General features: G+C 31.1%; 2 protein-coding genes across 2 annotated transcripts; both read left to right on the forward strand.

Moving 5' to 3' along the window:
- The first annotated feature begins 2,937 nt into the window (after window positions 1-2,937).
- Window positions 2,938-4,687, forward strand: LOC134686372 (medium-chain acyl-CoA ligase ACSF2, mitochondrial-like). The gene has a single exon (XM_063546041.1). The coding sequence runs from the start codon at window positions 2,969-2,971 to the stop codon at window positions 4,628-4,630; it is 1,662 nt and encodes a 553-aa protein (XP_063402111.1). The 5' UTR covers window positions 2,938-2,968; the 3' UTR covers window positions 4,631-4,687.
- A 10,738-nt stretch (window positions 4,688-15,425) lies between these two features.
- Window positions 15,426-69,465, forward strand: LOC134688210 (anoctamin-4-like). The gene is made up of 32 exons (XM_063548688.1): window positions 15,426-15,824; window positions 16,677-16,715; window positions 19,358-19,381; window positions 22,612-22,707; window positions 24,843-24,907; window positions 26,015-26,053; window positions 36,363-36,428; window positions 43,668-43,832; window positions 44,582-44,680; window positions 46,429-46,571; window positions 47,979-48,011; window positions 50,809-50,924; window positions 51,343-51,357; window positions 52,483-52,538; window positions 53,761-53,817; window positions 54,108-54,172; window positions 54,774-54,908; window positions 55,412-55,578; window positions 55,858-55,940; window positions 56,542-56,604; window positions 58,071-58,145; window positions 59,527-59,691; window positions 60,246-60,282; window positions 60,533-60,644; window positions 61,182-61,239; window positions 61,682-61,779; window positions 62,055-62,194; window positions 62,977-63,129; window positions 64,154-64,206; window positions 64,744-64,928; window positions 65,532-65,634; window positions 66,167-69,465. The coding sequence occupies exons 1-32, from the start codon at window positions 15,770-15,772 to the stop codon at window positions 66,362-66,364; spliced, it is 2,958 nt and encodes a 985-aa protein (XP_063404758.1). The 5' UTR covers window positions 15,426-15,769; the 3' UTR covers window positions 66,365-69,465.
- The last annotated feature ends 74,714 nt before the right edge of the window (window positions 69,466-144,179 follow it).

Raw genomic sequence — 144,179 nt, forward strand, 5'->3', positions numbered from 1 at the left:
TGGACCACAAGTATGGGGAAACCAGTACAAGCTGCTTTATAGCTTTGTAGATCTTTGTGTATACATGAACTTTCAACAATATTATACTCATATTTATAATAAAGTGTGCGCTTGTCTCTGCAAGTTGCGTCCCCCATGTAAGAGTTTGTGATATTTGATAAAATTTTATGTTCGTTTGAGTTTACGAATTAAAATTTAAGTGAGACTTCCTTTCGATAATAGTTGCATATATATGACAACAACTTGTATGGCATAAAATAAACAAACGAGGAACGATTCGACAACTCAAAACAATATCTCTGATTTGGTGAACTTTCTGCCCCATCCTTGATTTTCTTTTTGTGGTGAACTCAGGTATATCAATTTGCATTGACACATTTGTTGTAACATCTGCATAATTATTACTCAGCTATTAGATTCTGTAATTGATTCACATTTTGTCATGTCAGGGCATTTTATATCTTACTTTACGGTATATGTTTGGTTAATGATGTTAAACGTCATACGTGGGCCTATAGTTGCTTACATCCACACCATTTGAACCGTTGAGAGTTGTGCCATTCACAATTATAACACATGTCTCCTTAATTGTATACATAGCTTAAAAAATCATAAATCAGTGTATATTCAATGAACTATTGAATCATGAAGGAAATAGCAAATGGCAAAAAAAGAACTACACTAAGTTTATATTGTAAAAATTAATAAAGAACTTATGTAAACTCTTATACATAGCCAACACTATAGCCATCATCATGGATTGCTTTTTTTTCATTTTTTTTATTAACGCATATGTATCCACCATTTTCTATATTTGAAAATGCCTGTGCCAAGTCAGGAATATGACAGTTCTTGTTCATTCGTTTTTAATGTGTATTGTCATTTGATTTTGTCATGTGATTAGGGACTTTCCGATTTGATTTTCCTCTGAGTTCAGTATTTTTGTGATTTTACTTTATAGTGCTCGTGATCCTTTGTGCACCTATTTGTATCGTATCCAAAGTATCTCAAATTTAAGTAATGTGGCAGAATGTTTTTCGTAAACAATAAAAGAGGGACGAAAGATACCAAAGGGACAGTCAAACTCATAAATCTAAAACAAACTGACGCCATGGCTAAAAATGAAAAAGACAAACAGACAAACTATAGTACACATGACACAACATAGAAACCCAAAGAATAAACAACACGAACCCCACCAAAAACGAGTGCTCCGGAAGGGTAAGCAGATCCTGTTCCACGTGTAGGACCCGTCGTGTTTCTTAAGTTGACCCTGTATAAGTTTTATAAATCATTTGTCGCTGAATCATAACCTAAAATAAATTTATAGTTACAAGTTACAATCACTTTGATTGAATTGAAAATATTTCACTAAAGGACATGATGTTGAAAAATGAAATGTCAACTCATAGTAATACAAAATACATGAACTGTGTAACATGTAAAACAAGGACCATAAAAGCAGTGTGAATGTATTCAAATGTAATTTGAGAAAAGGAGGCTTATTTCTACATATTGGTTAAAAATTTCAGGGACCAATCCATGATGAAACAAATTTTCACAATATTAAATTAAAAAAAAATCGTTTTCCGATGATTAACCAAAAACATTTTTCTCGAACAAGGGTAAGAAGGTGTGAGTATACACGCCACACTTTGATTCACCCCTGCCCTTTATATTATAATCAAGCCCGTCCCATATAAAGCAAATTACCCAACAAAATGAAATTATCAATGCTTAAAAGGTTAAAGTTTTGTGAAGATCTTAATGGGATTTACAGAATGGAGAACGGCAGAAAGAAAGGTAACAAATAAAATTATAACACAATATTCAAAAACATATAGAAAAGAGAAACATGCAGCGATATATTATATATATCCTTTAAGTATAACGAATACAGAAAATAGAGGGGAAACATAGATAAAAATACAGAATAAAAGTTTACAAGAATAGAATTAAAGACCAAACAAATAGATGCTTACTTACACATCCTCTCTTACTGGTTACCTACATCGAATCCTACGTATGCAAAGTTGCGGACCACACTTAGTGGCATACAATATTTACATGCAACAGGTTATGATTAACAGTTTTCAAATTATTACAGTTTAAAAAAAAACTATAACAGAAAAAGAATATCTGTAAAGAAAAAAGAAAAAAAAAGTCAACAACTATAGCAGATATAAAAAAAATTCAAAAGTTCCTCAGCATGGTAAAACAATCTATTTATAGGATTTCTTGCCATTGGAAGAAGTTGTTATATATTTATATTCAAACTTTGATAGATCATAGAAATATTAACTAAAACATTAAAAATAATGCCACTAAATATTATCTTCATACTTAGTTACATAATTGGTTGCAATAAAGGAAAAACATTAACATAACAGTATCGCATTTTTTTCTCCAAAAGTGATTGAGGCTCTTACTTGTTGCTATTTCGTAGTAAAATATGCGGAATATGTCAATTTTGTGGCACCATATATGATATATTCTTGTGTTGAACTTAAATTTTCAAATGTAACTATTTCATACTTTATAGAAAAGCAGCTATACTTTAGATTCAGTATGGAAATAATCTGTTAATATTACGTCACTGTGCAAACTTATAGACGTAATGCTCACAGCAATTATATAAAATCCAGAATGGAAATGGGGAATGGGTAAAAGAGACAACAACCTGACCACAGAACAGACAACAACAGAGGGTCACCAATAGGTCTTCACTATGACTGGTCATATATTTGTTTCGTTAATTTAAAAGTAAAATAAGCCGTACAATATAATGCATTCTGAATTAACTTACCATCAACATTAAAAACCACTTAGTTCGTGTCTTGACTATAAAAATAGGACTTGCAAATGAGACACAACACTAATATAAACATTATAAATGGATAGGTTGCTAGAATTCATTCAAATAAGAAGCAACATGGACCATTTTAGTTTAAGCTTTGACCAGTTACCTATGACAAAGCCTTTCATGTATTGCACCATTCCCAATAGAATACAACATTATGCTACAAACACTCCGAACAAAGCTGCATTTATCATCCATTCTACGTCTGGAAGTCGTGAAGTTATAACATGTAAAGACTTATACCAGCAGAGTCAGACAATTGCCAAGGGTCTTGTACATCTTGGGATTAAGAAAAATGACACTATAGGTATGTCTTTTCCCAACAGTAAAGAATGGCTTGTTTCAACCTTTGGAATATTAATGGCAGGAGCGGTTCCTTTACATATGTCATTCAAGTACAAGGACGGTCGAGATATAATACCAATTCTGCAAATTCCAGGAAATTGTAAAGCTATATTGATGGCTAACGAGAAGGATAGTTCAATTCGTGATTTTCTGGATAATATTCTTACGAGAAGCGAATCAGAAACTAAAATGATGGAGCTGAAAAAAGAACGTCTACTCCCCTTTCTGAAATTTGTTGCTTTAGACAATTCAATAACAGGTTTTGAAGATTGTTGCACGATTTCTGATATTTTAAGTATCGGAACTAAGTATCAGAATATAAACTTACCATTTCTGGATCCAGATGACATTGCCGCGTTTTTAATGACGTCTGGTAGTACCGGGATCTCGAAACTCGTACCAAAGACGCATTTACAAATGCTTGAATTCGGTCAAGGATTTATCGCTGCATATAACATGGAATCTTGCGATGTATATTTTAACGACAGGTTATTTAACTGGGGAGCTGGATATCCGTCCGTATTTTTGGTATGCGGAGCTACACATGTGACCTCATCTGACCAGTTTACTTTACAAAGCATCAGCGAAATCTGCAACTTTGCGATTGAAATAATTAAACAAGATAACTGTACAGTGTCTCAGTTCCTACCAGCTTTTGCGATGGAAATTCTGAAAAGAGACGAAAACGAAATAAGTTCAAGGGTTATAGCTACAAGTGGAGTTCCTGTTTCAAAAGAGTGTGCTCAAGTGGTTCCAAGATTTTGTAGAGAATTTATTTGTCTTTACGGATCAACAGAAATGGGATGTGTTTCTGTGAAAAGGTCTCGAGCGGCGTCCGACTTTTCCGACTATAATGTCGGCAAACCTTTGCCGGGAGTCGAAATGAAAGTCGTCAATAGGTCGGACGGTAAAACATTGCCACAGAATGAAGTAGGAGAGCTCTTTGTTCGACATCGAGTTGCTTTTGGAGGTTACCATAGAAATCCAGATAAAACAAATAAAGTACTTGGAACTGATGGTTGGTACAAAACAGATGACATAGCATTTATGAATGATAATGGAGATTTTACAGTCACAGGACGTTGTTCAGATATCATTTTATGTTATGGTGAATCAATCTCACCTTCTTACATCGAAGACGAGATTAAAATACATCCAGCAGTAGCAGAAGTTTGTGTAGTTCCTGTCAGTGATCCAGTTTGTTTTCAAAAGGTCTGTGCGTGCATCGTTTTGCGAAAAGGTTCACTACTTTCAGAAGATGAACTCAAATTATATCTATCAGCAGGCGTCAAAAGTCAGATTAAATTCACAGAAAATTCTAGAATCCATCTTTTCTTTGACAGTTTTCCTAAAACTGCGGTTGGGAAAATTTTCCGAAGAGGTGTGAAGGAAGAAGCAGAACAAAGAGTAAATGGAAGACAATGATAACTTGATGAATATTAATTGATTATCATTGAATTATTATATATGTTAAACACAGTTCTATATAATACGTAATTTAACCAGATATACAGGTACAATGACGTCAGAAATACGAGTATGTATACTTGAAATAACATAGAAAATAGTATTGTGTATAGGATAACACAAAGACAGCTACCGGTCAACCGACATAAACATGTAAAAATCATCTAGCATTCAATAAACATGTTTCTATAAAATGGATTTGAAAACTTATGATTCTTTGAAGAAACTTATTCTTATATTAAAGTAGTCAATTCAACACTGTATTAAAATCTTGAAATATTGTCTTCATCGGTAAACAAATTTATTTTGTTATAAAATGTAATGCTTTTCTCAGTCTGTTTGTTATTTCATCTACTGGTTGTATCTTAGTTTATTTTGAACTGTAGCGTTCGGTAACTAGCTCTTTCTATATTCCGAATTCTGCAAATTGTTTGTTGTTGGTTTTACTGTTCACGGAATATAGTATAAACATGACTTATATATGAACAACATTTAAAGTAGTATGTCAACACAAGATTGACACTATCCAGATTCGGAAGCAATAATTGGTTCACTTCAGCATGTACCGGGAAATTCCCAAGTGAGAGCTATAAAACGAGGCTCGACAAAGATCTTGAATTCTAGAAGTTAAGGATTTATATCAGCTAATTTACAACATTCTTGAATGCCTCCGAAGCTATTATTAGATACATTGTCCAGTCTCTCCAATAAACTCTTTCCACATATTAATTTGAGGTTGCACAAATTGTTGGAAAGTGTCATGATTTTAAAGGTAAGGAGAAAAAGAGTCCCTTTGAGCAGAATTTTTAAACGTTCATTCAAAGGATACTATAAACCCCTCATTTGCTCCATAACAAAGAGTGAGATTGAAAGTTCCAGAAATTTAGATGACTATTGTACTGACCCCCCGTTAAAATACTGGTTAAAAGTTTAAGGGGAAGCCTTATATTTTGGGAGGCAGAACAATTGCTGTCATATAAGAACAAAGATTGAAAACATTTTGAAAGTATTATACAAATATAGCCTTTGTATGAGGTCGATACATAGAGAATAATACATGGCAAAATCCGTATCATATGTCGTATCATCCCGAGACATCAATATCAGCCCAAGGGCCCTTAGGCCCGAGGGATGATATTGGTCGAGGGTGATACGGCATGTGATACGGATTTTGCCATGTATTATACGCTTTATCATATATTTCAACAGAAGAGTATTATATTTTACGAACTGTTTTCTGATCCATAGCACTGGGTTATAGGCGAGTGATATGAGAGCCAAATTTACATTTTTAATGCACCTATCTAACACACGGCTAAATTATATATCATTGGAAAGCTAAAAATGTGTACTTTCTAAATATCCCGGTCGTCAAAAGAAATTATGGTGCATTTTTTTTTAAATCGAGGTCAAAGGTCATGGGTGCAATTTCAGTTCTCGGATACTTCCAGTGGAAAAATCGAGTCAAAACAAATGCAAAAACAAAACAATTTTATGGAAATGCTGTATTACTGTTGGGAAAATATATTTCTATCATAATATTAATTAATTTTGGTTGATTTTAACGGGTTAACGCATTTACGTAACGTTTTCTCTCGGAGTCTTTGAAAATCAATCATTAAGTATAAAACAAATGTATCTATAGTCATCCTTGCATCATCTAAATCTTATAATTCCTCCATATCATTTGATTACACGTATTAACAAACATATATCTTTAAATTTGATATAAATATTCCGAAATAAAATATTTGAAGCAAGGGGAAATATAACATATGACGTATTTTTAATTGGTTAGAAAAGTCCCATGATGAGCTGTACAATAAAATTGAGGAAGCGAATGGTCTCCTGTTAGATTGAAAGCCTGCCAACTGCTTCAAGATGAGACAACAATAGGGCAGATTTCTTTTTTATTATTGTAGTGCAATATGTTGAGTCTGGATCATACCGCAATTCCATTTACATCACTAACTCAGATATGATAAGAGTACTAACTAACATAACTAAAATGAGTAAAGTGCTACTAGTATATTTATATCAACAAATTGACAATTTTAATATAAAACATCACAAGGAAAATATGATTACTCATTGTACGTCAAACTGTGTTTGCTTTTACTTTAGTCGGCCGCCGTGTATCTTGAGATATCTAATTAATCAAACAACACTTGACAAAATAGTTTGTACTTTTTTTAAATTACGCTAGTGATGACGTTCGGCTACATTGGCTCTAAGTCTTACTTTTTTATATCTTGTTTTACTGCTTCAAAAGGGAGGACAAGGTTATCCTATTACTGAACCTTTTATTTGGCTTTCTTGTGTTAAAATTCCGTTAGCGTGTAACCTAAATGATCGAAACGTCGGACCAATGAGATGTTCGACCATTTAGGTGTATGAAATATTGCGATATCGGATTATTATAGCTTCATTTTATCTTGTAATCTCATCATTCTTATCGGTCAACATGTCCATACAAAGACAACTTCCTTGGCATGACAGTGATATTGTTTGCCTTTATTAGTGGAGAATAAAGGTTTTTTTCCCCTGAATAAGAATCTCAATTTGGAAAAAAAATGGCTTAAAATTATTCCCAAAAAGACAACGTTTTTCCCAAAAAGAGCAGTCTCAGTAGTTATTGTGCATGAATTCAAACTGAAAAACACTCATTTATACATTTTTCATGCCTAAAATGACTGTATGTGCAGATATGAGGGTCTAACTATGTATCATTACTGACAAAAAGGAGTTGCATTCCAAAGCAGGACTTGACTCTTGAAAGGGGGTCTGTAAATCGAAGTTTCAGTCAAATTCATGGCTTATTCTAAATTTCACAATTTGATGAAAATTGCGCATATTTTCCAAAAAAAAAGGGTAGAGGTAGTTTTGAAAAAAGTCAACAATATCACTGTATGGGTATGTATCAGTACAGCAGAGGGTTTGCTCAAAGCGGACATAAGATCTACTATATACAGATTGAAATAAAAATTGGGAAATGGACATGAAGGATTTGTCAAAGAGACACCAACCCGTTCAAAAAGCAGGCAGCGACCGAAGACCACCAAATAGGTCATCAATGCAGCAAGAAACTTCAAAACCTGGAGGAGTTCTTCAGCTGACCCCTAAACAAAAATGTACTAGTTTGTTTGATAATGAACGTCATATTAAGCTTCGAAATATACTCAAGAAGTTAAAATAAAAAATTATACAAAACTAAGAAAGGCCAGAGGCTTCTGACTTGGGACAGGCGCAAAATTGTGTCGGGGTTAAACATGTTTTGGGAAATCTCAACCCTCCCCCTATACCTATACCAATGCGTGAACAGATCAAATCTTGTAGAAAGTTGGATGACATCATACCGGACCGATGTTTCCTTTTAGCCAACCAAAGTCATACGGAGAACTTATTGTTTCTGTTGTTAGGTCGACATTGTCTTGGATAAAATTTGTACCCCAGAAGAAAAACAATGCCATGTAGAATGTATGCCCCATTTTCAATTTTTCTAATCTCCTGATCAGTCAAACTTGTTTAATAATTATCAAAGGTGTGTCCATAAATACGGTGCATTTGTAATGATAAACATAAATGAACTAGAGGAAAAAAAAATAAAGATAATATACATTCTACTAAAGCTTTACATCTAAGAACTTTGTCAATAGGAATATTGTACGCTTTATTGACTGCCGCAGAGACTGCCGCAGATGTGCCATCATCCAAAAGACAATACAGAAATATTTTTAAAGCAGGTGCCATAATTTCAATTGAATAGTCCAGTGAAATGTTTTTAGATAATGGATATTCATCTGATTGAATTACAACTTTACCCTCTATATATCTGCTTCTGTAAAATACTAGTAGCTGCATAAAGTGCTTACAACCAGTTTCGCAGTCAATGCTCAGATCTTTAAAATTGACAGACTATATATCACAGTCATTTTAAACGGGTAGTTTTCCGTCATTACGGCATAAGACAACATTATAGAGATACTGTATACAATATTGGATTTACCTTGGTCTTGTTGAGGCTGTTAACATATAACTATAAATTAACATTTTATAGTTTTTGTTGAAGCTGATAATATGTTGTGTGGTTTTCTCGGCGGCGATCATCGAGCAGAAATTAAGCCCGGTTAACTGATCAAGTAATCAGTAAAGTTGTTAACCAGAATACTTCCTTGTATACATGCACGTCGTCTTTAATCGTCGAAATGTTAGTAAAAGCTGTTTTATGCTCAGAATTAAATAGCTCTTTACTTTCTGATTTCAAATGGTGTAACAAATATTTAGCGATGCAAGCTCGATGGTATAAAGATTTAATCTTAAAATTATCATAAGTTATTTTGTAAGTCAGATCATTGTAGGAGATATATGTAGTAACACTCAATACAAGTTTGCTCCTCAGAGGATACCTTATGAAGTTGTGTAACTTGCTTATAGGCTTTATACAATTGCATCATATACAAATAGAACAATCAGAATAAGTTGTAGATCTACTGCCCTCGTTGGTATATGAGAAGAGACTGGTCGTTAGAATTGGTACGTGTAGTACAAAGTCTTTGTACAGACAAAACTTACTTTTGAAATATTTATAGCAATTCTTATGATATTTTGAATTTTCAAATGGGATGTTTTCATTTTTTTTATATTCATCGACCAGTCTTCTGTTAATTTCATCTTTTCGTTTTCCCACTGCGGCAATACAACTGTATCTTCGTTTAAGTGTTTAACTGCATATTTTCTCTGTAGTAAATATATAACATACTATGTATCTGTGTCAATTAATGGATCGTTTTGGCTTTTTAGCATAGGAAGGGTTTGATTGTGAACTGGACAGTGAAAATTTGACACGACTCGGAAGATTTTCGACAATTTTCCGATACGGTTCCTTATTTAGAAAGGGGTGAATTCTACAGAACTCAAAAACTATGTTTTACCTTGATTTGATCTTAATTTCGGACGATTTTATATCTATTTAAGCTACACTGAAGTTAAAGATAGAAATAGAACCGTTTAAATATGATTTATCGTACTCTAATAGCACTATTTAGTACACGGAAATCGACTAATTTATTCAGTAAAAAAACGATAACGAAATAGATAAGGGATTCCGGAACCGATAGTGATTTTACCCAACATCATAAAATTACAGAAATTCGTGATTTTAAGAAATGTTGAGATAAAGTCTTGATCTTGAATGAAAAAACGATAACTGATGAGTAATTTGGTGTGTTCTAAAACGGATAGAGTGCAAAAGCATTTAATTAAAAAATAATTGTAGATCCGAAAAGATCAGGATTATGAAAATTTTTGTACAAAATGTCAAATATTTAGAAGGAATGCAAAAGCATGCGGACTTACAGTTGTAAATATTGTTTGTCATTATTTAAAGAATCTAATTTACTTAATTATTCTGTCTAAAAGAAGAGATACTACTAATTTCTTTTGCTTGAAAAATATGTCGTTATGTCATAATTTTCAAATAATTTCTGAAATAAACGTCATTTTTACAAAAACTGCACCGTACGATTTTGTGACGACCGGGCAAAAATCAAAGTTAAATCATTATTCTATCATTTAAAGCAGAAATTAGCCGTGTGTTAGGTGGGTGCATTAAAGTCCTTAACTAGACGTCTTTTTCAAATTATACACTCGCCTATTACCTTCAGTTCTGCTTTTGTCTTGTTTCAAAGCCTTAAAATAACTGCTCAATTATTTATACGAAGCACCTGTGTTACCTTACAATCTGTTGTTTTAAAAATATTTTGTTTATTATTGTATTTATTTGAGTGTTTTGTATTTTTTATAGTTACATTTAGTGTGACAAAAAATATGTTGTGAAAACTTGACGTCACATACAATATGAAAACTTCAAAGACGTTACATATCAAACAATGACGTCATTCAAAAAAATTACCTATTTTGAGGAATTTTTTTCTTAAGCCAAAAAAAAACCAAAAAAAATGACTTCATGTATTAAAAATGTAAAAAAAAAAAAAAAAAAAAAAAGGTATGCGATACGGGTTTTACCATGCGATACGGGGTATGCGATACGGGTTTAGCCATGCGATACAGGGTATGCAATACAGGGTAGGTGATACAGACTGGAAAAACGAACCTTTATTAGATATACAAAATAGCTGTATTTTGTTCTAAATATATGATAAATGGATATATTGACCTGAAAGAAGTATATTGACTGAGGACGAAGTCCGAGGTCGATATACTTCTTTGGGTCGATATATCCTGTATTGACCTCATACAAAGGCTATATTTGTTATATTATTAATTTCCAACCATATTTGTATCAAAATCGTCATTTAGATTTGTTGGAATTTTTATAGATATTACATATTGTCTTCTTGACAATAACAACATATATTGGTTGTTATTTCATTTACTTTTTTTTTTAACATCTTATGTATTTGAAGATTTTTTCGTCAAATAATCGATCACAGATATCATGTGTTTTGAAACGTTAAACAATATCCTGAAATTTATTACATGACGTCACAAAGTATATCGGTTTTTACATATTCTAAAAATAACCGTGCGATATGCTTTTTGCCGGTCAATGTGCTTTTTGCTATCCGCCGTTTTCTCTTTACCTTCGAAAATATAGTTTAACATGTGACTATCCCTAAACGAATCAAATTTGTTAAAATATACGAATTAATGATATAATATTATAATATAATATATGTATTCTGAATTGTTAGAATTTTCAACGTGAAAAAAAAAACTAAAACTAAAAAAAACTTGAATTTAAGGTATTGAATGAAAGTCAATGTAATTTGCAAATGCATCTGTTACTAGAAAATTACGTTTGTTAATTTCCCATATCATACAAAAAAATGTCAGTGTCAGGTCACATGGAAGTAATACGGTAAAACATACATCACGGTAACATAATATTTCCAAATGCAACTTACCTAAAGAAAACACCTAAGGATGATATTTTATTTATATTGATTAGTCAATACTAAAAATATAAAAGTTGTTTCAATACATAAACAATATAAAGAATCCAGTTGTATAAAGAAGAATAACTCTATAAGTTGATGCATCTGAATAATCAAATGTGCGACAGATTTTCAGATCAATATCAGTTGTGCCGGTAATTTTAAAATGTTTCTTAATTTAGCTCTTCTTCATTGTTAACTTTGGAATCTGATTCAAAAATACTTATTGATTGGTTCAGGGTGAATAAAATGCAAGCAAATCCTGACAAATTTCAAGTTTTGGCTGTTGGCAAAAAAACATTTGAAAAGAACCCATCTATACATATTCAAAATTCGAACCTTACATGTGAAAAAACAGTAAAATTATTAGGCATTGAATAGACTACCAGCTAAATTTTGATGTTCATATCAGCTCAATCTGCAGGAAGGCATCACAGCAATTAAATGTTTTAAAACGATTAGGCTCAGTTTTGGATAGACTTAGTAAACTTACTATATTTCATACTTTTATTCTTAGTAATTTCAATTTTTGCCCTTTGGCATGGCATTTTTGCACTGAGAAAATTCCAAAAAACTAGAAAAAGTGCAGGAAAGAGCACTCCGTTTTGTGTATGAGGATTTTACCAGCTCCTACGAGGACCTCTTACTTAAAGCTAAGGTGCCCTCATTGCAGATCAGACGGATAAGAACAATGGCTCTAGAAACTTTTAAATTTATAAATAACATAGCTCAGGACTGTGTGCTTACAAAATTTGGTAAATGTCAAAAAATCTAAATATTCTTTCAGGTATGTAAATATTCTTGAAATTCCACAGGTAAAGTCAACCCGTTACGGTAAAAAAAAATCGTTCAAATTTTCTGCTGCTACTTTATGGAACAGCCTTCCAATTCATTTCAGGACTGAGAACAGTTTTTCACATTTTAAAAGTCTTGTTCAGTCCTGGAACGGTTTGGAATGTCGCTGTTCTGCTTGCAGATAATTTTGAGCTGTTTATTATTTATGCTGCTTTTTGGTTGCTCTGGTCAAACATGTTTTTACTTCATTCGAATTTTGTTTGCTTATTTTTATTGCATGCTTTGTATGTGAGATTTCAACTTTGTATTACAGGTTGTTTTATATGTCAAAATGCACTGTTTTTATGGTATTGATATGTTTTTATATTCTGTCAAAAGCTCCTCAGAGCTTGTGTTTCTTATTTGTACCTATGCCAAATCAAAATAAAGATTTCTTATCTTATCTTATCTTATAATGTTTTGACATTTCCTTAAGTATCTGGTTTGCTATTTCAATGTGTAAACAGTGTTTATATTCGCCTATACTAGTCAACACAATAGAATATCTGATTGTATATTGCATCTGCACCGGCAGGTACTCTGCAGAATAGACCATGGCCATGCATACAAAAGTCATCATAAAATACTCTCATCAGACATCACGAGTCACACTTATTCATTTGAAAAACTTACTAAAACCAATATGTTCCTACAAACAGGAAGATGTGATATATGAAATCCAATGAGACGACTCTGCATCTCTGTATGTTATACCAGTCATAAATAACCAGTGACCGGGTAATATCTATATCAAACGACATTCCCTTCTCATTTCATAGATTTGTAACAAAAAGTCACACACATAAAAATATTCATATCTATTTCTTCATCGTTGTCAATATTTAATATGGAAATTTATGCGACTATCATGCAAGTGAGAGGTTTAGCGCTAGTAAAACCAGGCTTCATCCACCATTTTCCTACTAAGAAAATGCCTGTACTAAGTCAGGAATATGACAGTCGTTGTCCATTCGTTTGGTGTGTTTCATCTTTTGATTTTGGCATTTGATTAGGGACTTTTTGAATTTTACTCGAAGTTCAATATTTGTGATTTTACTTTTTTTTGTACTTTCTGATGAACTTTTTACTGAAATGACTGTGTACGTAAAATTCGAGGTATAAGTCTAAAATGAGGTGGAGGAAGCCGTGTATGTTGTGTACTTAATTTTTAGTTCTGGGGATATATTAATCCCCCAATCAGAAAAGTTTGGATTGTTAATGGAAAGAACATCGTCAATATGTCTGAAAGTGTCTGAAGAAACTCAGATTCATATGGAGAAAAAAAGAGAAGCGCACAGTTCGTTCCCGTAGGAATGCCTAAACTTGTTGAAAAAGTCTATCTCCAAATTCAAGAAATATGTTGTCAATGAGAAACTCCAACATACTGATCACTTGGTCATCTAGCATGCTCTACTCTTTTGTTCTTTATTAAAAAAAAAATGTAAAATTCACCTCAAACGACTGATAATACACGAAACTCATATAAAATAAGCTCGTTTGAGGTGAATCTCATGTAAAACTCACGTGCATATTTTATCACGTGAAATTCACGTCAATTTTTTAAATAAAGTATATTTCAAATTACATCGAAATTTTCAATTTTAATCTTAATCATGGAAAAACACCACATCTCCCGTACACTCATAATAGGTAACATTTAATTTTCTGGAAGTACCGGCATCTTTGGCTATACTATTCTATTCTATTCTACCATATAGTGACCGCCTTCAACAAATTGAAGATTATGTCACAGGAGGAAACTTACAACAAGACATAGATTGGAAAAATGTACAATTTTTAAAAAATAGGAAAATTAAAAATATAAATGTTTTGTATAATAAAGTAAGATGTTGTAATTGAGTTAATATTGATGCTTTGAAATTGAAGATTTGAAAGAGTCGACTGAAGTGCAATTTACAATGGTGTCCGGCAGTTTGTTCCAGTCGGTGATAGTTCTTGGAAAATATGACTCTTTTCTGTACTGTGTTTTGCAGGATGGAATTTGGAAGCTGTTCGAATTTGTATGTCTTGTTTGTCTTTTTTGTGGAATTAATTTATTTTGTTTAGGGATTGCAACCTTTTCGTGTTCAATTTTGTAGAGCATTACCAATCTGGAGTCTTTTCTTCTGTCAGAGAGACTGCGCCATTCAAGATGTTGTAACATGTTACCAACGCTTGAGGTGTTTCTGTATTTGTTGGTAACAAAACGCGCAGCCCTCCTTTGAACTTTTTCAATGCTATCTATGTCTTGTTGTAAGTATGGATCCCAAACAGAGCAAGCATACTCTAGTGATGGTCTTACTAGGGACTTATATGCTTGCTCTTTAATGGATGTTGAACTTATGTTCAGGTTCCTCTTTAGAAAGCCTAGTGTGCTATTAGCTTTCTTGCATATGTTGTTAATATGCACATCCCATTTAAGGTTTGAACTGATGGTGACCCCCAGATATTTTGCTGATGTTACATGTTCTAAAGAATGATTGTGTAATGTGTAGTTAAATGTGATTGTTTTTTTATTTCTGGTGACTGAAATTACATTACACTTATCTGGTATGTAAATGCATGTAAACAAATAATTGTGCTATTGTAACATGAAAGTTGAGAGAACATTGATGCCACGGCTTTTCTGAATAAAATTCCATCATAATGCCCTACTCGAGTTCAAAAAGTGGTTTACCCAAGGAAGTAAAATGACATTACTTCCATGGTTTCTCAAACTTATGGTGCACGTGGTGCTCCTAAGAAAGGAGGAGGAAGAAACCATACGTACACATATTCTAACCTAAAGTAAAGTTTTTTTCAGTTCTACACATGTTTATTTTTACTGAAAACTCGAACACATTGCAGTTGTAAAATATAGAATTCATCACGCATTTTATAACAACGAAAAGACAATATATTTTTAAAATGTAAGTGATCTGTGTGTTTTCGGACGTTGGTCCTTAGTGAAACCGTAGGAAAATAACGCCACCTGCAGACGACCCATTTGGGAATATTTTTTTGGAATAGATGGGAAACAGGTTTATGCGTTTTCTGTTACCGCTTTAAAGTTGGCAATTTTTGTGTGGCAACTTTTTTGTCAGTGACGGAACAAATTAAAATTTCAAGTATTATACAATCTATAAAGTTTAAACGCTTGGCTATTCCGTTTTGTTAGGAACTGTGGTATTGTTGTGCATGATTTGTGATGTTTACATTGTTAACATTTGTGTTAGTCAGTGTCAATAATTTGGGTGTAGTCCACATGTAAACGCTACTATACACAAATAATTGACAAACGGATTATTAAAATTACATATTAGTAATTATGGACCACTCTAGACCACCGCCGATTGGGTTTGAGCTTCAGGGTGCAGATCAAGGTATGAATCTATTGAGTATTGTGTACAACACTCCAACATGTCAAAAGATAGTATCTATAATCTGGGAACAGTATATCTAATATATATATATATGTTCCTGCTATAATTATAAGGCATCTAATGATAAACAAACAGTTAGAAAATAACTTTGCAAAGATTTTTATATTTCATTTTATCTAATATTTTTATGGTTTATGAATTCACTATACATGTATATATAGTCGTGCTACTTTCCACTAAAATTCTAGTCTTTTTTTGGTTAGTCTGTTACATGTCCTGTTAGAATTACAATATATGTATTAAATAGGTAGCCAGGTCTAGTGACAGCAGTGTGTTAGTTGTGAACCAGTCCAGTGATAGTTCAAGGGTTCCTGGGAAATCTTGGTACATGTAAAAGGGGGAGGGGGTGTTCCACCCCCTGATGCACCACCCCCCTTGTTGAATCTGATACTGTTAAATTAAATATGCAGATCAATGCGACCAGACACTTGTCATTGGCAGATCCAGAAATTTTCATAAAGAGGGACCCACTGACTGCCTTAAAGGTGGCAGCCCCAGTCATGCCTTAGTGGGGTTAATGGGGAATGTAGTATACATGTAGCCTACATGTATGATTATATACATGTAATCAGCAAATTTTCCCCTGCAAGAATCTATTGGCCCATATTGATATTTATACATAGTACATGTACCCTGTATTCTCTATTCCCAATTAAATGTGTAACTGTTGTTAAATTGTTTTAATATTGAAAGTCACTTAAAATAAAGGTTTTATTAAATTATGATATATTATTAATTACTATTATAATAAAATCGTATATTTTTATCAAATTTATTTTTCTGTAATTTCAGCACAGATTGATGTAGGGTTTAATCAGCCTCCACCACAAGGTAAGCATGTTAAACATGAATATACTGTAATGGGTTTGCTCATTGTTAAAGGCCGTAAGGTGACCTTTAGCTATTTATTTCTGTGTCATTTAATTTGGTCTCTTGTTGAGAATTGTCTCGCAATCATACATTTGTACCTTACATGTATTTTTTATATGATTGCTCTTGACAGTTAAAACATACATTGTATATATTTATCAGATGTCCAATGGTCATTGGTTGCTGCTCCCATGTTGCTCTGGTACCATAATTTTTGCAAGTCTATTCCAGCCAGAGTAAACAAGTCATCCTGGTCAGAGATGATCTGTTCACCAATGGTCTGTCTGTTATGTGCTAAATTTACATTGTTGTATCCTCTATAATGCTGCTCAGTAATTATCACTTTCCTTGTCAATACCACTGACATCATTGTCCATATAGCATGATAATGACCAGTGTTTCAATAACTAATATGTAACTAATATGTAATTGGTCTTAAGATAACCCTTTTGCAATAAACCCCCAATTGTTTTTGTTCAAAAGAATTATCTACATACTGTATATATTCAGAAATTATTTCAAGGTTTAAAAATAAAACTTTGAATATTGCTAATTATGCAACAAGGTGAGTACAAATGTATCATAATAAATCTAGCATTCTGATATATCTGATACATGTATTTGTATGCAGTTGTACCTGATCATGATTCCACAATAGTTAATCTCACATTTTCATCTGTTCTTTAAAATCACAAAAATAAATACATGCAACAACTTCTGAATTAACAGCATGTAATTTTTCTTCTGAACACAATAAGTTTCTTGTTTTAAAGTATTTTATATACATGTACATTTTGTTATTGTTTTCTTCAGGGAAGTATTTTATTTTCTCCATATACAATGTAACATAAAATTCAGACACATTTTAACAAACCTCCAAATGAATTTCAATAGCATTGTGGATTGACAAAATCTGTTATTGAGTCCTATTTTCTGTTATTGATCTACATGTAGCTGGTCCCTTTTTCAGAAATAAAATATTAAACCCCATTCAGTATCTGCCTACAGCCCAGATCTTCTAGACAAATATTCAGAAGTATTACTTTTGTATTGATCAGAATGGAAAGTTATTCTCCTCTTGGATTAAAAAAATTGTATTGCTTTTTACCTGATATAACATATTCCTGTATCAGATGTTTCCATTAATCAGCTGACTATGTTTCTTTAATTCAATGATCATTCATTGATTAGGACACACCCTTAAAGATGAAAAGCTCACATACATACAGTAAGTTATTTCACATTTTTTTAACTTTGAATTTAGGACCATCCATAGTCTTGTAATGTTGGTGACTGGATGTAAAAACTACAAAAATATAGGCTTTAAGATAATCATAACAGTAGGATAGTTAAGGGAACATTCCATATACTCGTGTAAAGACCTGCATAAGAAGGTTTTTTATTAGCAGTTAAAAGTCAATAAACTATTTTCATTAAAATTAATACCAAGTTGGAACATTGCTTGAATTTTTATGAAATTATAAGGTTTGGAAGACAATAATGGTTGATGCTCATAATTCATTATCTAGGGAGATGCTCATAGTCACTGAAGTTGCTAGCATATGTTTGTTTGAAATACATTTGAAAAGTATATATAAGTCACAAAAAACAGTCTAGATATATAGATTTACAAAAATGTGAACATGTTAGTTTAATCTGTTTATAAGCAAAGAAATTTGGAAAAAGGTTATGTTTCTTAAAACAAAGTTGTTTCTTATTTATTATTTATAACTGTTGATGTACATGTCCTTTGGTTTTGTGAGTTTGTATTTTTGGTTACAGTTTGGTTTTGATTGTTATTGTCTTTGATATATTGAGAAAGAAACAGCAGGAAAAAAATTGCAGGATTGTGGACGTTTCATGACAAATTTAAATTTGAGGACTTTTTTTAATAGTTCCAAATCAAAAATTTTCTTGTCCTGAGTGGTAAAATATATATACAATTATTTTCTGTATTTGGTGTATATATTATATTTATAACAGTAGATCTAGTTGTAAATGACTTTCTATAAGGAAGAAAGCCCAATCTAATCAGTGTAACAATGTTATAAATGCTTGTTGAGATTATTACTGCAGGCTAAACATCAAAACAAAAGTTGTACATGTATATCCACCGTCACAATTTGTCAATAGTTATAACTTATTAGGTGACAGTGTTAGATATGACAAGTTGTGTTTGCCTTAAAATACTTTTAAGTGTTTCATTTTCTACTGAGATAACTGATTTTAAACTATACTCTATTAGTAATGACCACCACAATGCATTAGGGGTGTAGACTGTATTTAAATACCAAGATAACTTGAAGTTACATTTGTTCACCTTGATTCAATTTGAAAATGAATTTCTCCAAAATTTATTTCTTTGTTGTCTTTGTACTTATGTAATGCCTCTGTGCCTCTGAAAAGATTTTTTTCTGTATTCAAAAAATAAAAAAATAAAGTAGGAGGTTTATCTTAATGCAGTGACAGTCGTCTTCTGATGATTTTCTTTTACAAATAAGACATGGAAGAATAAGATGGAAAATAACACTGAAGAAAATTAAATAAAGTTAATCTCAATAATTGACTTTATATTTACTGACTTGTACATCATCATTGTTTAGGAATATATCAGATAGTGGTAAGAGGTTAGTATTTGTTTTAGTTTTAAGTTCATACACTTTCATTCAATGTTTATTTTTGGAGGTATTTAATTCAGATTTTTTTTTCTTCTGAAGATCAAATTCGGCAACTACAAGACTAATTGCTAGATAACTAAATGATAGAGGCAATTTTAGCAACAAAAAAAAGACCAACATCTTTTTACCATTTACCTAGCTATAAGTCTTCATTAATTATTATTATAGCTCATATGATATCTTGTATTAGTCAGTTTAGAACCTTTTAAGTTAACAGAAACATTTTATAAGTTATTTTAAGAGAGACTAAATCCCTGTCAAAAATGATCAATAAAAAAATATCTGTTATTTTGGGGGAAATAATTCCTAAAAAATTTCTGATTATCATTATATAGGTACCATTGATAAAAAAACTCTAATGGGGCAAAGGAGTTACAAATTATATGACAATTTCCTACATGATACAAAGATCTCCTTTATTTTTATGTTTTTAATATGTATCATAAAATGAAATCAAATTAAAACCTCCCTCTTATTGCGATCCCCATTGATGAAATCTGAATGTGATAACTGCATCAGAAGAATTTCACAGGTGAGAATAGAATCCAAGTGTTGAATGAAGATTATCATGTGTAAAATACTTATAATGCAGTCAACCAATCTTGATTGTGAAATATATTAATGTTTATAAAGAAATGACTGAATACCTGGTTACCAATATATAGAGATAACACAGTCAAACTGTGCCCATATCAGTTGGAATGTCTAATTGAAAGTGAGTTTGTCCATTTATAAACAAACCTAGCTTGTCTGTGTATATATATAGCTGTGCTAAATGTGCTAAGTAGGTGCTGTATAGAGATGTGGACAACAGCTTCACACACTTTATGATATTTTTTACATAATGATAATTAAAGGTTATACTCAATGTAAATGGGAATAATATGTGAGAATGTCAAGTAAGTTTTATATTTTTATACTACAGTCTACCATACTCAATTGTATTTGTCTAGGTTGTTGCTTTGTTTTAAGATTTTTTTTATTTTCAGGTGATTCTGTTCATTATGTTCATTCTAATCTAACTTAAGCATTGAAGTTTTATTGATTTAATGATAAAAACTGTAACTCAAAGATGGACACACCTTTTTTATTGATAAGCTTTCAGGTTATATGTCCAGCATGCCTAATAATTATTTGAATAAAGATTCAATACCTGTATTATTAAAGAAGGCAAAAACAAGTTTGAAGTGCTTTCATGCCTTGTTAAATGAATTCTCGGCTATGCAGCTTACAATCAAAAGTATGAACTCTTCCTATTTCCTACTTTAAAGTCCTCTGAGAAGGTACATTTTGTAGTCATTCACTGTAAATTGAAATTTTCTCAATATTTGGTTAAAAAAATGTGTTCAAGTTTATCTCTGAATTTGTTAACATCATTGAGATGCAGCTAATGTAAGCACTTAAATTTTTTATGTGTGCATCTGTGTAAGAGATTGTCTGTCTTATCATTTCGTCCATCCATTTCTTTTGAGGGGGGGGGGGGGGGTGCACTTGTGTCTTGTGGCACATTCTTTTATTTAATAAAAATTTATTATAATCTGCTGGATTTGAAAAAAACACCTTACTGTTTATTACCTGATTATGTAATTTGCTTCTGCTTAAACAATGTAGATAACATTATAACTGATGTGTCTTTTATAATTTAGGTGAAAGTTTTATGTCCTGTCTCTAATACAAAACAAAACAGTTTCTTCGTTTAAAAAAACTAAAAGCAGATCTATGATACACAAACAATATCCAATAATTGTAAATTATAAAAGAACCATGTATCATGAAACCTGGATTAAGATAAGGCTATATTAAGATTCATACTTCCGGAAATTCCAATATTGTTATAAACAGTTTATTCGTTGCCAAAACATTCACAAGGTTATCTCTGAACACAACTTGATCTAGATATATATCAAGTTATTACATGGAAATTTGATAAAAATATCACACATATCAATATTCTGTAATCACCTGCTAACACAGATTTACATTTTATTTGAAGTTGTTACAGATAAACTATTTTGTATGCTGCTAGTGTCAATCAGATTCAATAAAACAGTGACATAATGGTCTATAACAAAATAAATTGGTTATCAGTAATGTCTGTCTGTTTTTTAGGTCTCAGATTTGTGTATTTAAACAATTGATTGAATTACATGCAAAAATGACAGGAACTAGCTATAGATATTGGATGGAATGGATGGTGCTAGCACAACTTTTCTTCAAATATATATACTGAATGAAAACCACATAATTGTACTATTTTCACTGAATTAGTACACATTTTTGTTAAGGGGCCAGCTGAAGCACGCCTCCTAGGCTCGGAGTCCTAGCACAGTATTTTCTAGCTGTTTTGAAGACTTGTTTGTGGATTTAGCCTGTTTTCTCTTCTTTGGTCCAATTTTGTGTTTTGAAACATTCCCCATTTTCATTTTCATTTTCAATTTTATTTAATAGTAATTACTCCAGTAGTCTCTGTCAATTGATGCTTTGATTATGTTGTTACACTTACACAACTATTGTAGACTGGTTCTTCAACTGAAAAATCGACTGCTCCTGCACATGCAATTCTGTTAGCTCTTCATTGTCAATGAAATTTTATGTCCCTCCTAAGGCAAACAAATAAAAAAATGTATCTCTTGATTACAGATCTAAAATCAATTATATATTAATTCCAGTGTTGGAAAATAGATAATTACTGATTTGATAGCTAGTCTGATTGAAGTTGAATGAAGCAAAAAAATGTCAGGAATAAGTACTAAATGGTACAGTAATTTTTACAGTATGAATTATAGGAACTTTCTAAGTACAAGCATAGTACATTTATGTAATATGTCACCACCCATTTCATTTATATACTTCATATCAGATACATGTACTAATTTTGGAGCTTTTGTGGTAAATTGATATTCTGCCTTGATAATTGCATTGTTTCAAATTTCACCTTTTTCCTTTTGATCACTGTATATTGCAATTTATAATATTTTGAATCGTTCATGCCAACATTTCTGCAACTAAATAGGTTGTCCTCTGTATTATTTTAGTCAGCATTGTTGCTTTAAGTTGTCTAAACCCCAAAATATACTTTAAAAGTGATATAAAGAAGCTAAAAAAACTTCAATTTAGGAAAATTGAGAATAAAATTCAGTTAGTTACAATGTACATATACCTTATTATTACCATTCAAGAGGTGACTCCATCCACTCAACCACTTTATCCAAATCCTCATGACCAGACAGAAGTGCCCATGCCACCACCAGCACCCATTGGATTTGAAGGTCAAAGTAAGTAGATTGTACTTGCATCTCTCTGACAATTATGCCAGAAACATGTCTTAATGTCACCACCAGCAGACACTGAATTGTAAAATAAAATTGAGGTTCTTCTCAAATATTTGTACTAATAAAGTCTACCCAACTGTCCTAGGGCTGAAAAGCCAGTCAAGGTTGTTAAACACTTCCATCATTAATAAAGTCTATATAAGACATTTTTTCACCCCTGAAATTGCAAACCAGTAAATTTCTTCCTTTTAAACTAATTTGAATTCTGATTTCTTCTGATAATTGAATACGACGAATACTTTGGATACTTGAAATTAAAAAAGTAATGTCTTAATTATGTCATAAACACATGAATTTATCAAAAAGGCTATTGTTTTAGTTCAATTATCGGTAGACTAGTTTGAACCAAGGCATTTCCCGAACATGTTTTTACCCACCTCTCTGTATATATAAGTCATCTAGTTACAATATATATTTTTGATATAAATGACAAGAACTACAAATAAGATATGTTTTGCATGAAATGCAAGAAGTTTCAAGCATACACAATTAAAATATAATGCTGTTTCCTGCCTTTTGGTTGTATTGTCTCTTTGACACATTCCCAATTTCCATTCTCAATTTTAATGTCTTGCTGTTAACACTCTTATATCAGCAACTGTACAATGATGTCATACAGCTTGTTTTGTATAGCCATGAAATATTGGCCATATTACACTAAACAAACAACAATCAATCCTGAAAATCCTAAATGGACAGTGACTAGTTACATCAGTAACAATCTTGTTCATCAACAAATTGAATAAGTACAAAATTCCTCAGGCATTTTTTCCATCAATGAATTTAAACTTAAAAATGTTTTATTTTTAGATCTTAGGGTCTAACTAAGGAGCTTTAATATTCTTTACTTTTATTGATATGCTGTCCTTTTATAGTTTGGTTTTATATCAACCATACTCATAGATATATAGGAAGATGAAGTATTGTGTCAACGAGACAACTCTTCATTCAAGTCACAATATATCAAAGTAAACCATTATAGGTTAAGGTATGGTTTTCAACACGGAGCCTAGGCTCACACCAAACAGCAAGCTATAAAGGGCCCCAAAAATTACTAGTGTAAACCCATTTAAACAGAAAACCAACAGTCTAATCTAAAATGTATACAAAAACGATAAATAAGAAACACTTATGAACCACATAAAGAGATGACGATCACTAAACATCTGACTCCTGACTTACATGTAGGACAGGTGCAAACAATTGCAGCAGGATTAAACATTTTAATGGTAACAAACCTTCTCCCTTTTCTGGAACAGTAGTATAACATCACAACATAGAACAACACTATATAAATGCATGTTTAATTGCAAAAATAAAACAACACATTAAAATTTCTTAAGGCTACATATATGTAAATATTTAAAGAGAGGTGGGTAGATATATAAGTAATGCCCACGCTGAAATAAACTATTTGACAACATTCCAGTGTTCATCACACTGATAATTTCTTTATCTCAAAATGTTTGATATAAAAAATGATTGATATAAAGTTTTATATTAATATGTGTATGTAAATATCTTATTAAAAGATATATATAATATGTCAGGAGGTCTATATGTCAGGAGGTTATACACTTGGTAAGTACCTAGATTATATATTCATATATTTAAAAGAGCAGCATTTTATAGTTTTATTTTTTTATCAGTTTAAAAATTGGTAGTAGAGAAAAATAGTTGAGGTTAGTGACATGAGGTTGTTGATTTTTGACTAAGTCTCCTCATATAAGCCTCAAGTCTAATTTATCTATGAACATTTAAAAAACAAAAACTTCTGCTTCATTTCTTTTCATAAAGATTAACAGCAAATGAATATTTAAGTTTTGATGTTTAAATTGTAAATTATAGTTGATAAACAAACATTCAATATGAACTTTTCACTGATCCCTCTGTAGTCTCTTCAACCGATATCTTAATTTATATCATTATTGGCATATTCCCCTTTTAAGAAGTTTTTAACAGTCCTTAAGACCTGCAACTCTATTCTGCAATAATCATATGATTAATACTGAAATTTATATGACTTATTTTGATTCTTTATAAGTTATTATGTTATAGACATTTTGTTTCTTTTCCAGTGACAGATTCTAATGGACGTGGTAATGGTACTGCAGAGGCTGATGATTATAAAGGCAATCAACAGGTAACCCATCAATATATAATGAATATTAAACAAGCTAGAAATACTGTAAATTCACAATTTTGCAATGTATATATTATTGCAAACAAAAGAGACTGGATTATGTATAAGTGTGTAAAAAAACCTCCTTTTACTGTGATAGCATAATTTGTATGCTTTTCCTGAAAACTTGCAATAATTAACCCAAAATTTTTGTCAAATCTTCATCAATTGCAATAATAAATGCTGTAATAATAAATGCATGCAAAAATATCTGAATTAACAGTAATTGTGAGTTTTTTGGCTACTTATTTTTCTTAGAAGATGTACTTGCTTGTAATATATACATGTACTAGATATCTATCATGTTATTTTTACTTTACATTATAATCTGAACATGTTTTTTTTTGTCTGCTTTTATAAGCATACATATCTGTATGGATTTATATCATTTTCTGCAATATAGATCTACAAGTGTAGATGCATTTGTATTGTTATGTAATAGTTTTCAATGATGTGGTATGATTGCCAATGAGGCAACTATCCGACAGTCCAAATGATGTTCTTTTACTAACTACATTTTTGTAATTGAAAGAATATCAAAGTTTACAATATATACCCCATTATAACTATAAAAAAAAATATATCAAAACAACACAACATTTAAATGATATATTACACCACTTTATGTGACATATTTACACCTTACTTTATTTTGGTTATTTTAACATGTTTTATTACATTATTAAATTAACATGATTAATGTTTAATCAAACAACTTGTGTATTGTTCAGCTCTGTAGTTTTCATTAAAATGGGAAATAAAAAATACATGTGAAATGATTGATCAGGTGCTAAAATAATTTTGGCCTAAAGGTCCACAAGCCGATTTGATTATGTATTAAAAATGTTCTTCACTTGTATACGATCTTAAAGGGAATATTTTGCCACCAGATAAAAGTGAAAGTAACTTTCAAAGACCCCCCCCGCCTATATATTGCACTTTTCCTCGCTTTTTAAAAAAAAAACATGTATAAAAATGACACAATAGAAATTATATCAAGCACTATATAATGAAGTATGTATAAACAGAAAAATTCTTATGACATTTATTTTAAAACATGCTATTCAGAAAAGACCACTCGATCTAGGACCAGTTAATGAGGAAGAGGTCAGTAGGTCGCTGCATTAAATATTGTTATACTGCATAGCTTCATCAAATAATATCACTTCATTTCAATATGTTGATCACAAAATGTAATATAATATGAAGAGGGTGAAATGAGTTAATATATAATAATTGTATAAAATCCTTACAAGTGCTTTCTGTATTTATATTGTCTTATATTATGCTTTGCCTTAATGCAATTGCATGATTGTGATCCAGATATCTCTGCGTAATTTGTGTATTCATGCCTGACCATTGATAATTTTTTTTATAGTAAAATGTTGTAAAGATCTTTTCTTCTACAAGTGTATTTACATCTTGGTTTATATATTTATGGATTTCAAAACGAGACTGTCCTATATATATAGCTACAGAAGAAAGAGATTGATGGGTTTTTATACAAATCAATATCAAATTATATTACTGATCATTGCAACTCAGCTGGTTAGTTTACTGGGTTCAGTGAATTGAAGATGTTTAAGATTTTCAGTTTTAAAGGAATGAGGCTTTTGTGAAATAATCATTTAATACATGTAGGTCAATGGACAAAAAGTCACAGGACATAAAGTTACAAATTTGATAGGACGAAAAGTCACAGGACAAAAAGTCACAATTATTTTTTTGACAATTGTTTGAATATATAAGAGAAAGATCTTGAAATATTTTCTTTTTATTACATCTATTTATTTTTCAGTGTAGGACATTGTTCATAAGCTTTGTTAAATGAAAAGTTATAAAATTCTAATCATGCAAAGGGGACATTTTTTGGCACCATGAAGCCATTTAAGTACAAAGTCACTTTGACATTTTGTTTTCAGAACAATTATTTGTTCATCATTGATATTTATTGAATAAATTTTAATTACAAAGTTGCTTTATATATAAGAGTTCAAGAAAAAAACAAAAACTTTGTTTTTAAAACTATTTTTTCTTGTTTAAAGAAAAATACTCTAAAAACTGAATTGTGACTTTTTGTCCTGTGACTTTTTGTCCGTGACTTTTTGTCTGTGACTTTTTGTCCTGTGACTTTCTGTCCTACATTCAAAACGGTAAACGGACAGAAAGTCACAGGACAAAAAGTCACAGGACATAAAGTTACAAATTTGATAGGACGAAAAGTCACAGGACAAAAAGTCACAATTATTTTTTTGACAATTGTTTGAATATATAAGAGAAAGATCTTGAAATATTTTCTTTTTATTACATCTATTTATTTTTCAGTGTAGGACATTGTTCATAAGCTTTGTTAAATGAAAAGTTATCAAATTCTAATCATGCAAAGGGGACATTTTTTGGCACCATGAAGCCATTTAAGTACAAAGTCACTTTGACATTTTGTTTTCAGAACAATTATTTGTTCATCATTGATATTTATTGAATAAATTTTAATTACAAAGTTGCTTTATATATAAGAGTTCAAGAAAAAAACAAAAACTTTGTTTTTAAAACTATTTTTTCTTGTTTAAAGAAAAATACTCTAAAAACTGAATTGTGACTTTTTGTCCTGTGACTTTTTGTCCGTGACTTTTTGTCTGTGACTTTTTGTCCTGTGACTTTCTGTCCTACATTCGAGAAAACAGCCTACATTGAAACAATTTGCCAAAAAAATATTTGACAGATGTGAAATTCTAGCAACCACTGAACTATAGGCTGTTTACTTTGGACAGGCACATACAGGGGTGGGGTTAAACATGTTTGTGATTGCTAAACCCTCCCTTTACCTTGGACAGAAGTGTTACTAAATCTTCAAAATACAATTACTGCTCCACTCCCAGTAGTACTATGATCACACTTTCGTAGTAATAGTAAAGTAGATTTGAGTTTTTATTTTTCCTTCATAGATAATATGTGACCCGAATTTTAAATGACAGAAAAAAACAGGAGGTATTATTCGATTAAATTGATACTATGTTCTCTTTGCATGGAAATTCTCTCTCCTGTTTTTCAGTGAATGAAAGAAAGAATTTCAAAAGAAAATTCTGATATTTCTTTTTTGTCTTATTGGCTTGTATGAATAAACAGAGTTTCTGTTACACTATATTTATCTTTATGGAAATTTTTTTCTGGATACTCTGACAGAAAAAAATCAATAGCGTAATGTCAGTAACACTAAAATGCTTTAAATGGTAGAAATTATTGGCTTCCAATATCCATATTAAAGGGAAAATTCACGATTTTTCACTTATGGTTTAAATATGTTCATTATGACATAATATATATATTCACAAAGTTTTATTGCTATATGTGCAGTAATAAAGGAGAAATTCAATATTTAATGAAAAAATATTAACTACTTCCTGTAGGTCGTGACGTTTTCTCCTGGTTTTTGCATGCCGGGATTTAAAACACAATCATTAAAAGTCTTAAGTTTTTAATCATATTTTAACGTAATCGTAAGCGCGCCGATGACTTACGCTTTATCTAAATAACCATCCGATAATAAGAAGATAAAACGCACAGACGTTCAATTGTACATATTCATGAGATAAATTTTCTATGTTAAACGTATATATTCGAATTATTTTTGTAGACAACACAAAAAGTTATAAATTTATTTTTAATTAATTTATTTTCGGACTGATAAGGTGAACAAAGTAAAGTACAATAATCTGTAAAGACAATATGTTGGTGTACTCTTATTGACCTTTTACTATCTCTGCTATGACTTGGTTGATACGATGTGTGTATTCACGGTTCTGTGGCAATACTCGTAGATGGCTTGTTGAAAGGTAAATTGTTATTTGCACTTCGGTATTTAACCACGCCTCTCGGGCACATCTTGCCAGGTGTGACTGTCTATTCGGATCAGTGAATTATAAGACAAGGGAGCATTCAATATACATATTTAAAATATATATTCAAGTTGGTGACAAATAAAAATTGATCGCCGTGGAATAATTTAATTATGTTTGGTGCTATTATTTATTTTAATTCAAATAAGTTAATTTACTAAGAAATACACAATTTTCGGTTAAAGACGGGAAACTAAAATCAAATGTCCGATTGAAATGATTTACACCTTTTGTCCTTGATTGATGTCTAATAAAAAGGAGAACTTAAGAAATTATAAATAGCTTTACCAAAGTATTTTTATTTTTTTTTATTAGGCAAATAAATGAATGAGAACACTTAGATTTAGACTTTTTAAAAGCCACGTATAAATTAATAACTGGAACTCACTGAAGATAACTCTACCGAAGCGGAATATAATATGAACGAATAAAGAAAAAATATTTTTCTACTTGAGAAGTTTTTAAAAATTGACAGCAAATTTAAGGTCTTCTTGGAATGGAATCGAAAAATTACGAATAGATATTCTTTATCAAGTGTGAAAAACGTCAACCAAATTTAATCACAATCGGGGACGTCCTTATTAAAATAGTCTTTGTCTCACAACGAATAATACTTAATAACTATTTGACCAAAGATGTTTAAAAACAAAAGACAACGAATTTAATGTCATCTTTCCCTATTTTTGAATGTAATTATAAGTCTGTTCAACTGGCAAGAATAGCCCTAAAGCGGACAAATATCTGAAAAGCAGTTTATTCTTTAAATTTGCTGTCATTGAATATCAAGAAAGAAAATAAATCCCGAAAATGATTTGAAACTTTAATACTCAATAGCTTTCCTAGAAAATATTCACATCCCTCGGGGATTATTAGTGTACGTCCAGTTGCATATGTCGGAACAATTGTGGTGATGACGAATTTCTTTCTTTATTCGAGAACAATCTAATTGATATATAAATCTGTGATTTTACTATGTTCATATCTTCGATGAACCAAAGCAAGTTATAGATCGACCTGTATTTAAATCAAATTGGTCCTCTTCTTCTTCTTCTTCTTCTTTTGGTATACAATAGTCTATCGAATTGGATGATTACATACTATTAGTATACGCAAGGATTTGTATAGTTAGTATACGTGGACTAGTCTATTTACAAAACTTTTACCCCAATTTGCACAAAATGTATGTTTCTTTCTTATGTTCAATGTATACATGTATATATTTTAAATTGCGCTGTAGTTCCGTAACTTTCTATCCGGGCGTATAAATGATACGTCGACAAGTGCGCACATTTTTTTAATCAACATTTCTGGAATGATCCAACGAATGTAGGACAGAAAGTCACAGGACAAAAAGTCACAGACAAAAAGTCACGGACAAAAAGTCACAGGACAAAAAGTCACAATTCAGTTTTTAGAGTATTTTTCTTTAAACAAGAAAAAATAGTTTTAAAAACAAAGTTTTTGTTTTCTTCTTGAACTCTTATATATAAAGCAACTTTGTAATTAAAATTTATTCAATAAATATCAATGATGAACAAATAATTGTTCTGAAAACAAAATGTCAAAGTGACTTTGTACTTAAATGGCTTCATGGTGCCAAGAAATGTCCCCTTTGCATGATTAAAATTTGATAACTTTTCATTTAACAAAGCTTATGAACAATGTCCTACACTGAAAAATAAATAGATGTAATAAAAAGAAAATATTTCAAGATCTTTCTCTTATATATTCAAACAATTGTCAAAAAAATAATTGTGACTTTTTGTCCTGTGACTTTTCGTCCTATCAAATTTGTAACTTTATGTCCTGTGACTTTTTGTCCTGTGACTTTCTGTCCGTTTACCGATCCAACTATGTCCTTTACTATTGACAACGAGTAAATATTACATTTTCCCAGAGGCATATAATACAATTATAAACAAGCGTATGAGTTAAGTAATGACTAGTATATTATATCACTTTCGGACACGGAAGACAGAGATGTATATTATACATGCACCTGATAGTTCAGTTATAAGTTATCGGCCGTGTACACTGATCAATACCTACAGAAGTGAAACGATGCATGAACTTGCAAGCCCGACAGGAAATCGCTTGAATACCTGGACGTGTCACCTTTCACCCCTCACAATACCTTTGGGAGTAATACCTTAAGCCATGCGGGTGATCAGTGGAGCGAAGATCCTAATTTATTTGAATAAAGTATATTACTTTAAAGAATTATGAACGAATTAGATTTTCGAAAACAATTTTCACGGAACACTTATTTATGATTTGAACTTTGACTTTTTAACCGATTCCAATATTAACAGTTTAAAAATAACAGACTATATGGTTATTAAAAAAATAAGAACATTGTCCGTATCAAGTAAGTTAGTCAGATAAAACAACCGTACGATTGACAAGATATCGACACGTAATTAAGACTACATCGGTTACTGTAGTTTTGTTTCTTTGTGGTTTATAGACATATCGGATTTTTATTTGGACAAGATAACAAAATGGCGGAAGGCCAAGAACTGATACTCAAAATTTAAAATCGATGGTGATCTCTTATCTAGCGGAATAAAACTTTAATATTTATAAATTTGAGCATTTTTATACAGAATGGACATAATATCAATTTTTGATTTTTTTGCGAAGTTTCCCTTTAAAATAAAGCTTTACTAATTTGTGTTCTGGGATTTTTATTGTAATGGCTGGGTTATATGTATGTAAATACTTTATCGACTGTATCCAGAATAAAGCACAGAGATGTTTACATGTGCCCATTAGGAAACACTTGATTGCTTATACATGTAAATTTACACTAAAAGTTATATATGAATTTTAATTCAGTATTCTTGGTTCATTCAACACCAAATAAAGTGATGTTAGTGAGAGATAATATTTTTCTTTTGTGCATTTTTTATGGTTTAAAATGAGAGTATCTTCTTTGTTATTCAAGGTCGTTTGATTGATCTGAAACACCCTTCGTTTTATTGCATTATATATACTGTCAGTTCTTTTTCACATTCATTACCACTTTTGCATGTCAGAGAATTTGTTCTTGAAATCTGAATGCATAACTGATAAATATCATCAGGTTTTGATGAAAATTATGTTATTGAAACAACAAATAGTACTTTTAGTGTCAGATAGCAGGGATACATAAACAGAGTTAGAAATGGTCAAAATGATAAAAGCACAAATATAAGAAGACAGTATGCATGCAGTGGACAATTATTCCTCTGCTTCAAATGGTGTTCATACCTCTCTTTTGAATTTATTTTTAAAATGAAAAATGATGGGGTATTGTTTTCACTTCTATCTGAGAAGTTGAATTTATAGTGACAATGGATGTTTTGGTCAGTAAATTTTGGTATTTAATTTTATTTGAAAGTAAATATGGTTTTTAAAAAAAATGAATTGTTGTTCATAATTCTTTTTAACAAATAATCTGTACATTATGTACATAGTCAACAGTTCCATTCATTCCTTACTTATTAATTACAAAGTTATTGCAATTGTGATAATTTTTTCTGAGATTTTTAATTTCCTTTCCTTCAAGTCCAGTATAAGACCGTGATAGATTTTTGTCACCAATTAGCTGTAGCATATAGAGAGAAAAAAATCCATGTAGTAATTGACAGTGAGTTTTATTACTACCCATACATTACTGTATATCTGTCAACATTGATTGTATATTTACTATGAATAATACACATTTACTGTCAAGCCATCTCACTGTTACTTGTAAAATATCACAAACCTTTACTAACATTATTACCTAACCTACCATGCATCTAATATTCTACATCATAATTCATTTTTAAAGATTTTTGAATATTTACAGTGCATCTTATATTTTTATCATAATTCATTCATGTTAAGATTTTTTAAGATGTGCATTGCATCTTATATTCTTCATCAATATTCGTTTATTTAAAGATATTTAAAGATTTACAAATTGAATGTATCCTATAGCTATGCTCAGGAAAAGATTTAAATTTATATATGTTTATATTAGAGGTAATCCGTTTTGATAAAAAGGAAATCAATTTTGATTTTTCACATCTTGTGTGCTACATAAACACCTTCTACTTTGACATGTGAAATGAACTGAAAACTGACCTTTTTGATACATATTTTGACAAGAATTTTACCTGAATGATGCAGGTAAATTATATATTTTTTTATCAGATATTTTTTTCTTCTTCATTTGTTGAAGTTCAATCTTGTAACTATATATTTTTATAATTGAAAATAACCCAGAAAACAATAAGTTTTAGTTGTAATTAAAATTGTCCTTGAATGACAACATAAAAGTAATATTAAGATATACACCCTTTCCTGATTTGAATTGAATAATGTACATATACCGGTATGTGTATGTGTAGGTGTTAGGTTTAAATCATTCATTTCAGAGACATATATATATTTCATGTTTACTTTGTTGATTTAGACTTTTGATCTCTTTTAACCCTATGGTTATTTTGATTGCATAAAATATTGACCTTAATAATGCTAATTATATTTCGATAATAGCCTTAAAATTTCAATAAATACTGCACTTTTTATGTGGACATCTCCAATAAAAAATGTCTGCTGTGAAATATTATAAACCAAAGGTAGGCCAGCAGCTTTATTTTGAAATGTAACAAAAGCATTTGGTTGCTTTTTTTAACCCTTTGTTCATGTTGTTACAGGGTTCAATTTCTTTAAATCTGAATTTGATTGATGAGTTAGTATATTCAATAACCTTTTCTTTCATATTTTGTTTTAAAAGTAAAAATTTGATTAATGTCTTAATTATATAAACAAATGAGGGTTCAATTATACCAGATTTAAAAAAAGAAGAAACATTCCTATGGACTTGGAAAATAGTCTATTTGATTTTTTTATTAAAATAAAGAACAAGTAATAGAATATGTATCTACAAAATGCCTGCATCAAACACTAAAGATAAAATAAAGATATGCGATTAAATTGACAAAGAGAAAACAATCTACCAAAAGTCAAGGATATAAGCAACAAGGATGTCACTGTTTATAAAAAGATAAAGCTATATGCATTTAATAATAGAATAAGAGCACTGGGATGAACTTATTTTGATTAAAAAAAACTAATCTCAAAGAAATGTAGGCATCAGTTAAAAATCAATCAGACTTCATTTATAGTTATCAGCAGAAAAGATTTATCCTGACAGAATAACTGAATCCTCAAATATTCTTGTGAGTTTTTTATTCTTTCTGGTCTATTAATTAATGAAGTCTGGAAGTTAATCAATCAAATTTTCAACCCTTTTTTCTATTAGAAGAAATTTTTAAGTTCCCAATGAATAAACTACACAGAGAACTATAGCTATTTATTTAATGGGATAATAAAACTGACAAAAGTCTTAATGTATTGACCAATAGGAGATGAATCGGTGGAAAGTTTCATTGTTTCCCATTAGATGAATTTAAAAGTATCCTATCTTATGCATTAATAGAAATAGAAAAAAAACATACAAGCAACACATTTGTAATAGAATGTTGCAATATGCTAGACATCTATTTGTGTCCACACTAATTTTGCTTTGCTTTACTGTCAGCAGAGTTTGGCAACAAACGAACCAACTCATTATGGAGCAGTTGATGACAAAGTGATACTGTTAGCTGAAGACTCGACGGTATACATTGCATGTAAAACACAACCCAGCTTTTCTACAACATCATTTAGACTAATATCACTTACGTTTCATCTCTACAAATATCTTCTTTTTTTCAATTGGGGACTAGTTTATTTTCTTTTCATTTTTTTCTTTAAATATACCTAATAGATCGATTTAAAATACCACTAAACTTTTTCAGTCTCACAAAAAGTTTTCCAGTACTTGTTTCACATGTCTTTATCAGAAAACACTTTTTTTGTTTTACTCACGTTTTATATTGTTGGTGATTCTGTAGTAAATCATAACATTTACAGGTGAAATCCTTATAGGATTTTTTTCTTAAAATTAGCTAGATTAATGGGTGCTTTATACAAATAATTGCTACTCTGAGTATTACATTATAAATAGTATAAATTTAGGTTTTTGAAATGTACATGTATATTGCATGGGGAAAACGCTTATCTTAAATAATTTGAGCATAAATATGGAGAAAAGATAGATAATCCATTTGCGTACATATTAATACATGCTATATGTATGATATATGAATATATTATCTGATATAAAAGTCTCTGAATCTTATATAGTTATATATTGATTTAGCATAGTATTTATTAATACATGAAATGACAAGCTGCATTCATCAGAAGATGTTTTTTTTAAAAGCAGACATTATGTTGTAAAAGCTTCTGTACATTATAAATACATTGCTTACACCTGTACCACATATAGCTTTTCATGCTGTTCAGGTTGAGTTTGGCCATGCAGCATACAGCAGCAGCCAGCACTACACATATTTCAAGAAATCTGCATGGAATTATGTTAAAATGAAATTTAGGATTTCTCCTTTCAAGAGTGAATCTTATGATATCAGTTTCTCAACTGATGTAACCCTTTTGTCCCCCAAAATTGCTTCTCTGGTTAGTCTAGTAGTGTTTAAAAGTTAGAACCCAATGCATGCAATAGTAAATTTCAAGTGGTAGTTTTAAAGTGTTGAAAATGAAAACATGTACATGAATGTTAAATTTTTTGAGTGATATTGTTTTGACTGAAATCATTACTTGAAGGTTTGGGTGTTGGTTCATTGTTCTTGTGGGGAAACTTTCAATTGTTGATTTATTATTCTTAGAGGAGACTTTCTGTGCAGAAACCCAAATTTTGATTCATTGTTCTGAGCGGAGACTTTCGAGTGTTGATTCATTGTTCTGTGCAGAAACCTGAGTTCTGATTCATTGTTCTGAGTTGAAACTTTTGAGTGTTGAGTAATTGTTAAGATTGGGAATTGTGTCAGTGTTAATGCAAATCTTTTGAGAGATGATTGTACTTATTGCAGGTTCTGATTGGACACACAATTGAGTTGAATTGACATGCAACTTATGTTTGAAATTCTTGATAAATAAAAAAGATCTTATAAAAAATATAAGATTTGACAAAAGTAATTCAAATGTTATGATCAAATGTTTTTCATTTGGATACTATATTTCACAATATGATGGATGGTCTGGTAAGAAAATTTCATATCATTGTTTAAACAAATGCATTCAGGGGAGCTAACCCATATGAGAGTAATAATCTCATTCAATGTGTGAAGGACCTGGAAATTGATGATTTTTGCAACTTTGACCCTTTTAAATACTGATTTTTTTTTTATCCACATTGTTGAAAGACATATTAGTATGATATACAATCATTGCTTGGTTAGATAGCATTGATTTCTGTCACCTAATAAAGGTTGGACTCCATTTGATAAAACAATCTTTAATCATTTTAATTTTTCAGGTTTGAATGTTAACAAGCATGTCTATTTAAAGGCTATTTTTCTTTTCAGTTGAATTTTTAATTTTCTTTCATTTGATTAAAATTTTCTTCTTTACTATGTTGACAGAAATTGAATGTAACTGAAGATGATAATGAAGATTCCTCACTTATACAATCTAAAAGTCCAAAGAAGGTGAAATTGAAAGTAGCATGCACAAAGTGAAAGTAGAAAGCTTGCAATTAAATGTTGTATGTTCTGGTTGGTCGTTAATATAATCATACTAACATATTTACTCAAAATGGTGTAAAAAATTCTGATTAAAAGAAAAAATTTGGCCAACAGTTTCAACTCATGCTTTTGATATTTTCTCTTTTTCTTCTTCTTTTAATGTGTTATATTTTATTTAACAAGTTATATTTACAAGACATGTACATGTCTTTGTAAAAATGACAGAGGAACCTTTAAATAAGATTAATAGTTGTTTCATCTACTAAGTAAAACTTTTTTTTGTAAACCATTTATATTTTCCTGTTTATAGAAAGTATTCTATGTGTATTTAGAAAAATTAGAGTTCCTAAATGCACCTTTTTAAGATTTTTGCTCCCCATACCTTGATTCCTGTTTTCCTGTTTACCATATATTTTCCATAGTCCTGCTACATTTACAAGTACAGTTGTCATCTGCTGTTTACATTTATGATGATGGTGATGATGAAGTCAAAAAATAATATTTTGCTTAAAGTTACCAAACAAATTTGAAGAAGAATCAAGTCCATATTGTGACCTATAGATGTTAACTTCTTCAATTGGGCTTTGGTTTAGTGTTCAATGTCTCATTGGCAATTATACTACATCTACTTATTTTCATACATGTATTATTTTATATCCATATGACAAACTTTTCATAAAAAAAGCTTTTCATGCGTTGTTGTCAAGAACAATAAGCATCATCACCTTCATCAACCATATACCAGTACCTTAAAGCCCCTCACATTTTCTTAAATAAACATATATATAAACAGAACTTAGTATCCCATAATATTATTATTTAGGTGTCTTATTTAAAATGTGCATATATGACCATTGAAGTTACTGTTGATGTTTTTGAAATGACCATGTTATTTTATTGAATGGTCTTTGTTGCGGGTGGTAAATAAGTGGTATGCATCTAACCTAGATATGTCATGACAATTGCTGTTGCTTATATCATAAAGGTTGCTTTGCTCAAGGGTTGCTGTATATGCCATTATACCTTTTGTAATGTACATCAAACTAACTCGCATTAAAATGCTTTTTATCGTTTTCATGACATTTAAATTTTATTTCAGATTCATTTCTGTTTGTAGATGAAACATTTTTTATTTGAAAAAAAAACCCCAACATTTTCAGTGATTTTGAAGAAATTTTAAAAACATTCAGAGAATAGTATATTTTTCAAGATTGAAATTTTGTAATTTTGCCATTTTTTGTTGTGAAGAGTATTTTAGCAATAACCAGCTCTTTTGGAGTAATTAAGTAATAGTCAGTGGTAGATCTAGAACTTTTACTAAGGGGGGAGGGGCGCTGACTGACCTAAGGGGGGCCGCTCCAGTCATGCTTCAATGATTCCCTATATAATCAACCAAATTTTTCCCACGAAAGGGGGGGCCTGGGCCCCAAGGACCTCCCTGGATCCGCCTATGATAGTTTGGAGCTAGTTTATACATTTGTGTACGGACATTTTGTTAAGTTTTATAGAAGAAATTATTGTTTTCTACCCAAAAGACACCAATTGAGCAATACAGGAATAGAATAAACATCTAGGGGTTACAGTTAAATTTGTTGTTGGTAAGCTGTCTTATTGAAATTTCATCAAATTCATGTTCACATGTGATATAATGCAAACAAACTATGCTAAAAAGCAAGTTTTAATGATGGATGTTTGTTACTATATATGTCTAAAAAGTGATTATTTATACTTAAAGAAATGTGTAAGGAAACAGTAATTTCCTGTATACACACAAACAACTATACTTATATAAACACAGTTTAATAATGAGCACATATATACCATTTACCAAGGTAGGACTATTTGTACACTTTCATTTTGCTCATAGAGAATGAAAACTGTCTGAATTTAATGTTATATCTGGACTCACTTTTCTATGAATCTAAAAATGAAGATTTAAAATTAAAGAAGGTTACTTTGGCTAAATCAGGAATAGAGGATTTAAAAATGTATTTACTGCCTCTTTTGGTTCTGGGTTTAAAAATTGAATTCATTACCATTTTTAGCAATTTTATCAAAACATTTGGTTTGTGAAAGAGAAAGTATTAGTGTTGGCCAAAAGTAAAGGCTAATAGGATTATTTACCATTTACAAAGTAATATTTTATTATTTTCCTTTGTAAACTTAGATACTATTATAGTGGCTGTTCTAAAATGATAGAATAGAGAATAGAAATGTCAAAGAGACAACAACCTCAGGCCACCATAGTGCAAAAAACAGCCCAAGGTTACTATTTTTACTTGTGGTTTAGTTTTCAGGTTACCATATCAGATTACTTTTTTTCATAAAATTGAATTCCTCAAAGAATTTCATCAAATAAGCTCAGAGGTAGTCAAATGCACCTTGATTATCCATTCTTTGAAATGCAGTTCCATATTTTTGTTTTATCCTACCCCCTGAATCTATGTACTTACAAAGCATTAATTTTTAGCTCTGATACAGATGGCCTAGTTTGCTATAGTTGTTTAATGTTGCTCAATTCTTGTTAGATTAATTTTGTATTTACAAACCAAGATATGAAAACCGAGGAACAAACTCTAATTGACTTCTTTCATAAAATGAAAATTGAATAAAAAAGACCATAAATCAGTCATGCTACTGGAAACCCAGTTAACCTTTAATAAATGCTAGTCTATTAGGAGAGAAAAAGGGGGAAAAGGGTCATCTTTCATCTTAAGTCCATTAGTATTTAGTTTACTATTGTTTCTAACCACAGTACATGTATAACCATGATTTAACATGTATATAAATAACCCTTAAATCATATCCTCTGTTATGTATCATTTGTTCAACATCCTTTTCCCAAAATGGATGAATTTTTACAATTTTACGAAAAAAATGACTGTCACAATGAAAAGGTTGGTGATTTCAATGGAAATAAATTAATGTTGTTTAAAAAAAAATCAAATAGAAGAGATAAAGCTTTAAGATTCTTTAAGTAAATGGTAATATAGTTACTATGTTTCCTCTGTACTTTTACATGTAAAAAAAAATGGATGGAATTAATTTATAAAATGTCTCGAAAGATCCTATGTAAAACTAGGATCAGTGATTGTAATTATCATTGCTAAACTGTTAGTGAATTTCTCAACTGTATAGAAGCTTGAAAAGAAACAAACCATTGCATGTTTTTTTCTACAAGTGGCTAATAATTCTGAGTAAGATTAATATGTTCACAGTTAATGCTGTAATAGCAAACCTATGGGAGTCCTAAAAAGACTGCAGTTAGTCATTATTTAAATCACATACTATAACCCTCTTGACGAGAATCATACATTTGAAGTTTTCCAAATTAGACATTAATAATTGAAAAGTAGCAAAGTTTTCCTGGTAGGTACTGAAAATATGAGAATGTCAAAACACCAATGAATTTTCTAATTCAAAATGAGCATGCTGAATATGTCAGGAACATCAATCTACCAATCAATCTATCAACACAGTAAGATTTGGGGAGGGGTGTAGGAGGCTCTGGGCCCTCCTTTTGTAGGAAAAATTGGTTGATTAGGAAATCACTGAAGCATGACTGGAGTTCAGGGGTCATTCTAAGGCATCAATGGACTCCCTAAATGTCTAAGACAGGGACAAGATAAATTTAAAATTGTTCATCTATATAAGAATATTTGAAATTCCCCAAGAGAGCACATATGTAACAGTTTATGATCTCAGCAACAGAATAATCCTAAATAAGTTTCAATAATACAAATGATTTTTTTTTATATATTGAACAATTAGAAAAAATGGTGTCAACATCTGCATATAGCAAGTGGTCCCACCATGGAATTGTGAAAAAAAAACTACTTCAAATGGTAGAAACTTTTTAAAAGAATTTCTAAGTGTGACATCCCTTTTAAACAAAAGTTGGTTACTGAGGAAATAATTCAAAGTAAGTTATAAGTTCTGCTCTTAAGTCATTCTGAAGTAATTATGTCCTAACATGGAGAACACCCTTTTAATCTCCTTAACTTCTGAAACTTGTCACAAAATATCAGCTAGTTTTCATTTCTAATTTCATTAGTAAATGTCACTGAAGGACAAGATACTTGACGTTTCATTGAATAAATGGACTGTGTTGAAAATTTAATGATTGAAGATTTTATCAAAATAAGAAAATACATGTTTCCAGAATTCATTTATTTAATGGAATATGATATGTGAAAGTGATTTTGAAAAAAAGAAGGATGCACAAGTTCTGTTATTTTGGAATACATCTGATACATGTACATGTGCTTTTGAGTTTAAATTAAAGAATTCTTCTTATAAAAAAGGATGAAAGTGCAAAATGATTCTTATTTTCTAGAAAAATTAGAACTAAAGGTAGGTTTGAGACTTATGAAAGACACTCATTCAAATAAAGTTTGATCATCATACCAATCTTTAAGATCTATAAAAATTAATCACACTTTCAATGATGATAAAGATACAGTTGACAGGAAATAGTTTTTCTGAACAATTATTTTTTCAGGAAGTATTACTACAGCTTTCAAGTTTTATACTTCCTTTAACTATTAGCTTGGTAACTGAATATAGATGTGATATGGTTGATGATAATGCTACTTGGATCCTGAATGTCACTTTTAATCAAATTCTATTTATGATAAGCTGATACTTTTTGGCATTTGTAGATCTTTGAAGCAAAATTTGAAAAGCAAGTTTATATTATGGATTATTGGTACTTTAGATTTGCTTACAAATAAAAAAAATAGAACTAAAATACTGACTATATTTATGTATAAAACACACCAACTTCTTATTTTGGATATAAAAACAGTGGCGGATCCAGAGGGGGGGTTCCGGGGGTGCGCACCCCCCCTTTATTTTTGCTGATCAATGCATTTGTATCGGGACATATGTTTTGCACCCCCCCCCCCCCCCCCCCCCCCCCTTTTGCCCTGGGTTAGCACCCCCCCTTTCGAAAATTCCTGCATCCACCCCTGAAAAACATGCATTCTTTACACACCTCAATATGATTATACTGTAGATTCCCAAGTACCAGTCTTTTAGATGAACCTGTATTCATTGTGTTTCAACATTACAACAGGTTAATCATTTTACATATTTCTGCACTTACATGCATCATGCATAACATAATTGTATTACAAGGTAGTTTTAATGCAAAAGTTTGCTCAGATATCAGTTCATTACAGAGTTCATACAAAGTTTATGTCATCTTGTACTCTTTCATTGTCACATTTTTCATTTTTGTGTGAACTGATATATATGTTTTCAGGATATCTGGTTTTGTTTTGACCTCAGTATATATGTAAATAAATGAATTCTATAATATCTAAATGAGAGCATGCTATATGTTATAATACTGTGTTATCTTTAGGTCAAGAGAGACACTTCTCATTAGAATCTTTGTAGAATATACCTAACTATTTGATGGACCTACAATCATAAAATTCTGGTATATAAGTTTATTGAAGCAGGCAGAGAGGCTTGTCCTACCTGCAGTGAGAAAGATGTCTGTATATATAAAAAGAAAATGCGGTATAATTGCCAGTGAGACAACTCTCCACAATAGACCAAATGACACAGAAATTAACAATTATAGGTCACAGTTAGCAGTGAGTGTACGGCCTTCAGGTGTAATACCACCATTGATTTTCCCCTATTATAGTCTTTGTTAAATTTGCACTTTTCAAAAAATTGTGCAGAATTTATTTTTTTATTCAAATAAAGAAATAGTTGGCATGAGTAAAGTTTTATCCTGTCCAGTTCTATAGAAAAAGTTTCACATAAAATTTCATTGCATATAAGAAAATAACCATCATTGGAAGTTAACCAATCAAATTTCTACCCTTATTTTATCTGTGTACAAGTTTTAGTCACCATGTAACCTCAAGATTACAAAATTTTCTATAGAAGTCTCAAATAGAAAATAATGGTGTTTTGCCATACCCAAGACATATGTTTATGACACAGAAATAGTTTTACTGCAATAAAATGTAGGATTAATTACCTACAACGGTCAAATTCAATGGAATATTTTTTTAGACCTACTTTCATATGCAACCGGATGTGACATACCATGATTTGGTGGTATTACACCTTCAACAATGAGCAAAACAATACCACATAGTCAGCTGTAAAAGGCCCTGAAATGACAAATGTAAAAAGATTCAAAAAAGAAAACTAACAGCCTAATGTATGTACACAAAATGAATGTAAAACAAATATGTCCCACAATAGATAGTTATTTATAATATGTCAAGCTCTAGTGTATGAATATGAGGGATACTTGACACTTTCCCACCATAAGAAGTTTGTAATAAGTCCACAAAAACATTGACACCCAGGGTGCTTGACCTACTATTAACATATCATCAACTATGGTTTTACGTTCTGTGTAATTATTGAAGGTAAAGTCACCTATATTTGTATGATGTATAATCATATGACTATACTAATGGACTAACAGCTACACATAAAGAAAAAGTCAGCATGCCATTAGATAAGCTTTATTCAAAGAAAAATTTCAATAACTGTAAAAAGAGTTAAAATCATCAAATCAATTGCATTGTAAAACTTTGCTGGCAAGTGATGCACATGTGCCTTTTGTTGCTTTGTTCCCCCCTCCCCATGTATTTATACCACCAATTAATTGTCTTCATGTTGTTGCTCTGTAATGAATATTCAAGTTTGCATTACTTCATCTACATGATATTGTTTGTGTCAGCCTAACTTAGTTATCTATTGTAATATGTAATTCAATGTACTGTGGATTCATGGTACATGTACCAATTTTCATAGATTTCATTGGAGTGTATGTACCACAAATTCAAATGCTCAATAAAGTATGATTATTTGTAAGCTTTTGCAAAACAAATAAATCTTAATACTTTTTTTCTTCAACCCATGAAAATTATCTACAATAATGTATAACTATGTCATTATGATATCATATTATGTCTGAGGTTAATTAACAGAGAAACAATACTTTTTCTATTAAATAATATATGATACAATGTTTAAAACCACTGCAGCAATTTCTCTGTAATGTTTTGTTTTTAGACATTTTTTCATATTTCATAGCAGTATTCAAGCTCCTAAGGGATATTTACTGAATTCAAGATTTTTGCTCCCTTGAAAGAGCATTAAAAATTTGAAATTAAAGTTGAAAGTAATATGAAAAACTTTATTCTTATGAGATTTTTTTTGCAGGTTATAAATGAGATAGCTACATTATACTTTCGGGACAAGAAGAGTAAAATAGATTATGTCCTCGCTTATGAAGATGAACAAGATGAAAAAAAGAAGGAAAGACGAGCAACATTCCAGGAAAACCTTCAGGAGGAAGGACTTATTCTGGAATTTGAAGAAAAAGAGGTGATTGTCACACTTACACATCCACACACATCCACACCCACTTACCATAAACTTCTTAAGGGCCTTGGTGACTGAGTGGTCAAAGTAGTTGAACTACTGTTTAACTAAAATTGGAAATGGAAATGGGGAATGTGTCAAAGAGACAACAACCTGACCATAGAGAAGACAACAGCAGAAGGTCACCAACAGGTCTTCAATGCAGGGAGAAACTCCCTCACCCAGAGAATTCCTTCACCTCAGACAGCTGGCCCCTAAACAAATATGTATACTAGTTCAGTGATAATGGACGTCATACTAAACTTTGAATCATCAACAAGAAACTAAAATTAAAAATCATACAAGACTAACAAAGCCCAGAGGCTCCTGACTTGGGACAGGCACAAAATTGCAGTGGGGGTTAAATATGTTTTTTTAGATCTTCCCTCCCCCTATAATTATAGCCAATGTAGAAAAAAACCCACTGTCAACACTGAGGTTGTAAGTTTGAATTTCACACAGGGCAGTGTTGGTTTAAGATTTTCAATTATTCAAAAAGATTCATTTGAAAATGTATGTAGATGGTTTTACTCATTTGTGATGAATTCAAGATTTGAATGGTTGTGGATGATCAAAGTGGTCTGAATCCTGAAATAATATTCAGTGGATTGTTGTATTGTTTGTAAGTATAACACATGTCCTAATTTTCATATAACTTATGTGTTATGTCTTGGGATGTTTTAGCAGTAATAGAGTTCTGCTTATATTTACAGAATTCCATAAACAAGAAGACAAGTTTTGTGAAGGTCCATTGTCCATGGGAGCTTCTGGCTAAGTATGCTGAAATAACCAACATGAAGATGCCTTTATTGGTAATATATCTGATATAATCTTATATGTAAAATATTATATATCTTTCCAAAATATTATCTTATATGTAAAATATTATATATCTTTCCAAAATATTATCTTATATGTAAAATATATATATATCTTTCCAAAATATAAACTTATATGTAAAATATTATATATCTTTCCAAAATATAAACTTTTATGTCAAATATTATATATCTTTCCAAAATATAATCTTATATGAAAAATAGTACATATCTTATATATCTTTCCAAAAGTATATTCCCTTAGGTTGTTTTTTTTGGTAAATGTTTTCATTCAGTAAAACAAAAAAAAGACTCACAAAATATTTTATCATAAGATTCTTGTTGAAATTTGAATGTTCCATGCCTGTAGTTCTAACAGTAACATAAATTTTCATTTTGACAGGTTTGACATTTTTTAAATAAACAAAAGTTCATAAAACAATTTGAGTTAGATGTGTTATAAGATTTTGGTTCCAATAATCAGAAACATTCTAGTTTGTTTTTCCTCATGAATAGGATCCAGACATGGTAGGTCTTTTTCATCTGTTTAATTACGGTGAATGAGGATGAGTTAATTTCTTTATAATTAAAAATGCTCTCTCACAGTTTGAATTGATATTTTTCTGAAATAAAATAGCTTTTATCTAGCTTTGAAAGGGTGTCATAATGTTTTTTTGCCATCTAAAATGTCATCTATCATCTGTTATTGCTCCCAACAAACTGTATGTGTTTCAATTGCCTTGTCAAATCTACAGTTGATTAATTAGATACATTGACTTTAAATATAACATGTCTTCCAGAGCATTCAATCTACATTGTATTTGTGTTTCCATTTACATTTGTATGTATGGGTTGACATATTATTAGTAATTTAAAAATGAAGCTTTGTTATATTGGTCATATTCTTTAATTTCTCATTATTTTACAGTTACCAGGAATTGTAAGAGCTAAATGGTAGTCAAACTAAACTTTGAATGGTACCCAGTAGTCTTAAAACACATACAAAATTACACAGTCTGAAAGATGTCATGACTGAAATCCAACTCCTTTCTTTTCTATTTCATTACACATATCTACACATCCATGTCTGATACCCTTTTTATAATGTTTTGATCTTGCATGGAACTCATCTAGCTATTCAACTCTTCTTAACTGTCAGAAATATCATAAGAACCATAAGAATTCTGGTTCTACATCTCAAAACTCATCATGAGTCACATCACAATCTAAGTTTCATACTATTGTTAGGTACACACCACTTACATAGATATTAAGGCCATATAGTTCTGTATTCAAACTCTGCATGTGGCAAGTGTGTGTTTGTCTCAGATCATAAAAGAAAAGTTTACACAAGTCTTTCTGCTGAAAGGCGGTTCATGCTAAAAAAAAATATTTGTCGCCTCGATACAGCCAAAGTCGCTGAAAGTAAAACACCAACACAGAACATAGAAATCATGTTTAAAATTTTTTTATTCGCGTTGAAATTAAATCACATACTTCTTATAAAATGATTTGTGTGAACATCTGACCCACAATTTTTCATCATGTACCTATAATGAAATTAGAAAAACAAAAAAACTATGCTATCCCATATAAAAGGCAACACCAATGATGGAGAGAAATAACAAAAGGCTATGCATATATAAGAAAATAATTTATATTTTTCTGCTCTTCTTTACAGCACATTAGGAAATAGATTTACATATTCTTTGAATGACTTGGAAAGTGTTCCTCTTTTATAGGAGAATGATATGGATGAAGAATTAACAGGATTTGTGGAGCACTGTTTCTCCTATCTACCATCTCCATTTGAGCTGAGTAAAGACATTATACAGGATGAACCAAACTACTTCACAGCTCCTTTCAACAGAGATCGAGTTGACCAGTAAGTTTGTACTCAGTGATTTTATTTGTTACTTCAATATGCACATTTTCTTCACAACTTTGTCACATATTTGTTCTTAGCACTACACATCTTTAGACAAGTATCATACTCAAACAAGAAATAAAAAAACTCAGACTATTAATTTGATTAAGCATTTTTCTTACAAATTCATAAATGGAACCTATAGGCAAATTTATGTAGAGTAAAAATAAGTGAGAAAGCAGGTAATTTTTCCCCAATGTACTAATTGAAAGCTTGATTTTACCTCTTTACGTTGCTCTCAATTGACTTGGTACCAAGATGTCCCATGACAGCGTAAGTAACCTGTCAAAAAGATATAAACATTGAAGTCAAAAGTCAGTAATATGGAAATAGTCTATTGAAACTTTAGATTTAAGACGACTGAATTAGGCTACTTCTATGATATTACTGTCAAAGTTGTTGTAGACACTTTTAAATTCTCTTACACATGTTGATTTTTCTGTGTTTTATGCTCATACTTGAACACCACTCATGTTTATAAATATTTGTTTTAGTACTGATGTTTTCATACAATCATCTAACACTTTACCATTTCTATTTTTCCCTATTATTTACTGTATTGTTCATCCTGATTGGACAGAGGGCTGTAAGCTTTTTTGCTTTTTCTATGTAAAATTAGCATGCTATGCATTCAATAGAATATTTAGTCGAATTGCATTCTGTTAATTCTGAAATTTTGGCGAGGATTATATTAATGGGAATGATACTACTAAGGGTATCACAATAATGATAACTTGCTTTCTTTTTTCTTTTATCTAATACAAATCTCTGTATGCAGATTTTCCTGAAATTGTAATGAACAATCTCACCTTTTTGTCCATTTTTCAAAACTTCAAGTATTAAACACATGCAATAGTTTCAGAATTTACAGTATATGTTATGCATTGCAAGACGAAAGGATATTTAAAACTGTCAGATATGTTCAGACAAATGATCTAATTGTTTTATTAAAAAACGTTGTATCTGTAAACTCAATAAGAATGGATCTCTTTAACCCCACCCAATAAAAAAAGGATATACCTACCAAGATATATGCACTTGTTTATACCTGATTAATCATAAGAATGAATGCTAATGAAAGACCTAATCCTGTACAATACTGTTGCATTAGCATACAAATATTTGAATTAAAAGCAGAATTTTATATGCACTCCAATAAAAGCATGCTTCAATTTGTGATTAATTTAAAACTCACCTGGCCGAGTGTCCAGTGTAAACTTTTGTAATGACTTGTCATCAGTCAACTGCTTGTCCTCATTGTCCTTGTTAGATGCATATGACCAGTAAATATACAGAAAGAATTATCACCCCTACAAGATAAAAAAGGAATCTGTCATGAATTAAATTCTAGCTTCCATGTTCCAGAAATGGTGTTGGAAAATATGCATATAGATACAAGTGAGTGATCGAGGCTCTTTAAAGCCTTTAGTTTATAAATTGTTCTTTTTTTATGGTTAGCTTTCAGTATTCTGTACATTGGTCATAACATTGTTTTCATGGCAGAAGTACTAATTTGGTATACTTTTAACATATTTGGTATTATTTTCTATCTAAGTAGATATAGGAAGATGTGGTGTGAGTGCCAATGAGACAACTCTCCATCCAAATAACAATTTAAAAAATAAACCATTATAGGTTAAAGTACGGCCTTCAACACGGAGCCTTGGCTCACACCGAACAACAAGCTATAAAGGGCCCTCTGGATTTCTTATTATCTGGAAATTTGGAAGTCTTGTCCATTTGCCATGCTCTGTTGAATACTAAGTTTTTACTATGTATTCAATTATAAGAGTTTTCTGCAGACACAATAGTTATCAGTTAGACATTATATATTGATTTTGTCCAGATCTGGAAATCTTCCTGTGAAGACCAATCTCTTTTAAGATTTTTTTGGGGTCAAATTATTTACAAAATACAATTTGAACCACCCAACTACTTGGCATGTTTTACAGCTGATTGCATTGAGTGTGTAAGTAAAGGTAATATGTTTGGTAAGCTAGATATTTATTAGTTAAGGTATACTACCCTCCTTTTGAAGTAGCCTAGTCCTTCAGACAGATAGGCTAGTTATCTGTCTGACTTGTCTACTCTTAAAGGAGGGTGAGTTTTCCTAACCTTACAATGACTTCACGGTTCAGCTAGCAAGCAAGCTAACTAAAGATATTACCTTTACCTACACACTCAATGCAATCGGCTGTAAATTCATTAGCAAGAAAGGTACTCATATCACATCTTCTTATATCTCTGTAGATGTTTACTGATCTTTTTAATGAGTCATTGACAGATTCCTGAGTTTACTCTAAAATTATATTGATAAGCATTCCTTTCAGTAAATAATACTTCTGTGTTGTGATTTTGTAAAAGTTAGGTATTCATTTGGACCTCTTTCATTGTGATTTGCAAACCGAATTTGGCTTGTATAAACACAGTATTTTGGACTATTACAAAATTATTATTCCATATAGGAATAAACTACTAACTAATGCTTCTTACTAAAATAGTTAGTTCTACCATAACTTGAAGCTCTTTTTATTATAATGATTGTAAGTTATACAGAAATGTCCATCACTTGAGAGTTTCTAATAAATTTGTGGAAAGAGTCCCAAACTTTTGCATTAAAAGAAAGTAATGGAGATAAAAGAATAAAAAAAAAGGTTAAAAAGAAGTATACAGGGAGTGTCTTAATTGTCAACAGAGTTGCATGAATGTTAAGTTATTTGAATGTTCAACCATAATTTAGAATAATGTCAGCTAAATGCTATATGTATTTGTGCTGTGAAGGAGTAGATTTGAATGGTAGGCTGTCAGAATGTTTGAAATCTTGATTGTATTGCTATAATGTTGTCTTTCAATAGAAAAAGATTTGTGAGCTGAACATCAGTTAAAATGCTAGAGCTGGTATTTCAGTTTGTCAGCAATTTGTACATTTCCCTTTGATCTCAAGTTAGAATTGGGACAGGACATGATACTCAAAAATATATACTGTGGATTCATTTATTTTTGTGGGTACCAATTTTCATGCATTGAAGAAAACATGCATTTTCAAGGATATTCAATTTCATTGTTCTGACAAATTCTGCTTACATTCCCTTAGAAAAATTAGAAATTAATTAAACATTGAAATTTTTGGTTCTGCTGTATCAACGAAATCCACAAAGATTAGTATCCAGTGAATATTAATGAATCCACAGTATCCGGCAATAAATTGCATCATGTGACAATGCAGAAAAATGATTATCAACCTCAATTTTTGAATGAAATGCATGAAACATCATTCATCAACAGGAACAGCTATCACAACATTTTGCATGTGTTATTGTTAACTACTTTATTTAATTTCATATTCTGTACCAACAGTCTAGCAAAAAACATATTTTAAAGACAAATTGTTGATAAAAAGAATAATGGTGTTTTATATTTTATACTTACTTCATTGGCTTGGTTATTAATCCAGCTTAGCAGGCTTGATTGATTTTCTTAAATTTTTGATAAAGTCAGCATCAAAACTAAAATTGCCATATTTCTACAATGTCTTTTTGTTTTGCATGTTAAACACTGTTGTGGATTCATTTTCGGTCTTTGCAATGAACTTTTAAATCTACAGGCTCTGGAGCTCCATTTTTAGAAAATTTAAGTTAGATTCTGTTGGCCTGTAAATATGTTTTTACAGGCCTGAGAGCAATTTTACAAGCATTGAATGCTGGGCCTGTGGTTCAGCAAGAAGACTGCATTATAATTCATGTAATTCTTATTTTTGTTAATTCATTGTTTGATCCTTCATGTTTCTGACCTAGAAATTTAAAATTTCAACTGAACTTAATGAATTGCTTTGGTAAAAATTATGAAAATCATTTTTCATGGTCATTGAATCATTCATCAAAATCATTGAAATGTATAAAATGGAGAGTTGTTTCATTGGCACTCATACCACATCTTCTTATTATCTATATATATATATATATATTTGTTTTTAGCTTGAAATTTTTTATGATTTAATTTTTTCACATTTTTAACAGTAAGAGAGTACAAACATGATTGTTATACAAATTGCTATATATATCTCAAAGCCTTAATTGATAGAATTTTTGATTCCATAAATTATCATAGTTCAAAACAGTAGTAGCATATTTGTAGAGAATTGAAATTATTTCACTTAAAACTTGGAATTATAATATACAGTGTTTAAATTTTGTAGATTTATAATAAAGGACAAGGATACATTCTTCACCAATGCCCAGAGAAGTAGAATTGTTTATGAGATTTTAGCCAGAACATGGTTTGAACATGACAAGAAAGGCAAAAAGAGGATTGGTAAGTTACCGTATAGTTTCAAGATCAATGAAAAATATATCCAAAGTTTATCTACTACTAAAAAAAAAGATGTGGTATGAGTGGCATTGAGACAACTCTTCATCCAAGTCACAATTTGTAAAAGTAAATCATCATAGGTCAAATCACAGTCTCCAACACAGCCTTGGCTCACACCAAATAGCAAGGTATAAAGGGCCCTAAAAATAATAAGTATATTTTATTTGATTGAAACTAAGGGGTCATCTTGATGATCTTGTTTGTGTTTATTTATTGTTTCTGTTATATTTCATAATTATGCAATTATATGTAGAAGAGAAATTTGAAAGGCACATTGTATATTATAAGATAATAAATTTAGGTTACTTTGAATTTATGCTTGTTTATTGATACTGGTAACTTTATTGTGAAAAATATTTAGGTATAGATTGTTTAGGTAAATAGAGTTAAAATACTAAATTTCCTTTGCTATTCTATTCTTAGCATGTCATTAAAAAGGACTATTATATGCCAAATGAATTAAAGTGGGGAGTCTCTACCACAGTATGGATGAGCATTTGACATGCAGTTGTATAAGCCTTAGCTCATTTCCATGGAGATTTCTTGGCCATCAGTTTATTTAAATTAAAAACATGGGTGTTACACAAGTTGAAGTTGTAAAATGAAAAAAATCATGAAAGAGATGATGTATTTGTTTTATTTATATATTTGCCCTATATTTCATTTTTAATTGTATAGAAATTATGTATGATGCATCTCTCCACATTATAAATGATGGGATGATGCCTTTATAATTAATGTCTAGTGATGATCCTGAATATACATCACTCAGAGTACTTGCATCTTATATAATTATACTGTTATGTATAATATGATGATGATCTTTTATATTGTGTAATTACTTTTAATTTCTCAATCTCTATTTCTTTATAAGATATAGAATTGAAGACATCTTCACTATTTTCCCCTTTGTTTACTTTGATGCATTGTGCATTTCTAATCTGTTTGAATTGCATACTTTCAAACTTTGTGTATCATCTTTTCCTAATACACTAGAATTCTCAAAAAAATTATATGCAATTTTTTGTGTTCAAAGGGGTGCTCAGAAGGTACTTTAAGTGAAAAATCATAGTTTTGAGTTGTTTTTATACAACAAACTATTCTTGCGCGTTTTGGACATAAATAAAAAACCATCATACACCCTTGCATTTGTTTCTCAAAAAGATCTGAGAAATGGCTCTAAAAAAAAATTGAGGATTGTTCCTTATTAGTGTTTAAAATTGTTATTTTAAAGTATCAGTCATTTTAAATAGCTGATATTGTGTCTGGTAATGGAAGCAGATTTCATATTTCAATTTCAAAAGAAAGGACATCAGGCAGGAACTATAATAGAATTTATTTCAATTAGCTGGTTCTGATATATGATCTGCAACATCTGCATGTAGCAGTGCAGAACTTTTTTTTTCTCAGAAGTTTGAATATTTCTTTTTGTCATACAATTTTAGGAGGATCTCAGAAAGATACAGCTTTTATAACAATATTTTTATTATTATATTTTTAGGAGTGTCAAATATGGTGAATAATGGATCATACACAGCTGCCTTTCCTCTCCATGATGTAAGTCAATCATAGTATCAATACATTATATAAGTTAAAAAAATGAAGACAGAAATGTGGACTAACACATTACACTAGCTTCTATATGCAATGACTGTCAAATATTAACTTATTACAGTTTTTATGGGATGTATAATGGTATACCGTTGTCTTTCCGGTCGTCGTCAACTTGTAGCTCAACAACTCAAAAACAACTTGTATGAAACTTTGAGGAATTGTTTATATTTATTTATGAGAGCTTCAGGTTTTTTTTTATCAATTTTATATAATGTTATAATTTTTATGTTTAAGAGTTTGGTGTTTTATTCATTAAAAAAGTGTGATTTTCAAGTTTTTGAACAATAACTCAAAAACAGTTTCACCAATTTGTAAGAAACTTTTGTCAATTGTTTATAAGTATTGACTGGAGCTCCCTTTTGATTTTTATAAATTTTAGGTTTTAAGTTTTAAAGTTGAGGGTTTATTTTTCATTAAAAAAAGGGGGATTTTTCAAGTTTTGAACAATAACTTATTATCTTTTTAAGTTATATGGGATTTTATTCATACAGAGTGGTGAATTTCAAGTTTACGGACAAAATATTTAAAGTGCTTTAAACTTTAAAAGAATTGAGACTTGTTCATCAGTGTTAATATTTCTGCTCAAAGTAGTGTTTAATTTATTTAGAAATCCACAATCAGAAGAAATTTGATGAAACAGTATGTCTTAGATCCTGTTTGTTCCATTGTAATATAATCTGACTTGTACTTGAATCAAATGGGAAAATAAGTTTTAGTTGTGAGACAGTAAAAGTTAATTATTTGAATTAAAATGTATCTAAAGGAAATAGGTGTGAAAATACTGTCATGTGTTAACCATCCCATTTTCTCAAATTACTATAATTATATCTGACAGAATTCTTATTTTTCCATCCATCAATTCTACCCATTTAACTATGCTTGTGAAAACAGAATATTGTAGGAACTTTTGTTAAAGAATTCCCATATTTCATAATACATTACCTTATGAAAATTTTGCCTAGCTCAGCACTATATCACAGGTCTACTTGTGTGAATACTAGACAGAAGACATAATTATCACATTATATTTTCATCAAAACTGTCTGATTTCTATTCAAAGTTATCTCTATCATGATGCATTATGCTTGCTTGGCACAGAATAAAATTGTGTTGTGATTTTTTTTTACTACATTGAAACTTTAACCATTGATTATTTGTTTTTCAGGGTAGATACCTCAGTGAACATTCTATCCTGGCCAGTGGTAAAGATAATGATAGACATGTAAGTATATATTTTACTTTAGTCAGGACTTCTCTAGACCAATGGATTATCTGTCATGTGTTATACATGTGCATGTTTTGCCATTTTTATGTCACACAATAATAAATTTTACTTAGTTTAAAAAACAAAAGTCAAAATTATATATTGATTGTACCAATAAGTTTGTATTATTCATTTTAAATGAAGCGACTGCTTAAATCAGTTCTGCTCACATAGTTGAAATACACATGTATCTTGTTTAGTTTGGCTTTTAATCCAGTGATCATTTACAATATAGATATTCATTGCAGCTGCTGTATGAAACATGGGCCAAGCCAGGTGTTTGGTACAAATATCAGCCTCTAGATCATGTCAGGTAAATAGTACATTACAAATTTAAAGTAAAAGGATTATTTAGATTAGTTAGCTACTCAGAAGTAAGATGTTAAAAGGAATAGAATTGCAGCCAAGAATTTGTTCCTAATACCTATTAGTATTTTTTAAAGGAAATAGCATATAACATTGCATTTCCTTATTGGTCCAAGTGCTTTATGTTTTACCCTTGTCTGTCTGTAAGTCCCAATATTGGTTTTCATTCTCTAAACTTTAGTTTGCTCAACCAAATGTTATGAAACTTGTACACAATGTTTTTTACCATAAAACACAGATCAAGTTGTAATTTTGATGACATCAATTTAATTGTTCTAGAGTTATGCTCCTTTACCACAAATTGAAAAATTGCAGAATTATTTGTTTCCATTCTTTAACTTTGATTTGCCTCAACTAAATGTTATGAAACATATATACACAATGCATTACCTCAAAACGGAGTTCAAGTACACATTTGGGTAGCATCACTTGTACCATTCTTGAGTTTTGTCCCTTCATAGTGTTATATGCAAGTTAAGACATCATCTGTGTCCCATGGACATATTCCTCATTTTTGTTTGTAATAAGTATCTGTATATGTATTTCAGGACGTATTTTGGAGAGAAGATAGCTATATATTTTGCCTGGCTGGGATATTACACATCAGCCTTGTTTCCCGCAGCAGCTTTAGGATTAGCAGTGTTTATTTTTGGCCTTGCTACATTTATGGATGACAAACCAAGGTATAATCAAACAGAAAAATATAAGTTTTTTGTCAATTTAAAGCAACAACAAAAACCACACAAAGAAATATTATATAGATGAAAACAACTCTGTATTGAAAAGGCTATGAGTAATGTGATGTTAATAAGCTTAAGGAATGCCTTTTAATCACAGCACAAAAAATATCTGTGTATTGCTTGTGACAATTTAACACAATTGGGGTTTAGATTATTTTATAGCACCTGAATAAGTGTCATATTAAAGATTTAAACAATGGGATATCTGATAAAATGAAAATATTGCTTTTATTGATATATATGTATATATAGATACATGTACAGAATATCCTTAGCCATCTATGGTCAAATTTGTCAAAAGATAATCTATGATCCTTTGAATGTAACTGGTTGAACATACTGTGTTCTTTATTTTTTGCAATTACTGCAGTTCATTTTCATTTTCTTTGTTAACATCTAAAAATAATGCCAATAAATGAAAATATAAATGCATTTCTTCTATATAGTAATGACATCTGTGATCCCAATGGAGCAGGAAACTTTACAATGTGTCCTCTGTGTGATGGTCGGTGTACGTACTGGAAGCTTGAGAGTAGCTGTAGATACTCCAGAGCTACATACCTGTTTGATAACTATGGCACCATGATATTTGCTGTAGTTATGGCTTTATGGGGTAAGTTTGTAGCTAAATAACTTTTGATTAAATGGGTTATTGGCTTTGTTTATAGAGGGGTGTAAAGAGGGGTATCTGCACAGAAGAACGCAAAATAAAATTGCCATTTCACGGTGACCGAACATAAGATAAAGAATATTTTTTGTCTGTTCAACTAAATATTCACATATTATAGTCACCATTAAGACTAAGTAGAATATCTTAGTTAAATCATTGTTATTCATTACATTTCATGTACATTTTGTGTGTATGATGTATTATCATTGTATATGATTACAGCATCATTCTTCCAAGAGTTCTGGAAGAGGAAGCAGCATGAGTTAGAGTATGACTGGGATTGTGCAGACTTTGAGTCAGAAGAGGTCAGTGATCAAATAAAATGGCATATTCTTACAGTAAAATCACATCTGAAGTGATATGTGTGGTGTCATTGTCATGAGTTTTTGGAAGATTGACTATCAAAGCAACTCATGTTGAATTTTCTCTTTGTCTATTGAAAAAGATAAGATGTGCATATCTGTTAGAAGAATAGATTTTTAAAGAACAGTAAAATTCTGTGACGGTCATTGATAATAGAACCTTGAGTCCAAGTCAAAATCACATGATTAACAGACAATGAAAAAATGCTTGAACTTGTTCATTTGTTAAATATTAAAAATTTAATATCACAAAAAAACATTGCTGTTCAAATTTCCTTTCTTTTAGATAGTGTTTGTAGTGCCTACTGTAGAATTACTGTATTATATATAATAGTAAAGATATTCAGATTTTCGATGACTAGATACATATACATTGTACAATACATGCAGTAGGTTTATGAAACATCAGATAAGACATTGAACTTTAAATTTTAAGTAAGTTCTTTAACTGTATATATGCATATCTCAAATGAAAATATATCAAGATTCTGTCAAAATATGTGTAATACTTGTGTAATATTTAGCTTTGTATATATAATTACAGGAAACTCTGAGACCAGAGTTTGAAGCTGCTATAAGCAACAGAAGAACACATCCAGTCACAAAGGTATGAAAATCTATCAGTGTTATGTGTTTTTCTAGTCTAATGAACTGGTTTTGATTGTGTTACCTTATCATCTTAAACTGCACATCAGTCTGTTATTAAAAAGCAAAACATGAATCATGTAAAGCACTCAACACATGTTTCCTGATTTACTTAGTAAGATGTGAAAACAACACTTAAAATTCATGTGGTCATAGCACTATCTGGATTTGCTTTCAGAGGTAGTATGCTCATTATTGTGTAAATGTAACATACTTTTTTACTGTACAAAAATGGAAATTGAATTTATTTATTGTTATATTAGGAATTAAATTTTAAAATATTTAAAATTATTGGCAATTTTATTTTGATTATACATACCCCCTCTGTATTGCAGTCAACTGCTAGTATTCTGTTGTTATTTATGTATTATTGCCATTTTGTTTATTTTCTTTGGTTACATCTTCTGACATCAGACTCGAACTTCTCTTGAACTGAATTTTAATGTGCGTATTGTTATGCGTTTACTTTTCTACATTGGATAGAGGTATAGGGGGAGGGTTGAGATCTCACAAACATGTTTAACCCCGCCGCATTTTTGCGCCTGTCCCAAGTCAGGAGCCTCTGGCCTTTGTTAGTCTTGTATTATTTTAATTTTAGTTTCTTGTGTACAATTTGGAAATTAGTATGGCGTTCATTATCACTGGACTAGTATATATTTGTTTAGGGGCCAACTGAAGGACCCCTCCAGGTGCGGGAATTTCTCGCTACATCGCAGACCTGTTGGTGACCTTCTGCTGTTGTTTTTTATTTGGTCGGGTTGTTGTCTCTTTGACACATTCCCCATTTCCATTCTCAATTTTATTTACATCTGTTCGTCCAACCATCCTAACACAAATTGTCATCACACTTTTCCTAGAACTACCCATAAGAATGACTTTATATTTGGTCTTAACCTTGACAGTGATGAGTTGTAACATATGAGAACTTATGGATTTGTCAGACATTAATGCCTGTTTAGGGATACTTTAAACACCATTGGGTGTATGCTTATTACCCCAATGGGCACATCACCTTGCTATTGTTTTTTAAAACAATTATTTACTATACCAACCTATTCTAAACAAAAATCATGATTCATATTTATATAAGTGTCAGATAATGAACAGATATATCATGTTATGGAGGGGTTTTTGCAAAAATACCAGTTAAGGGACTGCGAATTAATATGCTTTAGCTCACTTTTGTTATATAATGTCATATCCAAAAAATTTTGGTGGGAAGATGCTAGGGAGGGTAAAAAAGGAATATCCAAAAATGGCAAATACCATGGTATTTGAGGCGTATTCACCGGCGGTGGTGAAAAACAGGCAAATTCGTATGAAATGAGAAAAATGTTGGAATAAGCTGGCATTTTTATATACGATGTAATTAAGTACAAAAGCTGTTGTGAAAATAAATTTAAACATATACCATGATTTATTTTTCAGAGAGAAGAGCCTTTTGTTCCTTCGTACAGTAAATGTATCAGATATGGGACCACTCTTGGTATTATAGTGTTCTTTGTAAGTAATTTAGTAAAATGGTTACGTAATTTTTTTTTTTAAATTAAGTTTGTCCATAAAAATATTCTTGCTTATTTAATGTGTAGGAGGCAGTAATTATAAGTTTAAGTATTCGTAATACTGAATAATAAATTATCTCTTGATGTAATATCACACTTCAACATTTTTGAGAGTTTGAAGGAAAATGTATTTCTATAAGGTTTTATTTTTGACGTACAGTGAAACCTGTCCAAACCGAACACCCACAGGACTTTGCGTTTTGTTCAGTTTTCACAGGTGTTCGGATTGTAGAGGTAAACGGAAGTCGACACCAAAATAATTTTGGCATTTACTGACAAGGGATAATAGGTGACACAACAGACGACAGTTTATTTTTTGGGGTTGATTTAGATGTAAATGTAAAAATAAAAGAAGATGAAGATATACGTTTTGCTACATTTTTTTTTCATAAATCAAAGCCACTCCGCCAATCACGCTCGTCGTTGGGAGATGTCCCACGTGGAGTGATTTTGCTTTTTAAATTATTTTCTCATCCGTCAATTCACTAACCAATTCAGATTCACAGTCACTGTCAAATGACGATTCCGTAGTTGAATCGGGAATGTCAATGAACACACGAGTTCTGGCACTAAACTGGTCACCCGCTGATTGATACTTCGGCACACGATAATAGTGAAACAACAGCAGGGGTCCAGTTTATTCTCGAACTTTATCGTTGCTAAATAGCTAACGGAAGTCTTCGGGAGCATTCGAATCAAATATATAGGGCCTCTAGTGGGAATCCATCAATCGAAATTCATTGACCTTGTTGTGTTGCACGACTTCTTAATCCAGTGAAAGGTTTTAAACTATTTTCTAATTAAACAGTCAAGCTATAGAATGCAGTTACGATTTTTGGCCGTAATTATTTGAGTAAGGTGCATTTAATTGATCTGATGGAAAGTTCCTTTCTTGTCATTATCGGCGATGGGGTAAAAAAACCAAAAAATCACTTTATGCATGGACACAGACATGCTAATTAGTTTGTTATAACAACTCACAAGTTCATTAAACCTCAAATACCCTCATTAATAATATTTTATTGTTTTGATTGGTATTGATCGGTTTTGACATGTAATTGTATATAAAAATTTACTAACGAGTCTTCAAAAAGCGTTCAGAATTCCGTGTTGACAGGGTTCAGGTTTTTCAGGTTATATTAACGTTAAATGATAGGGAAATTTTGTGGGACTTTGAAAATTGTTCGGTTTAAACTAAAATTCGGTTTTATCAGGGTTCGGTTTACCCAGGTTTCAATGTATCATGGTTAGAGTTATGACCAATATTCTTTGTCATTACCTGACATGGCACTATTTTATATAATATATTTATTTGATTGTAGTTATGTGTTGTTTTGGCAGCAGTATTTGGTGTTATTCTCTACCGTGTAGTGATCTCAGGAGTTCTTTACGCCAGCACAGATGGCGTCATCAAATCAAGGGCAACAATTATAGCATCAGTAACAGCAGCATGTATTAATTTTGTCATCATCTTAATACTTAATTTTGTAAGTATCCAAATAAGTATGTTAAATAAGGAAATAAGATTAGCCATTATTGAAAGAAGCAATATTGAAAAAACTTATTCATTTGTCTTAAGAAAAGTAGTTCTAAAGACCCATTTCATACATTGATGACATTTCTATTGCTGTATAGGTCGAAATTTTCTTGCAGGTGTTATTTTAGTGTATTTGATTAAGAGTTGTATCATTGACACTCATACAACATCTTCTTATATCTATTAGCATTTACAATATTGAAAGATATACCTTGCCAAAAAATTTTGAACAAATAAGCAGCATTGAGGAAAAATGGAAAATTATTGCTGATAAAAAATTCATCTCCTGTACAAAATAATTTTTATTCAGTCTGCAGTATCTCCCTGGTATTGTTTTGTTGGAACTGGTACATAATATTAGATGGAAAGTAAATTTTCAATTAGAAATATATTGGTATTAGTTGGCATGTCTTATTATATATGATATTAATGGACCATTGACAACTTAGAATAGTGTTTTACTTAGATGTTCTGATTTAATTTACAATGTTATATTATTTCCAGGTATATGGAAGAATAGCTTTATTCCTTACTAATTTAGGTAAGTAAATCTGTTTATTTTGCAGGGAAAGATCTAGGGTTAAGAAAAGGGGATTATAATTGTCCTCAATGCTAAAAATACTGCAGGACATATTTTTCGATAGCAATTATTAAATTATTTTTAAGATTGCCTAAGTTTGCACTTTCATTTTATAAAGAATATAACATTTCTAGTGGTTTTGTGTTGAAACTGTTAGGTTATGAATCTGTCTTGTAAACACATTTTCTTACTGTCAATGTTTTATTTTTAGAGCAACATCGTACACAGACAGAATGGGAAGATGCCTTTACATTTAAAATGTTCCTCTTCCAGTTTGTCAATTACTACTCAACTGTTGTTTATATTGCCTTCTTTAAGGGGAAGTAAGTAGCATGGATTATTATTTTCTATGTCTTGGATGATCTGTAAATATCATTGGTGAATTAAGATATAAAAATGTTCTCTAAATTTTAGTAGCAAAGTAAAAGAGAGACTAAATATAACAAAGGAATTTATAAACTCATTAGGCAAAGCCATGGCAAAAAACAATCAAAATACAAATCACAGTATACTAAAACAAAGACTGAGCAACACAAACTCTATCTAAAACCAGTGGTGATTCTAGATGCTCTGAAAGGGCTTACAAATCCTGCTCCAAATGTAAGGGTTTACTTTTGTTTTGAAAGTCTTGTAGTTATAAAATTTTTACCAAAGATACATTGGTATAAATGAGCGTTTTGTACTCATTACATTTCAATCATCATCATTTGTGTTGGTTGTACTATTTCTTTTCATAGAAATTCAAACATAACAATGCCAACTTAAAGCAGTTTATCATTAGTATAATTAGTTTACTTGTCCTCCTGATGGTTAATAGCCCATTTATTGATTTGTATGTAACATTGTCCTTATTACTACAGGTTTGTAGGACGACCTGGAGATTATAACTACAGTTTGTTGGACAAAAGACAAGAGGAGGTGTGTATAAAACATTATGTACATTGTGATGGAAGTCACCTGACCTTTAACTCTTGAATAATGTTTAGTATTTTGGCATAGATCAGTTTCTCAATTACTATGAGAAATTGGTCAACTGTGTTTGTTCTATGGTGTGATTGTTAGGTTTACATGTCAACCTGATCTGACCTTGACCACTTTGTGGGAAAATTATCATTTTTAATTTCAATGTTACTGTGTAATTCTTAAAAAAAATCTCATATGTAGACTTTAAAAAATGGCTATTTACAATTTTCTATAAATTCATTTGTAGTTTGGAGAGAAAGTGATAAAATCAACATTTTGATGTAGTATGAAATGATTCTAACCATATTAGTTTTACTTTCAAAATACCTTCAAATAAAAATTATAAAAGGATTTGTATACATTGTTCAGCTGTTAATGTTAATTTATATTATGATAGTGTGATCCTGCTGGTTGTCTGATAGAAGTCTGTATACAGCTTGGTATTATCATGGTTGGAAAGCAAGCTCTCAATAATTTCAAAGAAATTCTTTTACCGTAAGTATCATCTAACATAATTAATAATTATAGAAATAGGAATGTATTTGTTAACATTATGTTTCATGCCAAGAATTCTTATAGAAATTTTTGTTTTCACTATATTTCATTTGAAGATATCTTGAAATCATAATAGTTGAGCATGCAATTCTCAAAAAAAATATTTTTTGAAAGGGATTCTATGAAAATTTCTGTATGAAAAGAATAACTCTTTTCTTGAAAGGGATCTGACAATTTTTTAATTATGTTAACCAAGAGTCTTTGAATTATTTCAGAAAAATAATGGTGTGGTTTAAATCAAGAAAAGCTAAGAATGAGGAGAAGAAAGAAGACATTGTATATTCCAGATGGGAGCAGGATTATAATTTAGCTGATCAACCAAAGATGGGATTATTTGATGAATATTTAGAAATGGGTTATTATGAATTTTTTATTGACAGATAATGTTTTTAAGATTTGGTGTAAAAAATATCAGATGATTGCAGAACAGTTGTCTGAATATCCTACAGGTATCAGAAATACTCTCCTGCAGTTTTAAGTTCAAGATTTATTAAAAAAAGAATGACATCCTAAATAACCTAATTTTCTGCATCATGAAATATTTCAAATTTTTGAGAAGTATTACGCTTATTAAGAATCAAGAAGTTGAAACATTATAATGATTTTTTTTTATAAATTATCCCTCTTGATATTTTCAAACCTTAATTCTCTGTGGTCCTCTTAAATTACACTTTTGATTTAAAGCCAGGCAAATATTAAGCAAAGATGTGTAATTTTTCTTAGTGATAATTTAGTTTATTTATGCTGACAATAAAATAGATGAAGAACTGATAATTCAATAAAAAGCAACTCTTTATTTTTTGTGTTTATAGTACAAAAGGCAAAAAAATATTGTGTCAATGAATTGATTTCCTTTGAGAATGTGATACTGTAAACCAACTTATTTTCGCGGATACTTTATTTCGCGTATTACCCTTTCTTGACAACTTCGCGGCTATTTAAATTTATGATTTTCTGATTTACTTGATGAAGTTTAATAATGAAAGATCCAAAGTTTACATATTCGCGACGATTTATATTCGCGTTATTTTTCTACTCGCGAAAGTTGCAAAAATAAATCGCTCGCGAAAATAAGTTGGTTTACAGTAGTTGAATCTCATTTCTTCAAAAGTAAACATCAATTTATTTATTTTTCAGTGATCCAGTATGGATTTGTGACCATATTTGTAGCAGCCTTCCCATTGGCTCCATTATTTGCCTTACTTAATAATATAATAGAAATCAGGTTGGATGCCTACAAGTTTGTTACTCAGTGGAAGAGACCAATGGCAGCCAGAGCTCAGGATATTGGTGAGTTATATCCTATTGTATAAGATCCCACACATTATTCCAAGGTCCATTCAACTACAGGTATCAACTTATGCCAAACATGAGTTATATTCGTTTATTACTGTCACATAAGACACATAATTATTTAAGTAGCATACTCTTAAATGAAAACAATTAAGAGTAAATACAACATCACTGTAGGAAACATAAGGGAACAATTTTAGCTCAGCTAAGGGTAAAACCAGATAGGATTACTATTTTTTAAACAACATAGGTATTTAGCAATTTAACAAATTGAATGTCATACAGGAAATCTCTGAGGTCAAGATGGGATGGATATCTTGAGTAGTAAGGATTGACATGATCATATATAACACCTGTTATGATTGAATATAGCTTTCCCACCATTAAAACTTGGGGAGCCCTGGGTTGTGGCAGGGTTCCTCAAGATCAACTCTATGTCCCTAATGTTATTCCGTCAATCCAATCAAATTTGAGTGTAAACATATTCAGAGTAGGGGCCTTGTACTTCGGTAATCTAGAGACCTTACTCTTCAAAATTATTTACCGTTCATATGGAACTCTGGTTAGAATTTGAGTTTCACCTGAACTTGGCCTGTGATGACAGTGTAAGAAACTCACCAATCAACTAGTTCAGCAGGCTGTTATTTGTTACCCTACTTATAAACCCTCTATTTCACTAGCTGATTCATGTAAATACGCTAATTGAAATTAAGGATTTACGAAAAAAAAATTAATATGATAGTATCGATGTATTTGAAAGTATATATTAGGGATACTTTAGAATGATGTTACATTTTGATGTCCAGGGCCCTTTCATTGCTTTCTACCTTACTGTATTGGATTCACTTATAATTTCAGACTGTACAGTAACTTCTAGCATTTTACTTCCTTTGTTAAATAGTGGATAGTTGTCTTATTAACAATTATACCACATCCTTTTGATGTTTCTATATTGCATTGTTATATTATACATGTATCCAAATCTGTAATACAAATGTAATCAATTTTTTTTCACCTGTAGGTATTTGGTTTGGTATCTTGAGAGGTATTTCTGCTGTTGCAGTAATAACAAATGTAAGTAGTTGTTTATTTTATATTGTATACAACAGCCTCAGAGTTCTTGTTTGCTCAAGTTGTGGAAGGTCATGAGTTTTAACTCCAGCTGGGTCAAACCAAAGATTTTTGAAATTGGTATTTACTGCTTCTTTGCTAAGCTCACAGCAATTAGTAGATGAAGCAAAAACTAATTCACTCAAAATTAAAATGATGTATTAGTGTAGGAGGACATGTCTACTTGAAGAGTGTAATCTTGTGAACTAGCAAGTTAAAAATATGGCTCAGTGTTTCAGTCAAGGACACAACAGGGTTAATATTCATATTACATTAACACATTTTTGTTCTAAATATGCATAGGCTGGACATCAAACAACAACCCATAATCATCTTATATCTTCCTCAAATGCTATGTTCACAAATCACATCTTGTTTATTATTTCTATGTCAAACCAAATACTCATAAAATATAGGATGCATAGAGAAGAATAAAAGAAATTTGTAAGTAACTTTTGTTAAAAATTAAAGAAATAAAGGAAATGATTTGACATTTTACAGGCAGCCATCATAGCTTTCACTGCAGAATTTATTCCAAAGATGGTCTACCGTTATGCACACAGTGAAAATGAATCATTAGAGGGATATATGAACTATTCTTTGTCTGTGTTCAATGTTGCTGATTTCCAGAAAAAGAGTATACCAAGTGAAATTCCTCCAGAGTTAGGAAACGTGACACAATGCAGGTATAGTATTATATCTCCTTTTGTCAATATAATTAGTGTAACTAATTCATAGTTTGAACTCTAGTCTTACATATCGAGGGTCTTAATTTGGATCCTAAGCCCTGTCAATCGAAAGTCTTTAAAATGGTAATTTGGCACTTTTCTTCAAAGAACATGGCACCTAGGACCAAATAGCATTTCTTTATTTAAAACTTTTACAAATTGAAAATTCTTTTACTTTCTTTATATGGGAACCCTAGTGGCCAAGTGGTCTAAGTAGATCAACTACTGTATGACTAGCCTGTCAACACTAGCAGCTGCATTTAACTCCCATCTTAATTGACTAGTATTATTAAAAAATAAGATGTGATAGGATTGCCATTGATACCACTATCCACCAAAGTTGGTTATAAAAGGCCCTGACATGAAAAATTTGAAACCATTCAATTCAGAAAACTAAAAGCCTACATTTGACAGAAATGAATCAATGATAATCACTGAACTACAGCTTCCTGACTTTAGACAGGCACATTAAGAATGGGGTGGGGTTAAACACATATGTAAGCACTCAATCATGCATTGCACCAACAAACCATATCAGTCAAACATTAATTGTATTTTTAGGTTCCGTGGATTTTATGAACCTGCTGGACCACATGAATACCAGTTTACCATGGCCTACTGGGAAGTTTTGGCAGCTAGATTGGCTTTTATTGTTGTGTTTGAGGTAGGTTTATTATGGAAACAATTGAAGTTTCTTGGTTTTTTTTGTATAAAAGAGAAAGGGATACAAGGCAATAACTTGCAATCAAAGTTAACACATCTGAGACTAGGGGATCTTCTGATGAGCTGCATTTAATCCTTCAATGCCAAAATAATTCTGTTGTTGCAAACTCATTTAGGCATATTCAGAATTAGAACAAATTAGTAATTTATCAATATTTAGTATGTGTGAGGTCCTGAACAGAGGAGGGATCAAGGACAGTAAGATGGTCAATTATGATAAAGTGCATATATAATGCTGTTGTGAAAATTCTGGAAATTATTAAAGTATAGAAATTTATTTCCATCATGCAAAGCTCAATCTTACCTGGCTCAAGCCAAACTTTTTGTCCTATTTAGAACTGTTCAATTGATGGATACATTTTAGATTGTTAAATATTTTTGCCTTGAACATCAAAGAAGAGACCATAATATGGTTCAGCAAAATAATTGGTGCCATTTATGTTATAATTCTGATGATGTTATTTTTCCTTCAGAATTTGGTGGTGTTTTTGACATGGCTGGTTATGTACCTTGTACCAGATATACCATATAAGGTTAAAATGCAGATGTTGAGAGAGAACTTCCTGTCCAAAGAAGCTCTGTATCGTGCTGAGTCCATCAAGTTGAGCCCAATGAGAGGTGGAGGAGGGACTGATAATGATACAAATGTTACAGATAGAACCATTTTCTAATGAATTCTGTGAATTTACATCAGTTAACTGAATTATATAGTCTTTCTTTTAGGGTACAAAAACCATTGCAATTTTATATTCATTAGAGATCTTTGGTAATTTAGCGTCTTCCTAAAATGATTGAAACAAACCAAAATTGAATTTTTGATAATGTATTAAGCATTTGCATAATTTTCTATGGGTTATATATAAAAAGCTAACCTCTAAATTAACTAACTTTATTTTGCAATTGTCTTGAAATCTCGAAAGAAATTGTGATAGCTGTTTTACATTGACAAGCTGCTGTAGATAAAATACTTTTGAGCATTGAAATATTTGCCACTGGACATTATTCATTTAAAAAAAATTCAATCAATGAAACATTAGTAAATCGTGCATTAAAAGGATTGTAGTTTAGTAGATAAAACATGCTTAATAAATAGTGCTAAATTATAATTTCTTATAATGATCATGGAGAAATACTATGCCAGAAAATAAACAGGGTCAAAATATAGTCCCCCTTATCTTTAGATTAACTATATTTGTTTTAAATACATACATTGTTCTATGAAAAAAAACCAAAAACATGTTGATACTTTTAATGACAATTTAAAATGTTTGTTAATCAGCGAGAAAACATTGTGCTGATTGTTTTACTTTTTTTTTGAGAGAGAAAAATATTTGTCAATGACGAACCATGTGTTTTTCTATTTTGGAATCAAATCGCTGAATTATTTATTTTATGTGACAAAATCAAGAAAAATTCAAGAAAGGGAATCATAAATTTAAATCTTCCTTTTTTTATTATTAAGTAGAAAATTTGTTTTGAAAATTAAAAATAAAAATTTTATATTATCAGAATAAGTATATAAATGATTAATATAGGAGTTTGTTTCTTAATATATTCATTTACCATTTTGTGCCATCTTTTTCTATAAAGCTCAACATCTCATATTACTTCCATCTTCATTTATTTATTATTTTATACTGGAAAAGCAGGGAAATTGGCAAAGTTTTTTTTTCATTTTTCATGACAAAGATATTTTCATGAAATGAAATCTTGTAAACATCTATGATATTAGAGATCATGAAAATAACATTTGAAAATTCAAACATTTGACACTAGTTCCTTTGAAATGACATGTTTTGTAATAATTATTTTTGTATGTACATGTTAGTTTATAAGATTTTCAGTAGTTAGATGTATATACTTGTATAGTAGAACTTTTTTTATAATGATGTGATTGTCTATTCTTGTCAATTATGAATGTGTTTTTTTCCTAATTTTTGTTTCTCCACTTAGTAAAACGGGTAATTTTTAAAATTTGAATTGTTTAAATATTTCAACACAGATGGAAAGACACTTTCAAAATATGTTTTTATACCTGTTTTATAATATTTAAATACAGTGGTAGTATAACAGGAAAAAAATTTGTTTATAAGAATATTCTACATCTTAAAATGTTAATAGTGCTTTGAAAAAATATCATAGTTTACTATGATGGTGCATAATGTATGTTTAGTTATAAGGTTGTACGCCATATCTTTATGTACATACTGTCATGTTCTAGTCTTATCTATTTAATGTAACCATTTGTGCAAAATACATTACAAATATATGTCTTGTGTAATTGTGTAATGTCAAGCATGTCCAGTGTTTATTTGTTATTGTTGAAAAAAATTTATACATTTATTTCAGTACACCTAAATTTCTGTTCACAACAAAATTAATATTTTTTTGTATTCATTCACATTTCAAATTGTTTTATGGAATCTTCTAAAATTCAAAGTTCAGCTCTTTGTTTGATATGAAGTTATTTTCTTTTAATGAAATTAATGTCCTACTGTGACCTTCACCTGTTTATTTACACTATATGGGATAAAGTCTTACATATATATACATAAACATCATTTTTGGTAAAATTTTAATCATTAGACTATAAAGTGGAATATAACTTAGTATAGATATTTGTACACATATTTATTAGGTGCACTTTGGGATTAACTGGTTGCACATGTATATGACATACTGTACACATTATATCTACTTTATTATACAACAGCTTTTTAAAATATTTTCACAACATTTGGTCAACAGTATTTATCCATCGTCCCAGGGAGACTTGTCCATCCATTGTATTTGTTAGGGTATAGAGGACACCTTAGGGTATACGATGATTTCTTTTTATACATTAATTGTTCAATGAAAACTCTCTTACATTTCCTGATTTTGTACTTATCATTGATGATGGTATTGGTGTCATTGGTAACACAGCTAGTTTTTAGAATGATTAATTCAGTATATTTGTAGAGACTTGATTGAAGTAGATTTAGTCTAAATACTTATTCTATGCCTTCACTTTTATAAAACCATATGATCTGACAAAATTAATTTTTGAACCATTCTTTTCATGGTGCAGCTACAAATATTTGTACTCTCAGCGAGAAAAAAAAGGATTGGATTGTTAGGAATGACTTTACAAAACTATTTGTGAACATAAATTGGATGGCATTGATACATTTTTTTGTAGTTATTATATTTAATTAGGTTTTTTAAGTACTAAGAAGCTTTAGGCATTCAGTTGAGCAAAATAAACTGGATATTAGTGTTTTTTTTAAGATGCAGTTATGTGCAATTATTCTGGTTGTTGATTATTTATTACACTTTTCATACTTTATGTTCTATGTTTTATCTGTTATATTTTTCTCTTTCATGTTTGAAATATAAGTCCAACAGTATGATCAAAAGAGAAAGTGTATTTTTAACAGACTTAAGACTTGCAGATATAGTTATAGAACTTATAAAACATCAATATAGAATTACTTATGCTTTATCATAGCTTTAGTTCTTAAACAATTCTGCTAGTTTCAGAGCTAATTTCCTTATGTTTGTAGAGTAAAACTTTTGTTGGCTTGGTTGCTTTGTTTCATAGCTTAAACAATTCTACAAACATAGCAAGCAAGCTAACCAAAGCCTTACTCTACATAAAGTAGGAAATAAGCTCTAATCCGTTAAAGATTATCTTTCATTTATTGGGCCATGAATGATCAAAGTGACCTTGATATATATAATGTGCTATTTTGTTATTTATTTAATCAAATAAAAGTATTTTTCTGAAAAATAGTTTTTCTGTTTTATTTCTTTTCAATCCCTATTTTGAATTTACATATATGTTACTTTTGATCAGCTAAAAAGTAACACTCTAAAAAAAGTTCTGTATCTCTCCTCCAATCCCTTTTGTATATAGTCACTGTACCAAATTTATTGTTATTGCTTGTCTTTGTACATCTCATGTTCTTTCCTGAAATAGCCATAAATTTATAGGTGGTGCTTTTAATCTTTTTTTCACAATTCCATGTATAACTCATTAAGTGAAACATGCCCTTCACTGGGTTAGTTTATTCCAGTTTTGACTGTATCAGTTAGTTCCTTTAAAAAGTGATATCAGATTTACTCATTCTGTTTATGGCATTTATCGCTACGCATTTGACAATTCGTGATACCCCGAAAAAATAAAGAAAAGGACAGCCATATTTTTATGAGTGGTGAGTGACTGACCAACAAGCTGACTATGCAGTTTATGCTTTGCTTAGTAATAAAGGCCATACATTGTCCTATATATAGTTGTTAATTTCTGTATCGTTTGGTGTCTTGTAAAGAGTTGTCCCATTTGGTCATCATGGCACATCTTATTTATAAATGTGCATTTATTCTGTACAGTAATTGAACCTTTGCAGCTTTTCTATAAAAGCATGCAAAGCAAACCTTGGATAAACATGCTTACTATGTTTGCAAACCTCGGACAGGCAGTCTGTTTCAGTCTGTCCACTAAACACTGGAATTTGATAGGACATTAAAATCATTTCAAGGTTGAGCACCTCATTGGTTGCCAATTTGTATTGTCAAATCAAATCCCAATATATACATTAAACAGACTGAAACTCTGCTTACCTATTTTTTGCAAACATAGCAAGCAAATCAACCAAAGCTTTGTTTTGCATGCTATTAAAGAAAAGCTGTAAAACATTGTGTTTAAATGTTTTTGTCAGTGTTTAACATGTTACAACACAAATGAACTTCTTAGGAAGAAAGATAAGAAGTTAGCGATATCCTTTAACTCTACTTTCCGCTATATAGATGACGTTCTTTCACTAAACAATTCAAAATTTGGTGACTATGTGGATCACATCTATCCCATCGAATTGGAGATAAAGGATACTACAGATACAGTTAAGTCGGCTTCATATCTTGACTTACATCTAGAAATTGACAATGAGGGTCGGTTGAAGACAAAACTTTACGACAAAAGAGATGATTTCAGCTTTCCAATTGTGAACTTTCCATTTCTAAGTAGCAACATTCCAGCAGCACCTGCATACAGGGTATATATCTCCCAATTGATACGATATTCCCGTGCTTGCATTTCCTATCATGATTTTCTTGATAGAGGGTTACTGCTCACAAGGAAGCTATTAAACCAAGAGTTCCAAATGGTGAAGTTGAAATCATCCCTTCGTAAATTTTACGGACGCCATCACGAGTTGGTTGACCGTTATGGAATAACCGTTTCACAAATGATATCGGATATGTTCCTTACGTCGTAACTACAATCCCCTTCCCTTTCATGAATTTGACCTACCGAATTAGACTATTTACCGGATTTGTAATCACATAAGCAACCCGACAGGTGCCGCATGTGGAGCAGGATCTGCTTACCCTTCCGGAGCACCTGAGATCACCCCTAGTTTTTGGTGGGGTACGTGTTGTTTATTCTTTAGTTTTCTATGTTGTGTCATGTGTACTATTGTTTTTCTGTTTGTCTTTTTCATTTTTAGCCATGGCGTTGTCAGTTTGTTTTAGATTTACGAGTTTGACTGTCCCTTTGGTATCTTTCGTCCCTCTTTTGAAGTACAACAAATTATGAAATTTGCCATTACTGAGAGAACAGTTTGTATGTAAGGAAATATGAATTATATTTTTCCTGCTGCTGTTATACCTTTGTATTTTAAACTTCAGTTTGAAGGCACACCTCTTGTCAGTTTTCTCTGGTCACAAGGGTTGACTTGAATGTACAAAAGAATTATTTTAGTAAATTAAAATAAAATACACCATTTTTGCACAAATCACATTTTACTTATAGGACAAGCCCTGGATTGGTTTTATCTGTACTGGAGAACTATGACATTAATAACTGTTATAAATAATTGCTTAATGAATTCTGTAAACAATTTATGGTCAGTGGCACAGTGGGATACCTTGTAGATAAAGTTAAGATTATCTACTGATAATATGACAAACACATGTTGAAAGTGATGAGTACATTTATAAGCCAATATGTATGTACATAGGTCAATATTTAAAAGTAACATAACTTCAAATAATATTTTTTGTAGAAAAGATATAATTATATTAAATAATGTTTATTTAAAATTTAACTTCCTAAATATTGATTTTCCAAATTGTATTGATTTTTCACAAACATGTCTCTTTTCAAATACACAAAAACATGTTTAGTTACATTTTATCAATAATTATATAAACAAAGATAAAAAAAATATTTTCTCTTTATTATTTTCCTAATTTTATACTTACACAAATATACAAGAAGAATATTGGAACACATGATCTATCAACACAAGTTGAAAAAAACTGTTAGAAAGCTTGACATATTACAAATAATTTTGTTAAAATATTGTTATAAATATAAATAAATCAAATACTGAAATGATTAATAAAATGCTAATGATTTGATATTTTAATTGATGTAGTTTTTGATTCAAAGTTCATAATGAATTGTATCTTTCTCTGAAAATCAGGCATCTTTCTTTTGTAGTTTCATTTTTCTGAAAATAAAAACAAAAATAACTATATATACACATTTTATATTTCATTAGGGATAAATCATATAAATGTTAAAAATACAGGTATAAGTATTCAAGGTGCATATTTAAGATTCTATGGGAAAAAAGGGGGGTATTTTTACAAAATGGTAAAACATTACGATAAGTATAGTATGCATGTCTGAAGAGTTTTTTTTCAGTCCGGTTCTATTAGTATTTTATCAAAATAATACTCTTAGACAACAGATTTTTTTATGTGTACACCAGCTATCACTGTTTGTTATCCCATCTTTTATATAATGTCTTATATATATAAACATAATGAAGTGTTGAAGTCCGTACATTGACCTATAATCATTTACTTTTTTAAATTGTTACTTGGACGGAGAGTTGTCTCATTGGCACTCATACCACATCTTCATTTATCTATATATTAAGTAAAAAAAGAAGTCATTCTTTATTACTTACATGGGAGTTGACATAATCGGCTTTTTCTTTATTTGCTCTGGCTTCACTGGCGTTGATTCAATGACTCTTTTTGTTTTCTTTTCCCTTTTTCAAGAAATAGAAGCAGCATCAATCAGTCTTTTCAGTTCGTCATCTTGAATGGTGAAGGTAGTCTCGATATTCTTAATTTGTATCTCATCCCCAAAATCATATTGTATACTTCCTGCGGTGTCCTTTTTCAAACAACCTTCAGCAAGAAAATTTGGCAACACAGCATCATGAGTCCAAACTGTGAATAAATATTTGATTTGACAGTTTATAAGTTTTGTGACTTTTATAAGTGCCGATTTTGGTGGCATCCAAAATTTGGGATGTTTTTGTTGCTTTCCCGGTGGTTTAATTGACATTTGACGAGTAGCTTCAAAACTCAATTGTTCGGATTTAATGCTAGCTGTAGCGTACAACCTTTTGACTATTTCAAAGTACACCTCCTCATTAATTGCAGCAGAAATTGGTTGCATTGAACCTGTATCATTGTTGAATTCCACCAATTTTTCAAGACCTTCTGGTGTTTCAAAGATTGCAGATATCTATTTCTCGTGGGAAATCCCTTGAAATTTTGGAAGAAAATCATTTCCACCAATGCATAGTGCTATCACTAGCGTTAAGACATTCTGTCGTCCAAATCGTGCCTCTAGAATCTCCAGGATAGTAGTTATGCAGTACAGTTCAGATTTTTGTTTCTGAATATAAACATAGACTTTGTTTCTGAATGAACCGTCACTTCGTCTCTTCCAGTGAATAGACAATGCAAATAAATGAATGATAAGACTGTCAACATCTGCTGATGTTACGATGCTGACAACATCTGCTGATGTTACGATGCTGACAACTGCTTCATTTTCTTTTAAATTTTCTTTTATATCAGACAACCAATCAACCTGTGCCATTTCTGCTTATCCTTTTCTTTGTTTTATATGGTTTAACGTTTCATGTCTTATGAAGCCTGATTTTGAAAAGTATGCTCGTACAGGAGTTGTGTGTAACTTGTATGGACAGGAACATTCATCAATCTTGTGTTTAGTACACGTTTCTAGGAATAATTCACCATCTATATCCAAAACAACATCTTTTGTAATGTTCATGTTCTTAACATTTCGGGCAAGATAGTTACTTATTAGCCTTTTTCCAAGATCTGTTTGTATAACAGCTGACTTTGATAGCTTATGCTCAGATAACATTTCTGATCCAATCTTTAGATGTGAAATGGTTGAAGATGATATGGTTTGTCTTTTTTGTCTAGTTGCTGCCTTGAAGTCGTCAGGAGTAAAGCTGTACTTTTCTTCACATATAACTATTCTCTGCAAGTTTGGGAAATTGTTGGCGTTCAAAAAACGTTTCACTATTCCATTCTCAACATGAGATAAATATTCATCACCTGATGTTGCAGTTGTCTTAAATTTTACTCCTGCAAATTCTACAGTTGCATATTTGATGTTTTGTTGTATTTTGGCTGGTATTTCTGTAACATTCAGTAAAATAATGTCATTACTTGCAATGTATTCCTCTAATTTGTGCGGTTCAATACATGGTATGCATAATGACAATACTTTTTGCAGTGCTCCTTTGATACTTGGAGATTTCTGAATGGTAGATTTTGAACAGTCTGGATTTACTATAGCCTGGCATGTATTCATCTCAGAACTGATGCAGTCAGCTATTGTTTTTTGTCTCTTAACAAATGCTGTTCTTTTTACTTCCTTCTTCTGAGCTTCTGATAATATTTTTGTCTTTATATTTTCTCTTCTGATAGTGACTCCTTTTGATGTTTTCAATCTTTGAAGAAGAGATGCTGGTCCCTTGACTGTTGTCAAATCAGGAAGATCATCTGTAGATAAATTGAACAATTTTAGTTGACAGGCATACTTCTTGACCATGTACTTTCCAGCACTATATGACTCCTTGTCTAAAATAGCATCAGATAAAATTCGCTTTGTTTGTCCATAGACATTCTTAGGAATTGAATCTTTTTCTAAACTCAGTGCTCCAACTCTTAATAATAGTTTAGCAACAGGTACAATGAATTTCAGGTCTTTTTCCGTGATATTGAAGTTGAGCTGTTTTTGTTCGTCAGATGAAGAAGCAAAAGAAATGTCCTCCTCTTCTTCATTAATGGCTGTTGTGTTTAATTGAGATGTATTCAAACCTCTTCTTGCGGACTGCACATCGGTAAAATGATCTACCATAGCCATTCTTGGTATGACTGAATCTATAGTTGATCTTGGTCTGAAACCCTTGCTTGCATCCTGATGGTCCATTTCTCTTGGTGTATCTAAGGCGAAGTTGACATCACTGTCCTTGTGTGGTGTTGAAAACAAGGATTGCTTCATATTTTGGTGAAACGTTCCAGCTGTGTAGTGAACATGGAGTAAATCAGTACAAAAAGAGGCATATGATGTGGCACCATTTAAGAACGAAAATGGCAATGACGATTTTACACATCCAAGATGAAGGTTGTAACCACTGGATCCTCCCATTCGCTCTGCAATGCTAATTCCAAAAACTTCTTCACAATGCTGCATTAAATCATCATGCAAAGCAAATGTGGCATTATTTTCCCGCCCCTTTGCCATAAAAGAGCTGAGACGGTCATACCATTGCGCTCGTAGGTTATTCAGGTCAGTTGATTTGATGTCTTGTATTAAGTTGTTGGCTTCTTGCTTTGTTAATGTTGACACAAATTTCAGGAAAAATGATAGATGTATTGCAAGTGCCAGTCGTTTTATATATCGTGCTGCTGTTTCAATATTTGATGATAATAAATCTACTCAGTCAGCTTCTTTATCTGTATCTTTCATGTATTTCATGAGGTGAAGTATTCCTGCATCTTTGTATCCAGAGAACAAATTAGTGATTTTGGACTTTTTTAGATGGAGTACTGGGAACTCTGGAAAGAATTGTCGAAACACTGGATCTTTATTCAGTAGAGTCAGTAGTTTCTTTGCAATTTTGTGGTCAGGTGCAAAAAGAATTCTGCCTTTGAAGAAAGTTCCTGGATATCGCCCAAGTTTCAACAAAATATCAAGAAGGATTTCTTTCAGGTGGGCTATATCGTCATCTCTTCCTTGTGCTGGCGTAGGATGCTTGCAAAGTAGAGGTGGGACCTTAAATTTTTGAAATTTTAGGCTTACTTCATCCAGTTCATAAAGTTTCAAGTTTGTTTCATCTGAAAGTGCTAATATGTTATTTTGATCTACTGGTTTCTTTTCAACTGACAGTGATTGGGCTGTTTCCATTTCAGTAACTTTCATTGGTGTTTGAGGTATGGTTGAGATTGTGGAAATATCAGGTTCCTCAAATGAAATGTCTAACGGTTTGATGCCATCCATAAATTCATCTTCAGGTAAAAGTTCAGCCAAATATTCATCTTCTGCCAAATATGCATCCTTTTCATTGTCTGACGCATAGCTATCTGAAAGTGTTGGCAAAAAATCATCCTCCTCCTGTTCTAAATGGTCTTGTAAAAGAACAGACATCATTGATATATCTAAATCATTCATTGACTTTTCCATAGCATTATCTTCATTTTCACTTTCATTTTCACAGGCAAATTGTTCTTCATGCAGGAAAATTGCCTGCAATGATTTGTTTAAATCATCAATAGTTATGTCACTAGATTATTTGTCAGCAATCTGAAAGCTCATGTCCATGTATTGTGAATTCCAGTGGCACTTCTACATACCATTCTTTAAGTAAATCAAATTGTCGCCAGTTCAAAGGCCTGTCAATGTATCCTGCAATACCTCTAAAACAATGTTCACAATAGATTATATCATTACAATCAATTGTGTCAGGGGTAAAGATGTCTGTATAACTCTCTTCAAGTTCTCTAGATACATAAAGTACTTTGTCTCCTAATTTTTTGGAAAAGTAATCATCACGTATGTGAAATTTATGTACTGCGCTGATTGAGCAATTCTTTCAATTGTATGTTGAAAGTATATTTTCCTCGATAAATATAATTTCTGGAACAACTCCTCCATGTTTTTTATGCATATTTGATCTTAAAAGTGTTGCATGGTCATCGTATGTCTGAAAATCTGTTGCTGATTCTACCTCAACAAAAATATGAATTCCATGACTATGGTCAATGCATAAAGACTCGATACACTCTGCAGCGACAACTGTATACTCATTAGATATAATATCGTTAAAAGAAATCTTTGTGATTCCATCATAAGTATGTGTAATACCATGCAGTATTAAGGTCTCTCCATTGATAACCTCCGATGCTTCTCTGTGTCTCTGATTTTCATAGATTAAACGTGAACCATCAAATGAGAGTTTTTTTTCCGACATCAGCAGCCTGTTTTAGCTTCAGCAAAAAAAGTTTTTTTCTCCTTAAAGATTCTTCATACTCTAATTCAGTTCTATTGTTCTTCCAAAACTGATGTTCAAATATGGTTATTTTGCTCCATTCTTCATTAGTAAATACTGTTTTATAGTTTACGTAAATAGTTTGAATTGCTTTTTCATTTGACAAATATTTATATGATCCAAATATATTCAGCTCAGAAATTTTTCTGTATAAATCTAGTGTTGAAATGTTGTCTTCTTTTTTTCTTTTGGTGCAGAGAATGTTGGAAATTTCTCCAATAATATTATTACAAACGGCAAAGTTGTTGATATGATTTGCAGTATATAAAAGAATACCTTGAAATGTTACATACACTTGATCATTACTTGTCCTCAATAGATTCCTCTTTGATAGTTCCACTTTTAAATTATCTGGGCGTACGCTTTTATCCGCTTCTTCTCTTTTACTACGGAGAAACCCAATGAAATCAGAGAGCAACAACAGAGTTTCATCTTCCTCCTCAGTAAATGCAAGACCTTTTAATGTTGGAACAATCACAGACGGCATTCTGTAATTAAAAAACTCATTGTTATTTTTTTTATATTTGTATCTGATAATAATTTGATTCAACACTCATTGAATTAAATTATTCAAGCGTATGTGGGAAACTGCAGCATTTATTTCATTAAAATTTTACTAAACCCAGCTTTCCTTATATAACTGTGCTACATGTATTCACTCTAGAGTCTTGATATAAAACAAATTATGCATGTTGAGCTTTTCAAGTCCCCACCTTGCACATGCTTCATTTCTTCAAGGGCGACAACTTTTTTTAAAATGTTGATCGTCCACCATTGAAGAACTAATGTCAGAGATATTGCTAATTTTAACCTATTGTATAAGAATTTTTATGAAAATCTGACAAGAATTGTTCCCGTGATCGTGTTAACAAGACTGGACGGACAGACGGACGGACACAGGGGGTGGGGCCTGTATTTAAATGTCCCCCGCAAAGTGTTACAATAAGAACAGACCTAAAAAGTTCAGTAACATTTGGCAAAGATACACTAGTGCACCCCCTTTTTTGTAAGTTTAAGGGTTCTTGTTAAGCTTGTATTTATTCTGTTCGTGTATAGAATCTTAGTGACATAAAAGGACTATTTTTCCTTATTTAATTATTTAAAACTGGATTTGATACGTGTGTTACTTTACAAAAGAAGTGTTCGAAATTTATCTATATATGCCCGATAATTCATAAATAAAAAGAATAAAAATACTTACATGTAACATCTTTTTTGCCTCCGAAGTTAGATAATATTTGGACTGTGAACAATATAAACTACAATGAAAAAATCGTACAGAATAACAATGACTAAACGCACATGACATGGCTAATAAATATTTTGTGATTTAATTAACGAGTTTACACCTTCTCTCCCATTCTTCTTCCCTTTATTCATAAGTATACATTTATAAAACAGTCAAATTTATCAATAGATGTTTATAATTCGAAATCAATAAATAACATTAAGAAGTTTATATATATTTAGTAGCACCTATCCAACTTCTTTCTTAAATTGTTTTAAACAATACCAAAACAAAAAAATCGAAATTACCGCAAAAATATATCAGTAAAAAAATAAACTGAAAACATATTTTTACATATAACATGTATATATGTTCCTCTAAAAGTAAATGTAGATGTACCATAAAATATAATTCTTATTTATTTTTTTATCAGAATATATTCATTCATAATTCATCATGTTCATATATATTTGAAATTTTTATCAATACATACCAATTAATAACTGTCTTTAAACCTTTATCATTAATTTCTCCCTGTATCTGCCTTTCTCTTTCTCCTTCTTTTTCTTTATATAATAATACCAGGTCAAAAGAACCGTTAGATTATATTTGACACTGACACTCTTATACATAGTACAAGCTCAGTGGGGTGCTACAGATAACAATTTGCAGAAGCTGTCTGCTTATAATCATAACAAATTTAAGAAATCTGATTCTCCCTAGTAATTAGTGAGATTTTTGGGGCTAGACTATACAGTAATTTCCTGATTTGGCTGCTTCAGGAATTCTTATAGAGCAAAAAGTTGTGACAACCTATAATGTGCAAGTATATGTATATGAAAGCTACCTGATGGTATTCTAAATAATAAAAAAAAATCATATGTTAATTAGTTCTGAAGGATGTTTGATATAGATTTCTATACACCTGGAAAAAAGTATTTCAACACCAAATGGAAATTGAAATTAAAAAAAAACATTTTTTTATTTTTTTGTGATAGAACTTGGTAAAATAGAACTACTTAAACATTTAAGTATCACCTGAGTTTAATCAATAAATATCGACTCGGTAAGTTTTTATTTGCACATGCATCTACTGTACCCGTAAACAGCAAAACAGATGTTTCCATCCTCATTGTTTTCAACACTTTAAATAACCAAGCTGTTAAAGTTATGTGATTGACACCTTGTAATGGGTCCTGGACAACTCTAAACTGCAGCAAGATGACAGATTATCAGCATGAGAGAAGCAAGGATGTCGCTGTAACAACTGCACGCATTTTTGGTCATCACCATTCCACTATAAGTCGTTTTAAGAATAAAAATGACACTCAACGATGTTAAAGACCTTCCAAGAGAAAGAAGACCCCCTATACCATTTACTAGGGAAAATCAAGCATAATAAAGGTTGGTCAGAAGGAAACCCAATGCATACAATACAATCCCAAAAAGAGAGTGATGGGCATACATGAGCCTTTTAACAAGAACTGTTCGAGATCGACTCATCGCTACTAGTTATCCTGCGACAAGACCATTTCGGAAACCTTTTCTAACGAACAGACACACAATTTTCCGTATCCAATGTAGTGCAGAGCTCGCTAAAGTTGAAAATTAGCATCGTGGAGGAAGATTCATTGTTCCAATGGAATTTGGGTCATCTTCCTTGGACGGATCGTAGCCCAGATTTGAACCATATCGAACATATATGGGACACTATTGGGCGGAAAGTGCACGAAAGGACACCCCATTTCAAAAACATCATGAAATAAACAATGCACTTCATCAGAAATTGTTGCTGCTACCTTAGCAACAAATAAGTCGATTTTTGGCAGGAATCAAAAGACGTTAAGATGCGGTTATCCGTTTGAATGGAGACTGCGCACATTTTTTTGGCGTATAACGACCAACCATGATGTGAACAGTCATCTGAAGATCCATTTTGAAATGTCTGACATTGAAAAGTTCGACTACAGCCAAAGTTGTAAAATGCATTTTTTTTGTATAAAAAACACTTCATTTTGTTATTAAAATTGTGGTTATATAAATAATTTTTTTCAAACATTGTTTGTTCGTTTCAATGCCAATGTTATCATAAACTATATTTCAATAATATTATACAAATATCTTATCATATATCATCCAAAAAAAGAGGCTGTTTTTTTCAAACTTTGAAAAATCAAGGTGTTGCAATACTTTTTTCCATGTGTATATTTATTAACTATCATACGAAAATATTTGCATCCCTATTTAGATCTTCTGCGAGGTTTTGTCGAACAAGTTTATTCACACATTCATTTGGCAGAAACCCTATTTTTAATTTAATTACTTCGTTTCCAATATTTACGCAACGGAATCTTCGGGACCACGTGATCTTCATGTAACCCGGAAAGTCCTTGTCGTGAAGTGAAAAATAAATGGGATGCTCTACTTTGGATAATTTTTTAAGTGGGTCTGTCTCATATACTTTTGTTTCTGGAAATGGTAAAATTGCATCTAAATCACTTTGATCCCCAGAGTAGTATAAGCCACCAGCTATACCATCTGCTCTACTGCCAACATATATGGTTTCATCTGCTTTGCACAGTTGTTTGCTTACATGATCATGAAAATCATGGGTATTCTTTTTAAATATTATTTCAGATGGTGAAAATCCGGTAGCATCTAGAACACTTTTCATTAGAAGAGATTTTGTTTTAATAGATCCATCAGCAAAATTCTCTACAAAGAAGATTCAATTATATTTAAGAACTTCAAACGACCCTTATATTAACAGTTGATGTATATAAGTTACATTAATCATACCATCGACCGGTCCAGCAGTTTAATAGCCATGTACCTCACATCTTGGAATCAATGTCTAACAGATTTGACCAATAAGTGCTTAGATAGAACATGCTTTGATAATAATGATTTGACTTGCATTATATTGTAGAGCCTAGGTTGTCGAGTGGTCTAGCGCGTATGGCATAGTGCATGGCGATTTGGTGCAACGACCTCTCAGAAGTATGAGTTCAAATCACGGCCAGGGAAGATAAAACACTGCTTGCAAAATTTACAAATTTAACTTTGTTAGGCTGTTATTTAGACGACATATATGTATATGTATATCTAAATATATGTATAAAAATGGTAGCAAATTTTCAGATTTGAGATTGCTGTTCTGATATTCATAGTTATAGTGAGTATAATATTTGTTTTTCCGCCGTGTATCACCATCACTGGTGAGTGATCCAAAGGATGGATCCGTTGAAAAGTTGTCACTTGTTTAGACATTCTTATCATATAAATACACAAAGAGTCATAATTTTAAAGTTATTTTAAAATTTCTATTATAAAAATAAACTTAAAATCCATAAAGTTGCATAATTTTATTATTTCTTACTTCTATACTTACCAATGGATATAATATTTTTTGTTTTGTTGTTTCGGTTTTTCATCAAAAGGAAAACTTCCTTTGCATATATGACTGTAAAAAAATATGGAAAAACGAATTGAGAACTGAGATTTTGCTATTCATTGTCCTCTGCAGTCAATCACCTAACTATACACTCTTTCAATACTTTAAACTATTTACTCACAAAACATTGCCTATTTCTGATTGTAGCAACTGAGTAGGATTGGTATTTTTTTTAAATTTATAATAAAAAAGTAAGGTCAATAAGAAAATGTACAATTGAAGTCGTCATATCTAAAACATAAAATAATGCGATGAATCATCTACTATCCTTAAACCATCATATATAGAGAAAATCTGGTAGTATTTGTGTATTGGTTTTGTATTATTATCATGAAAAGATCAAACAACAGTCTATTTTTATAAACAGTGCCAGTCGAAATTTCACTACCATCTAAGTAACAAATTGGTTAATGTATCAAACCAAAATGTCGATGACTCTCTTATTATTTTATATAAAAAAGCTTATTTTTTATCAGCACCATATCGTCTATGTCAAATCAGTTTATTCAGTGATATTTCAGAAACAATTTAAGAGGTTGAAAATTAAATATCAAAGATAATACCCACAAAAAATAAAGAAAAAATATTCTAAAACATGTATCCAACATTTTGCTAGTTACATTTTAATGTAGATGGGGTGTATAAATTATAATCCATAGAATTATTTGATAATTTGCCAAAAAGTCGTTTATAACCTGCTTGTTTTAAAACATTGATAAAAAGAATGGGTCGCCGGACTTATTCTCACACTACCGGTTGTGCAAAATTGTCAGATTTAGTATAGAATATGCATGGAAAACCAAATTTTCCTCATTAAAACGAAAACTACTCCATATAATTTTAAGATAAAATATGAGAAGTTGGCTGCAATATTATTCTTTCAGATAAGAAAAAGAAAAAAGGAGGTCACCGAACTCGTTTTACTTACAACATGATAAAATGGGTAAATTCCTAACACATTTTATTGTAAAACAACCGCACAATATGAATTATCTGCCCTTGCATTTGAGTTATCTCCCCTTATTTGTCAAAGTTGGAAAAAATTGAATTTAACAAAAGTATTCGGTTAATGGTAAAATACAACCATAAATATGTTAAATATTGCATTTTCTATATTATAATGAAAAATCTTCCACATGAATTATCTACTTATCTCAAAATTTGCACATTTTATCAAATATATAGACCTTGCTTTCTGGTATTTCAAAATCCAAGATGGAGGAAGACACTCTATCTACCTTAAATACAAAATAGTTAGCTCTGACACGCACAACAAAAACGGGTGTAATTGCCTTTTTTATTAAATTATTTCCAATTTTACAATTTGAAAAAACGTCTCCGGATGCAGAGGTGCAAGATACTGCTTTAAAAAGGTCATTTTTTTTTATCTTACTATGTAGCTTTAATTTACGGCGGAATCTATGCGTATGCACAGAGAATATCCAAATGGACTTCCACCTACCTTATTCGACTTTTTTTAAATGGAATATTTTTTATTATTAAACAAGTGTAAAAATATCTTGAAAAGTCATACTTTAATTCAACTCAAAAACGCATATAAGATGCATAAATCCTTAATAAAACGCCTTAATTTAACTTACAAAGTCCATAAAAAACAGAGATTTACAATAAGAATATACCAACTTGGCTTTTTGCCCCTTTACTTTAAAGATTTATTTAGCTTAAGTTCAACTGGATATCAACCTGTTTTATAAATCACGCCTCGTTAAACCAATAACACATTAAAGCAGATATTTACGAATATTAAAAATGGGTTTGAATACTTTTTTTCAGAAAAACTTTAAATTAAAAAAGAGAAACTGGGCCTGAATTTCGAAAATTGCTACATGTGTGATTATTCAAGGTTTCTTACCTTTAAATGATCGGAAAGACGAAAAAGACGACTGACATCAGAAAATCAGAATCGACGTCTTAATCTACTGCTAGGAACAGATGTCTAAATCTACTGCTAGATATGACGCTCTATGCATAATATATAGAGAATAATACATGGCAAAATCCGTATCATATGTCGTATCATCCCGAGACATCAATATCAGCCCAAGGGCCTTTAGGCCCATGTATTATACGCTTTATCATATATTTCAACAGAAGAGTTTTATATTATATGAACTGTTTTCTGATCCATAGCACTGGGTTACCTTCAGTTCTGCTTTTGTCTTGTTTCAAAGCTTTAAAATAACTGCTTAATTATTTATACGAAGCACCTAGGTTACCTTACAATCTGGTTTTTTTTTAATATATTTTGATTTATTATTGTATAATTTTGAGTGTTTTGTATTTTTTATAGTTGCATTTAGTGTGCCAAAAAATTTGTTGTAAAAACTTGATGTTCGTGACGTCACATACAATATGAAAACTTAATGTTCGTGACATTACAGACCAAACAATGACGTCATTTTTAGAAAAAAAATTCTTAAGCAAAAAAAAACAAAAAAAACTGACTTTAATAAATTAGTTTAAAAAAAAAAGAAAAAAAAAAGGCATGCGATACGGGGTATGCGATACGGGTTTAGCCATGCGATACGGGGTATGCGATACAGGGTAGGTGATACAGACTGGAAAAAAGAACCTTTATTAGATATACAAAATAGCTGTATTTTGTACTAAATATATGATAAATATTAGTATAGCAGCCATGTGATACTATTAGGTAATATTCTATATAAGAAAAAAAACCTTTAGAAATAAGTTTTCGACAATGAATAAAAAAACAAACCATTAAAGTTATCAATACAAACATTAGATATATACATATCCAACCCATTGACTACAAACAAACTTCAACGGGTGTTGTTATTACAATTATCAATTAATTAGAGATAGAATACAGTCAGTATATTTGAGTATTTAATATAACATTTAAAAAAAATTAGAACAAAAATAAAATGTTGGCAAAATTGTGTTGTAATACAATTGAATGTATTATAAAAAATGAATGTAAAGACATATACATTTTCATTTATCTATATAAATGATAAAATTCTACAAACGAGCACCAAAATAAGATAAAGATAAATACCATACTATCAATGCTCTTCAACTTTGTACTTGTTTGGCCTTCTAACTATTTTGATCTGATCGTATTATGTAGACTTTTTAGATGTTAACCTACAGATTAGAATAAAATCCACAATGATTTCCAATAAGGCATCAGTGACCGAGTGGTCTAAGAAGTTGAACTACTGAATTATGTATTAATTTAATTTCGTTGGTACCAATTTTCGTAGATGTAAGAAAACTTACGTGTCCATGGACATTTAATTTCGTGATTTTGGCGAAGTCTCCATACGTCAAGCCTTAAGAAAATTTGTCATTCGTTGAACATTTATTATCGTTGTACAGCTATACCCAAGAAATCCACGAAAAATTGGTATCCATTAAATAATGATGAATCCACAGTATCACTAGTCTGTCAACACTGAGTTTGTTACACTCTATACTTGCCATTCTTTTGTCGACGGAACCATCAACTTGGTAAAAGATTTAATAATAATCCAGTCCGATTTGCCGCAGGTGTTTAACTTCGTCAAGAAAAAACATTAAAAACCAGAGACTTGAAACAACATGCCACCAATTGAGTGGCTAGATGCTGTATCACATCTGCTACATATTTGAAACTAGTGTATGACGTCTTAGAAAATCATATCAGTGAAATTCATTGTAGGACTTTTAAATAGTGAGCATTCAAAATATATATTTTACATGAGTAATTATTCATGAGAATGCCACTGGTTGATATTTGATAAGAATAGATGAATTCTCCTATGAAATAATTATGAAATCCTTATTTTTCATTATATTAGATTCTTTTTAATTCCTATAATAAAAACACATTTAATTACTTACATGTGTACTAGTACATGTAACGCTTTATTTAAACTGGTTATAATTTAATTAACCCCTTATGGATGTTTTATAACTTTTAATCTGTTACAGATTATTTAACCTAGGCCAACATTTTGTACATACAATTGTATACCTTAATTCTAAAATGCTAGCAAAAATTGAATGAATCCTTTGATAATATCTGTTTAAACATACCCAGTGACGTGTTTACCTCATCCCTGACTTGATACTCGACATTCTTTGAACGAGAAATATGACAGATGCAAATAAATTAAAAATAATAAAATAACTTAGGATTAAGATCTTTCCCACTTTCTTTTAGTCTGAAGTTTTAAGTTCAATTATGAGACATTATCATTACAACGAGTGTCACATGTAGTGCAGAAATTATTTATCTTTGCCATCATACACTTCAATATTTGCAGAGTTTATTCCTAACATACACAATGTAGCAACGATATGCAATGTGCCAATTTATTTATTCATATGTTGAAAAGAGATTACTTACAAGAAACATTTGAGCCTTGTTTGAATATCATAATAAACGTTACAAATTTTTTGTAACAAGTTGCATTTTTGACCAGAACAATTCTGTTCAGCGATGCCATAGACCGAAAAATCAAAATAAATAAACCTTATCAAAATAAAAATGTACAAAAAGTATAGCCGAAGCCATGCAAGGAACCAATGTTTTGTATCAGGTTATTTCAAAAACAGCAAATTTTAAATACACAGTATCTGCATTTTCAAGCCAGTACCAAAGGATTGGCTACAGGATTGGTAATACCCTCGGGGACAAACGGTTTATCAGCGGTTCAGCAATCATTATAGATATTTTCGAATTGATGTTTGCTTCATATTACTTATAAAAATATTTCACAAATATAAAATCAATAAAATTATCTTCAAGATTGATGTATACAGATAATTTAATTACATAGAAATGTGAAATTTTAAGATATATTAACTTATATATTCATAACTTAATAAACTAACTAAACATAAAAAAGGATTTCCTTTCTCCTTTCATACTGTACATACATCGGGCTACACGGGCGCAGAACATTTTAGTGAAATAATTAAAATTACTAAACGGCATTTAAGAGCCGACATTAGAGCCCATTTTAGCGCCAGATTAATCCGTTCACCCGATAGTCCATTTTATCGAAAAATGACATGGATGAATAAATTCTACAAACAGCTGTCTGAAATTGTACTCTGACAGGTTCCAGCCGAAAATAGGAGCTGTGGATTTTAAGGCAAAAGTGATGAAAGTTGTGAAGGACTTTACCCCAAATATCAGAGTTTGTTACATGCCCATCATAAGAGGTTATTCTATAGTTGTCATCAAGCTATAAGCTGTTTTTCTTGATACTATTAACTTATTGCAAACAACAACATATGTAAAATTCGAATTACAGACGAATGTGTTCCCTAAATAAGACCATATAGAAAGAAAGAAAGAACATTTCGTAATGCAATTCTATGAACATTATTGTACAGGGGTATATCCAGAACCCGTTACGTAAGTTATCTAGGATATAAATTCCAGGCCAAACAAACTTTTAACTTTTGATTTAATTTTTTAGGCTTTTAGAGCTGTATTTAATTCCAGAATAGAACGAACTTTTAACTTTTGTTTAATTAAGACTGTTAGTGCCGTATTTAAACTATATGATATGTTTTATATTAATTGTGCTGCCTTGCGTCTAATAAAGATTTCTATTTATTATATATATTATTTACTCTAATGGGCTTAGAATATTTCGCTTAAATGGGCATTGACAATTTTAATTTTCGCTAAAACTGGTTAAAAATTAGGCGCTCAAATGGGTTCTACTTTGACGCTAAAACGTCCGATTTTTCGCTGACGTGTCCTATCAACACGCTCAAATGTATTCCACCGATATACTTCACACTACCGACACCTGTACATTAAGTTTTTGAATAGTTTTATTGATATACTAGAAATTTCTTGGTATTTCTAAACCGAAGATTATACAGACAGAAAAAGAATATACATAACAGCACAATTATTTTCATTTCTTTTATGTATAATATGACGTAATTTTTTCAAAGATGATGTTTTTCTGAAATTGTCGCATTTCACAGTGGTATAATACTTCTAATTTAATAATTAATTACTTTTGTTTTTAATTAACTTTGTATTTATATTGTATCATGAATCAAATTTATTCGTTCAGTGTATGTTCCTTTGTGTTACTACGATTTTTATTGTGTTAAGCAATTCCTATTGCTATTTTGTAGCGTGTCTTTTTGTTGTTGTGATGTTACACTATTGTTTCAGATAAGAGAGAAGGTTTGATACCATTTAAACGTTTCATCCCGCTGTAATTGATTGCACCTGTCCTAAGTCAGGAATCTGGTGTTCATTAGTTATCGCTTGTTGACGTTCTTAATCAGTGTTTCTCGTTCCTCATTTTTTGTATAGATTAAACCGTTGGTTTTTCAGTTTGATGGTTCTCAAATGATAATTTGTTGCAGCCCTTTATAGCTTGCAATTCGATTTGAGCCAAGGCTCCATGTTGCAGACCGTACCTTGACCTTTAAGGTTTACTACTTTAAATTGTGAGTTGGCTAAAGATTTGTCTAATTGGCACCCATAACACATCTTCCTATATCTATTAAAATAATACTCAAATAATGGTTCATTAAAACATTTGTATTGATTGCGAAAAAAAAACTTTTATCTAAATCATAACAAAATTCATATGATAGTTGTTTTGTTTTAAACTGATGACATGCACCAAGATTTTGACACAGAGAGGCGCCTCCACTATTCTCATAACTCATATATGTTTCGGTAATGACTAACGATTTCCGTTAGTTTTGATATCATATTTAGTCTATTTTTTTTTTAACATAAATACCTTCATTAGTCATTAATCACCAACATTCTTTAACTGACAAAAGTCAACGAAAACAAGTACATTTATTGTAATACTTTTGGTACATTTCGTGATCATTACCACAAAATAAAAACAAATGCAATTCGTTTGATGCTGTTTCTTAACATAACTTGCATTTTCTGTCATTTTTGTCTAAATAGATGTATCCACCCATTCCTTAATTTGTATGGTGATCTTGTTTTGCATGTGATTTGCCGTTAGCCTTCAAGTTCAAAGATCACAAGCTTTTTTCATAGACGAATAGCAGTATACAGAAAATATCTATAATACTAAAATTACGAGGTCCAATTTGTCAGCCGTCATCACGTAAAAACGACGAATCAAAGAATTCAACTTTATATATAACTAATATAGAACAAAGGTGTAGATTAGAAATTACACCACTCCAGGCCCTTTTGTTTTCCACGTAATTAATATTGCCAATAATTAAGAAGTTCCGCATCGAGTCCTATACCGATACCAATAGTATATTCACCTGTTACCTATTACCTTATCTGTACGTTCCGCATCTGACAGGCGCACCACCAAACGGTGTATTCAGGATTAAAACACGGGTCATAATCACAGGGTTGACACTACTAAATTGTCAAATTGTTACTTATTGTAGTATTTTAATCAGTATGACTTTCTAAGATAACAATACGAATACTAAAAATCTGTACTAAAAATATGGCGTATAGGTACAGTTTTCAATTTGTTAACGGGCATGACGTAAAACAGCAAATCAAAGGATTCAAATTTTTTTATTACTCATAAAGGACAATGATGTTGATTAAATAATACTCAATCCCAGGACCTTTTGTTTTCCAAATAATTTTAATATTACCAATAAGTTAAGTTCCAGTTTGACGGGTTCAAAGAGGAAGATTTGAAAGCAGAGAAAACTGCGTATCTTATAATCAGCATACTAAACTGACTAAAATAAGGCTTGCGCATAGTTATATATACTTTAATTCAGTCACGGACCCGCGATATCACGGGTGTGTTCTAGTAGGGTCTATGCAGCTTTTATTTCATCAAGTTACAAACAAACCACTTGAAACAGGCATGCTTTAAACAAAGCAAGTACACAACAAACAAAAGAGCTTAAGGTAGATTGATGGTATAACGCCATCTTATATTGTACAATCACAGTACGAAATCGGTCTAGTTATTTGCCCAAATCTGCAAATTTTGAAACAGATTTGCAATTTTATGGTTAGACTGTTTATTTATATAAAAAAAACTTGTTAATTCATTGTATTCTACAAAATATTTTAACAAATATCAAACCTTTTTGGTTTTTAAAATCATTTTTTGCAAATGAGCAATTGGAGTTAACTCTTTTAATAAAAAAATTATACTAGGCTATTAGGGAATTTTTTTATTTTTACTTGTGGCAAGAAAACAAGTTCGGTTACACCATCTTTTCTTTTTATTTTCCTTAAAGCATATTACGAAACCTATGCTCTCACAACTTATTACAAAATTCTATTTCATAGAACTTTTTTTATGCACTCTTATGTGTTTTTCCATGAACAAACTAACCAAATTTGACGACTCATAGCTTGAAAAATAGCACGGTGACCCATACTTTTTATTATTTTTTTTGAAAAAAGCATAGTAAAATCTTCATTTTGACAAATTATAAAAAAATTCTGTCTCAAAAAACATTTACTTATGATCTACCTTAAATGCTTTGCATTGAGTGTGCAGCTCTTTTGTTGCTGTTGTATGCTTGCTTTGTTGAAAAGACATTTTTCGCGTTGAAATATAAATTGTTAACGAGCTTTAATCATTTCGAAAATAATATCAACTTGTCTTTGTATTGTTGATCTATTTAAAAACGGAAACTTCATTCTTCTTCATTATGGATCTCAATCTTCAAATGTGTTAGTTTGATCATTCCAAATGACATTTAGTCCAGTAAAGCGCTGCAAACACACGATAAACGTAACGTGTTTATCGTTTTCAGTTCATGCTGACTTTTCCGTTTGAATGGTTTAACACTAGTAATTTTGGGGTCCTTTGTTGTTTAGTGTGAGCCAAGGCTCCGTGTTGAAGGCAGTACATTGACCTATAATTGTTTACCTTTTTAAATTTTATTTGGATAGATAGTTGTCTCATTGGCACTCACAGCACATCTTCCTCATCTATTTAAAGAAAGTACCATCATTGATTTTATCTGTTTTGCTGTTGCTTTATTCATTTTTCACAAGCAGGGCGAAAGATTTGGTCAACATAATTACCTAATGACTACAAATGGGACATTGTGCAGTAAAGAACTAGTACATAAGTTTCTTCTAACGTATGTAAACGAGGCAAATCTTCAAACACCAACACGAAAATGTAATGTTGACAAAGAGGTGAAATATATATGTCTTTTTTTTTAACTAATGCATCAGTAGTAAACTGACGTTTAAAGCGTTTAATTGTCTGTTGTTCACAACGAAATTTCGAATTCACAGACATTTAGTTCGATTTGACAACACAACTTTTATGTATGCAATACCGTGTAAGTATGATGCTTAAACGTATCAGATAGAACTAATGTTCCATTCTCTAACCAAGGTCAATGATTGGTTTATCATAGATTTCAAATATCCAAATGCAGCATTCCGGCGTGATGGTTTTGTTTTCAGCGATCGCAGTATGTATTTTGTTGCTTTTCTATAGTGACCTGATTTTTTGTTGCAGTAAGCTACAACATTGTAAAACAAAACGCAGTTTTCGTCAACAGTTGCTTCCATTGCTGTCAAATAATTGAGTTTTGTCAGAACTTCATGGCATAATTTGGTTTTGCCTAATGCCTCGTAACATAAGTACTGTAAAAGATAACAATTTAGAAGAGGATGTATGCTAATTGATGGAACATCGTCGTATTTTGGACATGGAAATCTGTCCTCGTAGAATGTCTTCAATTTTTCAGGAACTGATAAAAGTTCAAATTGTAGAACATCTGGCACAGCCCACATTTCTGCCGTCATATATGTTACCTTAAAATGGGGTTGCATGAACATGCCATTCTTAAATTCATCTAAAATATAACAATACTGCAATGGCAACCCGTTCTGTATTTCTTTGGAATAACACGCGGCTAAAATCGCTTCTTTTAGCTTCCTCAAAGGCTTAATATTCATGTTTTTTAATAAGGTAAGCAAATGGTATTGACTTCCATTCACTTTGTCCCATAAACGTTTTGGTGGAGTTATAGCAACTATCTGTCTAGGTATATCTGTGCATACTTCAATAACACTTTCAAACTTACGTTCCATAAAGTAAAATGCGGCTAAACGCAAAAGTATAAACGACCTTGGAGATGTTTTCGTGAGATTGAGATACTCGATGGCTTCATTCAAAAGCTTTTTTTGTTGCGAAATTTGCCTATACAAAGAATATGATAACATTCCAATGATACTGTTAATTAAAACTGAATATTCATTCTGAAAAACAGTAACATCTTTGTAATTTTCTATCTCATTCAAGATATCTTTATATCTTTGTATGCTTTCAAGTGATGGATACCGGTCGTAGTTTAACCAAAACAAATTAAAAGTTGTAAAATCAAGATATAATCTTTTGATTTTGTCATCCCAACATTGAAGTATTACTGATTTTTCTATAACGTTCTCCAACAAGTCTGGACAAAAGTTCCACGTAGCTTCTTTCAATCCTTTGAAACTTTTCATATATAAAATATCCATGATATTGTCTTTAAAATCATGCAAGACAACTTGTAAATTTGTAGAAAGGGTAGGAGATAATTTTGAATTAAACAAATTTCTCTCTTCGATAAAGTAATGCGGGAGATATCCTTCCTTCAGAAATTTGATAAGTTTTTGTATACAACTCTGTAAGCAACCAATCAAGTTTGAATAAGTCCAATTTAATTTTTCTTTTTCAGCACACCAAAATATAAAATTTTTAAAACAATATGAAGACAAAATGTCCTTTTCATTATCTGTATGAAACAGTCGTCTTATGCGATCCTTCACTACTATTTTCAACACTATGTAACAGTATTTTTGGACATTGTTAAGAACTCCAAACAAAGTTGTTTCACCTCTCATAGATAAACGCCACTGAATAGTCTTTTTACTGCTATCAAAATGACCAACTGGGGCTAATAGGCATTTTTCAGCTACGACTTGTTTTATTATTTGTTCTGTAGGCCATCCAGTTTCTTTAGAACGACTTATCCAATTGTTTGCACAAGATGGCCAGTAATCATACCCCAGGCAGGCTACATTATCGCTGACGAGGACTTGAGAGTTGAAATCGTTATTAAAACATTTTTCTGTTAAAGCAGGTCCATTTTTTTTCAAACTTATTAGTTATGTCTTTTGTAATATTAAGATCTTCTGCAAGCTGTTGTCGAGCAAGTTTATACGCCAATTCATTTGGTAAAAAAGAGGGGTCAAAGATACCATATGGACAGTCAAACCATGGCTGTAATTCAATTTTTTCGTTATTAATATTCAAAGTGACCCTTGGAGGCCACACTATCATCATATAACCTGGAAACTCTCTGTCATGTATCGCAAAACAAATTAAATGCTCATCGATTTCTTTAAATATGTTGGGTGCTCTATGATCGGGTAGTTGTCTCTTTAACACATTCCTCATTTCCATTTCCAGTTTAATTCCAAGGAAATCTTGTTCTTTCTCACTTAACATGTACAGGGAATCACTGTCATATACTTTATATTCTTGAAAAAATGTTAGAATTGCATCTATATCAACTTGCTCCCCTGAGTAATATATCCCACCTGGCATACCTTCTGCTCTACTGCCCACGTATATGGTATCAACATCATCAATAAGTTGACTGTCGACAAAATGATGAAAATCATGGCAATTCCTATTAAACTTTATTTCAGTTGGTGAAAATACAGCAGCATCTAAGACACTTTTTAACAGGAGAGATTTTGCTTCAACAGAAAACTCTACAAAGAAGAACAAATACAATGGTATATGACAAACTCAAACGACCTTTGAATTTAAAGTTGATTTATAAGTTTCGATAATTATACGATCGTACGATCCAGTAGTTTAAAAACAGGTAATGATCATGTACAGGACACATATGCAAACATAACTTAGATGATTCGGTCAGTAAATGCTCAACTTAACTTACTTTTTGTCTGCTCTATGGTTGGGTTGTTGTCGCTTTAACACATTCCCCATTTCCCTTCTCAATTTTATTTATTTTATTTGATAATTTGACTTACATTTTGAAGGTGAGATTATCATACCAAGAGATTAAAGATGTGACGTTTTATGGCAATTTTGTGTTTGACTTTCGTTGTTTTTCGTTTTTAACTATGGCTTTATTTTCGACTCATAGGTTTCTTTATACATTTGGTCCAATCTGATAAAACCATATATCCTAGTATTTATAATCATATTTTCCATTACATGTATATATCATATGACAAATTGAAGTAATTTGTTTTCCGCATTCGTAATGTCTGAATACAGCAAACTGGCTCATGGTAAAAGTCAAATATATCTATTCTCTAAATATAGAACAATAACATTATTTTTCATTCCATATACTTTTTAATTTCTGAAACCAGATTTATGAAAATGTAAATCCTTTTTTACACAGGAGACAATATAAAAAGATAAATAAAATAATCAAAGACAAGGGCTTAAATTTTGTACGTAAGACGCGCGTTTCAACTTCAAAAGACTCGCTAGTGACGCCCAAATCCATTTTTTCCATTTTCTTTATTGGTTATGTCTTGTAAATAGACGTAGCATATTCACAAATTTTGTTCTCCAGACGCGCGTGTCGTCAACAAACGACTCATCTGTGAAGTTCGAATCCAATTAGGGCATGTCTCAATTAGAAGTTATTCCAAAGATTAATATCTTATCTTTTAAATGAATACCAATAACCTTAAATAGTTCAACGTTACCATCAAGATCATCTTTGAAATATAACATTAACTAAAGCTGCCCAGATGAGAGACCATTATATGGATGTGTTGCATTTGCGCGGATTGATAGTTTTTTCAAAACTGTTCTCATAAATGCAGCTTTTTTTATGTTAATATAAACAAATAAAGACTTATTTGTTTTTCGTTAATTATTTTACCTAAATAAGGCCGTTAGTTTTCTCGTATGAATTGTTTTACATTGTCTTATTGGGGCCTTTTATAGCTGACTATGCGGTATGGGCTATGCCTATTGTTGAAGGCCGTACAGTGACCTATAGTTGTTAACGTTTGTGTCATTTTGGTCTTTTGTGGATAGTTGTCTCATTGGCAGTCATACCACATCTTTTTTATATTGTAAAATATATGTTTATCAATGAATGAAATAACAAGATGTGATAGGATCGCCAATATTTGTTCAAACCAATATTCGAAAAAAAGACTATAGGCAAATTTGCGCAAACTAAATAACTTTTCCCCTCGCAAATGTAGGTCGACCCGTTATATATATAAAGATATATTTAAAAAAAAGGTTCAATAACCAACTTTAGAAATTCTATTAATGATATAAACAATGAAGTTTAAAATTCATTTGCTCTATCTTTATACTTACCCATAATTGTTATTTGTCATGTGCTGTGACTGTCTCTCGTCTATTTCAAAAGAAAAGAAATATCTTTTAAATATTACTGTGGAAACTTACAACAACGAATTCAAAATATCCGAGTTTTTGCTTCTCAGTGACCGCTATTGTCAAATACCTTATTCCGTTCTTCTAATTTTACAACCGAGATCTCCCCAAAAATCGACTTTTATCGTTTAAAGTAATTGAACATTGTTAAAACATTTATGTTTTCAGGAAATGAGAGTCGAAAAGTCTAAAATACCATGCAAAATGGTTAATATTTATGTTGGGATATTTATATGTTACCATTCGATTCTATTTACTCATAGATGTTTCAGAAAATATAAAAGGTTAATGCATTATTTCGGACGCATGAAATTTAAACGTGTTGTTTTATATCTCTTTTTTATATATAATTTTCATTTCAAGTTAAAGATATCACAGCAGTTTCCCATTTTTGACAGAAATATGTAACAAAAACCGTTTACTGTATGTAACTTGATCGTGATATGTTTTTTTGGGGATCACTATGCTTCCAGTTTTCATCATCTATTAGATGGATTGTTAGTACATGTACATTATGATTCAATTGATCATTTTTGAATTGGACCGTCATCGAAAAAAACACGTCAATTATGACCGCCTTTATGACGACATTTACTAGATAGAGGGGATCGCCTGTTTCCCCGCGCTTTTAACGTTCATGAAGCTTCATATTTATCGTCATTGCGGGTGAGTACACTAGATATAATACTTGTTCCGTAGGTACTTAATCACAATTAACCTATGATAGCAGTGCTGAATGTTATTTTTAAGAATTCAATTTGCCGAATAATTCGTGCAATATGTACAGCACTATAATTTTTTTCCACCGATCGCAAAGGAACGGAAGTAACATCGCCCCATAACATACAAAAGATTTTTACTAAAACCAAAGATTTTGATGATTTATCAACGAACTCAAAAGTTGTCTATTAAAACCAACACATGTATATCGCCAAACCCAAAGAGCAATGCTATGACATAAGTGTTCAAGTAAAGCAATACTAATATACGATATATGATTCCCATATCTGAAGGTACAACTTAATAAATATAGTATACATATAATTGTTATGAATTCAGATTCTATTGAAAACAGACTTGCTACATTTGTGGTTTTTCGAAGTGTCTTACCTTTATATGAATATTTCAACCGTGATAAGAAAAAAACGGAAAGAAGGAAATAAAATTGATCAACAATGCAAATGTTTTAATCTACTGTCAGGTGATAAACACTTTGTACATGTATTATATATATAACTCGCATGTGATAAACTAGTGTATAGTGCATAGTTCTTCAGTCTTATCACATGTCATGATATCAGATAAAAAATGAGGTAAAATTTTATATCAGGACACTATTTGGGACGATAATGTAAAAATCCATAAATCATATTGTTTCAAAATTCAAATTTTACGGATAGGCAATAACAGCGGTCCCTAAACGCGGCATTGCCAATAGATATGGTCGTTTGTAAAACGTTACACTAAAACTTGAACAAACAAAATTTGTCGACATAAAAACAGAAAATTGCCGAAAATTAAAAAAACCCAGAAAAAAGACAAATGGTTCTGCAAACCTTGTGTCTAGCTTGCGATTGCTGCTGTCAGTGTATGATTTTGACCGTTATGCTAGAATTTTACGTCACTGATTAAAATTAATCGAATTTGTGAAATAAAATCTGTTTACAAAAGTTAAATATTTTCCGATACAGCTAAATATTTACTGTGTTATGATGCCTCTTAATGATAATAGTTTAATGGTTGTTGACTAGAAAAATAGCTATATGATACCACACATATGAATTATGCTATATTTCTGTAAGTTTATAATAACATTTCAAAGGATTAACTAACTTTTAACTTTACACGTTTACCGTAACACCAACCAGACCTGTAGTAAATATATGCAGGTTAATCATGAAATGGTTGACTGCTATATAATATATGTGTAAAAGATTAGTATTAGTCTGTTTAATTTTGCATTGCAACAATGTTGTCTGCAAAACTCAGAATGAAAATGAGGAATGTGTCAAAGAGACCCGACGAAAGATAAGAAAACAGCCCGATAATATCATCAGATATTAACAGTCCTACAGCAATACAGATACATACTTGCTGATTGTTGTCAATTTAAAAAGTGAATGAAGAAAATTTTGAGAAGCTGTGGTTGTATGTCAAAAACAATAACCTTTATATTACTATAAGTTTATTCAAAAGAGAGGTGAAGCTTGCTACTACACCAGGTATGATCCACTATTTTCTACATCAGAAAATGTCTATACCAAATCATGAATAAAACAGTTGTTTTCCATTCGTTTTGATCTGACATTTGTTGAGGGACTCTCCTTTTTAAATTTTCCGTAGAGTTAAGTGTTTTGTTGTTATGTTACTCTTTTTGATACCGTACGATAAACAGAAGAAAGCCAATGTTATCAAATTCGGCGGAGTTAAAACATATAACTATTTACTTAAAGATACCAAATGGACATTGCAACTCATATTAAGAAATAAACTGACTACGCAATGGCTAAGCAGAATTAACAACAGATGGACAAAAAAAACACAGCATAGAAAACCAAAGACTGTACAACACGAACCCAAGCAAAATATGGGGATGATTTCAGATGCTCCGAAAGGGTAAACTGATCCTATTCGACATGTGGCATCCGTCTTGTTGCTCAAGTACGTATAAAGACAGTAACACAACTAATTTGGTAGGTCACAGTCGGGGAAAAGAGGAATTGCAAAGGGATCGTAGTTACAAGCATATTCTCTGTCGTACCAGTATGCATTCCATCAGTCTTATTGTACTAATCCTACACTATTCCTTTTTGATCTTTAGAACGTATATCGTTATGTGCCTGGAAGTTGTCGAGTGGTTAGTGTTTCTACATTTTGCTTTTTTTTTTTTTTTTTTTTTTTTAAATAAACAGACTATTTACAACCGTATCTGTTAGATTTCTTTGTCTGAGTAACTTTGTAACAATTTGTGAAATGGTCTTGGTTGATTCATTTCACGTATTTAGCAAAATAATGATATAATGCAGTGTTTGAAATATTACCTTGATCATCTTTTATTCACTATAACAAAATCATTTGTTTTCGAAGTTAAAAACGACATAGGCTTTATCTTTGGCAATCATAATCCATCTTCTTATTTTTGTTAGATGATTGATACGGTCAGTTACAATTTTTTTTGAAGGTCAGTTAAACAAAATGGAGGAAACTGGTCGTAATTAAATTGTAATCGGAACAGTTTGGACAGTAGGAACTGTCGTTTGTAAGTGATTTAGCATAAATATTTATCTGTTTTCCTGTTTTCCTTCAAAGGATCTTCGGATATTGCATAGAGAAATAACTCTTTCTTTTTTTCATACCTTGATTTTCACTTAAATTGTCTTAACCTATTTTTCTCGAAAATATTTTTTCACAAATACAAACTAATAGAATTATCTTCCAGATTGATTGATATAAATAATTTTATGTGCATACTAATAAAATTGAGAATGGAAAGGGGTAATGTGTCAAAGAGACAACAACCCGACCAAATAAAAAAACAACAGCAGAAGGTCACCAACAGTTCTTCAATGTAGCGAGAAATTCCCGCATCCGGAGGCGTCCTTCAGCTGGCCCCTTAACAAATATATACTTGTTCAGTGATAATGAACGCCATATTAATTTCCAAATTGTACACAAGAAACTAAAATTAAAATAATACAAGACTAACAAAGGCCAGAGGCTCCTGACTTGGGACAGGCGCAAATATGCGGCGGGGTTAAACATGTTTGTGAGATCTCAACCCCCCTTTACATCTAACCAATGTAGAAAAGTAAACGCATAACAATACGCACATTAAAATTCAGTTTAAGAGAAGTCCGAGTATGATGTCAGAAGATGTAACCAAAGAAAATAAACAAAATGACAATAATACATAAATAACAACAGACTACTAGCAGTTAACTGACATGCCAGCTCCAGACTTCAATTAAACTGACTGAAAGATTATGATTTCATCATTTGAACATCAGGCACAATCCTTCCCGTTAGGGGTTCAATATCATACCATCATAACATATATGAGAAGAATATAACCCGTGTCATGCCAACAACTGTTTTTAGAATAAATGTGTTTAGTTCTAAATATTTAATTTAAAGGTATATTTACTTAAAAATGATAACAAAATAACCAAGCTAAACATTAGAATAATACCCTTTTACAACTCTGTTCCTAATGCATGTAGTAAAAAGGTTTGATTGGCTTGCTTGCATTCTTTGTATAAATGTTTGCTCAAGTATCCAAAAAGCATTAAACAGACTAAAGCCCCGACTATCTGTTGATTGCAATTGTGAAACTTAATTTCAATGCTTCAGCAAACAGTTATCTAAACAAAGCAAGCAAGTTGAACAAACCCTTTTCACTACAAGCGTTAGGAAAATAAGTCTTATATTTCATTAGAATACAATTGTGTTGATAGCGAAAACACTTTTATCTAAGTCATAACAAAATTAAAATGTTAGTATTTTTAATTATTATTGATGATATACATCAAGATTTGAACAACGAGAGGCGCCTTTAGTGTTCTCACAACTCAAATTTTGTATACTTTTTTTTTATATGATTTGGTTAATGAATCACGATGTTCCGTTAGTTCTGATATCATATTTAATTTCAAAGAGGGGCAAAAGATACCAGAGAAACCGTGTAAATTCCATGGCTAAAAATAAAAGACAAACAGACAAATTTTTATACCATAAATATATTCATTGTTCATTAATTATAAACATGTGATAACTAAAGGAAGCCAACGAGAATTAAAAACCAATTGTTCAGAGAACAATTGAAAGTCTTTTGAAATTTTTATAAGAAGATAGTTCCTTCATACTGATACATAATGGTTAAATCATATTTTTGAGTGATATATGGGAGATAATATGCTACTTCCGGTCTTATATGAGAGCTTCTTTCAGACTGATTCCAAAAATATATAGTTTCTATATACTTTTGTATGGAGAAGGGGACATAATTGGCCACTTCCGATTTGTTGGAAATCATGTTTAGTCTTCAGTAATCAATTTATGTATCTATATGACAAAATATATGGATTCTGAGTACTTTTAGATAAAAAAAAAAAAGATGCAAACAAGACTACTTGCGGTTTTCTCAAGATCACTTCCGGTAGTCATTTTTCAAGGTCATTTGTCACCTAACCTTTTGTTCAAGGTTAAATGCCTTTATAATGAACTTGGTTGAAGTTATAATGAAATAACCTCATATCAAGACATTTCAGGGGCAACAATTCCTTTAAGATGCCATTTAATAGTATAAGACTAAATGTAGCATAATTGCATTACAATAAAGCTGACATTTTGCTCTTGTTCTTTAATATGCATTTTTCAAAGTGTTGGAGAAAATGAAACCTCATTCCTCTTGTGTTCTCTCTAATGTGTCTATATATTTGTAAATCCCTGTCTTCAAATGTATCGCTCTGATCATTCCTGATGAAAGTAAATCCAGTAAATAAAGGAAACAGTGGTATAACTCTGTTCAAAAGTTATAAATCGATTGAGGAAAACAAATACGCGTTACAAATAAATCTGAGGGAAACGTGTCAATTATAAGAGGAAAAAAACAAGACAACAGAAACACGGAAATACATCAAAAAACAAAAGTGACAGTGCAACACAGACAAAAAACGAACTATTAGATACAACTGCCATTTTTTCCTGACTTGGTACAGGACATTTTAAGAATAAATGGTGGGCTGAACCTAATTGTGTGGCTAGCCAAACCGCGCGCTTTTATCAAATGTTAAATATAACACTAAAATGACAAAATAACATGACAGGAATAAAGTGCTGCATTAACACGAAATATAAACATTTTTTTCCCGTTTACAGTTTATGTTGACTTTCATGAAACAATCATCATTATGATTATTGAATTTTTTATGCTTTTTTTTATTTTGCACAAGCATTGAAGCATGAGATTAAGTCAAAAAGATTATCTGATGAATGAAAATTAAACAATCTAAAGTAAAAAAACTGGTAATTCAATAATTTCTTCCGGCGCATTAAAATGAGAAAAAAAATAGCAAGCACCAAATGAAAATGTAATGTTGATAAAGGGGTGAAATATGGTGAAACTAATACATCAGTAATAAACTGACGTTCGAAGTGTAAGGTTGTTTTGTTGTGCACAGAAAAATCATATTACTTTCAGTAAGTACAGGAGAAGACAATAAGTCAAGGAACAAAAGAGTGTTTTTCTTAATCTCGAATTTGTGCACAGATATTGAGTTTGATTTGACAACACAAGTATATATGCGAAACTGTGTGAGTCTGATTCTTTAATGTATCAGTTCGAACTAATGTTCCATTCCCTTACCAAGTTCAACGATTGATTTATTATAGATTTCAAATATCCAAATGCAGCATTGTGGCGTGATGGTTTCGTTTTCAGTGATCGCAGTATGTATTTTATTGCTTTTCTATAGTAACCGGATTTTGTGTTGCAGTAAGCCACAACATTGTAAAACAGAACGCAGTTTTCGTCAACAGTTACTTCCTTTGGCGTCAAATAATTGAGTTTTGTCAGAACTTCATGGCATAATCATGATAATTGTCTTTTATCCAATGCCTCATAACTGAGATACTGCAATAGATAACAATTCAGAAGAGGGTTGAACATCATCGTATTTCGGACAGGGATATCTGTCCTCGTAGAATGTCATCAATTTTTCTGGAACTGATAAAAGTTCATATTGGAGAACATCTGGCACAGCCCACATTTCCGCCGTCATATATGTAACTTTAAAATGGGGTTTCACAAACATGCCGTTCTTAAATTAATTTAAAATATAGTAATACTGCGATGGCAGCCCATTCTGTATTTCTTTGGAATAACACGCGGCTAAAATCGCTTCTTTTAGCTTCCTTAAAGTCTTAATTTTCATGGTTTTTAACAAGGTTAGCAAATGGCATTGACCTTGATTCACTTTGTCCCATAAACGTTTTGGTGGAGTTATAGCAATTATCTGTCTAGGTATATCTGTGCATACTTCAATTGCACATTAAAATTTACGTTCCATAAAGTAAAATGTGGCTAAACGCAAAATTATAAATGACCTTGGAGATTTTTTCGTGAGATTGAGATATTTGATGGCTTCATTCAAAAGCTTTTTTTGTTGCAAAATTTGTCTATACAAAGAATATGATAACAATCCAATGATACGGTTGATTAAAACTGTATATTCATTCTCAAATACAGATGTACCTTTGTAATTTTCTATCGTATTCAAGATATCTTTATATCTTTGTGTGCTTTCAAGTGATGGATACCGATCGTATTTTAACCAAAACAAATGCAAAGTTGTAAAATCATGATATAATCGTTTGATTTTGTCATCCCAAAATTGAAGGATTACTGATTTTTCTTTAACGTTCTTCAACAAGTCTGGACAAAAGTTCCACGTAGCTTCTCTCGATCTGTTGAAGCTTTTCAGATACAAAATATCCATGATATTGTCTTTTAAATCTTGTAAGACAATTTGTAAACATATAGAAAGAGTAGGTGTTAATTTTGAATTAAACAGATTTCTCTTTTCGATAATGTAATGTGGCAAATATCCTTCCCTTAGAAATTTGATAAGTTTCTGAATACAAATCTGTAAGCAGCCAATCAAGTTTGAATTAGTCCAATTTAATATTTCTTTTCAGCACACCAAAATATTAAATTTTTCAAACTATAAGAAGACAAAATGTCCTTTTCATTTTCTCTATAAAACATTCGTCTTATGTAATCCTTCATTATTAATTTTAACATTATGTAACAGTATTTTTGGACATTGTTGAGAACTCCAAACAAAATGTTCTCTCCTCTCATTGATAAACGCCACTGAATAGCCTTATTACTGCTATCAAAATGACCAACTGGGGCTAACAGACATTTTTCAGCTACGACCTGTTTTATGATTTGTTCTGAAGGCCAACCAGTGTCTTTAGAACGATTAATCCAATCGTTTGCACAAGATGGCCAGTAATCATATCCGAGACCGGCTACATTATCGCTGACGAGTGTTTGCTTGTTGAAATCGTTATCAAAACATTTTCCCGTTAAAGCAGGCCCATTTTGTTCAAACTTATTGTTTATGTCTTTTGTTATATAAAGATCTTCTGCAAGCTGTTGTCGAACAAATTTATACGCACATTCATTTGGTAGGAACCCTGTTTTTAATTCAATTTCTTAGTTATTTAAATATAGAGGGACGCCTGGAGGCCACATAATCATCATATAACCTGGAAATTCCCTGTCATGTGATGCAAGGCAAATGTAGTGCTCTTTGATTTCTTGTGGTAAATTTCCAAAGAAGTCTTGTAGGTCTTTCTCAGTTAACATGTTCAAGGACTCGATGTCATATACTTTATATTCTTGAAAAAATGTTAAAATTGCATCTAAATCACTTTGTTCACCAGAGTAATATAACCCCCCAGCTATACCTTCTGATCTACTGCCCACATATATGGTATCAACATTATCAATTAGTTGATTGCTTACAAAATCATGAAAATCATAGGTATTCTTATTAAACTTGATTTCAGTTGGTACAAATCCAGCAGCATCTAAGTAACTTTTCAACAAAAGAGAATTTGTTTTCACAGAATCGACAACAGTATTCTCTACAAAGAAGAAGAGATTCAATTTTATGTAAGAACCTGAAACGACCCTTGAATTAACAGGTGATGTATAAATTTCGGCAGTCATGCAATCGTACGATCCAGCAGTGTAAACCAAGTGTTGTGAAAAAAGAGGGACGAAAGATACCAAAGAGACAGTCAAACTCGTAAATCTAAAACAAACTGACAACGCCATGGCTAAAAATGAAAAAGACAAACAGAAAAACAATAGTACACATGACATAACATAGAAAACTAAAGAATAAACAACACGAACCCCACTAAAAACTAGGGGTGATCTCAGGTGCTCCGGAAGGGTAAGCAGATCCTGTAAATAAACGGCACACCATAGAAATAATTACTTTTGTAGATTTGACCAGTAAGTGCTTAGAATAAAATTATTTTATTTTGTAATTTCAGTTCATTTTGTAATTGAAAACGAGGTATAAAAAAGAAGATGTGATATGATTCTCAATGAGACAACTATCCACAAAAGACCAAAATGACACAGACATTGGTGAAAAACAAAACTTTACGACAAAAGAAATGATTTCAGTTGCCTAAGTTTGATTCTTTGGTCTGTTTGTAACAGCATGTCATCAGATCAGATATCTACCAGTTGATTCGATATTCAAGAGCGTGTATGATTTTCTTAATGAATGTTTAAGGATCATAATGACGTTATTATACGAAGAGTTTCGTGAGGTGACGTTTTATGGTCATTTTGTGCTTGACTTTCGTTGAATTTCGTTTTTCACTATGGCTACTAATATATTGGCTCATTTTCGATATATGAGTTTGCTTATAATTTTGGTATTTTTCGTATCTTCTTAACAACTTGTCCTGTTTATAAAATCTTACGATAATAATAAGTTCAATCTAATAAAACTATATATTCTAGTATCTAAAATCGTTTTTTTCCATTACATGTATTTATCAACTGAAAAATTTAAAACCAAATATAGAGGAACAAATATAAATAAGAGTGTTATGGAAGTAATTTGTTTTCAGCTTTGTTATTGTCTGATTACATAAATGGCTTGTGGTAAAGGTTAGATATCTCAATTCTCTAAATATAGAATAATGACGTTATTTTACATTCTGTATACTTTTTAATTTTTAAATCAGATTTTGAAAAAAAAAAAATAATTATACAGTAGACGATAAAAAAAGATAGATAAAATAATCATAGACACCAGGTTGAAAATGTTGTACGTAAGACGCGCGTTCTAACTTCAAAAGACCAGCTAGTTTCGCTCAAATCAAATAAGGTAAAAAGTCTGAAAAAAGTTTAAGAATATTAAGAACCCAGTAATAATTCATGACAACACTGGGACATATAGTTTAATGAAATTAGTTTTGCCTTTTATCCTATTAGTTGTTCAATTTTCTTTATAGTTTGTGTATGTCTCGTAAATAAACGTATCAAAGTTACAAATTGTTTTCTCCAGACGCGCGTTTCGTCTGCAAAAGAACTAATCTGCGAAGTTCTAGTCCAAATAATGTACGTAGCAATAAGGAAATTTTTATTCCAAAGATGAATAAGAAATACTTATTATCCATATATGTTCTTTTAAATGAATAACAATAACCTTAAATAGTTTACCGTTACCATTAAAAACTCCTTTGAATTATAACATTAACTAAAGCTGCATATATGAGAGACCATTACATATATATTAAGATATATTAGGAAAACGTTACAATAACCACATTATTAAAAAAAAATTCTATTAATGATATAAACAATGAAGTTTATATTTCATTTGTTCCATCTTTATACTTACCCATAATAATAATGCTACGACTGTTTCTTGTCTATTTAAAAAAATATAAAAATATCTCTTTTAAATATTATTGTTAAAACACAAGACAACGAATACTGTCTGATATTTTGCTTTTGAATTATACCCTGCAAAAATGGTTAATGTCTTCTTTTTTTTATTTATGTGATTCCATTTGATTCCATTTATTCAGGAATAATTGAATTTTGGATGTAACGCGTCTTCTGATTTGCTGACGTTATTTTGTTATGCGCCAATAGACATAATTTAGTCATGTGACCGTGACGTCAAGAACGTTTTTTCATGGTTTTCTAAGGTTTAAAATGGAATTTAGAATTTAATTAGAAGAAATGACTGTAATATTTTTTCTGTCTATTCGAAATAACATAAACAATGTGGTGCATACTGTTAAATAACCCGCTACGCGCGTTATTCAGTGTGCACCACATTTTTTATGTTTTTTCTTCATAGACAGAAAAAATATTACAGTCATTCCTTAAATATTTCAGAAATATAAAAAGGTTAAAATATTATTTCGGACTCATGTCATAACAACGTGATGTTTAATAATTTTTTTTAAATTGTTTTCAAGTTAAAGATATCACAACAAAAAACTATAGAGAAATATTATAGTTAAGGATATTAACATGAGTTGAGTTCAAGTAGAGCACTACTAATATAAGATATGCGATTCCCATATCCTACAGTAAAATCTATTAAATAGTATACAGATATTGGTAATGAAATTAGATTCTACTGAAAACAACAAAAGGCTTGCTACATTTGCAAGTTTTTCAAGACGTCTTCCCTTAAGATGAATACTTCCACCATGATAAAAAGAACGGAAAGAAGCAAATAAAACTAATCCAACCAGAAAACTTTGCAAATGTCTCTATCTACTCTCATGTGATAAACGTTTATATATGTTATGTATATATATATATAACATTCATGTGATAATTTCGTGTATAGTGCATTGTATTATAATCTTATTACATGTCATGTTTATATCATTTTATATCAGATAACAGATGAAGTAATATTTCATATAAGGACAATATTTAGGACTAATTCTACGACAATGTGAAAACTTATAAGTTAATCTGGAAATTTACGAATCGACAAGGATATATGACACTTAATGATGGTCAGTTGTCATGTCACTGCAACTTGTTGATGTGAAATCTGTTTATATAATCAGAACATTGGCCTACATGATCAAATAATGAAGGGTTCCGTGTCTCTTTTGCGATTGCTGCTGTCTGTGATAGAGTGTAATGTTGACCGCTATACTTGATTCCTGCGTCAATGATTTCTAACTAATCGAATTTGTGAAATAAAATATGTCTACAAGAGTTCAATATTTACTGATACAACTTAACATGTTTAAAATGTGATATTTTACTATTGTCCTTATCAAATATCATCATATAAATAGACACAATTATTGACAGTACTTTCGCATGGAATAATAATTGGTTATCACAGAACTGACTTATTTTTCCAATTTGATCTCATAATTGAAGTACAAAATTATTTACATTGTCATTTCTTTTATAGCTTACTATTCGGTATGAGTACGGTGACCTTAGGTTTCATAATTTTTGTGTCATTTTGGTATCTTATGGAGACTTGTCTCATTGGTAATCATACCACAACTTCTTTTTTTAATTCTTACTTCATTTCTCAGAATATCCATATTGCATAACTAATGTTTAATTGACGGATCTGCTCAAACAGTTATGTCAATTTAACTTATATATTTCATATCAGTTATAAAAAATCCATCGAGACACACTATTCAACAGTGTTCTAACGCAGATGTGAATTCTAATTGGTTTTAATCTAAGAGAAAGAAAAAGCTAACATTACCCTTCAACTGTAAGTTTCACTGTATAAAACATTGTCTTTTAATAATTCAAATTTGATTTATTTGACTTGAAGAATCAATATATGATACCAGAAGTATAATTTTTGCTGCATTTCTAATTGTTTACAACAATATTTTAGAGGATTATCCTATTTTCAACTTTACACGGTTACCAAACAAAACATCTTGAACTGCAGTAAATATAGTCAGATCAATAATGAAAAGCTTCTTAATTATATCTGTGTAAAAAATAATAGTTGGTATGATTAATATGCAATAACTCAACATGCAGACATTGCATACGTTCAGATATTACACTTTCAATCTTTTATGGTAATATTCTACACAAAACACAAAAATGTCAGTGTGGACCTTAAAAGCTAACAAAACCTTTAAACAGACTTATAAAGAAGGGATATAGTCACGATATTGTTTTCAGGTCAATAATGATTGCAAATTTTGGCTTTAACATTGAGGCAGTGTAATTCAGATCTGGAGCTGGCATGTCAGTACCTGATACTAGTAGTCTGTTGTTATTTATGTATTCGGCTTGTTGTTTTTTTGACACATCCCCCATTTCCATTCTCATTTGTATTATTGTCAATTTGTTTATTTTATTTTTGGTACCTATATATTCTGACAACGGACTCGGACTTCTCTTAAAGTGAATTTTACTGTGCGTAGTGTTTCGCGTTTGTTTTGTTACTACATTAACAAGAGGTCTAGGGGGAGGGTTGAGATCTAAAAAAACATGTCTAACCCCGCCGCATATTTACGCCTGTCCCAAGTCCGGAGCCTCTGACCTTTGTTAGTCTCGTATGATTTTTAATTTTAGTTTCTTGTGTATACTTCGGAGTTAAGTATGATGTCCATTATCACTGAACTGGTATACATATTTGTTTAGAGGCCACCTGAAGGACTCATCCGGGTGCGGAAGTTTCTAGCTGCATTGAAGACTCATTGTTGGCCTTTGGCTGTTGTCTTCACTATGGTCCAGATAAATATTTGCTGATTGCTGTCAATCTTGAAAGTGAATAAAGAGAGAATCGCAAGAAAAATTGATAAAATTAGAAAAAGCTATAACCTTTATTGAGCAGTCTATTCATGTGAGAGGTTAAGCAAGCTTTTACACCTGGTTAAATTTACAAGTTTTTACCAAGTCAGGAATAAAACAGTTGTTTCCCATTCGTCGTTATCTGAAACTTTGAAAAGGGACTCTGATTTTTGAATTCTCCTTAGAGTTATTCTTTGTTGTTGTTCTACTCTTTTTAATACTAAACAATTAATTAAGGCAAACCCATGCTATAACATTCGTTAGAGTTAAATACTTTAAGATAAAAGAGAAACATTTAAACTGAACATTTAAAAAGAAATGGCTACACAATGGCTTAAAAAAGAAAATGACCAACAGAAGGACAACAGTACACAAAACACAACATAGAAAACCATAGAAAGTGCAACATGAACCCAAACAAAAAAGTGGGATGATTTCAGATATACTGGATGAGTATGCTGATTCTTTGTAACATGTGGCATTCACTTTGTTGCTCAAGTTATTACAGAACCAGTGACAAATCTAAATCGGTATATCACATTAGAGAGGAGGGGGAAGAAATGGCAAAGGGATTGCAGTTACGATTAAACTCGCTGTCATATTGGTATGCAGCCCATCAGTATTCTTGTACTATTCTTACACTATTCCTTATTGATTTATAGAACGTATACCGTTATATAAGTGCCTCGAAGTTGTCGTAAATGTTTTTCGTGTTTCTGCATTTTGATATTAAATTGATAGACTATTTACAACAGTATATGTTAGATTTCTTTGTCAAAGTTTCTTTGAAACAATTTCTTAAATAGTTTGGTTTGATTCATTTCACGTATAAAGCAAACTAATTGATATTTCAGTCTTTGACTTTGTACTTGTTTGGTTTTATGAATATTGATTTGAGCGTCACTGATGAGCCTTATGTAGACGAAACACGCGTCTGGCGTACTAAATTTTAATCCTGGTACCTTTGATAACTATTTTAAATGTCTATCATATATCATTCCTTTTGACAGTGAAATACTTTGTAACCGAAGTTAAACAGGACAAAAGCTTTCTCATAGGTAATCATTCCAAATCTTTATATTTTTGTATGATGATTGATACTGACAGTTACGAACATTCTCTGCATGTAAGGTAAACAAAATAGAGGGTACCAATCAATCGGTTACCAGTTATTTGATACTAGCATGATAAGAGTGATATTGATTTATTTTGTCTATCCAAGATTTTATTTACCCAAAACATTCACTGAAACAAAGGCACTCAGCTAAAAAAATATTGTGTATATAATATAAAGTTGAACGACCATTGTGCATAATGTACAACCTACATGTAGTAACATTATGAAAGGTTGTACACTGAAACATTTCGGACAATAAAATAGGAAGTGTGTATCGTCATTACCATAAATGTTCCAAGGATCTTTAAATATTACATATTGTTCTATTTTTTTCCACACATTGAAAAAAAATCATTATAATAATTAGTTTGTTTCGTTCGTAGTATTACTCTAAAAATATTTAACAAATATAAAAATGATAAAATTTCTTCAAGATTAATTGATATAGATAGTTCAATTTCCATATTAAATGTGAAATTTGAAGGTATATTAACGCATTAATTCAAAACATATAAGCAAACTATACAGTAAAAGGTAACTTCATGAATGATTCATAATTGATCATAATGATTGCGAGAACCCTTTTATTAAAATCATATCAAAATGTATATGCTAATATTGTGTTATAAGTACTTATGACATATATCATAAAGTTGGACAAATAGAAGCACCCCACTATTTTCATAACTCAGGTTTTGTATTTTTTTATATGACTAGGTAAATGAATAACGATTTTCCGTTAGTTCTGATATCATATCTAGTTTAAGTTTTACACAATTAATATCTTTTTAAGACAACAGTCATAACATTTGCTTATTGACGAAAGCAAACGAAAACTATTATATCTAATGTAAATGTCACCGAAGAATGGCTGTAGGCAGTTTACATCATCATGACCATCGAATAAAAAAAAGGCATTCGTTTGATGCTGTTTCTTTACACAATTTGCATTTTCTATCATTTTTGTCTAAATGCATGTATCTTCCCATTTCCTTATTCATGTGATTATCATGTTTTGTATGTTATTTAGATTTTGGCCTTCAAGGTCAAATTTTCATTCAATGACGAATATCACTATACAAAAAGCATGAGCTCTGTTGCGCTTATATTTCGTCATATTACAAACAAAACATTTAAAACAAGCATGTTTTAAATAAAGCAATCGTACAACACAAAAAAGAGACACACTATCAAAGCTTAACTGATTCGCTTTGATTGTGTAGCTCTTTTGTTGCTGTTGTATGCTTGCTTTGTGACAAGAAATTTGCGCTTAAACCTATAAAAAATAAATGAACTTTAATCATATAAACTATAACAAAGAATCATCATTATTATTATGGAATTTATCTGTTTTGCTTTTTGCTTTTTTGACACAAAAATAGAGGCTTACGATTCAGTAAAAAAACTTGTGAAGTAAAGAACATAAAGTTCTCTCAGCGCATGTAAATAAGGAAAATCATCAAGTACCAACACGAAAATGATGTGTTGATGAAGCAGTTAAATATGTAATTTTTTGTTAAACTAATGCATCGGTAGTAAATCGACATTCAAAGGATTAAGTTGTTTTGTTGAGCACAGAGAAATCATATCATTTTCGGTAGTTAAGAAAAAGAGCAAAAAATGAGTCAAGAAATAAAAGTATGTGTCAGTTAGAACAAATGTTCCATTCCCTAACCAAGGTCAATGATTGATTTATCACAGATTTCAAATATCCAAATGCAGCAATGCGGCGTGATGGCTTTGCTTTCAGTTATCGCACTATGTATTTTGTTGCTTTTCTATAGAGACCAGAATTTTTGTTGCAATAAGCCGCAACGTTGTAAAACAGAACGTAGTTTTCGTCAACAGTTGCTTCTTTTGCCGTCATATGATTGAGTTTATGGCATAATTTTCGTCTCCCTAATGACTCGTAACAGAGATACTGTAATAGGTAACAATTTAGAAGTGGATGTATATGTATAGATGGAACATCATCGTATTTCGAACATGGATATCGGTCTTCAATTTTTCTGGAACTGATAAAAGTTCATATCTTAGAACATCTGACACAGCTCACATTTCTGCCGTCATATATGTAACTTTAAAATGGGTTTTCATAAACATGCCGTTTTTATATTCATCTGAAATAAAGCAATACTCCAAAGGCAATCCGTTCTGTATTTCTTTGGAATAAGACACGGATAAAATCGATTCTTTCAATTTCTTTAAAGACTCTGTCTTCATAGATAGTAACAAGGCTAGCAAATGTTTCTTACTTTGAAATATTTTGTCCTCTAAACGTTTCGGTGGATTTATATCAGTTCAGAAACATTTGGCCTTTTTAACTTTTTGGGATTCGAGCTCAATGATGAGTCTTTTTTAGACGAAACGCGCGTATGGCGTATATACTAAATTTAGTCCTGGTATCTATGATGAGTTTATTTTCAGAAGATGAAGATTAAATATCAAGAAAAAAATAAACACACAAATTGAAATTAAGAAATTATATCAACCTGTAGCCTAAACATAAAGAAAATAGACTTTGAAGAGGAAAGATGTAAGACACATGTTTGTTAAATACGTTATTAAGACAAAATAATCAGCTCAAAGACGCCTGACGCGTGTTATTGACTTTCTCTTTTTATTTAAATTATTACCAATTTTTATGATTTAAAAAAAATCTTCGGTGTCAAAGATGCAAATAAGTGCTGTTAAACGTTCAATCGTTTATCCTTATTTGGGTCTTTTACATCGGAATCTATGCGTATGCACAGAAAAGATCTAAATGTAATTGCACATACCTCATTCGACTATTTTGTGGAAAGTTTTCATTCAAAAGTGTACACATATCTCAAAGGGGCATACTATAATTTAAGTAAAAAAAGTATGTAAATTGCATAAATCATCATTCTACTATTTTTTGTAAGGAAACTTTTTCATTCAAAAGTGTACAAATATCTCAAAAGATCATACTATAATTTAGGTAAAAACACGTATGAAAGATGCACTAATCCTCAATTATACGCCTTAATTTAACATATAAAGCCCATACACATAAATGTCTACAATTAGAATATTCCAACTTGGCCTTTTTTTGCCCTTTCTTTAAAGGATTTCTTTTGCTTAATTTCAACTGGAAATCAACCGTTTTAACTAATCACGCCTCGAATTACCAATGACACTTTAAAAGCAGATATTTTTTAATATTAAAAATGGTTTGAATACCTGTTCGAAAGACTTCATATTTCTGTTGATAGCCTTACTATTCTTTCATGATCAACCAAATAAAAAGAGAAGAACTACTGGTAATGGATTTCGAAGGTTTGCTATATGTGTGGTTAATCAATGTTTCTTACCGTAATATGATTATTTCTATTCTAATAAATTGATCGGAAAGACGGAAAAAATAGATGAAATCAGAAACCCAGAACAGACGTCTTAATCTGCTGCTAGTTAATGACGCTTTATGCATTATTTATACTAGTATAGCATTCATGTAATAGCATCAGATAAAATTCTACAAAAAGGACCTATCTTTATAAATCAGTTTATGACAATAAAAAAACCCAATAAAGGTATCTATGCAAACATTAAATACATACATATTCAACCTATGACTACAAACATTTATCTTTTATCAAGAGGTATATTTAAGCATTTAATATAACATGTTAATAAATTTGGAACAAAAATATGATGTTGGCAAAACTGTGCTGTAGTAAAAATGAAATTATTTTCTAAAAATAAATCTAAAGAGACATAAATTATAATTCGTTGATATAAACGATAACATTCTACAAACAAGCACAAAAAAAGATAAAAAGAACATACTTATTCGTCCTTTATGAGCGGCTTTCAAGTACAGTGTATTATTTATTTACCTAGTTTTACTTCAGAAAAAGAACTCAGTGTATTTTTTCATTGATTAACTTTGGATGTGCGATTTATAGTTACATTTTGTGGTGGTAATTTGTAATTTGGAAATCCATTCTGCGCAAGTCAGTAGGTCATAAATGCACATCGCAACTTTTTGGAATTTAGGTCATCAATGCTATTCAACTTTGTACTTGTTGGGCTTTTTACTATTTAATCAGACCGTCACTGATAAGTCTTATTTAGACGAAACGCGCGTCTGGCGTTTTAGATTATAAGCCTTTAATAACTAATTAGATATTAACCAATATATTGATTAAAATCCACAATAATTACCAATAGGGCCTCGATGGACGAGTGGTCTTAGTAGACGAACTACTGTATCACTAGTCTGTCAACACTGAGGTTGTTACACTCTATACCTGCAATGCTTTTGTTTACGAAACCATCAACTTCATAAGAGTGTTAATAATAATCTAGTTAGTGTTTAACGTTATCAAAAAAGTCATTGAAAGCCAGAGTTTCATAACAACATGCCACCAATTGAGTGTGAAGATGCAATATAATATCTGCTAAATATTTTGAAATTAGTGTATGACGTTTTAGAAAATCATATACTAGTATGTGAAATTTATTGTTAGACTTAATAGTGAACATTTAAAATAGATATTTTACACGAGTCATAATTCTTGAGAATGCCACTGGTAGATAATTGATATGACTAGATGATTGCTTCTTTAAAATTTCAATATATCAATTTCTTATTAATTCCTATAAGAATTAGAGATCCTCAACACAAGAAATTACCTACATTTGTACTAGTACGTGTACATTTGTTTTTATTGAATTAACTTTAACGCTTAATTTAAACTGGTTATAAATTTATAATGTTAGCATAATTTGAATGAATCATTTGATAAATATATGTTTAAAATATACCTAGTAACATGTTTTCCTTGTCCTTGACTTGATACTCGATAATTTGGTTTAACGAGAAATATGACAGATGCAAATAAATGAACAGAAACTGACGACCTCAACGATTTTCATTCTAGCTATCGTTTTCGGAAACTATGCTATGCTAGTTGATCATGTGTTTGGATTTAGTCGATTATTAGACTTATGTTGTGGTTAAACAATAAAATATCCTAGGATTTAAGTCTCTTCCGCTATTTCAAAAAGTTTTAACTCTAATTATGACTCGTTATCATCACAACGAGTGGCACATGTGGTGCAGAAATTATTTATCTTTAACATCCTACAATTAAATACTTGCTGATTATATTCCATACATATACAATGTAGCAAATATATGCAATGTGCCAATTTATCTATACATATGTTAAACAGAAAGTACTTACAAGAAATATTTGAGCCTTGTCTGAATATCACAATAAAGGTACTAGTTTTTATAGTAATTTGCATTTTTGACCCGAACAATTTTGTTCAGTGATGCCATATACCGTAAAATTAAAAAAACAAAACTTAAATGAACTAGTATATATTTGTTTAGGGGCCAGCCGAAGGACCCATCCGGGTGCGGAAATTTCTCGTTACACTGAAGACCTGTTGGTGACCTTCTGCTGTTGTTTCTTCTTTTGTCGGGTTGTTGTCTCTATGATACATTCCCCATTTCCATTCTCAATTTTATTATTTCAAAAATTTAGGAGCTTATAAGAAAAAGTACAAAAAGTATAGCCGAAGCAGGACAAGGAATCAATGCTTTGCATGAGGTTATTTAAAAATGTTAAGCCATTCGTATTGATATTTTGTAGTGTCTTTCTTTGTTGTGATGTTGCACTATTATTTCAGATAAGGGAACAGGTTTGATACCATTTAAACGTTTTGTACCGCTGTAATTGATTGTATCTGTCCTTAGTCAGGAATCTGATCTAAATTAGTTGTTGCATGTTGATGTGGTTAATAAGTGTTTATCGTTTCTCGTTTTGTATATAGATAATACCCTTGGTTTTTCCATTTGATGGTTTTAAACTAAGAATTTGTTGGGGCCCTTTATAGCTTGCTATTCGATGTGAGCAAAGTCTCCGTGTTGAAGACCGTACCTTGACATACACTGGTTTACTATTATAAATTGTGACTTGGATAGAGAGTTGTATCTTTGACACCCATACCACATCTTCCTATATATATATTAAATTAATCCCCAAATAATGATTCAATAATAATAATGCGCCTCAACTACTCTAGTAACTCAGATGTTCTTGTTTATATGATTCGGTAATTAATCACAATTTTGATAGCTCTGATATCATATTGAGTATAAGTTTTATACCATTAATATCTTTATTAGTCATTAATCATTAACAATCTTTAACTGACAAAAGTCAACGAACACTAGTACATTTATTGTTAAGGTAAAAGAAGAATGACTTTTGACATAGCTTGTTCATTACCACATACTAGTAATAAAAACAAATGCAATTCGTTTGATGCTGTTTCTTTACATAACTTGCATTTTCTGTCAATTTTGTCTAACTGGATGTATCCACCCATTCCTTAATTCGTGTGATGATGATATTTTGCATGTGAATTGCCGTTAGCCTTCAAGTTCAAAGTTCAAAAGCTTTATTCATAGACAAATAGCAGTATACAGAAAATAAAGGCTCATTTATTCCATCAAGTTAAAAACAAAGCATTCAAAACAGGCACGTTTTAAACAAAGCAAGTATACAACACACAAAAGAGCTACACAATCAAAACTTGAATTCTTTGGTTTGATTGTCTTTTGTTGCTGTTGTATGCTTGCTTTCTTGATAAGACATTTTCGCGTAGAAATATAAAAAAATAATGAGTTTTAATCACTACGCATTGTGAAGGTGAGAACTAGTTACATTAATTTCTTCCAGCGCAATTAAATGAGGAAAATCATTGAGCGCCAACACGAAAATGTAATGTTGATAAAGCGGCGAAATATGTCTGATTTTGTTGAACTAATGCATCAATAGTGAAACGACGTTCAAAGTGTAAAGTTGTTTTTTTATTCACAGAGAAATCACACCATTTTCAGTAGACAAGAACAGGAGGATAATATAAGTCAAGGAATAAAAGTGCATCTTTCAGTAGTTCACAGACAACGCGTTCGATTGGACAACAACATCTTTTATATATGCGGTACCGTGTAAGTCTGACGCTTAAATATATCAGTTAGAACTAATGTTCCATTCCCTAACTAAGGTCAACGATTGATTTATTATAGATTTCAAATATCCAAATGCAGCATTTTGACGTGATGGCTCTTTTTCCAGTGATTGCATTATGTTCTTTGCTGCTTCTATATAACAACCTGATTTTTTATTGCAGTAAGCCACAACGTTGTAAAACAGAACGCAGTTATCGTTAATAGTTGCTTCCATTGGCGTCAAATTATTCAGTTTTGTCAAAATTTCATGGCATAATTGTCTTTTACCTAATGCCTCATAACTGAGATACTGTAATAGGTAACAATTCAGAAGAGGATGAATGCGTATAGATGGAACATCATCGTATTTCGGACATGGGAATCCGTCCTCGTAGAATGTCTTCAATTTTACTGGAACTGATAAAAGTTCATATTGTAGAACATCTGGCACAGCCCACATTTCCGCCGTCATATATGTTACTTTAAAATGGGGTTTCACAAACATGCCGTCCTTAAACTCATCTAAAATATAGTTATACTCCGATGGCAACCCGTTTTGTATTTGTTCGGAATAACACTCTGCTAAAATCGCTTCTTTAAGTTTCCGTAAAGGCTCAGTTTTCATACGTATCAACAAGATTAGCAAATGATTCTGACTTGCATTTACTTTGTCCCATAGGCGTTTCGATGGGGTAACATCAATAATCTGTTTAAGTATTTCTGCGCATATTTCAATAGCACTTTCAAACTAACGTTCCATAAAGAAAAATGTGGCTAAACGCAAAAATATAAATGACCTTGGAGACTTTTTTGTTGGAATGAGATATTTCATGGCTTCATCTAACATCTGTTTTTGTTGCGGAATTTTCCTAAACAAAGAATATGATAAAATACCAATGATACTGTTCATCATTACTGTATATTCATTCTTAAATACAGTTATTTCTTTGTAACTTTCAATCTCACTCAAGATATCTTTATATCTTTGTATGCTTTCAAGAGATGGAAACCGGTCATACTTTAACCAAAAGAACTGGAGCGTTGTAAAATCGTGATATAATCTTTTGATTTTGTCATCCCAACATTGAAGTATTATTGATTTATTTAATGCTTTCTCCAACAATTCTGGACAAAAGTTTCTTGAAACTTTTTGCACTGTTTCAAAGCTTTTCAGATACAAAATATTCATAATATTGTCTTTGAAATCATTTAGGACGACTTGTAAAGATGTCGAAAGAATGGGCGTTAATTTTGAATTAAACAGATTTCTCTCTTCGATAATGTAATGTGGCATATATCCTTCCCTCAGAAATTTGATAAGTTTCTGAATACACTCCTGCAAACAGCAAATCAAATGAGAAGGTCTCCAATTTAGTTTTTCTTTTTCAGCACACCAAAATATTAAATTTTTCAAGCAATATGAAGACAAAATGTCCTTTTCGTTATCTCTATGATACAAAGGTCTTATGCGATCCTTCATTACTATTTTTAACATGATGTAACAGTATATTTGGACATTGTTAAGAACTTCAAACAAAATGTGTTCACCTCTCATAGATAAACGCCATTGATTGGACTTGTTACTGCTATCAAAATTGCCAACTGGGGCCAACAAACATTTTTCAGCCACGACCTGTTTTATTATTTGTGTTGATGGCCAACCAGAGTCTTTTACACGAGTAATCCAAGCGTTTGCACACGATGGCCAGTAATCATACCCCAGACAAGGCACATTATCGCTGACGAGTGCTTCGGAGGAGAGAACGCTATCAAAGCATTTTTCTGTTAAAGCAGGTCCATTTTGTTCAAACTTATTGGTGATGTCTCTTGTAATATTTAGATCTTCTGCATGGTGTTGTCGAACTAATTTATAAGCACATTCATTTGGCAGAAAACATGTATTTAATTCAATTTTTTCGTTATTGATATACAGGGGGACGCTCGGAGGCCACTTAATCATCATGTAACCTGGAAATTCACTGTCATGGAATGCAAAACAAATGCTATGCTTTTTGATTTCTTTGGGTAGATTTCCCAGGAAATTTTGTTTTTCTTTCTCACTTAACATATTCAAGAAATCATTGTCATATACTTTTATTTCTTCAAAATATGGTAAAATTGCATCTAAATCACTAAGCTCCCCTGAGGCATAAATCCCCCCAACTATACCTTCTGCTCTGCTACCCACATATATAGCTTCATTAGCATCGCATAGGTGATTGCTTACAAAATGATGAAATTTACTGCAATTCCTATTAAACTTTATTTCTGTTGGTGAAAATCCAGCGGCATCTAATACACTTTTCAGCAGAAGAGAATTTGTTTCAACAAGATCACAAACAAAGTTCTTTACAAAGGAGAAAAACAATTTTATATGAGAACCTCAAACGACCGTGTAATTAACAGGTGATGTATAAGTTTCGGCAGTCATGCGATCGTACGATCCAGTGTTGTGTACATGTACGACACACCTTATAAATCATTATTTTTGTAGATTTGACCAGTAAGTGCGTAGATTAAAATTATTTTATTTTATATTTGAGTACAATTTGAAATTGACTTGGTTAAAAACAAAACTTTACGACAAAAGAAATGATCTCAGTTGCCTCAGTTTAATCCTTCATGTAACAGCATGTCATCAGATCAGATATCGATCAGTTGATTCGATATTCCAGAGCGTGTATGATTCTCTTGTTGAATGTTTACTGATCATTATAACGTTATTATACGAAGAGTTTCGAGAAGTGACGTTTCATGGACATTTTGTGCTAGACTTTCGTTGTATTTTGTTGTTTTTTACTATGGCTACTAATATATTGTCTTATTTTCGATATATGAGTTTGCTTATCCTGTGGTATTTTTCGTATCTTCTTAACAATTACTTGTCATGTTTATTAGATCTTACGACAATAACAAGTTCGATCAAATGAAACTATATATCCTAGTATTTATAATATTTTTTTTCCATTTCATGTATATATTACCAAACTAAACAAAGAGAAACAAAAGCAAATAAGAAAGTTATGGAAGTAATTTGTTTTCAGCATTGTTAATGTCTAAATACAGCTAAATGGCTTATTGTAAAAGTGAGATATTTCAATTTTCTAATTATAGCATGTATTGAATAATGACGTTATTTTACTTTCCGTATACTTTTAATTTCTAAATCAGATCTTTGAAAAATCAAATGAATCTTTTTAACGTAGACGATATAAAAAGATAAATAAAATAATCATAGACACCAGGTTGAAAATGTTGTACGCGTGTTCCTACTTCAAAAGACTAGCTAGTGACGCTCCAATCAGATAAGTTTAAAAGTCTTAAACACTTTAAGAATATTGAGGACCCAGTAATAATCCATCACAACACAGGTCCATCTAGTTCAATGAAATAAGTTTTTCCTTTTATCCTATTAGTTTTTCCTTTTATCTTATTAGTTTTTCCATTTTTTTATTGGTTATTTATGACTTGTAAATAAACGTATTAAAGTTACGAATTTTCTTCTCTAAACGCGCGTTTCGTCTACAAATGAACTCATCTGTGAAGTTCGAGTCCATATAGGGTACGTAGCAATGAGGAATTATTTATTCCAAAGATGAATAAGTAATAATTATCCATATCTTAATTTTTAAATGAATACCAATAACCCTGAATACAATGTAGTTTACCGTTACCATCAAAATATCCTTTGAATTATAACATTAACTAAAGCTGCATATATGAGAGATCTTTATATATATATTAAGATATATTATGAAAAAGTTAAAATAATCAAATTATTTGAAAAATTCTATTCATGATCTAAACAATGAAGTTTATATTTCATTTCTTTCATCTTAATACTTACCCATGACTGTTATCTTTTTCATTTGCTGTGACTGTCTCTTGTCTATTTAAACAAAATATAAAAATATCTCTTTTGAATATACTGTAAAAACACAATTCAACGAATTAATATCTAAAATTATGCTTTTGCATTATACCATGCAAAAATGGTTAATGTCTTTTTTCTTTTTTCTTTTTGATTAATTTGTTTCAATTATATTCCATTTTTTCGGGATTATTTCAGAAATATAAAATGGTTGAAGCATTATTTTGGACGCATGAAATAACAACGTGCTGTTTAATATATATATTTTTTTTACATTATTTTTATTTCAAAGATATCAAACAAAGACAAACCATAGAGCAATGCTATAGTTAAAGATAATTACAGAACTTATGTTCAAGTAAAGCAATTCTATTGTATGATTTATTATTCCAATTTCTAACGTATACGGTCAAACCTAATAAATATTATACAGATAATGGTAATAAATTTAAATTCTATAAATAGTTATCAAAGGTACCAGGATTATAATTTAGTACGCCAGACGCGCGTTTCGTCTACATAAGACTCATTAGTGACGCTCATATCAAAATATTTATAAAGCCAAACAAGTACAAAATTGAAGAGCATTGAGGATTCAAAATTCCAAAAAGTTGTGCCAAATACGGCTAAGGTAATCAATGCCTGGGATCAGAAAGTCATTATTTTTTCCAAAAAATTAAGTTTGGTCAACTGGAAATTTATATAAATGACCACATTATTGATATTCATGTCAACACCGAAGAGTTGACTACTGGGCTTGTGATATTCTCGGTGACGACACGTACACCATCAGTGGTATAAGTCTTGCTATATTTGTATTTTTTCGAGATCACTTACCTTAAGAATAATATAGTCATCATATATAAAGAACGGAAAGAAGGAATATTAACCCTAATCCGACCAGAAAACTATGCAAATGTCTCAATTCACTGTCAGGTGATAAACGCTTTATACATGTCATAAATAAATATAACATGCATGTGATAATGTCGTGTGTAGTGCATAGTTCTTCAATCTCATCACGTGTCATGTTGATATCATTTTATATCAGATAACAGATAACAGAAGTAATATTTCATATAAGGACACTATTTAGAACTAATTCTGCGACAATGTGAAAACTCATAAGTTAATCTAGAAATTTAGGAATCGACAAGGATAGAGGACACTTAATGCCGATGACGGTCTGTTGTTGTATCATTGCACATTGAGAACGTGAAAGCTGTCAACATTATCAGAACATTGGCCTAAAGGACCAAAAAAAGAAGGGTTCTATGTCTCGCTTGCGATTGCTGATGTCTGTGATAGAGTGCAGTGTTGACCGCTATGCTTGATTCTTGTGTCCTTGATTTCTAACTAATCGAATTTGTGTAGTTAAATCTGTCAACAAGAGTTAAATATTTACTGGTACAACTGAACATTTTTAAAATGAGTTATTTTACTATTGTCCTTATCAAATATCATCATGTAAATAGACAAAATTATAAACAGTACTTTACAATGAAATAATTATTGGTTACTGAAATGACCTATTTTTTTCTAATTTGATCTCATAATTAAGGTACAAAATTGTTTAACATTGTCATTTCGTGGCCTTTTTATGCGGTATGGGTACGGTGATTTATAGTTGAAAAATTATGTGTCATGTTGGTATCTTGTGGAGAGTTGTCTCATTTGTAATCATAACACATCTTTTTTTGTTCTAACTTCATTTCTAAGAATATCCATATTGCATAACTTATCAGTCTAATGTTTAATTGACAGATCTAAGGCAGATGCGAATTTAAATTTTGATTTTTGAGAATTAAAAAGCTATCATTTTCCTTCAACTGTTTGTTTCACTGTATAAAAGATAACCTTTTGAAAGTGAATAAAAGAGAGAATAGCTAGAAACATTGATTATAAAAGAAAAAACTATAACCTGAATTTAGCAGTCTATTCATGTGAGAGGTAAAACAAGCTTTTACACCAGCTTAATTTACAAGTTTTTACCAAGTCAGGAATAAAACAGTTGTTTTCCATTCGTTTTGATCTGAAACTTTGAAAAGCGACTCTCATTTTTTAATCCTCCTTAGAGTTATTTTTTTATGTTATTCTACCCTTTTTAATACTGAACGACTAATTTAGGCAAACCCATGCTATAAAATTCGTTAGAGTCAGAACATTTGACCATTTAGTTTAAAATACAAAATGAATATTTAAACTCAACATTTAGAAATAAACTGACTACACAATGGCTTAGAAAAGAAAATGACCAACAGATGAACAACAGTACACAAAACACAACATAGAAAACCAGAGAAAGTGCAACATGAACCCAAACAAAAAATGGGGGTGATTTCAGATGCTCCAGGCGAGTATACTGATTCATTGTCACATGATGCATTCGTCTTTTTCGCTCAGGGTAGTACAGAACCAGTGACAATTCTTAATAGGTAGGTCACATTTGGAAAGGGGGTGGAGAAATGGCAAAGGGATTGTAGTTACGAACATACTCGCTGTCATATTAGTGTGCAGCCCATCAGTCTTCTTGTACTATTCTTACACTATTTCTTATTGATTTATAAAACGTATATCGTTATGTACCTCGAAGGTGTCGTAACTGTTTTTCGTGGTCTGCATTTTGCTTTTAAATTGGAAGACTATTCGTGACAATATCTGTTTGATTACTTTGTCAGAGTTACTTTGTAACAACTTGTGAAATTGTTTTGGTTGGTTTATTTCACGTATTTAGCAAAATAATGATATAAAGCTGTGTTTGAAAAGTTGACTTTATCATATTTTTATTCACTTTGACAATGAAATAATTTGTTTCCGAAGTTAGAAACGACGAAAGCTTTCTCATTGGCAATCATACCAAATATTCAAATGTTTGTAAGCTGATTGATACTGTTATCTCTTTAGGTCAGGATAAAAAAATAGAGGAGACCAATCGGTCAGTTACCAGTTTATTAATAATGGCATGAAAAGGATATATTTGAATCATTTGGCTATCTAAGATTTTATTACAAACAAAATTATTGAAACGATAGGCATTCAATTGAAATGTACTGTGCATATAATACAAAACTGAACAAGACAGAACGACCATTGTGTATAATATATAGCATAGTAATATTACAACTGGTCGTATCTAAATTGTAAACTGGAACAGTTTAGACAATAGGAAAGGTCGCTCGTAAGTTCATTGTCATAAATATTTATCAGTTTCCTTCAAAGGATCATAGAGAAATAGCTCTTTTATGTTTTCACTTAAATAGTTTTTATCTACTTTTCTCTATTTTGTTTGTTCGCACAAATATAAACTAGACCTTCTGTTGTTGTTTTTTTCTATGGTCGGGTTGTTGTCTCTTTGACACATTCCCCATTTCCATTCTCAATTTTATTAATAAAATTATCTTCCAGATTGATTCATAAAGATAATTGTATTTGCATATTAGATATTAAATTTCGAAGGTATATAAACTAATAAATTCATAACAAAATAAACAAGCTTAACATTTAAATAGTGCCCTATTAGAACTCATATCGTGATGCATGTAATATAAAGGAATATATTTCTCGATATCGTAATTTCGGGATATGCATTTCTTTTAATCCTGCATCTCTGGATTTCATGGTCTTAAGGGCGGGATTTCGGGATCAGGACCCCTCCGACCACCCCTCAAATTAGCCTTAGTCATTTATACCTGATGCATAGGCTACCATTGACATCTTAATAAGGCTCTCAAAAGAACAAAAACACTGATGGATTGTCCTAGAAGCATATTTTTTTTATACTAATAATGGTCTATATATAAGCAGTTACATTTATTTCATGTTTGAAACGGTGCAAATTGTTAATTTTATTTGACTTTTACCAAAAGCAGCATTGTAGAAAAGGAGAAAAATAATTGTGGTCTGAGGCCAGACACACGAAAATATTTGAATTTAACAGATATAAAACAAATATCGGACTTTTGAATAAGGGAAAAGGCTGTTGATACCTTTCATGAAATTTCCCATTCATACTATCTTTTACAAAAAAAAATCATCCTACAATAGTCCACAAGCTGTATATACCCGCAATTTTGCGGGTGAGTTCTAGTTTAATTTAAAAGAGGGGCAAACGATATCAGAGGAACAGTAAAACTCATAGATAGAAAATGAGCTGTCAATTCCATGGCTAAAAATAGGAAAGACAAACAGACAAGTGTTTATACCATGAATATATTCATTAGTCATTAATCATAAACATTTTATAACTAAAGGAAGCTAACAAGAATTAGTATGTATATTGCATAGAATAGCTTTTGTCACTTTACATGATCACGACTATCTAAAAAAAAAAGAATGCAATTCATGTTCTGCTTTTTCTTTACATAACTTGCATTTTCTGCCATTATTTTTTTCAATTTGTGTATTTTCTCATTTCTTTAATCATGTGGTGATGAGCTGTGGCATGTGATTTGCCGTGGGTCTTCAAGTTTATAGTTCAAAAGCTGTATTCATAGACAAATATCAGTATACAGAAAGCATATTTTCTATTGCGTTTCATTATCGTCTTATTACAAACAAATATTTAAAACAAGCATGTTTTAAACAAAGAAGCAAGCATACAACTCACAAAAGAGCTAAACATCAAAGCTTGAATGATTTGCTTTGATTGTGCAGCTCTTTTGTTGCTGTTGTATGCTTGCTTTGTTGACAGGACATTTAAGCTTTACCCTATACAAATTAATTAGCTTTAATCAATACGCAAACTTATATCAACTTGTTTTTGTATGATTCATTGATCTAAAAAGAAAACCTCATTCCTCTTGTGTTCTTTCTAATGTATATAGATATAGGAAGATGTGGTGTGAGTGCCAATGAGACAACTCTCCACCCAAATAACAATTTAAAAAGTAAACCATTATAGATTAAAGTACGGCCTTCAACACGGAGCCGTCTATATATTTATAAATCCCTGTCTTCAAATGTATTGCTTTGATAATTCCTGATGAAAGTAAATCCAGTAAATAAAGGCAACAGTGGCATACCTCTGTTCGAAAGTATCTATCGATTGAGGGAACACAAATCCGCGTTACAAAATCATGAGGTAAAAAAAAAGGCAACAGTGGCATACCTCTCTTCGAAAGTTATCTATCGATTGAGGGAAAACAAATCCGCGTTACAAAAAAAAATGAGGTAAACACATCAACTATTAGAGGAAAACAACAAGACAACAGAAATACTGAAGTGCAACAAAAAAAAAAACGACAATGATACACAGACAAAACAAACTATAAGATTACAACTGCCATTTTCCTTAACTTGGCACAGGCTTTCTTAAGAAAAAATAAACATTGTGCAGTAAAACGCTAGTTACATAAATATCTTCCAGCGCATTGAAATGAGGAAAATCATCAAGCATCAACACGCAAATATGATGTTGATAAAGGGGTGACATATGGTTTTTTAATTATTAAATTAATGCATCAGTAGTAAACCGATGTTCAAACCGTTAAAATGTCTGTTGTGCACAAAGAAATCATACCATTTTCTGAAAATAAGAACAGGAGAAGAAAATAAGTCAAGGAACACAAGTGTGTTTTTTTTCTTTCGAAATCCTGCACAGACATTTAGTTCGATTTGACAACACAAATTTTATATATGCGATACCGTGTAAGTCTGATGCTTAAACGTATCAGTTAGAACTAATGTTCCATTCCCTAACCAAGGTCAATGATTGATTTATCATGGATTTCAAATATCCAAATGCAGCATTGCGGCGTGATGGTTTTGTTTTCAATGATTGCAGTATGAATTTTGTTGCATTTCTATAGTGACCTGAATTTTTGTTGCAGTAAGCCACTACATTGTAAAACAGAATGCAGTTTTCGTCAACCATTGCTTCCTTTGCAGTTAAATTATTAAGTTTTTTTAGAACTTCATGGCATAATTTTGTTTTTCCTAATGACTCGTAACAGAGATACTGTAATAGGTAACAATTCAGAAGAGGATGTATGCTTATTGATGGAACATCATCGTATTTTTGACATGGATATTTGCCATTGTAAAATGTCTTCAATTTTTCTGGAACTGATAAGAGTTCATATTGTAGAACATCTGGCACAGCCCACATTTCTGCAGTCATATATGTAACTTTAAAATGAGGTTGCACTAACATGCCGTTCTTAAATTCATTTAAGATATAGTTAACTTCCAATGGCAATTCGTTCTGTATTTCGTTCGAATAAGACGCGTCTAAAATCGATTCTTTTAGCTTCTTTAAATGATCAGTTTTCAGTGATAGCAACAAGGTGTTCAAACTTTTATAACTTTGATTTATTTTTTCACGTATTCCTTTTGCTGGAGTTACATCAATTATCTGTTTTAGTATTTTTATGCATATTTCAATAGCACTTTCAAACTTACGTTCCATAAAGAAAAACATTGCTAAGCGCAAAAGAATACATGACCTTGGAGACGTTCTCGTGACATCAAGATATTTGATCGCTTCATCCAAAAACGTTCTTTGTAACGGGTTTTGCTTATACAAAGAATATGATAAAATACCAATGATACTGTTGATCATTACTGTACTTTCATTCTTAAATACGGTAAATCCTTTGTAATGTTCTATCTCACTCAAGATATCTTTATATCTTTTTATGCTTTTACGTGTTGGATACCGGTCATATTTTAACCAAAAGAATTGAAGAGTTGTAAAATCAAGATATAATCTTCCGATTCTGTCTTTCCAACATTCAATTATTACTGATAGTTCAGTAACGATCTCCAACAAGTCTGGACGAAAGTTCAGCGAAGCTTTTTTCAATTTTTCAAAGCTTTTTTGATACAAAATATCCATGATATTGTCTTTGAAATAATTTAGGTCATCTTGTAAAGATGAAGAAAGACTATCCGTTAATTTTGAATTGAACAGATTTCTTTTGTCGATAATGTAATGTGGCAGATTTTTGGCACATAAAAATATCATAAGCTTCTGTATACAACTCTGCAAGCAAACAATCAAGTTTGAAGGTATCCAATTTAGTTTTTCTTTTTCGGCACACCAGAATATTAAGTTTTTCAAGCAATATGAAGACAAAATGTCCTTCTCAGTATCACAAGAACAACGTGGTCTAATATAATCCTTCATAACTATTTTCAACATAATGTAACAATATATTTGAACATCGTTAAGAGCTCCAAACAGAACAGTTTCACCTCTCATTGATAAACGCCAATGAATGTCCTTGTTATTGCTATCAAAATGGCCAACTGGGGCTAAAAAGCATTTTTTCGCAACAACCTGTTTTATTGATCTTTTGAAGGCCAACCAATGTCTTTGCGACGCTTGATCCAATCGTTTGCACAAGGTGGCCAGTAATCATACACTAGACATGGCACATTATCGCTGCTGAGAACTTGACAGGATGTTTTGTTATCCCGACATATTTCTGTTAAAGCAGGTCCATTTGGTTCAAATTTATTTGAAATGTCTCTTGTTATATTAAGATCTTCTGCGAGGTTTTGTCGAACAAGTTTATTCATACATTCATTTGGCAGAAACCCTGTTTTCAATTCAATAACTTCGTTTCCAAAATATATACAACGGTGTCTTCGGGACCACGTGATCTTCATGTAACCCGGAAAGTCCTTGTCGTGAAGTGCATAACAAACTGGGTGCTCTTCTTTGGATAATGTTTTAAGTGGTTTTGTCTCATATACTTTTAATTCTGGAAATGGTAAAATTGCATCTAAATCACTTTGATTCCCTGAGTAAAATGAGCCACCAGCTATTCCTTCAAATCTACTGCCAACATATATGGTGTCATTGGCTTTGCACAGTTGCTTGCTTACATAATCATCAAAATCATGGGTATTCTTTTTAAACTTTATTTCAGATGGTGAAAATCCAGCAGCATTTAAGACACTTGTCATCAGAAGAGATTTTGTTTTATCAGATTCATCAACAGAATTCTCTAAAAAAAAAGATTAAGAGATACAATTATATTTCAGAACTGCAAACAACCCTCAAATCGACAGATGATGTATATTAATTTCAATGATCATGTGATTTTTAGATCCAGCAGTGTAATAGACATGCACCTCATATCTTGGAATCAATGTCTAGCAGATTTGACAAATAAGTGCGTAGTTTAAACATACTGTCATTTTGATGATTGAATTTCATTATTGTAGAGCCTAGGTGGTCGAGTGGTCTAACGCGTAGGAAATAGTTCATAACAATTTAGTGCCACGATCTCTCAGTAATATTAGTTGATATCCTGGCCAAGGAAGAACCAACAGTTTGCTTGGGATATTAACAAATCTAACATTGTTAGACAGATTTTTAGACGAAATGTATGTAAATGTATATCAACAATTCTAAATTGAAAACCTCTTTTTGCGTTGGCTATAAACCGCAATTTTTATTCGTGTGCCAAAAAACCCGTCTTGACAGTTAAAGGAGTAGGTCCGGTAAGAACCGATTTTGGCCTCAAATATCAGGTTCATCTGACGAAAGATTTTGACCACTTTTAAACACTAAAGTGTCTATTTTATTTTATTTTATTAGTTTATGTTAAAGATTTTAACTAATTTGGCCATTAAAAACGATCTGATTCAAGCTCAAATATGAAAAATCTACAAAATATGCCGAAAATGTCACTTTTCAGATGGTTTTTGTCAAAAATGAAAGTGGCCGCATCCGTGTTCATTCTCAACTTTTATATATGTTATGTATTATCATCAAATCCTACTTACATTTTAATAGAAAGGATGAACACGAATGCGGCCACTTTCGTTTTTCACAAAAACCGTCTAAAATTTAACTAAAATGCTAGAATTGTGAAGATTTCAGTGATTTAGCATGACTTAATGGTGCTAGTTCTCGATATATGTGCATTGAATTGTCAAAAACATCCCATATTTATGTAGCAGAAGCATTCTACTGTCCAATAAATAACTTAAAGTTTACTGTTTAACAATTTTGTAAAACTGCTATATTTTGGGGCCAAAAAGGGGTCTTATCGGACCTTCTCCTTTAGTTATTTAAAAAGCTCGGCAAGCCTCGCGCTTCAAATAATAAAATGTAATTGTCTCGAGTGGAGAAATATCGTAATACATTTTTTGCAGTGTAGGAATCTATATTTCTTAAACTCTGCTGATATGTAGATATATATACATGTATAAATATGGTTGCAAATTTTCAGATTTAACATTGTTGTGCTGATATTTGGAGTTATAGTGAGTATAGAATGTGTTCACCTTTACTGGTGATCCAATTGATGGATCAGTCGTATAGTTGTCAATTGTTTATACGTACTTATCATATGAATACACACAAAGCTATACTTTTGAAGTTATTTTTAAATTTCTATTAACAATATAAACAAAAAATCTATAAGTTTGCATAACTTAATTATTTCTTACTTCTAAACCTACCCATGGATATCATATTGTTTGTTTTGTTGCTGTTTCTGGTCTTCATCAAATGGGAAACTTCCTTTGTATATATGACTGTAAAAAAATATATGGAAAAACAAATTTTGCTATTCATTGTCCTCAGCAGTCGCTCAGTCACCTAACTATTTCAATATTTCAAACAATCTACTCCCAAAAATATTACCTTCGTTAAACACAACAGGGCAGGGTTGATACTTTTCCATGAATATAATAAAAAGGCGAATAAGAAAATTATTCAATCAAAGTCGTCCTATCAAAAATATAACATAATGCAATGCATTTTATTTTGATTATCCTTATACCATCTCCGGATGCGGGAATTTCTCGTTACATTGAAGACCTGTTGGTGACCTTCCGCTGTTGTTTTTTCTATGGTCGGGTTGTTGTCTCTTTGATACATTCCCCATTTCCATTCTAAATGTTATTATATAGAAACAATCTAATTGTGTTTGAGTATTGGTTTAAGGTTCTCATAATCAAAATATCTAACAACATTTCACTACAAACTAAGTAACAAATTGGTTGATGTATGATTTAAAAAAAATTGTCATGAATCTTTTATTATTTTCTATCAGTTAAAAGTAAATTTATTTTATCAGCAACATATTGTCTATGTCAAATCAGTTTATTTAGTAATATTTCAGAAACATTTCAGAGGTTGAAGATTGAATAACAAAGATAGCAAACACAAAAAATGACATTGAGTAATTATATCAACCTGTAGCCTGGATATATAAAGATAATAGACTTTGCAGAGGAAGATGTATCAAACATTTTGCTTTATACGTTTTAAATACTAAATAATTAGCTCTAGTTATCATGAACAGAAAAAGGTGTAATTGGCTTGTTTTGTTTTATAAAATTATTGCCCATTTTTATGATTTAAAAAAAAAGTCTCCGTAGTCAGAAGTTCGCTGAAAACGCCACTAGGGTGAAGGTTACTTAAAATTAAAGTAAAAATTAAATGTTTTATTTAAAAATAACTTCGTTTAGTAAGGATATTACAAAGTAAAAATACAAAAGAGGCAATTTAAATCAATACAATAAGGTCAGACAATATAATATATTTTTTTACGTCTCATAAAACATGAATGGAGTGTATTAGCCAAAAGTGGTTGGATTTCATCACATTTCATTAGAGATGTAAACTCTAAATATTCATAAATTGTCAATCAACTGTTTATCATTTTGGAAAAGTTCAAATCTAATGTCAGAATATACCTTATAGCTATTTAGTCCAATTCGGGAAAATTATACAAATTAGTCATTTATGCAACTTCCTGGGATAGACTGCCGATAATAGAGGTCATCAGTAGTGAGCTGAGGGAGGAAAAAACTTTAGAAAGCGATCATTAAGGAACTTTGATAAGAGTATGATCCACTTTTTCGAAATTAAAATTGAAGTAAAGAAATATTTTGTTTGAAGTATTTACGGTAGTTTAAACAGGCCTCATTAAAAAGTATCATGCATGGTGAATTGATTAAACAGGGTCTCAGATTGCTTCAACTGGATGAAAAAGTTGTGCAATTTTAGAACTTATCCGGAATGGAATAAATAGTGATTAGGTGTATAGAGCGGACAGTTCATCATGAAGTATATTTCATTTTCTACGGTTGAATTGTAATATAGTTTACATAGTAATTCAAGGGTATCTGAGGTCTGGAGTATCTGTTATATGGTACGTTATAGTGTTTGTTACGTTATCAGACTAGATCGGTGATTAGTCAGACCGGAAGTGAGATTGTCGTCAGGACTATCCTGGTCCCCGGGACTACGTTCCAGGTATTAGCTATTAGCACACTCTCTCACGAGATATATAGCCAATATAATTTGAAAATGCCATTCTGCCCTAATTTGCTTTAAATCCAGTGCAAACACAAATACCCCTCTATAGAGGGATAATTTTATCCCTCTAAAGAAGGTTTTTCCCTTTATACAGGTATAATCACCATCCAGGGGGTTTGTTCCCAACCTGTATAAGTCGGACAAAATTGGGACATTTTTTTTGCAGCTGACAGTTACTGAACGCCGGTAAAACCAATGCAAATACAGGAATTATATTCATTTTCTGCATGAATGTTTATTTGATTTGAATTTAGTTGACGTTGATTTTGATAATTTATATAGCTGTTAATAATAAAGATGTATTTATTCCTGTTGTTTTATTCACTGTTTGATTACAGATTAGCCATGTGTTGTTTACGTAATGCATCAATGATTTTGTAGGCTATTACTTTTTTTCAATTCAATTCAATTCAATTCAAAGTTTTATTGCCATATAAACTTTACAGTTTGTGACATATAACAACAACAAAAACAAATAAAGACAATAACTAAGTAACTCAATATATATACACAAATTCAGGTAAATATTAAAGGGTCCCCTTTCCTCAGTTCCATTGACTTTTTTATAAAGGATCCTAGTTTATTCACTTGTGTTGGTGTTGATGGGTTAAGTATATATATAACTTTGTCATTGTCAGTGAGATTAGCAAATAAATTACTTTCTCTATTAATGCAATCAAAATATGTTAATCTAATATTTGAATTATGAGAACAATTTATTAGGAAATGTTTCTCATCATCTAGTACTTTACATTTTTTGCAAAGTCTCTCTTCGCGAGGAATTTTAAAATGCCTCCCTTTTTCAATTAATAATGAATGGTCACTGATTCTAAGTTTTGTAATTAATTTTCTAAATTCAAAGTTTGGGTTAGAGAGGTAAGGTTTGATCAATAGATTTGGCTCAAGTGCTTTATAAAAATTTAATTTACTTTTATCATCAATAGATGTTAACTTATTTATCAACAGGTTGTTGTAGTATGAGTTTATTTGGGGTTTAATATAGCTTTTAATATTTTTTAATTGTTTTAAATTATCACAGGTTTTTAGTCTATCTATATCAATGTTAGATTCATAAAGAATATCTTTTGCAAAAGTGAACCATGAATAGGTGCCACTAGAATCCAAAGTTTTAGTTAATTGAAAAGATTCATGTAATAAGGGATTCAAATTTGAGGTGAAAAGCCTTGCTAAATACATAATAGTTTGGGTTTTTATATGACATTCAATAGGCAGTCTTCCCAATTCATTCCTTGTACCAAAATTTGAGGCACTCTTGTTAGTGCCAAGGGTAAACTTGCAATAACCAAGATGCAAGTTTTCTATTGGAGTCTTGTCAATAAAATTAAATTACTAACAACCTATTGTTTGAGAAGGCGAATATAAACCAATATGAACCTTAAAAAATTTAAGGTCAATCAATACTTTTCTGGGCACACATCACTCCGGCACGGGACGTTTGCGCTTTTTCATAGGACATTTGCGCTTTTTTTTGTGGACACTTGCGCTTCAAAACATAGGACATTTGCGCTTTTCAAAAATGGACATTTGCGCTTTTTATATAGGACATTTGCGCTTTTACAATTTTTGATATTTATGACTTTCCTCCTCTTTATCCGGGCTTGGGACCGACAGGTTTGACCTGGCAGAGTTAAAGTCATTCTTTATGGTTAAAAGTTTTAAAAAATAGCACATTCATGTCATAGCACAATGTTGATATATGTTTAAAAGTTTATGTACAGCTAAAGTAAATAAATAAAATCAAGTACTGTCATCACAACTACAGGTCAGTTTTAGCTTGATATTTAAAGCCTAATGAGTGAACAAATTTTAATCTTGTTATCTGTCCTGATTAGTATTTAGCCCACATCTTAAATAAATGATCGAGACCAGCTCCACGAAAGGTCTCCAATTTTTAGGGTTTGGTCGAAACCATTTAAAGATCCATCAAGACATATACATTTTTTCCTTTACTAGTCTCTGTACTTTAAAATCCATGTTCAAGACTGTGTAAATGTGTACTAACTAATGACAAATATAAGTTAAAATAAAAGTTATGTACGTAATGATTACTTCTCATCAAGATTACAGAGAGTCGATTGTAGGTAAAAAGCGCAAATGTCCGGTCCTTCTAATACAGGTGAATAAAAATTAAAAGCGCAAATGTCCATAGTATTTGAAGCGCAAATGTCCTATCGTTTTACAGGTAAAAAAGCGCAAACGTCCTGTGCCCCATCACTCAGTGTTAAAGAAGCATGTAGACTTCATAATTCTTTTTATATTGTGATGATTAAATGATTAAAAAAATTAAGTGAAGCTAATCTACTTTATATTAAAATAACTCCCAATTGACTCATTAGTGTCATCTGTTTACCTATCACTGATATTTTTCACACCTTTAGTGAATACAACTCTTTGTCTCTTAATTGGGGGTTATCAATGGATTATATTGGCTTTTAATAAATTTTGTAATCTTTGTGTTTACCTGAGACATTTTAATGAATAATATTTTGATCTTGGTAATGACTATCAAAATTATTTTTTTATTATTGTATGATTAATAAGTATTGGATTGATATCATAATATCACAATAATGACACAATAACTCCGCTGAATACATCCTTTTACATAGTTGGTACATTGTAATCTCGTTTACATTTTTGGTTCTTAGCCCTTTCTTTTGGGTTTATGCACAAACCACTTGACGGGAAGCACTAATGACAGGACGATTGCCCGGATAGTGACAGGACGGTTGACCGGACGACATATAAATAGTCATAACTTTTTTGTTATCCGATAGATTTGTTTGATATTTGTAAACCTGAAAGATATTAAACTATATTTTATGAAAATAAAATAAAAAGGGAGAAAATAATTATTTTTGATCAAAAAAAGTTGACCGGACGGTATTCACACTCGCCAATATACGCTATATATATATGCAACTGGTCGACGACAAATGTTAATATCTCTTTTGTTTTACAATATTTGTCCATGAAACTCAGGAATCTGTGAGATTTATAAATATATTACACGAAAATATAAACTTTAAAGTAAAAAAGAACAAAAATCTGCAAAAAAAGTTGACCGGACGGTATTCACTTTCGACGATGTACGCGTACAATATTTTTTTATAATATATATATAGCGTATATCGGCGAGGGTGAATACCGTCCGGTCAACTTTTTTTGAGAAAAACTCGTTTTTTGGCAATCAAGTTTATATTTTCGCATAATATATTTATAAATCTCACAGATTCCTGAGTTTCATGGACAAATATTGTAAAACAAAAGAGATATTAACATTTGTCGTCGACCAGTTGAATATATATATAGCGTATATTGGCGAGTGTGAATACCGTCCGGTCAACTTTTTTTGCTCAAAAATAATTATTTTTTCACTTTTTATTTTATTTTCATAAAATATAGTTTAATATCTTTCAGGTTTACAAATATTAAACAAATCTATCGGATAACAAAACAAGTTATGACTATTTATATGTCGTCCGGTCAACCGTCCTGTCACTATCCGGGCAATCATCCTGTCATTAGTGCAAACCCCATTTGACCATGAAAATCATATCCTGGTCCCCGGGACTACGTTCCAGGTATTAGCTATTAGCATGCTCTCTCACGAGGTCCCGGTACGTGTTATTATTCAAATTTTCAAATGGACCGGAAGTCGTCATATGGGAGTCCGCCTCAACAGCTGCGAGTTTATTATTTAAATTTTAAAATGGACCGGAAGTCGTCATATGGGAGTCCGCCTCAACAGTGCTCAAGTCAACAAACGCTCTAAATTTTGGTTTTACAAGACAAAAAATAACAAAATGACATTGCACATTTCTGCAAAAAAGTATTTTCTTTGATTTAAGACATTAATGATTCAAATCGGGACACAGACAAAAAATGTGCAAACGATTTATTCCAAGCACATTCAACTTTTCATACGACATGGACTTGTTATGTCGGTCAGACCAATGTCAACCTTTAAATTAGACCGTGTTAGGCTTAATAGCAGTCGATAAGTATTGGACAAGAAAGAAAGAAGAGTAAATTCAAATGTGTTTGTCTGAATCATCACAATATTTTAACAATAACTGTATTATATGACGGCGGGCTACAATGTAAGTGTTGAAGTATTGAAGCAGAATTATTATCTTATGGCATACATTTTTATGTGGGGAAATGTCAATATTGTACTTATACAAATGAATGAGGATCATCTGTTCATCAGAGGGAATATACAGATATGGTCACCAGGGGCGGATCCAGTAATTTAAAAAAAAGGGAGGGTTCCTAACCCAGGACAAAAGGAGGGGGGGTCCAATTTACATGTCCCCATTCAAATGCATTGATTGTCCCAAAAAAAGGGACGGTTACAACCTCCGGAACCCCCCTCTGGATCCGCGCCTGGTCACTTTTGCACCTGAAAATTTAATATGGGTGTAGACAAGGATTTGTAAAACTAGTTAGTAACTATACGAATCGTTGTTAGTTAATTACCATACAAATCCTTGGTCTTGGTGTAGTCAAACTGGTGGCCGTGCATATATAACTGAAACTGAAAGTCCTATATAGGCGAACATGTTTATCCATTAGGTTTAATAATTAATAAAAAAAATGAGTGACATTTGATGTCTCGACAGATTTGTATCCTCCCATTGAGAATGGAAATGGGTAATGCATATATATTATTGTTTAATTATTAGAATACCTTTAAACAAGCATTGTAATAGTAATTTCAAACAGAAACTAGACGATGGAAACTGTGGTAAACTTTTATTTTTCAGTAAAATTATACTAAATTTAAACATTTTAAACAACAAGAATATTTAATCTTTAATATTCCTAAATACCTTAGAAACAAATGCACTAAATTAAGAATAAGTGCACACTCATTAGCAATAGAAACTGGTACGTTGTAGGTATGCAAGACCAAAAATGCCCTCTTAAATGAGAGATTTTGTAAATTTTGCACAGGAAAAATTGAAAATGAGATACATTTCTTGATTACGAATACTTTATTTCTCAATAATTACATTAGATGTATGTTTCATTATAATACGTTATTCTGATTGGCTAATTGCACATCACATGTTATTCCGTAAGCAATTGCATGAGACAATAACATTTCATTCATGATAACACGAGGTCCCACAATTAAGTGCACAGTTGAATTTAAAAAATAAACTTCATGAAAATCGTGTTTTTATAATCCTAGCTAAAAAATGTAATTATAAGTATTGAATACTTCTTTTTGTAACTTTATAGGGTTGTAAAAGCGTTGACCGTGCGTACATTTTTAGAATGAAGCGCTTCCGCGCTTCATACAAAATGTACTTCGGTCAACGCTTTTACACCCCAATAAATTTACAAAAAGAAGCATTCAATTCTTAATAAAACTACAATTACATAATATAGATCTAGAGATCATACATAAATATTATATGTTATTCAGGTCTCAGACAGGGTATATACTGTGACATTCCCGGCTTAGAGTTTATATCATCTGAGCCGAAGGCTTGAATACTAGTTCAGTGATAATGAACGTCATACTTATTTCCAAATTGTACACAAAAAACTAAAATTAAAATAATACAAGACTAACAAAGACCAGAGGCTCCTGACTTGGGACAGGCACAAAAATTTGGCGGGACAAACATCTTTATGGGATCTCAACCCTCCCGTATAACTCTAGCCATTGTAAAAAAGTAAACACATAACAATACGTACATTAAAAATTCAATTCAAGAGAAGTCCAAGTCAGATGTCAAAAAGATGTAACCAAAGGAATAAACAAAATGACAATTATACATAAATAACAACACAGACTACTAGCAGTTAACTGACATGCCAGCTCCAGACTTCAATTAAACTGATTGAAAGATTAACTTTACAAACTTAGTAATTTAAAGTGTTGTAAAGATGAGGATAAGAAGTTCATTTAAAAATATAGGACAACAGAGTTGGTGTATGTGGGTTCGATTCCCACCCTAAGCATTCGTTTATATCAGCTGGTGCAAAGCAGGCAGTTTAGCTTAGTGGCCCCACACTGACTCTGTTGTTCCAATGTAAAAAATAAACAAAAGTAACACTTGCTATTTTTGTTTTCTTATCATTTCAAACAATGAAAAACAAAATCATGGTATAACTTTGAAAATTATACCAAAGATAGTGAGATTTACAGGTTTCATTATACAGCTATAGGAAGCTATTAAATATATAACCTATGAAAATACAATGACTTTGAATAATTATACATGATATGTCCTTCTCTTAAATTTCAAATAGAATCCCAGTAAAACTAACCAAAACACATACATTGTACAACACAAATTATTCAAATAACACTTGCATCTTTTTTTCATTGGATTTATCATGTATTATTGCATATACAGAAAGTAACCAAAAGTTAGAATGCAATAAATTCCAGTATTGCACTAGTGCAATAAATTTTCAAAATTCATGACGTTATCAATGACAAAAACTTAGTTTAAACCATTTTTTACTTTCAAATATTATATTGCTATACCGTGAATAAAAGCGTTATTGCATAAATATTGGGGAATATTGTCCCTTGTCAAACATATATTGCACCCACAAGCTTGTGCAATATAAAATTCTATTTGGGACAATATTCCCCAATATTCATGCAATGACCCTATAATATTAAGAGTTTTTGACAAGGTGTGAACTGCAGCCGACACACGTTTGTTTAATTAAACATTTCAATAGACGATTACATGCTGCATGTGGAAATTATACTACAAGTGAAACAGTTGAAGACCTCTTTATATATTTTTATGTATTTATTAAAAACAATATAAACAGTTTAAATACATCTACCCAAAGGTGCGTAACTACGTTTACGTCAAAACGCCCTGTGTCATATGGTATTTTGAACCCCCTAAAAATTGAACCCGGGTCAAAATACCATGCGGTAAAATTCACATGGTATTTTGAACCCCCCTGCAGTATATTGAACCCCACTGTTTTTTAGAAAAAGTATTGCAGATAATCTTATTTCCAATTTATTGACTATTATTATTTTTGATTTGAGGTTTTGAGTAGGGTTCAATATACCGCAGGGGGTCAAATTACCATGGCTATGTAAAATTTTGCAAAATATCTTTTCCAGTAGGCTAAATACATACCAACTACTTGTTGATGTATAATCACTATGTTAAGGAGTGAGAATAGCATGAATTTTCAAATTCAAGGTCTATACATGTAGTAGGGGGTTCAATATACTGCAGGGGGGTAAAAATACCATGGAAATTATTTTCTTTCCTAATATCTTTTCCAGCATGTTAAATACATACAAACTACTTGTTGGGGTATTATAACTATGTTAAAGAGTTAGAATAGCTAGAATTTTTGAAATTTAAGGTCTATGGTAGGGGGTTCAATATACTGCAGGGGGTCAAAATACCATGGAAATTATTTTTTTTCAAAATATATTTTCCAGAATGTTAAATACATAAAACTACTTGTTGGAGTATTATAACTATGTTAAGGAGTTAGAATAGCTAGACTTTTTTTAATTTAAGGTCTATGGAAGGGGGTTCAGTATACCACAGGGGGTCAAAATACCATGGAAATTATTTTTTTTTCCTAATATCTTTTCCAGCATGTTAATACATACAACCTACTTGTTGGAGTATTATTACTATGTTAAGGAGTTAGAATAGCTATAATTTTTTTAATTTAAGGTCTATGGAAGGGGGTTCAGTATACCACAGGGGGGTCAAAATACCATGGAAATTATTTTGTTTCCTAATATCTTTTCCAGCATGTTAATACATACAAACTACTTGTTGGAGTATTATTACTATGTTAAGGAGTTAGAATAGCTATAATTTTTTTAATTTAAGGTCTATGGAAGGGGGTTCAGTATACCACAGGGGGGTCAAAATACCATGGAAATTATTTTGTTTCCTAATATCTTTTCCAGCATGTTAATACATACAAACTACTTGTGGGAGTATTATTACTATGTTAAGGAGTTAGAATAGCTAGAATTTTTGAAATTTAAGGTCTATGGTAGGGGGTTCAATATACTGCAGGGGGGTCAAAATACCATGGATTTTTTTTTTTGAAAATATCTTTTCCAGAATGTTCAATACATACAAACTACTTGTTGGAGTATTATTACTATGTTAAGGAGTTAGAATAGCTAGAATTTGTGAAATTTAAGGTCTATGGTAGGGGGTTCAATATACTGCAGGTGGGTCAAAATACCATGGATTTTTTTTTTTTTTAAATATCTTTTCCAGAATGTTAAATACATACAAACTACTTGTTGGAGTATTATAACTTTGTTAAGGAGTTAGAATAACTAGAATTTTAGAAATTCAAGGTCTATGGTAGGGGTTCAATATACTGCAGGGGGGTCAAAATACCATGGAAACTAATTTTTTTTCAAAATATCTTTTCCAGAATGTTAAATACATACAAACTACTTGTTGGAGTATTATAACTTTGTTAAGGAGTTAGAATAACTAGAATTTTAGAAATTTAAGGTCTATGGTAAGGGGTTCAATATATCCCAGGGGATAAAAATACCATGGAAATTATTTTCTTTCCTGATGTCTTTTCCAGCATACAGGGGGGGGGGGCAATTTACCATTGGGGGGGTTCAATTTACCATAGCGGTATTTTGACCCCAGGGTCATTTTACCATGTTAATCTTATTTCAATAGTTTTAATTGCGAATAAAATTGATGAAATTGTTTCGATCAAAGGATACAGTATTATATATCTATATTTTATAAATTTTTGTCAGTCAATTCTGAATCTATAGGGAATTCTTCTTACTTGCCTTTTGTTTAAAACAATTTGATATTATTGATGTGCTTTGAATTGCTCCCAATAGCAAGAAATAGCGACCCTATATTTCATCGGGAATGTCAAACTTTAGGTTCAGTATAGTTGTTCTTTATTTTTTTTGTCAAACCTTCATGAAATTTTTCGAAATTTGGACAGAAGCTATCCAGAGCATAATGATGAATTTATATATTTATTTTTTTCCGTATATTTAAGTCCTATAACGTATGACCTCGGGGCATTATTTACTATTTCTATTCAATTGTTTCTGATATATCTTTCTTAAACCTTCATCGAATTTTATGGAACTTTGGCAGAAGCATTTTTTGGATATATTTATGAAGCAAATTTTTACAAGTAACCTTTTTTTCAATTGACAAACGGACTTATCTTTTAGCAATTGACAAACGGACTTATCTTTTAGCAATTAACAGACGGTCTATGATTATTATTTTTTACATGACAAATTTGAAATAATTTTCTAGATATTGTCATATATTCCATCTCAAGAAAAAAAAATCTTCAGAAAATGTTGTTTATAATTTAAACTTCTGTAGATGTTATAGCCTGGATTCGATTGGGGCCCCCAAACCACTCGCCGAGGTAAAGGGCGTACACTGAAAAATAACCTAGCTACGCCACTGAGTCCCGTGTTTGTAAGGTCAATTCAGCTATTGTCCGTTCAGTTTGAGACTACTATTATAACACATAGTTCAGGTCTACATTTTCAAATATTGTCCGAGTTTTTGAGCTATAAACAATTAAAAAAAAATTATGAATATTCTTCATCATTTTATTATGTTACCTATAATTCTAAAACAAAATTCAAATTTAAAAATGATAGCTTGCAAACTACAGCAGGTATGGAATTTGATCGGAAATTTTCTGGTCAATTCAGGTAAAATATTTTAATTGGCAGTGGCTATTTTGCCGGCTCTGATTTTAAATATTTTGATTCAAGCCGGCAAAATGGCCTATTTCTCTAGAAATGGCTGTTTAACCAACAATATAGATAATTTGTTATTTTGTAAAAAGTGAAATTTAATATTGACTTGGAAAGTACTATGAAAGTGTGTACTGTCAAAATTAAAGAATTGAATAATTACTGATATACCAGAAGTTAAATAGGAATACAGCAAACAATATTTAAGACACATAATCGTTTCAAAACATTTATCAGTCAAACTTTTAAGTATATATAAATAACTATTAAGAATTTATAATCATAAACAAATAAAAGTATGGAGCATCCCTTTGTTCCAATGAAGTCATATTTAAACAATCATGTAGTTGAAATTATTTCTCAAATTAGTCCGTGACACTGACTGTATAAATGCCACGGCACCAATGCTCATATGAAGGGGATAAAAATACACTTGCTTCTGAAATACTACAGTCAGTTATTTGTAAATAGTTTTTAGTTGGGCTTTTGCTTACCTTCATGCTAACAAAATAAACATAAATTATTTTCTTCTTTTTTTCAGCAGAAAAATAAAACAGTTATTGAAGTTTGAATAAGTATAATTTAAGGTCCGTTCAGGTCTCTTCATTTCACTGTTCAGATCCAAGTTTTCAAATTAAAAAATAAAATATTTTTTATTCATAACATTTTATTTTTTATTTTCATTTGTTCCGATTTATCTTTTTAATTAAGATTTTATGATAAAACTTTCGAGAGATTGATCTCAGAATTTATAATGCGAGGAGCGTCTGCTTGGACGCCAAAATTAAAAAGTTCGCCAATATATAGACGACGTTTGGCTTAGAAATACCTCCGATATTGAAGAACGTTGTAAACAAGTTCAAGGTAACGTAAAGCTCGTCCCGGTCGTTATATTGGTATATGTGTAACATACTTAATATTGCGATCGGGAACCAGTCTACGTCAGGACGAAAGCGTGTGGCAGATTTAAAAAGGACAATTAGTTGTTACTGGACCAGATGAGTTAAGTTGAACATTTACTAACATTCTCAACTGTTATCTTGTTGTACATATTCAATTACAAATGTAAATAATAAACTGATTGATACGTTTACTTCTTGTGTGTTACAGTGGTGACAGCGGTGTGGATGGAGCACCAATCGGGCCACTAGCGTTTATTGTGACTGATTCATGTGGTAACAATTTTGACAGTAACAGAATATTTGAATATAACAGCCACCTGACTTTAGAATAGAATATTGTATTGTCCAGGGAGCCACAGTAAATGAGTTAAAGGACGTTTTCTTGCAAAGACTAAATAGTGTGGACACAAATAGATGTCTCCCAATAATCGTAAAAGTTGCAGTTGGAATAAACGACTTCACAAAATTTATTAAAAATAAAAACAGGGAACGTGAGCTAGTATATTCAGGTGCTAAAGGTCTTGAAATATATGAGAAGATATTAGAATTTGAAGCAGCGGTTAAAGATAAATTACCAAATGCTTTAGTCGGTTTTATAACTGTGCCACCAATAAGTTTTAAGAAATATAAGGAATACTGTTTTGAGAATAAGAAGTTGACAGTTTCAGAGATATCGGACGATGATCTGCTCAAGTTTCAAAAGGATTTAGAAAAGGAAGTTGAACTGTTAAATGAAATTTTTTTTTTTGAAAATTGTGAAAAACAGTCAGGACATTTAAAAGGCTGTCGCACAATTTCTTGGCACAGATCAGTTTGTAGGCTTGGAAAAATTAAACGAGGTAAAAAGTATCAAAAAGTATATAAAAACGATTTTCGAGAATTGTATGACGGAATACATGGTACTTCGGCTATTAAACAAAAGTGGTTTACACAGTTAATTATAGCTATTAGAGCTGAAATTGGTTATACAAAAGCGGAGGCTGCACAATCGTCAGATGACACAATAGCTGGCAGATCGGTTGTAGAACATTCACAGTCAGAGGATAGTGACAGGGAAGACTCTTGGGATTTTAAGAGAGGACAATTAATGTAAAACTATAAATGCTATTTTGTATCCTTTGGTAACAAGTTTTAAGTTCAGTTAAAGTATTAAGAATATTTGTTTGTTCTCTTGATACATGTTGAGCAGCAGGTAGTAGCTCATACATTGTAGTCAAGTTTTGTTTGAATAGAAACTGATCTTTATGCATATATATTTATATAAAAAGATTTTCATTATAAATATATCTAAACCTTAATTTCTTATTTTATATTGCTCTAAAGACAAACTTATAAACCTAGATACTTTTTTGAAGAATTATAATAATGGCGGAGAATGAAGACGAAGTACAGCATGTCGCAAAAACAAAAAGACCAATTGTTATGTCAGATGTCTTTACTGGTGAAGAAGAATGGACAGATTGGCTATTTCAGTTTGAAAGCTGCTCATCATTGAACGACTGGGATGATGGCTCAAAATGTAAATTCATTATAGTTAGATTGAAAGGAACGGCAGGTAAGATTTTAAGCGATCTAGATGATGACACTAAGAAAGATTAGACTAAATTAAAAGCAGAACTAACTGCAAGGTTTGACACAGCTACAAGACCAGATCTTTAAAAATCAGAGTTTATGGGAAGAAGAAAGAAACCTTCGGAAACATATTTGGAAATGGGTAATTCAA

Source organism: Mytilus trossulus, chromosome 10 (assembly GCF_036588685.1).
Source record: "Mytilus trossulus isolate FHL-02 chromosome 10, PNRI_Mtr1.1.1.hap1, whole genome shotgun sequence".
NCBI classification, from domain to species: Eukaryota; Metazoa; Mollusca; class Bivalvia; order Mytilida; family Mytilidae; genus Mytilus; species Mytilus trossulus.

Excerpts from the sequence above, each read along its gene's own strand:
- LOC134686372 (XM_063546041.1), top strand. The coding sequence starts at position 2,969 with ATGACAAAGCCTTTCATGTATTGCACCATTCCCAATAGAATACAACAT.
- LOC134688210 (XM_063548688.1), top strand. The coding sequence starts at position 15,770 with ATGGACCACTCTAGACCACCGCCGATTGGGTTTGAGCTTCAGGGTGCA. Across the intron at positions 54,909-55,411 it reads TTTATGGATGACAAACCAAG|TAATGACATCTGTGATCCCA; the intron begins GTATAATCAAAC and ends TCTTCTATATAG. Across the intron at positions 65,635-66,166 it reads CTTTTATTGTTGTGTTTGAG|AATTTGGTGGTGTTTTTGAC; the intron begins GTAGGTTTATTA and ends TTTTTCCTTCAG.